This window comes from Acomys minous, assembly GCF_964271855.1.
Source record: "Acomys minous genome assembly, chromosome: 1".
Lineage (NCBI taxonomy): Eukaryota > Metazoa > Chordata > Mammalia > Rodentia > Muridae > Acomys > Acomys minous.
The window spans coordinates 86,478,072-86,622,250 of NC_140483.1; the positions used below are offsets into that span (position 1 = coordinate 86,478,072).

Below are 144,179 nucleotides of genomic sequence, written 5' to 3' on the forward strand. Positions count from 1 at the left end.
ATCAGGGTCTAAGCAGGAACAGGTTCAAGCTCCAAAGCTTATCAAGTCATACACAGTCCACTGGTCAGCGCCCGTTATATGTGATTCAAATAGAACTCTGGACCACAAGGTGACAGTGTCTGCATTTTAGAGTGCAGAGGAGAATCATTGTGTAGAGTATAACTGAATCTGAACTCAGGCTACCCTGCCAATCCAGGAAAGCCCAACAGTCTGAAACCTGGTCAAATGCCTAATCCGCAGAAAGGTTTCCTGATCCTTGCAGGTGATGGGTCTCAAGTAGCCACTCACCTATGAGATGTTCTCAAAGGTCAGTGAAGGAAACTAGAAAATACCATCCAATGCCAGAAACAACAGGATGCCTAAAGGGCAACATGAAAACACAAAAACACAAATAATAAATGACAAAATAAGATGGCATAACCAGAACCAACCATCCCAAAGCAATCAGCCCTGGAAACTCAAATACAGCTGAAGCAGGAAAAATGACCATAAGTCCTTCATAATGAAGATCCTCAACTGAAGAATAAACAAAGAGACTCTGGTGCATGTACACAATGGAATGCTACTCAGCTATTAAAATCAAGGAAGTTATAAAGCTTGATGGCAAATGGATGGAACTAGAAAACATCATCCTGAGTGAGGTAAGCCAGACCCCTAAAGACACATATGGTATATAATCACTTATAAGCAGATATCAGCCATATATTGTATTTTAACCACAATAAAATCCATAGACACAAGAAACTATGTAACAAAGAGAGCCCAAGGAAGGATACTTGAGTCTCTCTCAGAAGGGAAAATACAATAGACAAAGGAAGTGCTTGAAAAGACAGAATGGGATAGGAAAATTTTTGAGGGAAATTGCAGTGGAGATGAGATGTGAAAATAAGTGTGTTGGAAGGACAGACATCTTTGAGAGGGAAGAGAAACAATGCATAGGGAATATCTGAGACAAGCTGGAGACCTATGACAGGGTTGGCACTGGGAAGATATGGGTGTGACTCTAGTTCAAGCCCCTAGTAATAGGGGACATGGAGACTAAAAAGGCCCCTCTCTAACTAGACTGGATTACTAGTGGTGGTAGGGGAACACCGACAAAGTCACAAAAACTTCTTTGATACACACATTACCTTACCTACAAGGTGTTCAGAGATAAAGATAGACCAGAAATTGAGGGATTGTCAAACTATTGCCTGGCCACACCATGGAAGAATGCAAACTCCTGACACTATTATTAACACTGTTAATATTTTCAGACAGAAGCCTAACACATCTTCCTTCTGAGAAGCTCCTCCAAAAAACAGATTAAAACATAGACTGATACTTGTAACCAAATATTGACCTGAACACTGGAAGCCTTGTAGAAGAGAGTTAGAAGAATAGAAAGACCCAGAGGGGAAAAGCACCCCACATTAGCTACATTGCCAATTAACCTGGGCAAAAGGGCATTTACAGAGACTATTGTACCAACTAAGGACCATGGACTTAGGCCCCTTATACCTATGCATGCAATGGGCAGCATGGTCTACGTGTAGGTCCCCTAGTAATGGTACTGAGGGGCTGCTTTGACAAGAACTCTGTTGCATGTTTTCTGATTACTTACCCAGGGTTAAGAATGCCTTGACAGGCCACCATGGAAGAGGATGTGCTCAGTCCTGAAGCAACTTGATGGGCTGGGCTAGGTATGTAGGGTGTTCTTTTCTGAGGTGTAGGGGAGGGGAATAGGGGAACAGGGAAGGAGAGTGGGACTAGGAGGAGAGAGGGAGGAGACAAAAATTAAGATGCAATGTGAATAAACACACTGTTTTTTAAAAACACATTTTATTTATCTAAGAATTGTCAAAATCCAAGAGAATCAAGTTCCATTGATTGGTCCTGACTCTAGAGACATATTTAATCATGAAAGTCCTTTCGTGGTATTCACAATTAATGATTTAATTTGCAGATGAAAACTTTATATCGACCTTATTTCCAGATTGTTTTCATTGCATTGTATTTATTTGGGCATATTATAATAAAATTAATTTCTGTTGAGTAATGGATATATATATATATATATATATATATATATCCATTCAATAGAGCATGAGAATCAAACCTCTTAGTAGGAATAACCTTAAAAGAGAATTATTTTACTTCCCCAACAGTCAATACTGTTCTGAGACCAAAAGTAAATGTGTAAAGGGTTTTTATTAAAATTAATTCCTAATGCTGTATAACTGGTTTAGCAATTTACTACTTTTTCAGAGGATGCAAGTTTGCATCCCAGAATCTACAAAAGTTATATTTGGTTTTCTTAAAAGTTACCCCTATATAGTGGGGTATTGATAGTATTCAGTTTAAAATAACAATAAACAAACAAACAGGTCATGAGTGGAGAAGTGACTGTAGTATCAATAGATACACATCTCTGTATAAAATATTGTCTGAAAGAAAAAATCTGCGAAATTATTATTCTGATATTCAACACACTTACTGTTTTTCTCAATTATTTCAAGACTATTTACCATGCATAATGTCACTAAAGTATTTCTGATCCTGAAAAGTCAGGAGATGAAGAGGAAAGAGTTCACTCTTAGGTGAAAATAAGTAAACTATCCAAAAAAATTAAAAAATGAAATCATTAATAATAGTATTCCATAGCATGCTATAGGTTATTATTAAGGGCCCAGGTTGACTATACCTAGTTAAAGTTTTAACTGAGTGTAGTCAGATGTGGGTTGTTTGATTCAAGTGACTGACTTTAGCAAATGTTAAATTGTACAAAAATAAAATAAATCAAAGAAATTTTCTAATGGAACTGCATACCTTTAAAATGTATTGTTGGGGGCTGGAGAGATGGCTCAGCAGTTAAGAGCACTGACTGCTCTTCCAGAGGCCATCAATTCAATTCCCAGCAACCACATGGTGGGTCACAACCATCTCTAATGTGATCTGTGCCCTTCTCTGGCCTGCAGGTGTACATGTAGGCAGAGCAGTGTATACATAATAAATAAATAAATCTTTTAAAAAGACCAATATCTGTTAAAAAAAACAAAAAACAAAACAACACAAAAAAATAAAATGAATTGTTTTAGCACCAAGTAGTAGAATTGTATTAGAAGGGGGTAAGATTCATAGCCACATTTTTATGATTTACTAGCTACTTTTAGAAATTAAATTAAACAATTAAAATTATTATCAATAGCTTGTTTTGTTTAAACTATTATGTCTACATCTTAATCACATGAAACTTAAAGAAAATAGGAAACTACTATATGGCATGTGTATGTGGTGGAGTTGTTTTGAGGGTGTTGTTTGTTTACTATTACTCTGAAATTCTATGTACTTACTTGAAAAGAGAATTAATTATTCTGGATATATTAATTAAATGTAGAAAATTATTATGGCAGAAATTATACCTAAACCAGGTATTTTCCAAATAAGAGACAGAGAAACTTGTTAGATTTATAATAAGCCTTAAAAAACTAGAACTGGGCAGATAATAACAGTCTAAGCCATCTTGTCTGATTCCCAGTAAAATTCCCCCATGTTCCATTTGGGCTCCTTCTGCTCTATCAGGTCAATCCTCAGAGCGATCTGCTCTTAACCACATGATCCTAGTCCCTCTCAGTCAATGGTAAACTCCTGTTCTCCTCTTTGTCCTTTTCCTCCTCCTTTTCCTCTCCACATGTTCATTATTAGACCTTCCAAGCAGGGAAATCTTTGCTCACCCTACCTTTCTTCTACTCAGCCCAAGTTGTAGGAAACTTTATTCATCAATTAGAGCTAATTGGGGAGCATTCTTTATATTGCATGTATAAAGATGATGGTTCTACATACATAAAAATGTCCTTGGGAGGACACTAAGCAGATCTCTGGCACTGAAAGCACAAGGCACAAGACTTTCTTCAAACATTTTATATTATGTGACATATTAGGACAGAAAACTTACAATTCAATTTGTTCAATAATTACACTTTTTAAAATAGATAACTCATAGGAGAGCTGGCTCCACTCCTAAATAACTGCAAGACTCTGAAGATTAGGCCCTGTGCCTTGCCTGGATAACACAATAGACTCGGCCTTAGAGTCAGGAGTGTGATGAACTGGCACCAAAGGTCATGAGACCTGCATCCCAAACCACAACCTCCTGCAGCACTCAGAAAAGCAGTCCCTGGGGAAGGTGGCCCCACTGGTGAGTCATTCACAGGACATGAGAGCAGGAAAGTTGTGCCAATCTTTGCTAGCATGCATAGACAAATATTCTAGCCCATCACTATGCCTGAGCAAAGCTGGCCCTGCTCAAGAATGTGCAGGAGAACTGGTGGGCAGATCAACTCAGAAACTATTAGGTCCTTTTCATGGAGTTAGCTTACTCAGAGACCTACTTCATCTCTGAACTGCTGGAAAACTTGGGCAGAATCAAAGCTGCAAGATCTCCTTGACACACGGAAACAATAGGATATCTGATAGTATCCCTGAAAGAAGCTAATATTGAAAGTGTTGCAGAAGCCAGAGGCTCAAACCAGACCAATGACTCATTGTAATGAACAACTGAAAGTAAGGCTATTTAGACCAAAAGATATTAAGTGTGAAACACTGTGGCACACTGCAGCATCCACTGTCAGATATTTTTGTTTTGATTTGTTTCTGTGTTTGTTTTGTTTTCAGGTTTTTGTTTGCTTTGCTGTGTTATAGCTTTTCATTTTCTTTAAGGGGGAGGGTGTAATCGTGAAGGGTCTATACAGAGAGATGGATAGATGAGTGGGATTGATGTGCATGATGTGATAATGAACTAGTATCAAACCTCAATATTTACCTACAACCCACAGTGATCAAAGCACCCAAAAAGATACAAAGTTATGGTTATTATAAAACCTCTCTTGAAAATTAAGAGTATCTAGGTAAGGTACCATAAATTGTATTCTACATAAAATGTGTAAATAAAAGTCTAGTTCTATCCACAAACCCACATATGCATATGATTATAAAATATTATTTGAGGGTATGCTCAAATATATCCTGAAAAATAAGTTCTATAAATATTAAGAAAAGACAGAGTTTACCAAAATAATATTCTGTGAAAAAAATATGCAATAAGAAAGCCATGTGTCAGTATATGCACATGAATAAAAGACATCTAGTTTGTCTAAGGAATTATAAGAAAAGAACAAATTCTGAAAAATGTACTAGTAGCTAGTAGTTCTTTTATGACTTTCTGTGTGCACATTAATAAATTGGTCATGTTTAATTTCACATTCTATTTGATAATTTGGCCTAAGGAAAGTATTCATTTCTGTGTCTTTGGTGTTTCCATGAGATGCCAAAGAGAATGTCTTACTCATTTTCTTAAATATTTAATATTTTACATATACATTCATATTATTACACATATATACAATAAACTATGTACAGCAAGAAGAGCCACAGAACAATCAGTAACCATATGTTACTTTCATAGTGTTTTGGCCATTTGACTTTGGCAGCCCCAAAGAAAACATTTTTCCTATCTTGGTGTACCCAAACTTCTGAATGTAAATCAATGTCTAGCATACCTCATCATTATCAACTTAAAAGATATATGTAGATATAACAACATTTTAACCCCTAAATAGCTCTGGTTAACTTTAATAAACTACTTGCTCTTTAACCCCATCAGAGACTTGAGAAAGAATAAAATTAATTAACTGAGTTTCTTCTACATAATATGTATATGACAAATGTGAATTTTCTAAATTTCTAGCCATAAGTTAAAACTTATATGAGGATAAAAAAATAATTTATTTTATAGTGCAAAATAATGCAACACAAATGTTAAAACTATGATTAATGCTTTTAAAAAATAATACCAGCAAACTAACTAGAATTACCTTTGTTATCTCATGCTCATATATTTATTTAGAATATATAATATAGCCAACAACTTTCACTGAAGTTTTGCAACTGAACATCTTTTGCAGTTAGAAAAGTATATCTAATTGCTAAATAGTCCAGGGATTCATATCTTCTTCCTAGAAGACATTGCATGTTTTTTGGCATATTATTTTATTTATATCTTCTGTTGTTTCCATAAAAATTCATTATATGACTGAATAAACAGGTGAAATGAGACTGAAATTGTATTAATTTTTAATTAATGATTTTAAAAAATCAAATAGTAAAATAGAGAACCAATAATGTGATCTTCAGTTCTCCAAAATTGTATTAGAATTTTTCTTAGTGTGTTAAAGAAATGTTAAATACATATTACAAAGCATCAAGTTCCTAATCAGAAACAAAACGTGATTTGTGTTCTCTAGTCTGATTAACTTACAATGTCTGACACAGATTGCACACCCTGTCCATCTTCATTGTTTCAATTTTTACTCTAACAATATGAGGCAGGTTGTGAGATCTAGACCTCTGAAGAGAAAAGAAAAGTGACATTCCCTTTAGCTTGGGAAAAACCATGGGATTCAGAAGATGCAATATTCTGTAGCCCCAGGTTTTTTTTTGCTTTTCCTACAAACATCCTTTTAGATGCCATATATATCTGTGATTAGTGGCATGTTTCTACCCATCTAATTACTTTGTGCTTCCGTAAAAGAGAGAAAAAATACTCTATAAGAAAATATTGTTTTTAGAATATCATATATCTGTTTATTTCTGTAAATTAATTGTTATGTCATTAGACTCTAACCTTTACTAATAGAATTAAAGTATCAACATGCGTGGCATTAACAGCTAATTTTTGTTTAGCAATTACTGGAATAGACTAAGGATGCAAAGCATCTCTAATTTCTCAATGACTACTATTACTCTTGTCATGTTTCTCATAATATTTTGCTACTACCATTAGGATATGCAAGATATATGATAATGCATAGACATGTGGTAAAAGTACCTAAGTGGATTTCACCATGTGATTCTTTGGTAGAACAGTGTGAGTGAGTGTTTACTCAAATTTGCATGACTTTTGATAAAAACTAGAAGAAATGACATCACAATCAAATGTAGAAAATAAAAGTTTGGAAGAATAAATTGCAAATTGCATAAGGCATTCTTCATAACATGATGTAATAATTCTTACTAATTATTTTTTACACTAGTCCAATGTAAATCTTTAGGCTCTATACAATCATAGAGGATTTTGACTATCCCATGAATTTTCTTGTGCTTGATGCATAATACATAAAATAATATTGGTATAAGTTCATGCAAAATAAGTATGAGATAACGTTAGGGCAGCTATACTTAATTTAATTTTTAAATTGAAGTAAGAGGCATTTATGCCTCCAAAACAACAATCTGCTCTCAGGCTAATAATATTTATTTTTCCTCTCAACAACTGATTTTGTCAAATATAATTTAGCCTCATCATGAAAAACTAATTTATGTTTTCATTGATCACTTATTAAACACACAGTTATGTATTATGCTTCCTAGTTACTATCATGTTATATTGGGATGAATTCAGATGGAAGTAACAGATGAGTAAAATAATCAAACTTAGAAAGCCATAAAAAGAGAAGAATGATAAGTAACCTTGAAGCATCATATAGCTTCATGTCCTTAAAAGTTTCACATTACCATGCAATTGAAGTGCTTGGCACTTAATCCATTTTCCAATATACTTTTGGATGAATATAGAAGATTCTAAAAATGTGTATGTAGAACAAGAAGGTGCTTCAAATTTATTCCACAATAAAATGTCTTGGTACTAAATAATATTCCTAGAAGACTGATTCACTCTGTATCATGTTTCAACATAAAATTCCCCATAAGAATACTATAGTTACATCCTGACAAATTCATGTCTTAGAAAGATTCCATAATTCTTTAGTAAAACACTAAAACCACTTCACTGTTAAATCACCTAACAGTAAAATGATCTACAGGTCCTTACTTTAAAGAAATGACAAAGATAGCCAATATTTAAGGAAGATCTGTATCTTATCAGGGGTACTGTATATGATAATCACTATAGAGAAAGTGTCCATTCAAAGAAGTGGCTACCTGGGGACGAATTATGGATGAAATGTGAAGTTACATTTTTGAAAATGAGGTTAATTCAAAGTCAAATATAATAATAGAACCCAGTAAAAGCAGAACGGACTGACTATGTAACAATAGTGGTATACATTCTTTAAGAGGGAAAATAAAACACTGGATTCATTGTTTGTGACATGAAAGATTTTCAGAGAGAGGAAAATTTGAGAGTATAAAATAGATAACTGTTGGGATGACAGGCAATAGTTGATGAAAGGAACAAATTGGAACAAAGTGCAATTATATAATTTTAAATATTCGTAATTAAACACATTATTTGTAATAGGAACTGAAAATTAATAAGGGTGAAAGGAATCAATGATCAGAAACTATTATATAAAAGAAAGCTTTTCTCAATAAAATAACTAACAAGATTAATGAAAAAAGTAGCAAAATAGCATCAAAGATAAAACAGGATTTAAAAAAATGATGAATACAATGAATAAGTTACCAATGTACTTAAATATGCTTTGTAATATTTAGATGATGCCTAGTGGATAAAATCAGAAAATTCTTACTAATTGCAATACTAGTAAAAATTTTAACTATAACTTTTAAAATTGTTTCTTTTTATTGTTTGAAGTAGATTGCTATGTAGCTCACTTGTCCTTAAACTGACTAAGTAGATGAGGAAAGCCCTAAACTCGCTATGATTTTACATTTTCCTCCCACATGCTAAGATGAAACAAATATTACACTATTTTTGCCACTTCCTATATTTCTATCACATTAAACATTTAATATGAAATATATAAAATATGATATGTCAACTTTTCTCAAATATTCACAGGCAAATACTCTAATTTTATCTTCCAAACTTCAGTCATGGATGTCTACATTCCCAAGCAAGCAACTTTCACATTGGAGAATTCAACTGGTCACACACACAAATGATTATTCCAGCTAGATTTATTGAAGCTTTATACCCTGGAAAAGAAGAATTGATAGGAAATGAGGTGTCTTATTTCCCTGATGAAACAAAAACTTAAGTATTAAATTGCTTCTTACCACTTCTGTGTAACTCAAGCATAACTTCACATTCCTAGTGAATAAAAAAAAAAAAAAACATCTCCTTCAAACTTTCTTTCCCCAAATCATTTCAGTTAACCAGCCTCCAACACCAACACACATTTACTATAAAGTCACCATCTGATCCAGTAAGGAGAACAGGCAACACACAGCCATTATACTCTCTCAAACTCTAGAGAGGAAACAGAAACAAAGAAAAAAATTACACTAATGAATTCCACAATTTCAGAACTGAGTACCTAGAACATTAGTCATCGCAAAGATGAGTAATGATCCCAGAGATGCTAGCAGAAAATCATAATAAACAATAGTCATTAGAGCCCATCTATTTTTCTACAAGTTGCCACTTTGGAACATTTATGGTGTCCTTTGTCTTATAGAAGTTTGTAGTTTCATGAGGCACAATAAATTTTTATTTTATTTTATTTTATTTTATTTTTTATTTTTTACATATATATTTATATCATTACACATATATACAATAAATTACCTACAGCAAGAAGAACTATAAATTAGTCAGGAATTATACAAATATTACATTCTTAGCATTTTGGCTATTTGTATTTGGTAGCATTTAAGAAATCATATTTTCTACCTTTGTATATCTAAAATTCAGAATGTTAATCAATATCTATCGTATATCATAATTTTCCACTTAAAACATCTATATAGACATAAAAAAATCTTAACTTCTAAACAACTAAGCTTAAATGTAAATCTAAATTATCTGGTCTCCAACCCCATCAGAGACTTGAGAAGGAATAAAATTAATTACTTTAGTATACAGCGCATGCAGGTTAGGGGCTTCCCAAATGAGAAGATGACAGATACAGGTCACCACATTAGCAGTTGCTCAAATTTTTCTACAATGTTGGAGCATCATCTTCAGTCTTCTGGCCAAGTATAACTGATAGACACATTTGTGAGGCAGGAACTATTGAGGTTTTGCATACCCTGTCTTGCGAGAGTTTGGTCATAAACTCTGCCTACATCCAAGCTTGCCATGCTTTAGGAGGAATTTTGTCTGTCATAAAAATGAGGACATGTTTCTCAGTGGATTGTTTGCCACATTTGAAGCCATCTCTATAAGGTGGTTCTTTAGTCCTCATCATCCTCTTTGAGATAGGCAAGGTGTTGCCAGAAATTAACATGTCTCATTGTCAATGAATTTTGAATATAATAAAAAAAATTACATATCATATTCTGTAAGGTTTTGAATTTTTTGAAGGCATTATGTCATCTTTCTATGGAACTATATCTGTCACACCTAAGATGTATATTCTTGAGATAATAATAGACTAGTAATTGATATTACCATGATTTGGTCAACTAAAAATTAATTTCTATAACTTATTTATCCTAAAGAGCATAGAATAGCACTATCAAAGTATTGGAACTAAAACTTGTATTATAATCGAATTATATGAGTAAAATACCACATATTAAAGTAGGGATATATACAATGTGCACGAAGAATAAGCTTAAATTTGAATTCTATAAAAATGTATCTAAATGAAACTTATTTTGGATCGATATTCAAAGTTCTAACTAATGATTTAAAAAATCCTTATTTGGGAGTAACAATTAAGGTCTTAAATTGAGGAGTAGATTCATTAATCTACTTTGTGTTCTATCTTCCCTATACATTTCTTTATTCCCATTCTTTCTTTTCAACTCAATCTCCAAACTTAGAATGGAAGATAAAGGAGAATAGACACCCTTGATTCCAACCTTATTTTCTCACTAAAGGAGGCCATTATAACTTAAAATTAACTTCCATTGAAAATAACCCTCTATAGACCAAGAAAGCAGCAAACAAAACAAAACAAAACAAAACAAAACAAACAAACAAAAACAAAATAAAAAAACCACCCAAATTTACTTAAAGGAAATGGAGCATCATTCTCTTAATATTTCTTCTAGCTAATTTGGGAAAGTAATACATTTGTAGGGTATTATTTCCCTACAATAAAACTGGGGAAATGGTTAACCAAGCTAGAAACAGCATTGTGTTCCAGTTTGTAAGTGTTTATAAATTTCAGTCTTAATTATAGTCCTTTGTAAGACAGGCTGAAATGCTGGACCAATTGGCATTGGAAGTTTTCTTTGAATGTTCCTTGGGAGCTGCCTGGTTCTGATGAGGAAAAGCAACTGAAGCACCAAGTGCTGGAACATGAAGGATGCAGGATGTCAGTGTTCAGCATACTGAGAAAATGGATCCTGTCAGGACTGATCTAATGTCATTGTCTGGTTCTTTTGTTCTGAAAACAAATAATTTTTCACAAGAATTATACAGTCCTAAAATTATAAATGTATAATGTGTACGACCACAAAAGAAGACATCTGTAAATCTTCATTCATGCCATATAAAGAATAGCACCTAATAATAATTCATAGAAATTCTGTGGCCAACAAGAAGCATTGTCTAGGCCTATACTTGTCTCAGACACTGTCAGAGCTATTCTCATACAATTTGATTAGCAATATATGTTGCTTGCTCTACAGTTTAAATTCTTCACACCCTGATTTTATCTCCCTCCCTCTTCCCCTATTTCTCCCTCCCATAGTACTTAACATTTGATCTCAGTCTATCAACCCTCATCTCTACTACCTGTATAGTCTTCTTTTGTAGCCTGGCAAGGCAGTCATGTCAGGGAGAAGTGAGCAAAGTTCAGTAGCCATAGTCCATGTCCAAAGTAGTCCTTACCTTCCACATTGTAGGACCAACAAAGAGACTGTGCTACTACATCTGAGCAGATGATCTAGGTAAACATCATACATGGTCCTTGGTTGATGTATGAATTTCAATATTTTAGTGTAATTATCCTGTATTATGTGGCTAATATCCACTTGTGAGTATATACCATGCATGTCTTTCTAGGTCAGGGATACCTCACTCAGAATGATCTTTTCTAGTTCCATGCATTTGATTGCAAATTTTACACTTTCCTTATATTTAATAGCTGAATAATATTACATTTTGTAAATCAATTTTCCAGTGGAAGGACATCTAGGTGGTTTCTGGATTCTGGATATTATGGATAAATCTGGTAGAAGAGTTCAACAAATGACCTTGTTGTATGGTGGAACACCTTTAGTGTATATGCCCAGGAGTAGTATATCTGGGTTTTTAGGTAGAATTATTTCCTTAGAAAGCACCAGATTGATTTCCAAAGTGGTTGTACAAATGTGCACTCACACCAGCAATGGAGTGGTGTTCACCTTTGTCCATATCATCACCAGCATGTGATGTAAGCCTGAGGTTTTTATCTTAGTCATTCATATGGGTTAAGGTTGAATCTCAGAGTTGTTTTGAGTTTCATTTCACTGATAAATAGGGATGTTGAGTATTTATTTAAGTGTTTCTCAGCCATTTGATATATCTCTGATGAAAATTCTCTTTTTAGTTCTATACCCCTTTTTAATTGGGTTATTTGGTTTGGTGGTGTTTAATTTCTTGAATTCTTAATATATTTTGGATATTAATCATTTTTCAGATGTATCTTTGGTGAAAAATTTTCCCAGACTGTAAGCTCTCGTTATTTTTCTGTTTACAGTGCATTTCATCTTGCAGAAGCTTTTCATTTTCATAAGATCCAATTTACTAATAGATGCTCTTAGAGCTTGAGCTTTTGTTCTATTCAGGAAGTTGTTTCCTATGCCAATGAGCTCAAGGCTCCCCCAAATTTTATTCTAACAGATTTATTATGTTTTGTTTTATGTTGAGGTCTTTAATCCATTTGGACTTACGTTTTGTGCAAAGTGATAGATACAGATACATGTATTTTTCTACATGTAGCCATTCATTTAGACTAGAACCATTTGTTGAGGGTGCTCTCATTTTCCTATTATATGGATTTGGTCTCTTTGTCAAAAATCAAGTGTGCATAGGTGGGTATATTTCTGGGTCTTCTATTCAATCCCATTGATTTAACAACTTATTTCTATGACAATAACATGTTGTTTTTATCACTGTTGTTTTATAGTACCACTTGAGATACAGGATGAAGATTCCTCTAGAAGATTTTTTATTGTACAGGATTGTTTTACTTATTCTGTTTTTTTTTTCATATGAAGTTGAGAATTGACCTTTCAAGGTCACTAAAGAATTATGTGGGTATTTTAATGGGAACTGCACTGAATATGTAGATTTCTTTTGGTAAGATGACTATTTTTTATTGTGATTCCCCTGATCCACAGGTATGGAAGATCTTTCCATTTTCTGCCATCTTTAAATTCTTTCTTCAGAAATTTAATGTTTTTTTTTTTTCACCCAAGTCTTTCCCTTTCTTGGTTAGAGTTACACCAAGATATTTTGTATTATTTGTCACTTTTGTGAGGGGTATAATTTCCCTAACTTCTTTCTCAGCCTGTCTGTCATTTGTATGCAAGAGGGATACTTATATTTTTGACTTGATTTTGTATCCATCCACTTTGCTGAAGGTGCTTATCAGCTGTAGGTGTTCCTTGAAATAATTTTTAGTGTCACTTACATATACTATCATATCATCTGTGAATAGTGATAGTTTGACTTATTCCTTTCCAATTTGTATGCCGTTGATCTCTGTTAGTTGTCTTATTGCTCTCCCTAGGACTTCAAGTACTTTATTGAAGAGATATGGAGAGAGTGGATAACCTTGTCTTGTCCCTGCTTTAAAAGGAATTAATCTAAGTTTCTCTCCACTTAGTTTGATGTTTTCCATAGGCTTGATCTATATTGTCTTTACTGTGTTTAGGTATGTTCCTTATATCCATGCTCTCCCTAGGCCTTTTAATGTGAATGGGTGTTGGATTTTGTAAAATGCTTTTTTTTTTAAATCTAAGGAGATGATTATGGTTTTTTTCTTTCAATTTGTTTATAAAATGAATTATATTGATGGATTTTGGTATATTGAAGCACCCCTGCCTGAATGAGGTGAAGCCTACTTGGTCATGGTGAATGATAATTTTGAGGTGTTCTTAAATTTAGTTTCTGAGTATGTTATTGAGTATTTTTGCATCAATGTTCCTAAGAGAAAGTGTTCTAAAATTCTCTTCCTTGAGTCTTTCTGGGGTTTAGGTAATAAGGTGACTGTGGCTTCATAGAATGAGTTTGGTAATGTTCCTTCTGTTTCTATTTTGCAGGACAGTTTGAAGATAATTGGTATTAACTCTTTTCTTAAGGCCTGGTAGAATTCAGCAATGAATCCATCTGGTACTGTACTTTGTTGTTGTTGTTTTTTTTTGCTGCTGCTGCTGCTGCTGGGAAGCTTTTGATGACTGCCTGTATTTCCTTAGCTGCTAAAAGACTATTCAATTAGCTTACCTGATATAGATTCAATTTTGGTAGTTGGTGGGAATAAAGACAGTTGTCCATTTCACTTAGGTTTTCAAATTTTGTGGCATATAGTCTCTTGCAGTAAGACATGATGATTCCATGGATTTCCTCTGTATCTGTCATTACGTCTCCTTTTTAATTTCTGATTTTCTTGTTTGAATACGCTCCCTTTACCTTTTAGTTAGTTTGGCTAAAGGCTTGTCAATTTTGTTGATAATTTCAAAGAATCAGCTCTTGGTTTTCTTGATTCTTTGAATTGTTTTGTTTCCAATTTATTGAATTTGGCCGTGAGTTTGATGATTTTCAGCCATATATTCATCTTGAGTGTGTCTACTTCGTTTTCTTCTAGATCTTTCAGGTGTGAGTCTTGGACTATGTCCAACTTAACTCTGCCTATCTGCTCTGTATCCCCGATGGGCCAAGCTGGTAAGCAGCTGGGGCTGATGTGGTACGAGAGTCAAAAGCTGCTGGGCTTGTCCACAGGCCTTCTCAAGATGATAGGGCTCTGATTTTGTGCTCTGTGCTCCAGCTGGGCTATGCCAGTAAGCAACTCACCGGTGGAGAGAGATTACAGCCCAAAGCTGCTCATGGAGTGGCAGCTAATGTGGAGTGTGGCCTGTGCAGGTCTCTGTTCTGCTTCTCTGCTGCTTTATAATCTTGATATATCAATCCAATAAGCTGCAGTTGGCCAGGGACAGAACAGAGCCTGAAGCTGCTAGCTGGATAGCAGCTAATGCTTGATTGTGTCCCATGCAGGTCTTTTCTCAGCCTGTGTACTCTGTGTCATAGCTGTGTCAGAGCAGTATACTTCATGTGGGCTGGGGGATATATACACAGGCTCAAAGCTGCTCACAGTATGGCATCTAATGCAGATCCTGGACAGCACCTAGATTCAGCTCTGCCTGTATGCTCTGAGTCATAGTTGGGCCAGGCTGCTAAGTGGCTGGAGGACTGAGAGAGATCACAACATAAAGCTTCTCAGATGCTTTACAGGTCTTTGTGAGATGGCAGGGCTCTGCCTATTTGTTCTGTGACCCAGCTGTGCTAGACAGGTAAGCAGCTGCTGATCTGAGAGAGATTAGAGTCCAATGGTGCTTGAGGCTCTGCACTCTTTCTTGGGATGGCAGCTAATGTGTTTTGGGTCAGGTGCCAGGTCTCAGCTATGCTTATCTGCTCTTTGATCCAGATCCAGTACACAACAAATGGACAGTGAGATTCCAGAGCTCTGCAGATGTCTCACAGCATTTCTCAAGATGGTGGCTAATGTGGGTGTCGGGAACCACAGTTCTCTATTATGATTCAGTGAGTGCAACAGCAGCCTTCTGCTAATCTTTAAGTCACCAGAACCTGCTAGGAGAATCCTTGATGTTGCTATAGATGTTGTTATACCTAAATGTATGAACTACCTACTGCTGGTAAAAGACAAAGGAATTAGGGTGGGGAGTCTCTCCAAGCTCTGCTCTCTTTACAGGCCCCCTGAGGACTTGTAACATGTTCCTGTGTCAGGAGAGCTTAGCAGGACAATGCTTCCTTTACAGGCTACCTGGAAGGCAATGTTGGATGGAGTATGAAGGTGTGTGTGTTATCTTATTATATAAACCTTGTCATGTGCTTTAATAAATCAAGGCTTCTTTTTTAATATTTTATTAATTTATTCATATTACATCTCAATTGTTATCCCATCTCTTGCATCTTTCCATTCCTCACTCCCTCCCGCTTGCCCCCTACTCCCCTCCCCTATGACTGTGACTGAGGGGGAGCTCGTCCCCCTGTATATGCTCATAGGAAATCAAGTCTCTTTTGGTAACCTGCTATCATTCCTCTGAGTTCCACCAGGCCTCCCCATCCAGGGGACATGGTCAAATATGGGCACCAGAGTTTGTGTGAGAGTCAGTCCTTACTGTCCACTCAAATGTGGAGAATGTCCTGTCCATTGGCTAGATCTGGGTATGGTTTGAAATTTAATGCACATATTTTCTTTGGCTGGTGCCATAGTTTGAGCAGGAGCCCTAGGCCCAGATCTGCCCATTGTAATGATAATACTCTTGATTTCCTTCAATTGTTTTAAAGGTATAGCTAAAACTTCACAAATTACATTCAATAAATATGTAATGAGTAGACATATTGTCTTTTTCATGATTTTAATTGAATTTCTTTTATTTAATCTCTATTTAATTTGTTATTGGCAATAAGATTACTATATATTGCTATTATTATGTTTAGTTATGTACTTTTTATTCTTAATCTCTCAAGCACATTTGTCATGAAGTGATAATAGATTTTGTCAAAGGACTTTTCCACATAGAATAGAATGATAGTGTGTGTGTCTGTGTGTGTGTGTGTGTGTGTGTGTGTGTGTGTGTGTGTGTGTGTGTATGTGTGTGTGTGTGTGTTTCAGTTTTATAATATTGTGGATTACATTTACTAATTTTTGATATTTAACTGTCCCTACATATCTGCGATGAAGGCTACTTAATCATGGAAGGTGGTCCTTTTGATGTGTTCTTGGATTTGGTTTGCAAATATTTTGATTGAATATATTGCATAAGTGTTCATAAGGGTAATTGGTCTGTAATCCTCTTTCCTTGTTGAAACCTAATATGGTTTGGATATCAGTGTAACTGTGGCCACATGAAATTAAATGGGCAAAGTCCCTTCATTTTCTATTTTGTACAATAATTTAAGCAATATTGGAGTTATCTTTCCTTTGAATGTCTGGTTGAATTCTGTGCTAAAACCATCTGGCTCTGGGTTTCTTTTGTTGGGAAACTCTTAATGTCAGTTTTTATTTTACTAGTGGTTATAGGTTTATTCAAATTGCTTAAATCATCTTGGCTTACCTTTGTTAATTGATACTTATTGAGAACATTATCTATTTTTAACACATTTGTATTGAAAAATAAAATAATTCATATTACATCTCATTTGCTATCACATCCCCTGAATCCTCCAATTCCTCGTTCCCTCCCTCCCTCCCTCTATCCCTCCTGCTTTCACTCCATTCCCCTTCCCTATGACTGTGACTGAGGGGGACCTCCTCCTCTTGAATATGATGCTAGGGTATCAAGTCTTTTCTTGGTAGTCTGCTATCATTCTTCTGAGTGCCATTGTGCCTCCCCAACAAGGGGACATGGCCAAAATGGGACAACAGAGCTCATGTGAAATTCAGTCCCCAGTCTTCACTTAACTGTGGAGATTCTTTTCACACTTTCTAATTAGTGGAACATAATTAGATCATAGTCCTTATGATCTTCTGTATTTCTTCAGTGTCTACTCTTATTTTCCCATTTTCATTTTGGAAACAGTAAATGTAGACACTCTCTTCTCTCTCTTCTCTCTCTCTCTCTCTCTCTCTCTCTCTCTCTCTCTCTCTCTCTCTCTCTGTCTCTCTCTCTCTGTCTCTCTCTTTCTGTCTCTCTCTCTTCTTTCTCTCTCTCTCTCTCTCTCTCTCTCTCTCTCTCTCTCTCTCTCTCTCTCTCTTTCTCTCTCTCCCTCCCTCCCTCCCTGAGTTACTTTGAATAACAGTTTGTCTATCTTTTTGGTTTTCTCCTCTTTATTTTATTCATTCTTTGTATCTATTTGATTCTGTTTTATTAATTTCTTCCCTTAGTTCAATTTTTTTTTACTTTCTACTACTCTTCAATGTGTCTTTATTTTGTTCCTATTCTAGAGGTTTTACATGTGCTGTTCATTTACTAGTATGAGATCTTTCCATTGTTTTTATGTTGCCAGTAAATACTAGGAACTTCCTTCTTATCACTGTTTTCATTGCCTCCCATAAGTTTGAGATTGCTGTGTTTTAATATTTATTGAAATTCAGAGTGCTTTTAATTTCTTCTCTATTTCTGTCTTGATTCATTTTATTATTAATTAGAGAGTTGTTTAGTTTCCACAAATTTGGAAGTTTTCTCTTGTTTCAGTCGTTCTTTATATTCTGCTTAAAACTATGGATGCAGGAAGTCATTTCCATTTTCTTTCCACTTTTGAGACTTGTTTTATATCCAGTTATGTGTTCAATTTGGAGGTCTATGAGGTCCAGAGAAGACAATATATTCTTTTGTGTTTAAGGAAAAAAATCTGTAGACATTTGTTACATTCATTGTTTTATAACATCTGTTTTCTACCATTTTTCTGTTTAGTTTTGGCTGGATGACCTGTCTGTTAATGAGATTAAGGTATTGAAGTCTTCATCTATAAAAATGTAAAAGTCAAAATGCAATCTGAACTTTAGTGAGGCATCTTTTACTACTATATGTGTCATTGTGTTTGAGGCATAGATGTTAAGAATCAAAATATCATCTTGGCAGAATTTTGTTTTAATGAGTATGAAGTAGCATTTCCCATCTTTCCTCACTAAGTTTTATTCAAAATCTGTTTTATTAGATATTATAATGACTATACCATATTCATTCTTATCATCCTTTTGCTTGGAAAATCTTTTTTCTACATTTACTCTAAAGTGATGTCTGTCTTTGATGTTTCTTGGATACTGTAAAAAGAAGGATTCTGTTTTTTCTCAGGTAGTCTGTGTCTTTTATTATGTAATTGAGACCATCAATTCTGAGATATCAATGACCAGTGATTTTTATTCCTGTTATTTTATTGTTTCTGCAGTGGCAGTAGTAGTGGTAGTATTTGTGGTAGGAGTTGTGATATTAATGATATGCATGTGAGTGTGGGAAGTGGATGTGTGTGTGTGTGTGTGTGTGTGTGTGTGTGTGTGTCTGTGTGTGTTCTTCCACTCCTTTAACTTTGCTGATATGAGATTGTTTATTCCCCATGTTATCATAGCTACCATACTTAACTTGAAGTTTTTCATCTCAAACATTTTGTAGACTTTACATTGGAGATCAATATTGATTAAATTTGGTTTTCATGAAATATCCTATTTTCTTCATTGATGGTAATTGAAACTCTTGCTGGATATGAAAAAAATATGCCAGTATCTCTGGTCTCTTATAATATGTAGCACATCTGTACAGGCCCATCTTGTTTTTAGAGTCTGTATTTAAATGTTACTTAGTATTTTCTCTTGCAGCATTTACTATTCTTTGTTCTATATGTTTATTGTTTTGATTATTAAAGGTCGTGTGTAATTTCCTTTCTACTCCAATCTCTTTGATATTCTGTATGCTTTCTGTTTCTTCATAGCCTTCTCCTTCTTTAGATCAGGAAAAATTTCTTCTATGATTTTTTAGAAAACATTTCCTTGACAGTTGAACTGAATTTATTCTCCTTTTATTCTACTATTTTTCTTAGGTTTGGCTATTTCAATGTATTCCTGATTTCCTTGATGTTTTTGTAATAAGATTTTTAGATTCAACATTTTCTTTCATTGATGTATCAATTTCTCATATTGTATCTTCAATACACGAAATCCTTTCTTCTATACTATGTATTCTGTTGATGCTTGCCTCAATAATTTCTGTTTGAATTCATAAATGTTTCTTTATCAGATTTCCCTCAGGTTGGCTTTTTTATTGCTTCTATTTCCACTTTTAGGTCTTGAAAAATTTTATTCTTTCTTTTTTTTCTACTGTTTGTGTTTTATTTAAAGGCTTATCCATTTCCTTCAATTGGTCATTTCCATTTTCCTGGATTTCCTTAAGGGATTTTGTTCAGGTCCTCCAATTGTCTGTTTGTTTGTTTTTCTTCTGTATTTATTATGGTATTTTTCTTCATTTCTTCTTTAAGGACTTCTATCATCTTGTTGTTGATTTTTCTGTCAATATAATTTGAGTATATAAACAGATGAAGTTTCATGTGTGCTCAACTCATGCAAACTAAAAGAAACCTGAGATAAGGATTTAACCATCTGATATAGTGTTCTCTACATTATAATGGCATATGTAACAGTCTAAAATATATATCACTATATAGCATTTCAAAAATACATTAAATTTATTAAATGCCATCAAATAAAACTGTCAAATTGGCTAAGAGATGAAATTTGCCAAAAATTGCATTGTTTATCATTTCTTCTTTTTTTAATTTTATATTTGTTTGCTGATGAGCTAAACTACATAGAACTATTGTGTTCTATATTTGTTTATGAAATTTAGTTATATGATACCATACTTTCGAAAATATTAAAAATGTAAGCTATATGCAACATTACCTCAGGGATTCTCTCATCTTATCTGAGTTTTCTAAACAATATCTATTTTTTAGTTAGTGATGTAACCCAGGATAGATATGATGTTTACAAATTCATTATTCTGATTTATTCATATATGAGGCAATGCCTTAGGGTAAAGGCTAAATATAAAACTATATATTGGGTCATTTCTACTTGTGTTAAAGGACAGCTTGGTAGAACTTGGGCTCACCTAATTGGTTTATAAGAGTAAAGATCTTTCAAACAAGTCCTTCACTTGCTTGTTTAGATTTACTCCTAGATATTTTATATGGCTTGTAGCTATTGTAAAGGATGTAGTTTTCCTAATTTCTTCCTTTGTGTGATTGTCGTTTGTATATGGGAAGGCTACTGACTCTTTTCAGTTAATGTTGTATCCAGCCAGCTTGCTGAAGGTGTTTATCAGCTGTCATGGTTCTCGGGTTGAATTTTGGGGATCACTTATGTGCACTTTCATATCATCTGAAAATAGGGCTAATTTTACTTCTTCGAATCCCATTTTGATCCCCTTGATCTCCTTTTCATGTCTTATGGCTTTGGCTAGACCTTCAAGAACTATATTGAAGAGATACAGATAAAATGGACAGTATTGTCTGGTCCCTGATTTTAGAAGAATTTCCTTGAGTATCTCTCAATTTAATTTAATGTTGGCTATTGGCTTGTTGTATATAGCCTTTATTATATTTAGGTGTGAGCCTTGTATTCCCAAATCTCTTTAAAACTTTAAACATGAATGAGTGTTGGATTTTGCCAAATGCTTTTTCTCCATCTAAGGAGATGATCATGTGTTTTTTTCTTTCAGTTTGTTTATATTATGGATTACATTGATGGATTTCTGTATAAGAAACCATCCCTGCATGCCTGGAATTAAGCCTACCTGGTCACAGTGAATGATATCGTTGATGTGTTCTTGTATAGGGCTTCCTCAAGACCCATCTATTCCACTCCTTGGAATATACCCAGTCAATGCTCCACCACACAACAAGAACATATGCTCAACTATGTTCATAGCGTCCTTATTCATAATAGCCAGAATCTGGAAACAGCCTAAATGTCCCTCAGTTGAAGAATTGATATAGAAACTGTGCTACATTTACACTATAGAACACTACACAGCTATTAAAAACAAGGAAATGCAGAAATTTGTGGACAAATGGATTGAACTAGAAATGATCATAATGAGTGAGTTAAACTAGAAGCAGGAAGACTCACATGGTATATACTCACTAATAATTGGGCACTAGCCCAAAAGGCGTGATCCACGAAAATCTTCACTTACCAGAAGATTGGGATAGATGTGAGGACATCCTACTGAGACTCTAGGTAAGAGAAATATAGGAGATGGTGAAATAGAAGGACCCAGAGGGTCTTAGAAACCTACAAGAAGAACATTGTGATGGGTGGATCAGGGCCCAGAGGGGTACGATCAAACTATTCTACTAACAAATGACAATATAATAGTAAACATCAAACCCCTACTCTGATCTACCCAATGGGCAGGACATTCTCCACAGTTATGTGGCGAGCGTGAACTGACTTTGACATAAACTCTGGTGCTCCATATTTGACCACCTCCCCTTAATAGGTAGACTTGGTGGAACTCAAAGAAAGAATAAACAGGCTACCAAGATAAGACTTGATAGCCTATGACCATACAGTAAGGGAGGGGGTCCCCCTTGGTCTTAGACCTAGGGAAAGTGAATAGGATTAAAGTGGGAGGGAGGGAGGAATAGAAGGATACAAGTGATGTGATAATAATTTAGTTGTAATTTGAATAAACTAATGAAATTAAAATAAAAAAGTAAATATCTGACTGTCACCATGTCAGATATACATAATTCTTCTAAGATTTCAAACTTTAGGAAATGCAAATAAAAGTCATAAAGTATAATGATTAATTTTAAATCCAATATGAAATAATGGAAGTAGTTAGGAGAGTGAAACATAGAGCTAGTGTCCAAATCAGGCAGTGATATGCCTGTCATAAAATTATCATTTAGCTTTTAGTAGAGTGCAGAATGTAATACACCCACAATCAGCATGCAAAGAAGACTCTAAAATATTTCCTTCATTCCAAGTACCACAGTTCTACCATCCTTGTACACTACTTCTTAGAAAAAAAGAATATAATCTAAGGTAGCATAATGTTACAGTGGTAAATCCTTCTGCTTTGAGAAATGCCAAAAGTCTGTCATGATTCAGTCACATAAACATTACAATTATTCTTGGTACTCCTCGTGTCTGCATATATAACTAACTAATAAATTAACATTTATTAGTGTTGGAAAAAAAGCAAAAAAGAAAAAATCTCTGGAAAATGTTAAAACTTAGGATTCTAATATAACAGACAAGTCTCTGCGTGCTGGTGCTGTTTCCTATCCACATTCAATTACTTTCTTCTCCTGAGTCAGGGTGAGTATTGGCACATGTGTAGCCAACCCCCTGAACTGATGATCTTCCTGCTGGAGAAAGGCAAAATAGACCAGAGTGTCCTTGGAATTTTCTTCTGGGCAACTGAAAAGCATACTATCCTTCTGTACAGTCTGTGGTTAAAGTGTCAAAACATCAGTTAAGTTCTGCCCTTGCTATGGCAAGGCCCTGCCTATCAAGGAGCATGGAGCCACCCAGATTGACATGATGCCTCTTGTCTCATCATTTCTAGGATCAATGAGAGAGCTGAGCTCCAGATTTGAAACCTTTCCCAAAAAAGTAAAATGGTCACATACTGTCACTTCTCTCTTACCCTCCCTCCCCTCTGACTGTGACAGTTCTCAGTCAAAAGGTACCTTGAATTCTCCTGAGAAAGCCACAGACACTTGGAGCAGACCATGAACCTTCACAGGCAGTCCGCAGTTGAACAAGTTAAGTCCTCAGACACTGACGTGGAGCTGGGTGACGACCTCACTCCAGACTTTGTCCACAGGCCAGAGCTGACAGACAAGATTGGGCAGTAGTGGGCACTGGGGGATCTCAAGACACAGAATGACCAAAACATTCTTTATGAAGCTGAAGCAACTTCTCTCACCTGTGAATCAAGGATCCAAAGGAATGGATTCTCAAAAAACTGGGCCCCATGTTTGGGTGTCTTTTAAATTACCAGGAATTCTTTCAGAGAGGAGCCAAGCCTGTGCTAGTGAACAAGTGGAAAACTTAGTGCTTGGTCCTACTCCTGGCCATCCCCACTTCTGTTAGCTTTGGCATTTGCCAGGACAAGTACAGGTTCCTGATGTTTCCCAGATTGAGGGAAACTTTCAGTTTGCCCTGGATGAAAACCTAATGCATATGGTGTCAGTAAGGTGTGTGCTACAGGGGTAGTCTGCATGCTGATAGATGTTCTGGGGTGTTTTCATGAAAATGGCTGTGTTCATGGGAACCAGACAGCCAAGAATGTCTTTGTAAATCCAGGTGACCTCCACTACTGCCCAGCTGGCAAACACGTGGCTGAAAAAAAAGGCAGCTGAAGTTCACATGGGGGCACCTGTAGTTCATTACTGTAGTCATTCCCAAGGGATGCAGTCCTTTCTGCCGCAACAATCTGAAGACCTTGGGGTACTTTATGCTCATGTGTCTTTATGGGTCCCTGCCACGGACAAACTGCCTTCTGAACACAGAGATGATCACTTGCAAGAAACAGAAGCATATGTATATCCCCAAGTCCTGGGTGGAATTGTTTATCTGCCACTGCAGAGCATAAGAGCTTCTGACTTGTAGCTTGAAGTAGGACATAAAGTAGTGTGATTAGAGGCCTTCTATTTCAACACATAATTCTCCAGAAAGGATTCTGTGAATATGCACTTGCCACTCCATTAGGATGTATTTGTAAACTCTCTCTGAGTTGAAGAACTTGCATAATCTTCCATAATGGGAAACTTTTTCACACCCCTTCTTATTTCCTGCAGTTGTGGAGGTGATTGGATGTTGGCTGCAGCAACAGCCACTCCCTAGGGCACTTTTTTTTTTTTTGCCATTGGCATTCCTTTGATTCTGTAAAAATTTTTACCTCAGGGTGGGAGGCAGGATAGGAAGGGGGGGAGAGAAAGGAGTTGGGGGAGACAGTGTGCACAGAACGTAACAAGACTCACAAAGCACCATCACTGTTGTATGAACAGGTAGACATGCTAGGGAAAAAAGCCTCAGCAAGGCTAAACTCTCTTACAAGGTCTGAACAAAGCTCAAGGACAATGCTTTCTTGAGTCTTTAATTTTGTTATGGAGGGTTTTATGTGACAAGGCAGACATTGGGTCACTCATTTTCCTATAAATTACTCCTCTTATCCTGGATTTATCCACACAAATCCATTGGTTCACTAAGGTAACTTTAGATGGGATAATATCTATGTTCTGTTGACATTGCCCTTTGAGGCATGAATAGACATATTTTCCTAACACATACTCAAGTCATATGTTAAGACAACTACATAAAGTTTCAAGTTCTTTCATAACTGCAAATGTGAAAATACTGCACCCCTACTGAATAGATCATGCTGATCACTTGTCTGCTTTGCTTTGCTGGTTATAGTCAAACTAATGTTCAACAGTAAGAACAATCAATTGCAGTAATCAGGTCATGATTGAAGCAGTGATTCAATGATGACAATTCTCTCCAGATTCTATTATTTTCTCCAAAACTAATTGAAAGGAAATAATTTTAGAATGATTGATTTCCTATAGTTGGAATGTAAATAGCATAGAAACCAATCTTGTAGACACATCTATCCTTTGATGATGTGCCTAGGTATGCAGGCCTAAATAATTATTTATAAAACAAAAATAAAAATATTTTAAAGTACTCTGAACATGTACCATAATATATAAAAAATAAACTTATTTTTGGCTTAATATGTGAATTTGAAACTCAGATATGGTCCTTTTTTGTAAAAAACTAAACATGAAAAAAAAACATGTTATAGTAAGTTTGTACATTGTTTATATTATTTCAAACTTTACCTACCTAACAAAAATATTCTAGAATAATTATTGATTCTTTTTCTATAGCTACTAGAGATTTTTAAATGTTAATTATGTTTTGAACTAACATCACTGGGAATAAAAAATTTTAAATGTTAATAGGGAGAAAATAGGTAGCATTTAATATTTATAATAAAACCGATAGTAATAAGAAAGTGGTTAATAATTTTGGGAGGTTTTCTAGACAGAACATCTGTGTAGCCTTGGCTGTCCTGCATTCATATTGTAGAGCAGATGATCCTCAAACTCAGTTATCTGCCTGCCTTTGCCTCAGTGAGTGCTGGGATGACAGCCATGCACCACCGTGCCTGGCAATTGATGCATTTATTTTTACAGTGAGTGTATATATTGGCTTACATTTGTGCAGGTGCCCTAGGGTGTGTATGTATGTTTGTGTGAGTGTGTGTGTGTGTGTGTGTGTGTGTGTGTGTGTGTGTGTGTTGTGTGTATGTGTTTTAGCTGGCTTGTTCAATTGCTTGCCCTTGATTTCAGAGAGAATTTGGAGGTCAATAGACTCACTAGCCATCAAGACCCATTATATTTTTTTCTCTTTTCTTTCTGGTGCTTGCATTATAGAGGTATTCTTCCTTGTTTAGCTTTTTCCAAAATTACTAGGCAGATAAACATAAGTCTTCATATTTCAACAGCAGGTGCATTTCCAGCTGAACCTCCTCCTCAGCCTACATATTTGCTTTTAAAAGCATAATTTTAATAATGTCTTCATCCTCTTTGTGTATGTGTTCCTATGGGGATAGCTATAGTTATAGAAAATACTGAGGGAGTTTTAGCATCTAAAATTCTAAAAGCAATTGGCATACTAATGTATTTAAAGATTCCAGTTACACAAGAAGCATATGTAGATGAAGACTTAAAGAATAGCAGAATTAAGGTTGGAATCTATAATTAACTGTTTTGAGTTTTATTTCCAATTTTGCCTTTTGCTGAGAGTATACCTATAGTCCGAGTTTTTCTGAAGGCAACTTTTCTTATTACTACAGTGTAGAGGCGAGATAATGTAATAAAGAAAGTACAGAACTACAAGATTATTTGCACAACACTATTGTAACAATATCTTAGAACTAGAGTCACAGAGCTTTGTAAAAGATTTACATCACATATACTGAAAACAAAATTGTTAGGTTACTAATGTATCCAATGAAAATAAGATCCTCTTTACACCAAAAAGCACACATCAGTGAAAACCAGGAATAAATAGCTGCTCTCTGTGAACTGGAGGAGCTGATTTTATGCCAAAATTCAGTATCACTTTAGAACTCATGTCTGATGTCCACACCTTTACACCCATTTAGCTCCAGAGAATGCTTCACTATTTTTGTTATATATGACACAACAGTATTTATTCAGTAAGGATTCTCTTCAGGAGAGGAGAATATAGTTCATTTTATAAAATACTTGTCTCGCATACAAGACACCCTGGTATAGATCTCCAGCATTTCTGAAACTGGACATAATGGCATGTTCCTATATTTTCAGTAAATAGTAGTTGATGGTAGGTGGACCAGGGGTACAAGAAAATCAAAATACAGGCCACACTGGGACAGGGGCCTTTGTCTAAATCCCCCAAAATGCATAAAATTACATATTTAGAATGTTGTGTATATAAATTAGGTGAAAACAAGCTTAAATTCCACAGTTTTACCAATATCATTGTATTTCAGAGTAAAGAGTCAATTTACATTGTTATACAAACATAGGGTAATATGCATATACTTGATATGTTATAAAGAAGACATCATTGCTCATGTAAATTGCAGTACTGGAAAATAGTTTATAGAATACAATAATTATGGGTTATTATGAATAAATATATACTATGTGACCTACAGTTCTATTTACATAATTAATAAAAATGGAAACATTTGGAAAAATTATATGCAATAGTCTACAGGAAGATTTAAAATTAGGAGAGGTGTTAGTTTTAAATCACGAAAACATTGATAATTAACTTTACAGAGAAAGCTTCCAGTCTAATGTAGATGTCATTTGGGATCATAGGAAACTTTTGGAATGTTGGCATGTTATACAGTCTGGACAATTGCCTGAAATGAGCCCAAGTTGTATCAGTGAAAGAAATTATGTAAATTTACATGTTTTAGAACATATGGCAATGTGGATTCAAATGTATTTCAAGGAGAAAAGGGAAGACAAGTCTAAATTAAGGATTCAAAGTCTTCTTTTTTCACAAGTAAAAACAATATATTTTGAATTTTACTCTTAAAATAAACAGAAATTGAAGGCCATGAATAACATGTGTCCGACAAGGGCAACATATATACAAGAAATCCTAATGGATGCCTTACCATATATCTGTTGTTCTTTTCTTTTATGTATTTCTAATTAAATGAACAAGTATTTTAGTTCCTCTGTCACAAGCAAAGTGAACAAAACCAACTCTACCAGATATGCTTACAAAATACCTATACCAGAATGGGTTGCTAGAAAAAATTCATTGTTATAAATTTTTCATTTTCTTCCCAAAAAATGTCATGGAAAATATTTTTTACCAGAAAATTCAATGCATAATGTGTAACTTATACAATTGACTTGCTCCTTTGGTAATAACAGAATAATACTCTGGTGGATAAATGGGATGGCGCAAAAAGGAAAAGCATTCCAATTATTACCCCAAATTAATTCATTTTCACCTTTCTTTCTATTCACTTTAATTCCAGTAGCTGTATAAGGAAGTAGTACTATGAACCATCCTGAAGGTAACAATTGTCATGATTTGAGTAATAACAGTAGGAAAATTGTGTACAATACCTGTTGTGATTTACATATATCATGTATACATTCATAAGGTATTTTATAACATAATATATACATTCCCTGTGTATTAGAAATTCAGTTAGATTTTTACAAAAGTTTCATGCATCCTTAATGACCTCATTGCATAGATCTAAGTGTCAAGAGAAATAGTTTTAAATAATTTGTCTAAGGTTAGACATCAAAAGTGTTCTGAGCTAGAAAATAATTAAAAGTAAAATTTATATACTACCTATGTAACATACAAATAAGGCAAATTATGGAAATGCTAAAATTATTGTACAGATAAAAAAAATAATATCCACTTTCTTTTATGGTATTAAAATTCTATTGATTTTCTTACACCTTTAATCATGAAATATTTTAATTACAATTTCTAGCTTTACTTATTGCAGAGATATGTAATCTTATTGTGTGGAAATTACTAATTTTGGTTATATATTAAATAGTAATATGAATAGAGGAAATATATAGGATAAAGTTGTATAAACTATATTAATATACACTAAGATATATTATCAACACTAAAATTGTGTTTTATTTGGATATTTGTTTGGGTTTTAAATTAAAAAATAGAGTTTGTATTCTATTATATAAATTGATTTATACTAATTAATAAAGTCTTACTTTTATTTTTAATTTAGAAGTGAATCATCAATACAATATATGTTTTTATCAGTTGTAGGCTTCTTTGCATTGAGATTTCTGATGCTCACAGGGACCAAATGTTAGGTAGAAACTCCATAACTTCTGATTATTTTCAAATACAAGAATTAATTTACTATGTAGCAGCACACAATAATATTTACTTGAAAGTAAAGTATATATCCTGTGCCTATCTAGTAAGTGCTTGTGATTCTCTGAAGTCCAGAATGAGGTGGGAATTGTAGAGTTAAAGTCAATATGAAGATGCTGTAACTGTCTGAATCCTACTGCTTTTGTCTTATATGAACATAGTGAGCTTCTCTACAGGAAGACAGTTTGGGATCTCCTAGGGTGCACTATATTTCCAGGGATTCATCTCAAGGACTTGATGTCTTTTCTTCCTTTATCAATGTGAAACATTCTTTGGATGACTGACTTAAGCTGTTTCTCAGATTCTACTGACATGGTAATATTTTTAAGGTAGATAGGTGCCCCACCTATCAGAAGTCATTTCCTGTTTGTTCAAGACCTTGGAATAAGCCCGTCTTTCTATCAACATGGCAGGATTGATCAGCTGCTATCCTTATATCTCCCTAAATAAACTATGCCAAAAATTGCAAAGTCCAAATTTATCACCTAGTATTTGAGCTGCCAGTCAATCTCATATTTTCCAGCAAGTTATTTTGTCAACAGATAGATAATCAACAACATTAGAACATGCAAAATGCTTATTCCATCCAGCTGGGTAAATAATCTTTACTTTGCTGTGTAGGATGCCAGACTCAGGAACAGTCATAGGGGATGGGAATAAGGGGAAAAGGGGAGGAAAGGAAGAATGGGAGGATACAACGGATGGGATAACCATTGAGATGTAACAAGAATAAATTAATTAAAAAAGAAATTAAAAAAAGAAATTAAGTAAAACTAGGCCTTGAGTATGGATGTGGTATGAATTTTGCTCTGTAGTTTACAATAGGATCTGGACACATGGCTTTTACTTTCCTGTTTTTAATACACTGTGAAAACTTTTTACCAAAACTGTCTATATGACAATCAAAATTTTATCTGCTGGATAGTGAAGACCTTAATTGATTATTATTAGGTGTTAGGCAGCTTTTGAGCCTATTCCTTACCAGGAAAAGTGGATAGCATCACAGTAATATATATTGGATGCTAATATGATGCTCTGTCATTCATTGAACTCTTACAATTTGGTACTATATATATTTTGTTCTTATTTTTTATTTTACTGTTTATTCTATATTATAATTATGTGAAATATGAGTATCAGCGTTGCCTTATAGATTGTACGCTGATTAGATGGATCATAAATATTAAATTTCACACTTATTTAAATTGAAGTAAATTAGCAAAGAGGCAAAAACGTGCTTAGAGAAATTGCTAGTACTGCTTATATTTTTGCCTTCTTTCAGTAACTTTAAATATTGCTTATTTTAAACAATGGTAATTTGAAGCTTATATATAAGATTGCCAATTGAGTGATGAGTTTGTTAATATGAAGTGTGAACATATACATGACTAAATTAATGAAAATATATTAAAATGTTCAAAAACATGCAATATATTCAACATGGGAAATAGGTGAACTTTTACAACATTCATAATTCAGGAGAAAATGCACTACTACAAATACTGTTCATTATCTTTCTAGAAATTCATACATTTTCTAATATTAGTGATCTATGGGATGTCTAGAAGTGGTATGTGTTCTTTTAACAATTATGAATATAGTTATTCCCTATTCTAATGTATTCTTCATTAGGCAATCCTATAACCACTTAAAACATAATGTTGTTTTACAAAGTCTGCAAAGAGTAACTGATCATAAACAATAAACATTGTCATATGCATTATATCATGTATTTAAGTTGTTAATACAGACAGCCAGGACAGGTATAATGCATAAAATTCCTGATGTGATCCCCATACCTAATTTATTTTCTTGACTCTACTTTTTTTTCCATTAATCATCTTTGTTCATCCTACTCTCCAGTTCTACCGCAAAGATTCTAAACCTATCATTTTACAATTTGTAAAATAGTCATTTAAGGGGTGATTTTTTTTCCTTATAATTTTACAGTACATGTTTGAGCAGTATACAACAGAAAGGATAAACTTCAAAAGCATGCATTTATACATGAATTATAAGTTTGGATTATTTTTAATGGTAAAAGTTACATTTTGTACTTTTGGCCCAGTTTTTGTCTCATTAATTTATGCACTTTACATCCTGATCATGGCCCCATCCCTCATTTCTTCCTAGTCAAACTTTTCTACCCATGTCCCCCCATCCTGTCCTATAGTCTTCGGGAAGAAGGAGCCGTCCTTATGTACTAACTGATCCCAGATTATGAAGTTCTTCAGAACTGTCAAAACCATTTTAGTTTGTGGCCTAGAAGGCCGCATTGTGCAGGGGAAGTGAATAAAGTGCTGGCAACAGAGTTCATATTAGAGACAGTCGCTGGTTCCCTTACTTGGTGACTTATATGGACACTGAGCTGCCTATAAGCTATATAGCAGAGGGCCTAGGTTTTCTCCATTCCTAGTCCTTGGTCCTAGTCTCTACAGGCCCTACTGGGGCCAGATTTGTTGGCTCTGAACTCCTTCATGTGTACCTCCCTTTCCCTTCAGGTCGTTTTATCCTCCCACTCTTCCAAAAGACTCTGCACTCTGCCGAGATTTTGGCTGTGAGTACATCTGCTTTGAACTCCTGTAGGGTAGAGTCTTTCTGATGACATCTGTAGAAGGCTTCTATCATGGTTCCTTTCTAAAACCTCATCCAGTGATTTGCTTGGTTCTCTGAATGTGAATTAAGCATCCTCTTTAAAGTCTTTCCTGTTACATAGCTTATTTAGATCTGTGGATTGTTGTGTAGCTATTGTATTTTAGGAGGCTGATAGATGTTTATAAGTCTGTAAATACCATATGTTTCTTTCTGGGTCTGTGTTACTCACTCAGGATGATGTCCCTGTTTTTAATAGCTGAATAGTATTCTCTTGTGTAGATGTATCAAAGTTTCTTCTTCCATTCTTCTGTTTAGGGAATTCTAGGTTGAATCCAGTTTCTGGCTATTATGAATAAAACCACTATGAATAGAGTTTAGCAAATATCCTTGTTACATGATAGAGCATCTTTTGGGTATATGCTAAAGAGTGTATAGCTGGGTCTTGAGGTAGAACTATTCCCAATTTTCTCAGATAAAAAAAAATTGATTTTTGAAATAATTATACAAGGTTGCACCCCCACCAGCAGTGAAGGAGACTTTCCCTTTTTCCACAACCTCACAAGCATGTGCTGTCACTGAGTTTTTTATATTAGCCATTCTCATGGGTATAAGATGGAATGAGAGGGTTGTTTTGATTTGCATTTTCCTGATAACTAAGCATATTACACATTTCTTTTAGTGTTTCTCAGCCATTGGATATTCCTCTGTTTAAAATACTGTTTAGCCCTGCACCCCATTTTTTATTATAATTTATTGAGATTACATCCTTATTGTTATCCTGTCAATTGTATCTTCCCTTTCCCATCCTCTCTCCCTCTTTTACCCTACTCTTCTCCCCTACACCTCTGATAGAAGGGGGCCTTCCATTCTACCATATGACCACAGCTTATCAGGTTATTTGAATTGTTGGTATTTAATTTTTTGTGTTCTTTGTATATTATGGATATTAGCCTTCATCATATTAGGGTTGGTGAAGATCTTTCCCCAAAATGTAGCACGTAATTTTGTCCTATTAAGAGTGTACTTTGCTTTTCAGAATCTTCTCAGTTTTCTGAGGTTTCACTTATTAATTATTTATCTTAGAATCAGAGCTGTTGGTGTTGTGATCAAGAAATTATCTTCTGTAGCAATGAGTTTAAGGCTTCTCCCCAAAATTTTCTTCTAGTAGATTTAAGATGTTTGGTATTATGTTGAGATCTTAGATCCACTTGGACTTTAATTTAGTGCAGGGTAATAAATATGGATCTATTTGCATTTTCTGCATGTAGACATTCAATTAAACCAGAGCGATTTGTAGAGGATGCTATCCATTTTCCATTGTAAGATTTTAGCTTATTTTTCAAAAATAAAGTGTTTGTAGGTATGTGGGTTTATTTCTGGGACTTCAATTCAATTCCACTGATACACTCTTTCTATGCCAGTTCCATGTAGTTTTATTACTGTTGCTCTATATTATGTGTTGATATCAGGGGTAGAGATACATACAGAAGATCTTTTATAGTACAGGTTTATTTTAAGTATTCTGTTTGTTGTTGTTGTTGAAGTTAAGAATAGTTCTTTCAATGTCTGTAAAGAATAGTCTGTATTTTGATTGTATTGCATTGAATCTGTACATTATTTTGTTAAGCTGAACATCTTTCTACATCAATCCTACCAATCCATGAGCATGGGGGATATTTCCATCTTCTGACATTTTCAATTTATTTCTTCAGAGAATTCAAGTTTTTTTTCTTACAAGTCTTCCACTTGATTGGTAAGAATTAGACTAAGGTACTTTTTTGTGTGGGTATTGTGAGGTTATTGTTTCCATCATTTCTTTCTCAGCTTCTTTGTCTTTTGAATTCATGACAGCTACTGATGTTTTAAAGTTAATTTGTAACCAGACAATATTTGGAAGATTTTTATCATCTGAGAAGTTCCCTGTAGAATTTTTGGAACCACAAATTTATGCTATCATATCATCGGTAAATAACAATACTTCGAATTCTTTCTTTCCAATTTGTATCCCCTTGATCTCCATTAGTTGTCTTATTGCTCTACCTAGGACTTCAGGTACTATATTGAAAAGATACTGAAAGATTGTGCAACTTTCTCTTTTCCTTGATTTCAGTGTAATTCATTTACATTTATGTATAGTTTGATGTTAGCTATAGGCTTGTGTTTATTGCTTTTACTATGTTTAAGTATGTGCCTTATATCAGTGATTTCACCAAGACCTTAAAAAATAACAGGTTTTGGATTTTATCAAATGCTTTTTCAGCATCTAAGGGGAATATCATGTGTGTGTGTGTGTGTGTGTGTGTGTGTGTGTGTGTGTGTGTGTATTTCCATTCAGTTTGTTTATATAGTGGATTACATGGATGGATTTCTATATATTGAAACACCCATGAATGCCTGGGATGAAGCCTACTTGATCATGGTGAATGATATTTTTTATGTGTACCTGGATTTGTGAGTGTTTCATTGAATTTTTTGCATCGATGTTCATAAGGGAAATTGGTCTGAAATTCTCTTTCTTGGTTGAGTCCTTGTGTAGTTTATGCATCACGGTGGCCTCATACAATTAGTTTGGTGATGTTTCTTCTTGTTCTACTTCATGAAGTTGTTTGAAGTGTTGTTATTAGCTCTTATTTTAGTATCTGGTAGAATTCGGTACTGAAACCATCTGGTGCTGGACTTTTTCTGGTTGGAAGAATTTTGATGACTACCTTTTTTTCTTTAGGAAATATATGTAGATTTAGTTTTTTTAACTGATCCTGATTCAGCTTTTATAAGTCATTTTTATGAAGAATATTGTCCATTTCATTTAGATTTTCAAATTTTGTAGGTATAGCCTTTTGAAGTTAAGACTTAATTTTTCTCTAGATTTATTCAGTGTCTGTTGTGGATAGTGTTTTTGTGCCTTTCAGTTAGTTTGGCTAAGGGTTTGTTTATCTTGTTCAGTTTCTGAAAGAAGAAGCTAATGGGTTTGCTGATTCTTTTAACTGTTCTCTTTGTTACAAATTTACTGATTTCTGTACTGAGTTTGAGAACTTTCTGCCACCTTCTTCTCTTGACATGTCTGTTTCTTTTTTTCTAGGGCTTTCAGGCATACTGTTATGTATGCACTGTCTCCAATTTCTTCATGAAGGCATTTTCTGCTATGAGCTTTCCTCTTAGCAGTGCTCTCATTGGATCACTTAGGTTTGTGTATATTGTACCTTCATTTCCATTGAATTTTTGGAAGTGTTTAATTACTTTATTTCTTCCCTGATCCAGTTGTCTTTGACAAGAGAGTTGTTCAGTTTCTCTGTGTCTATAGGCTTTTTGTTATTTCTATTGTTTTTCAAGTCCAACTTTAGTCCATTTTAGTCTGATAAGGTACAATGGATGTTTTCAATCATCTTATATCTATTGAGGTTTACTTTGTAATCCACTGTATGATCAATTTTGGAGAAGATTCTGTGAGGTGCTAAGAAGAAAGTATATTCTTTCATGTTTGGTGAAAAGTTCTGTAGATGTCTTTTAGGTCTTTTGGTTAGTAACATATGTTAAAGTCATTATTTCTCTGTGTAGTTTCTATTTCCATGATCTGTGTTTTGGTGAGAGTGGGATCATGAAGTATCTCAATATTAATGAGTGGATATAGATGTTTGGTTTAAGCATAATTAATGCTGCTTTTGCAAATGTGGGTGCTCTTTTATGTTTGGCATAGATTTTCAGAATCGAGATGTTATAATGGTCAAATTCCCCTTTGATGCGTAATTGTCCTTTCTCATCTCTTTTGATAATTTTGGTTGAAAGTCTATTTTCTTAGATATTAGAATAGCTACTTCAGGTTTCTTCCTGGTTCCCTTTGCTTGGAAAAATCTTTTTCTTCTTCTTTACACTCAGATAACATCTATCTTTTTGGCTGAAGTGTGTTTTTGTATGAAGATTGATAGGTCCTGTTCATACATCCATTCTGCTACTCAGTTTTTTTTTTATTAGAGAGTTAAGTCCATTGATGTTGAGAGAGATTAATGAGCAGTGACAGTTACTTCCTTCTATTTTGAGGTTGGTTATGGTAGTGTGTTTGTTTGCTTTTCTACATTTGGTTTGGATGTAGTGAATTTATTTATATCTTGTGTTGTTTGAGGGTGCAGTTAGCCTGTTCAGGTGGGAGTTTTCTTTCTAGAATATTCTGTAAGGCTGAATTTGTGCATAGATATATTTTATTTAGTTTTGTCAAGGAATATCTTGTTTTCTTCATGTATGGTAATTGAAAGTTTTGCTTGGTGTAGCAGTCTGGTCTGGCATCTGTTGTCTCTTAGGGTTTACAAGATTTATGCCACGGCCCTTCTATCTTTAATTGTCACTGCTGATAAGTCGGATGAGATTCTGATAGGTTTTTTTTTTATATGTTACTTGGCTTTTTTCATTTTCAGTTGTTAATGGTCTTCCTTGTTCTGTACATTTCATGTCTTGATTATTATGTGTTGGGATATTGTTTCCTCTTGTCTAATTATATACTTTCTGTATTTTCCCTACATTTAATGTGTAGTGATTTATCATAGTTTACAATGTCTCATATTCTTTTACTGTTTTAACAATTGTATTTCAAAAGTTACTCCTTCATAGGCTAGTAAAGTAATAAAGTCAGTGAAACAAACAATGATTCTTAAAATCGTGATATTCTTTCCTTTTAGTGTATGATATGGACATTTATGTTTAAGAATAGAATGAAAAAATATAACTATTCAACTGCTCTATTACATACAAAATTAATTGAAAGATTTTATATAAATATACATCATTTAGTTTAAGGTCATACACTTAATAAAATTTGTAACATACAACAATTTGAAGAGCATTATACTCAGTGCATTATTTCCTATTGAAATATCAAATATGAACTCCATTTTGATTTGGACATAATAAGAAAAATACCATAAAAGTCAATTAAAATTTCCTGGTTTTATTATCAATTACCCTTTAGTCTAATTCACTCTGAAGTTTTATTTCTAACAGGTTAGCATTTAACTCCTCCACAATGCTGTAATGAGAAATTTCCAGTGTTTCTAATTTCAGATTCTATAATAAAAAGTTACATTGAGTAATCCATCACATGCTAAGCTTCTAACAGTAAAAGAAATGCAAATACTGGCCTCACCCATTATTTGTACAAATAGAGAATGAGAGGCCAATTGATTATAAACTGGGTAAATAGTAACTGAATTTTTAATGCAAAAGTGTTAGCATGTAGCTATTTCAGATCCAATAGAAAAAAATGTCCTTAAATTTTCTACAGTTTCTGATCTGTTACAACATAATAATTTAATCACTAGTTAATGTGTACATATATTTGTATTGTAGTTTTACATGAAAAGAACAGGCATTTAGAATTGTTGAAGAATGTAACATTTTTAAAAATCTCCAAAAATATCTTCTATTCTCTTTCTTTAAACAATTTCAGAATAACCATACCAATACAATTTACTATATAACTCTAATTAATTCATATATTAAATAATGCCAAATTTGTTGTGTTAAAGATTAATCTTTGCAAACACTGGAAAACTTTCACAGTAAAGTCATTTATAAAACCTCATTCAGAAAACTGCTTATTCATATAAAGAAAATGTGTGTATACCTTTATGAAACCAACAAGGTTTCTCTCAGGTGTTAACATTGGATTCTGTACAGAATCAGGTACTTGGTACACAGAGCATCTTCATTCTTTGTAAAAAAGAAATGAATAGATGAAAAAAATCTGTGCAGAAAACTTTATTTCATACATTTTGCATATTGTCTTCCAGAATTGTTGAGAATATGCATTGATTTATATGGAATAATTCCAGAGGATTATCTGAGTGATAGGGTAGTAGTTGTTTGCAGAGATATATGAAATCTGATTAGTAGCTCCCCTTCCAATCTGTGTGCTGAACAGGAAATGACCATGAGTGTGCATTGAAAAAGATCATAATTTTATAAAGCAGGGCTCGTACTAGATGGAAGGCCAAAGTAAGTAATTTTCCAAAAGGCCTATCAATTCATGTAAATATACCTTAATACTTCTTGCATGCTGTCATTGGGAAGCTTTAATTGTATGACTGTGCTGCTGAACCAAACATGCATGCTAATCTTTTAAAGCGAGGTCCCAAGTCGTTAAGATAGTCAAAATCATCTTCATGATCAGTGCCTCTGGATCCCAAAGAGCTCAGAGAGCCAGCTGATGACCCTGTGCCCTCAAAGGCAAAAGTCTGTAGTGAGTCAAAGGGGGGAGCACACGGATCTGTGTTAGCTTCTTCGAGCTTTTCCAGGATGAATTTTCGGAATATGGCACTGTCTGGGCCCACCTGCAGGGACTGCCGGTACAGGCTCCTGATCTCTGCGCTCTTGCTCCTCCGAGGCTTTCTGTCTCTCACGACAGTACTACGTCTCAACTCTACAATATCAAAGGCCTCTGAATCTTCTTCGCCACCACCTTCATCATCATAGCAAAATATATTCTCTCTAAAATCTTCACTTTTGTCTGGAAATAAGGATTGTTTTCTTCGCTGTTTCAGAGCAAGAATCAAAAAGATAAACCCTGGTGGTAAAAGGACATAATAATCTTAATTAACTCATGAAACATAATGGAAAATTTTGGAGTCCTGGCCCTTGATACATATCCAATATATCACCCTAAACTAGGTGATTCAAAAGAAATAAATAAGATTTGAAAAATGATATGGGAAGTGTATCCATCATTCTGACTGATGGTAAATAAGGACAAGAATTGAAATAGAGGGAACTGTTTTGGCTCTTGCTCAATTTAAAACTCAAAGTGTAATTTAATTTTGTTTCAGTATTAATTTTAAAAAGTGCAGTAGTAGAATATTTCCAATCTGGATGTACTTAATGACCAATTAATTATCCGTACCAATGGAAGTTCAGAAGAGCATCATTTGGTATTCTTTGAGGCAACCTAATACTACAATTATATTTTAAGTTAGTATTTATAGGCTATTATATATAATTTTATATTATTAAATACTACAAACTAGGTGTATATAATAACTTTATTTATATATAAGACCTTATTATAAAAACTGAGTATTTATTAATAGACTTTATTCTTATGAAAATCACATATTTTCATTAACGATTTATGAAAACTGAAAAATATAAGCATATCACATCATTTCTCCACGAAAATAGAAAATACCCACATGCAAAACAATCCAAAAGAACATTCTCATTTGGATTCTGATATATAATAGCAGTTTCAGAAATTTCAAATTATCAGGTATCTAAATCATACAACCAATTAGTCAAACACATTAGCTACTCTTGGTGATAATTTTTAGAACATATAGACACAGCACAATCTCAGAATGCCTTTTAAATTAAAAACAAAATAAGTAAATATATCAGTTTTTTGAATTTGTGTTTGAGTTTCACCAATAATCCAGGAGATATATAGTAGGCAATGTGTCTAATAGAAAATGGAGATGGGACTTAAATATAAGAGAAAAAGAGGACAATGTAGCCAGTAAAACAGAAAAGATGAAAGAGTAACAGACTACTGTGAAAAAGTATATATTGAAGAAGTGGAATTTTGGAAAAAGTGAATGAATTCCTAGAAGACGTAATCTACCAAGGACAATCTACTGAGGAGAAATGAGAACTCTTTAGGCTAAAGAACAGAGAATGCAGATTGGACCAATTAAGTCTACAAAATAAAAGAAGAAAACTCAAGGACATCATGTTTTTGCTGATGAATTCTACAAAACAGTTAAAATGTATATACCAAAACTTCTCAAAATATTATAAAATTCATAAGGAAATATTAATTTGATAGCCTAGACATGAATTGAGTATTTTAATAATAATTAAAATCCCTTTATAAAGATTTATTTATCTATATTTATGTGTATAAGTTGTGACTGAATCTTTGCAAGTCTGTGTAAGTTCATCATTCAGAAGGCCAGTAGAGTGTATCATATCTCTATGGGGCTAGAGTCAGAAATAGCGTGTGTATGTGTGTGTGTGATTGCTGTTTCTGTGACCCACCTTTTGATTAAGAAAAAGTTATCCCGATTGGTCAGTACAAAGGAGGCAGGTGTGGCTAAGGTTCCCAGGCTTAGAAAGAGAGAGGTATCCTAGGAGGAAGAAGAAAAAGACCCAAAGGAGAAGAAAAAACACCACAAGGAGAAAAGACAGAGACCCCAGAGGAAGAGTAGAAGAAGGCTGCCATGGGTTAGATGGAAGAGAAACATGGAGCAGGCATGGATGGAGATTTCGACCAGATGAAGAATATTAGCAAGTATTTAGGATTATGGATGGAAGGTACCATAATAGAAATTATTAGAAGCAAATGGCATGGGATATCTACCCCACTATGGCAAGTAGTTTATGAGATTAACATCTTCCCTGCCCCAGTTAACTAAGGCTACTTTAAAATGTAACAAGTGTCAGCATCTTGATGTCAGTAGCCAGGCATACTGATAGTACAGTTAATAATGATAATTTAAAAACAACAAGTGGGACTTAACATGGGGCAGATATTCCCACTTTTTAAAAGCATATTTTGCTATAGTCTGAAAGGGGGGTATAGCTCCCAGAGAGAGTTCATGGGCCAGAGCCAAGATGGCTACATACAGGTGGATGGTTGGAGAAGAGGGACTAGAAGCCTGGCATTCTTCTAGTCTGGGATGCAAAATGGAGTTAAATGGCTAGAAAAATAATAAAATTTTAAAAAGCTATCACCCCTTTCCTAGACACCATGGCAGAAGGCTCCTGAATTATATTTTTGGCTTTGTTTTGGCGTTCATTAATTTTTGTGCAGTGGGCTTAGTCTTAATCATACTTCTCCTTACCCTCTCAAAAACAGTTCAGAGAGAAAGACAAAGAGCCAAGAAATGTGAAATTAAGTTATTAGCAACTAATAAGGGAAAAGGAACTGAACTTTTCTCCATAAAGTTTGTAGTGGGTGGGATTCAAATCTCCTTAGCTACAAGGTGTTTGTCTAAGCTTTCCAGAAAAGGTCCACCAGAAAGAGTTAACAATAACTAAATTCCAAGGAGTGGTGGAAAAGATTTCACTAATTGAACCCTAAATTCACAGAAAAGTGGAATTGTTGTGGGGTGCCCTATTGTATTTTTATGCTAATTATTGCTTGCTATCTGTGTGACCCACCTTTTTATTAATATAAAGCTGTCCCACCTGGGCAGGGCAAAGGAGATAGGTGTGGCTCAGGTTCCCAGACATGAAAGAGAGAGGAATTCTGGAAAGAAGAAGAGAAAGACCTGGAGGAGAAGACAAACCACCATGAGGAGGAAGGAAAGAAACCACAGAGGAAGAGAATAGGAAAGCCGCCATGGGTTAGATGGAAAACACATGGCAGGTATAGATGGAGATGTGGCCCAAAACATTAGCAAGTATTTGGGATTATGGATGGGAGGTGCGTTAATAAAAGTTATTAGAAGCAGATGGCATCTCATTATGGGATGTTGTTTAATGGATTAATATCTACATTGCCCCAGGTTAACTAAGGCTACTTTAAAACAAAACAAGTATCTGTGTTTTAATTGATTGCTAGCTGAGCATACTGATAATACTAATAATACAGGTAATTTAAAAATAATGTGTGTGTGTGTATGTGTGTGTGTGTGTGTGTGTGTGTGTGTATACAGAGTGGAATATTATTTGTTGGAAGTACAGCACAAAGATATTTGTCCCCACCAAGCTCGAGAAAAAACAGAATGTTAAGCATACAGACTTGTCTTAATAAAATACTGGACAAAAAATAATTGTTCTTTCGTGCCTACAAGATGTGCAGGGGTAAAGACAGAACAGATACAGCAGAGATGGTGGGACATTCCAAGCAATGTTTGTTCCCAATGCAAGATCCACCCCATGGGAGAGAACCATATGCTGACACTATCGATGATATTCTGCTATGCGTGTAGATAGGAGTAAAGCAGAATTGTCCTCTGAGAGGCTCTTCTCAGCAACACCTCAAAACACATGCTGAGATTCACTTCCAAACTTTGGGTAGTGCATAGGGAATCTTTCAGGAAATTGGAGAGAAGAAAAGAACTTGGTGAAAGGAGTGTCACAATAAGACCAACTTAGCCAACTACTCAGAACCCAGAGTGAAGCACATACTAAGGAGATTGCACGCACTGCACCTAGGCCCCCTACAAAGATGTAGCTAATGGATAACGTAGTATTCATGTGGATCCCCTAATAAGAGAAAAGGGAACTCTTTGAAATGGGCTCTCTTGTCAGCTTCTGAAATACTTCTCCCTGGCAAGAGTGCATTGACAGGCCATAGGGAAGAGAACACAGGGGACCAGAAGTAGCTATTAATTGAAATGACACTTATATTACTTGTTACCTCCTCCAATTTTCAACAACTAGGATGAGTTAACTTCACTCTCTGTTTGACTGAGATCAAGAGAGATCCTTTTTTGGGCCTTTTAGGTACTATAGGTAGGTTATTATTATTACTCACCTTCCTGGGGGGGTGATATTTACCATGAACCAAGTTTCAAGGTAAATATCCTTCCTTGTTCACACATTATGGTATTATATCAAAAACTTTTCCCCCAAATTGTACTGTGCTTAAATTTGTCAGCAATAGCCTGCCAGGCATCAGACTCTCTAGAAGTCTTGATTAAAGTTGAAAATGTCAATCACATCTGAATTTTCATTCTCTCATTTTGCATTTCATTTTCCTGACTGATACCTGCAAAGCCACTCAATTAATGACCTTAAGATATGAAGAAAAGCTGAGTATAACCCAGCCATTTAATCGCAGTATTCAAGGAGTCAGAGGTTTGTGGATTTCTGTGAGTTTGAGGTCAGCTTTGTGTACAAAGTAAGTCTAGGATCACCAAGGATGCCCAGAGAACCATGTCAATAGTAATAATAATAATAATAATAATAATAATAATAATAATAATAATAATAATAATAATAATAATTTAATAAAATAAATAAAATAAAAGTGAAGATAACCTTTGTATAACATGAATGACCCTGGAAAGCATTATGTTATATAGTCAGCTAGGAAGTATATTTGTGAAGCCATGTTTTATATGAACACATTCATAGTTAATAATAAAGTATTAGATATTTTAACTTATTAAAATGATCATGTGCTTTCAACAAAGAAATAATAAATGAATGTCATAATTTTGTTGATAACACTCATATGATCATTCTGTAATGTAATATTGTATTGTATCATCATTATAGGACAGTTTTCAAATAAAATAAATTAAAATTGTAAATTGAATAAATATGTTATATTAAAATTGAAATAGTTATCATAGTCTTTCTATAATTTTAGTTACCATAACACAAAATTTGAAAAAAGAACTTCTAATAAATAATTTCCTAATTCTAATTGGAGCATTTAAGAAATTAAACATTATTAAAATGATATCTATTTGGTTTTAAATTATAAACCTGTTTAGAGCAAATAAACACATATATAACATATTTTCTATTTACATACTTCACATGTTTATAGTGATTTTTGGAAATTAAGATTGTGCCATTCAATATAACTTACCAAATATTACCATAGTGCATATCAGTATGGCAATTATTGCTTCTATCCTGAATCCCAAGATAAAGAAAAGTCCCTTGTTAGTACAAGTCTTTGTGCTGCCACTGTTTCCACAGTCACAGACTTGTATAGTCAGGGTGTTTGTGCTTGTAAGAGACGGGATTCCATTATCAGCAATCAAGATGATCATGTAAAAGACAGGTTCTTCTTTTAGTCTGAAACCAGTTCTGTTAGTCAGAATTCTAGCTGTATTATCTAAAACAGAAATCCACATTCACAATTTTTCCAATATAGAACAAATCTATACAGTACAGTTAAATTGCAATGATACTTAAATGCAATCATACCTGTGTAAATAAAAAATGAAATTTTATATTAAAATATCCAGCCTGAAATCATTTTGAATTTTCTAAACATGAATTATATTATTAGGTGAATTATTTTAATCAGTTCTTAAAGGTCCTAGAATATACAGGTATAACAGAAAATGTTTCTGCACTTATAAATCAGTATTAGCAGGGCTATTAGGAATGCTCTAGCTCACGTTAATTTGAGAGAACTGCATGTGGCATTCTTTCAGAAGACATTTCATATAAAATCCCATGTAAATTATGGAATATAAAATATGGAAACACATTTCAAACAAAATTCCAAACATGTGTTCATCACTTGTCACCTCAATTCATTTATCAAGGTAAGAATATGCAAAAAGTAGTATAACTTTAATATATTAGTGAAAGTGAGCAATGAGTAAGTCCATTTATGTGAAAATTTTCTCTAAATGCCAAATACTCAAAATGATATTTGCGCTGTTTTCTTTTCTCAAAATTTCAGTTGTCCCTTTCTAATTTTTTTGTCTGTTGGTTGCTTATTTTGTTTTTGTTTTAACATGCAGTAGCCTCTGAAATAATTAGTTTTGCTTTTCAAGTTGACATAATGGAGAAAAGGAAGACACAATCAAAGAATGTTTCAATTAGCTTAGCTTGTGGGTGTATTTTTGTGATTTCTAGTAGAAGCACCCTGGGCCTTAGGCAGATGAGCCTCATCTTTATAAGAAAGAGCTGAGCAAGCCGGAGTAAAGCATGCCAGTAAGCCATGTTCTTCTTTAATTTCTGCTTCAATTTCCTGCTCTGCCTCCCACCAAGACAGATTGTAAGAAAACTAAATGCTTTTCTAGACAAGTTGGTTTCAGTCTGTATTTTATCATAGCAATAGGAAGCAAAGCATGACACCTTCTCATTTCTCTAAATAATATCTGTATCCATAAAACCATATTGATAAGAACAAGACAACAGCATTCATTTCATTCCAACTACTTGTCTAATTCATAAATTTTAGGTATAAACTAATTAAAATACATATCTAGTAATAGGAAATCATACTAAAGGTAGATAATAAAAGATGAAAACAAAATATTTTTATAATTTGCCGCTTTTAAATAAAAGTTGAAGGAAGTCTGCCTTTATAAACAAAATCCTAACATCAGAATAGCCAATCCTTGATTAATAAAGTCTTTGTGTTTTACATAAATATTATGTTTATGTAACCTAATTACCTTTGTTAGATACTCATAATTATCTCATTGCAATATATAGGCCATCAGTTATTCCTTTTTACTTTGATAAATTTTTGTGTCAATAAGCAAAAGTCAAGTGATGTCACAACCACAGTAATATTTGAGAGCCTATCAGACTTTCCAAAATCTTATAATTATGGATAGCTTTCTATTTTAAGTTTACAGTTGAGGTGCTGTGGATGAAAATTATAGCCTTACATACGAAAGGCAAAGCCATTGTATCTCTAGCCCCTCTTACTGATTATTCTAACTGTGTTTTTAGATGAAAGAAATGTGAGGAAAAAGGATACCAGTGTCCCAGTTAACTTTAATTTGACCATCATTCTTTTGTTTTATTTCTCAGTAGTATCATGTTGTAAGAATAATAAAACAATCAGTTCCACAAACTCACTGGAATAAAATATCATTGATTGTATCAAAATCCCAATAAGTAGTTACCTTGATTGTCTATTAGCATAAAACTTGAGTTCTTTGTATCTTCCACAGGGTGACTAAAGTAAAAATGGTGATCTTCTATGGACTCATCTCTATCTATTGCACTGATGGTTTGAATTCTCTACAAAAATATTAAGAAAGTTGATTGCTGTTATTGGGAACTGTAAATTATTCAACACTATTATTACTTATGCTTTTTCTTAAAATTTCTTTAGTATCATTAGAGATATTACACATCTCTATATTTATCACTTACTTCCTTCTTTATTCTTATTGCTTATTTGACTGACAGTCATTATGATTTACAAATACAGTCATGATAATATATATCTCCTGTTAATACATATATTTGTAGACATATTAGATTATTTGCTAAATTAATGAGTTTTGTAACAATATTCAGACATAATGCTTTTAAATCACAGGGAATGTATGACTGCTTTTGACCCACAAAGATAGTAGGCAAAGTCTTCCCAAAAGACTTTCCAGCCTCTATCGCATATCATAAAAATGTAAAGAAATGCAAATATAAGCAAATGAGTTCTCAATTAACTCTTTTATGTCAAGACATGAACATGTTCATTACATTCAGAAAAAGTTACGCTAGCCATGCTCACACAGTGCAGTGTGATTATTATTAATTCTGGAATTTAAAGTAAATTGAATTCTATTTTCTATAATCAAAATACTTTTAACAGTGTTTCATGTAAAACTTTTCTTAATTGTGAGAGTGCAGATCTGAATTAGTAAGTTATTCTTCAATGAACAACTATTCCTCCATATGCATGCAGAGCAAAGGGCTATGAAATAAAAGTGATTGGTACCTGATATTCCCATACTGATTTACATTTTCCTCATAACTTGTTTCTAATTATATCATAATTACTTAAATATATAATAGAAAAGTTTTATACAACCTATGCTTATGATAATAAATGTGGATATTATGATACCAAAACAGTTATTAAAAATATTTTTATGATTTGTTTAGGTTAATGTGGGCAAGATTTTAAGATTATAGTATTCTTAATCATATTTTGGCTACTTTCAGGTTCTATAAACTAAGATATTAGGTTATGATTGAGAGTGTAACTTTTAAGATTCTTTGGCAGGCTCACATAGACTGACATTTCAAGAGCTTTTGTACATCTCTACAATTCTAATACTTCCTCACAAAGAAAAATTTCTCTTGTGAGATTAGCCTAGGATGGTGTTCAGACTGTTTCTGCTCACATTGTTGTATGTTCATTTGTGGAAGTGAAGCATGACCAATGACAGATTGTATGAGTCATGTTTACCTTGATGGTATGTACATTGTCAACTCTTCTTTGTGAGGTTGTATGCTAAACTTTGTTGAAAATGGTTCCCAATGGTAAAGGAATGCATAAGAAAAGAAGGGTGTGTGTGTGTGTGTGTGTGTGTGTGTGTGTGTGTGTGTGTGTGTGTGTGTTTTAATACTTTAAAATAGAACTAATGAAAATGCACTTATCTTCCTAGGAACAAGTAAAATGAGCTCAGTTTAAAAAAAAATAGATACCCTACTTCTGGAAGAATTGCATATCGGAGACCTGTTAATGGAATCATTAAAGCAAGAGAGCTGTCACTGTCTCTCACCAGCTTCAGCACTCCTGAGAACAGGCCTTACATCCTGCCTGCACAGCGCACTAAATATGAGCCTGGTTACAGGGCATAGGTGCGCTGGCCTCACTACTTATCTGCTTTGAGGTTACATGGGCAAAAGGGAGATGGCAGTGGTATCATCAGAGTGCGAGAGATATTGCTGCCCCACATCGATCTGCTGCATCACTAATGAGAGTAGGCTGTGAACCTCATCAGGGCAGCAGTGTAGACCAGATCTGGATATTAATATGCTCACATTATTTATTCTTAAACTGTAACAATGGAAATTACTCATTTTATTGAGCAAATATTAATCTAAAAATGTGCTTGTGCTTAGTTTTAATAGTTATGCAAACTATTATACTCAGCTAACTGAAGCCTATTGGGTACTTGGGAATTGATGAAGTTATCAGTAATGGAATATAAGACTTAAATGTAAACAAAAACTGATCATGACTTTAGGAACAAAGTGACAGGATAAGACCAAATTATAGCAAATTTTGATAGTTCTGACTTTTAGCATTCTTTTCTCTCTCTGGGCAGAATTTTGTCTAAGCCTCCTTGTTGTGGTACATTTAATTCTCTCTATATAATTATTTTTTAATTCTATGATGACAATTCATTCTTTTAACTTGCAGAATTTGAAAATAAATGTTTTCCTTTGAATTCACCCATGACTTAGGGCATGATTTAGATTTTTTTAAAGTTAATCTTAACAGTGAGTTTTTGGAAGAAATTCTGCCACTGACATAATTTTACTTTATTTTATTTTTTATTAATTTGTTCTTGTTACAGCACAATGGTTATCCTATCTCTTGTATCCTCCCATTTTTCCCTCCCTCCCATTTTTCCCTTATTCCCCTCCCCTATGACTGTTCCTCAGGGGAATTTCCTCCCCCTGTATATGTTCTTAGGGTATCAAGCCTCTTCTTGGTAACCTGCTATTCTTCCTCTGAGTGCCACCATGTCTTCCCCTCCAGGGGACATGGTCCAATATGAGGCACCAGAGTTCATGTGAAAGTCATACCCCACTCTACACTCAACTGTGGAGAATGTTCTGTCCATTGGCTAGATCTGGGTAGGGGTTTAAAGTTTACTGCCTGTATTGTCCTTGGCTGGTGCCTTAGTTTGAGCAGGACCCCTGGGCCCAAACCTGCCTATCATTGTGTTATAGCAGCCTTATTCATAATAGCCAGAACATGGAAACAGCCTAAGTGTCCCTCAGTAGAAGAATGGATAAAGAAACTGTGGTATATATACACTATGGAATACTACTCAGCTATTAAAAACAAGGAATTCCTGAAATTTGTGGACAAATGGATTGAGCTAGAAATGATCATAATGAGTCAGTTAACCCAGAAGCAGAAAGACGCCAATGGTACATACTCACTTATATCTGCCTTCTAGCCCAAGGGACATGTCACATGTAAGCCTTCATTTACAAGGAAACTGGGACAGAGGGGAGGACATCCTATTGGGACTCTAGATGAGAGAAGCATGGGAGAATAGCAAAGTAAAAGGATCCAGAGGGTCCTGACTTAATTTTATAAATACTGATATGAAGTTTCATATTGGAATTATGATCAGCCAGTATTAGAATGCACCAAACACTGTTCTTTGAACTTCTATTAGAGCTATTCTGCCTGCTATAAAGATTGGTACCTAATTTTTTCATATTAATCTACATATAGATCATGTAGATTATATATGTATATGTAATATAAGTACTAGTACATATAGAATATTATACAAAATATATTAGAGTCAATATGTATTTGAATTACACTCTTAGATGCAATTCAAAGAATAAAATATTAACTTATTTCAGTTTGAAATGAGAAGTAATTCAAATTCAGCTACTAAGTATATCTCTTTTTTCTTTTGTAAAAAACACAAAAAATGATACCATATTTATGCCTTTCACTAGTCAAATATTTGAACACAGGCATAATTCCACTATTAAAGTTTTTTAATGCATGCCATACAAAGTATTAGACTTCTTGGCTCTTCCTTTTGTCTAGTCTCTGGCTACTGCTAGAGATGTCTCTGAGTTTCTATCAACAAGAAGCCTGTTTCTTAAATAGTTGAATGGAAAAATTCCAGCTACACTCTACATGACATCCCCAAGTACCTTTGTCTTCTCCAAGACCAATAAACCTACACCGAGGATCTCTCCTCCAGTGGGTACCCATATTGGAGATGTAAATAACTTTACATTAACAGGATAGGTTATAGAGACTAAACACATCTCCTATGACCCATTGCCAGATATCCCTACTTTTACCATGTAGGACCACTGAACAAAATTTTGTCAAAAGGGGCTTGAGGCAAATCTATACTTGTATGGTAGGAGCTTGTCCTGCATATAGAGGAGGAATGGTAATTTCTAGATCTCTGGAGGAACCACCTGCCACCATTCTAAATAATATGGTAGAGGCTATTCAACTATCTAAATATATGCTGAAGTTCTTCTCTTAACTGAGCCTTAGGAAGACTGGTCTAAATTAATCCCTGAATTTCCTCTGGATTCATGGCAGTAACACTGTGCCTCTAAATGTAATTCCATGCTTACTTTATGCTACCTTGTGACGATACCTGGTGGTAGCTATTCCTATCGTCCATTTAACATAATTCTATATGCTGTAAAATCAAAACCATCTCCTCCACTCATCTCCTTTGGTATCTCTTTACACTGAGAAGCCCAAGATTTTCAATTTACTTTTATTCTCTTTTAAATATAGACTTAAAATGTTTCTCTTTGTGTTAGACTCATATACATCCAGTCTTCTGAACAGAGAGACTCTTTTATATTGTGTAATGTTACTAACATTATAGCCAAATGAGCTTTACCCTGCTTCTCTACAGGAGGTTTTTGTCCTTCCTTAGGACACTCATGTTATGGTTTCTCAGATGTCAGAAAGCTCTGTCATGCTTCTGCCTTTCTTAAGCTCACATCAAAGAGTATTCATTATTTTAACCCAAACTTTTTTCCCAAGCCTCTGCTATACTATAATACAAAATATGTGTATTTTACAACAAGTTACAAAATATGGTAGTGTTCACATTGCTGCTGTTCATGCAAGAGTAAGAGCAAATAGGTCTAGAACTCATAGAATGTGGCTCACCAATTACGAAACCCACAATCGGCAAGTCTTGGTGAGGTATATGCATAGAACTAGATGTCCTGAGGAATTCATGCTGTTATAGAGCATAGCTCTTCTTGTTACCTTTGTGGTATTTTTAATAACCTCAAAATGTGAATTGTATGTGTCCTATACAGGGGGCTTCCAGCCCCTGTCTGGGTAATATCATTAGCATACACAATAACAATGCTTGATTATTTAAGGTAGTGCTGCTGGGCCAGATTATATTCAACCACCACCTTTGAAAACAATCTACAGATGTAGACTGCTAGCAATGATCATTATCCTTAGAAAGAATTTATAGTGGCTTGGATGTGAATGTCTTAAAGAAAAATAGATTTTTTATGAAGATAGGTAAAGGTGCTTTTTATATTGATCTTGATAGGAAATATTAGGAACAATTGAAGGTAAGAGAAAGTACATGCTTATTAGGAAACCAAGGGGATTTTTAAGGTTAGAAAAGCAATAACAATGGTCCATAGCATCATTTGCTGACGTGATTCTTTCAAGCTGCCCATATGTGTGTGTGTGTGTGTGTGTGTATATATATATATATATATATATATATATATATATATATATATATATATATATATATTCCAGCATTCTTCCAACTTCACAAATTGTGCCAAGTAAACTGCACTGTTATTCCTAGCTACAGAATTTCTCAGAAACTGGACAGCAGCAAATACTTTTCTTTGACTTGGCAACCATTTCAACCATTTGGCCCTATTGTTGCCACAGCCAAAAATGGTTGATATCTTAATCCCTTATCTGTTTTAATCAACAAATGTCTATAAGGGTGTGCTTCAGAGCTAGGACAAACAGCTCTAGGTTCTCCCAGTACTCCTCAGTCCCTATCTGCTGCAGGACTTGGCTAGCATACCCCATCCCCATCCTGTACTCTAAAAATCCCAAAGAAGGGGCTTTTTCTTCCCCTTGACCATATAATCTAGACATGTTGTTGTTCTTCTCTTTTTCCCCTCTCTTTCTTCACCACCTGCATGACAATCAATAGCTGGTTGCAATAAACTTATATTTATAGGCTTTAACTTGTTTTTAAGGAAAATCAGCCCAATGACACATTTTTGCCACTCCCCCCTAACTCATTTTATTAATTATAGGAAAAGGGAGAAATGTTAGTTCACAAGTCTGGCTCTAGGTTGATTAGCAATCTCTGCCATCATTCCTTGTGGCTGCCAGGTGTGTATCAGACTATGAAAAGACCAACCTCACAACTTGTCTCTCTTCCTTTCTCTCTTGCAATGTCTCTTCCTTTCCCTCTTTCTGTTCCCTTTATTCTCTGTCTATGTCCTTCCCAAATTGTCTCTCTTCTGGCTCACTCAGACTATATCTTCCTTCCCACTCTCCCTTGCTCTTCTCACAATAATAAACTTTCTCATACAACACATGTTACACGGCATGTAATTTATATATGATAACAAAACATATGTACACATAATACAATAATTACAACACAAATGATTTGTTTTTATATAATATTGAGTATAGTATTCTATATTGGCTTATATTACATATTATATTTATAAACCATAAAATATAAAACCCTGCCTTGCCCAGGCTTTGATAATCTATTGTTGTCTTTTAGCTTACCTCACCAGATTCAGCATTTTCACAAACATAAGTCTCATAGACTTTGGAAAATTCTGGAGCATGGTCATTAATGTTAAAAACTTGTATATATACAGGAACTGAAGAGATATGTAGTGTATTATCTGCAAATTAAAGATATATACTGGAATTAGTTACATCTATATCAAAATTCGTTGATATAGGCTTATTTTATAGTGATTATATTACTATAAATTAAATTATAGGCTTATTATATAGTGATATATTTACTTGAGGAAAGCTAAAGATGGGATCTGTGTGATCTACATTTTTACCAGTAATATTGGTCAGAAAAAGAACCTATGTTCATTTCAAACAATATTGTGTACCTTCTTCATGTTTATGCTTTGGGTCATGATGAATGAAAAGTGTGTAAAAGATTGTTCTGTAACTACTCTCCTGACATTTAGAAGCTACTGGAAGAGTTTGTAGAAGTCCAATGCATTGTACTAAGAACTGGAATTACTACTCTTTCCAACATGAACACCAGCACTAGCAAACCATTTAATTTTACAAACTACCAGCAGTTCTAACCAAACTAAAAAAATATACAGAGGCCATTGGGAACAATGTTATAAAACACTAAAATCAGGTCATAAGTTATATAGTATAAATGAATAGTCAACAGAATGAATACAGGAAGACACAAATAATTAAAACTGAAATTAATATTTACAATGATAAAATATGGAATATTAAACAATGTTCATTAAAATTCCTGTATCTTAAACTGAACATTGTTTTTATTATTATTATTATTATTATTATTATTATTATTATTATTATTGAGAAAATTTTTTATTTTGTTTTTACTTCCATTGCACAGCTCAATTTGAAAGGCAATTATGGTAGGAACTCAAACAGTTAAATAACCTGTAGGCAAAAAATGATGCAGTGGCCATGGAGCAGTCCTGTTTACTGTCTTGCTCCTAGCACCTAAGACCATCAGCCATGAGGTGGCATCAATCAATGTAGTCTGAGCCATCCCATATGAGTAATCCATTAAGAAAATATACCATAGAGTTGCCACAAAACAATCTTTTTAAGCATTTTTTGTCATTTTTATTCCCTATTTTCCTTGGTAACCCTATATTTTGTCAAATTTACACAAAATTGGACTGAACACATGATAAGTACTTATGACTGAGCCATCTCCACAGCTTCAGGGTTTTATTTCTTTTGATCCTTAAGGCTGTTGGCAAAATGAAACCCTCTTGACCTGAATATCTGGGGCTGGTGGGTAAAATAGCTTCCATATGTTTCAGTGCAGTTCGGTAGCCAGAAATGAAAGGGATCTTCAGGTAAAGAACAAAGAAACACTAAGAAGGACAGAAGAAAGAGGAAGTCATGTAGGCTTAGGCATCCACTATTCAGAGAACCTGTTAGAAGCCTAAGGGAGGAAGGCCCTCTCTGAATTTTATGTTTATCATGTGCAGGTAGCAGAGCAAAAGCCAGTGGTTGCATTGGCAGACAGCCTTGGGATTCTCAGGTCAACTGACCCGAAGAAAATGAGGCTGCCTGCAACACATAAGAGTGCCAAGATGGGGTACTCTATCAGCATGTGTTTTTGACAAATGCAATCTTAAATAAGACCCTTTCTTTCTTGTCACCTATCTCATATCTGAAAAGGGAAAATTATTGCTGTTGGCCCCAATGGGAGAGAATACATTAGGTATTGCTGCTGCTTGATATCCCAGTTGTTCTCTACTGGGGGCCTCTCCTTCTCTGAGAGAAAGGAGAGAGAAGTGCAGGCAGAGGTATGAAGGTGGACTGGAAGGAAAGGAGGGAGGGAGCTGAGATCAAACTGTAAAGCGATTAAATACATACATACGTACATACATACATACATACATACAAACATACATGAGGAAAATGATACTTTAAAATTTCAGAAAACACAGGTTAGTAAATCACACAAGAAAATGATATAATAATATTATAACATTGCTGCAACTAGAAAATAAGCTTTAGGCATTCTTACTTGTATGTGGGAGATTTTTCTATTTCAATTTGATAGTTTATGTATACGCAAAATTTTATTCTATGAATTTAAATGAATAAATATGTATATATAGGGGAGGGGAATAAGGGGAAAATGGGAAGGAGAGAAGAATGGGAGGATACAAGGGATGGGATAACCATTGAGATGTAACAAAAATAAATTAATAATGGAGAAAAAAAAGTATCAATAAAAAATAAAATAAAATTAATAAAAGCAACCATAAATTAATTCGAAATGGCTTGATTTTCTTGTTAATCATAAAGCAAAGTATTTTTTAAATAATATACTTGTTTGTTTTTATACTTTCAAATATAAATCTTTTGCTATCATTTTATATATACACATTGTTCCATAATAAAAATATAATTTATTCCTGTATAACTTAATCAAGTTTAGATTTACCAGTATTATAACTATAGACATTTAATACAAAAATGATACAAATATGATCAACATATTATAGTAATTTGATTATAGTTGATAAGTAATATGTAGCAGCAGAAATCAACAGTGAAAAAGAATTTGAGAAGTGAGGATAGATATTCCAAAAGGGCAATTACTGAATTACAAAATTCATTGGATGTGTTTTACAAAGATAAATCAGAAAAACTATGGAATGATGCATTTTATTTTGTTTCATACATGCATTCAAGCAATCACTGATATTATATTTAGGACGGATGTGATTCTAAAATACCACTTATATACTGGCATTTACCTAGGTTGCTATCTCATGGCTCCAAAATTTTTTTTTCTGAGATTCCGTCTTTCTTTAATGTAAGAGGACATAAGAGTATGAGATTCATTCTTTTCACTTCCTGTTTCTGAGCTCTTGCTTTTAGAGCCCTCTGCTGCCATAGTTGGTGAGATATACAATTTTTAGGTAGAGGCCTAGATCCACACATATGGCATGAGATTGGCAAATGTGAATGATAATTATCTGTAGCCAAGTAGATCACTGAAAGTTTTATGCAGAAGGCACTTATGCCATCTTTATCCCTATTCTTTCCAGAGCATATTCCCTAAATGCTTTGAGGATGCTATATATACTTCTTGATAAAGAAGTGAATGAAAGAAATTAAGCATTTCTGTGTAAGCAGCTGTTGTTAGCTCATGCAGGAGCTAGCTTCAATAATTCATTAACTCATCTTTTCCCTACTGCTATGATCCATGCTTCCGGAAGAATAAAAACTGCAATATGGAATTTGGATTCAAAGTGCTTTGTTTAATAATTGCATCAGAGATTAATGTTAGACAAATTCTGAATAGAAAAGTTCCTGACACATTCACATTTTCCTACTTTGTATGTTTCCTTTTTTTGTTTGCTATTTTAAAGTAATTTTGACAAAAACACAATACTACAAAATTCTCCCCGATATCAAGAAAACAGAACAAAACTACACCAAAAAGAAAAGCGAAGAAAACAAACAGACGTATTAATAACAGAAAAAAATCAACAAACTGTTACTAAATTAAAGCATGCGCGCGCGCACACACACACACACACACACACACACACACACACACACACACACACCTGGATAGTTCATTATATAATATATTTGTCATCAGTTCCTAAACAGGAGACCTCTCATGGAATGGGTGATATACTCAGTGTCTCAGTCAATTTGGGAGCTGTGTTAGTTCAGATGATAACCTTTATGCTAGTCTCTAGATTTTCATTCGTTCGTTCATTCATTCATTCATTCATTTATTTCTTTTCTCCAGTCTATAGGAAAAAATGGAGAAATCACACTGAAGTTAATAGCTTAGAGATCTGTGATGTGAGAAGAGAAGCTTTTCAGAAAAGAAAGTAGAATGGTGAATGGATTTTGTGGGAAAAAAAAGTGAAACAGAATTTTTGCTTCTGTAATCTGGATAGTGATTTTTTTCATGAGCTATTCAGATGTTTGAGGAAGCATGCCCATTAGAGAGGCCTTGTTTGCATTTCAGAAGACTTACGTGTATTTTTCTTAATGGTTAAGTTGTCAAACTTAATTACTTTTCAAGCCAATATTAATATCATGATTGGAAGGAAATGCTACCCCGACACAAGCCACACCTAAAATATCTAAAGTGGAATTACTGAGTTGATTAAAGTTATTTCAGTTGTAAAAATATGTAAATGTTAAAATTACTTATACAATTATATGATTTTTAAATTTATCTTCCTGTACCCTATAAGCCTAAAGATAAAAATATGAGAAAATATAAAATATCAAAATCCTCTTTAACAAAATTATTTTTGATTGTGAGCAATATGGCCATAAAGCATCAGAAACATAATAGCATGAATTTCATCTTTCTACCCAGATAACATTAATATTCACTTACCTTGAAACCTTCATGTATGTATACAATTAAATCATTTATACAATTAAGGCAGTCAGTTTATATTGTTTGCTTTTTAAAATGTTGACACTTCAAAGATATTCTTTGTACTTTTATTTTTAATGATTATTTGGCAATAAAAATATAGAGTACACATTATGTTTAGATTGAGAAAATTAGAATATGCATACTGCTCAATTTATTATATTCAATATTGCTATAATATATTTTGTGAAATTGGTTTCAAAATTTTACATTTAAAAATACTAAATCATATGATGGCTTGAAGGAATGATAGAATGATTTGAATGTTGGAGTTAGGTTCTTACTCTCTACCACTTTTGACTTTAATTTTCAGTAGAATTCACCCACGTTGGACACATAGGGAACTCTTAACTTCAATCTCTAAAAGGCTGTGATTGTAGGAATAAATGTCTCATATATTAGATTTTTTGTCTTTTGTTTTTCTTTAATTCCTTTATACTTAAATTGTTTTCAAGTCTTAAACTTTTTGAAGCTTTTGTTTTTTTATTTGTATTATGATATGAACTTATCAATACAACATTAATACTTTATGCTTTAGGGTTGTCATAACAATTTATAAATATTTCAAGATGACCTTTTGTTAAAGCTATGTTTTTTGAAATATAATTGATATTGTAAATATTTATTTAAACTTTGTTATATCAATATAATATGGCTAATCAATGACACATGAATATGAATGGCAAAGCATCTACAGAGGGATTAGTATATAAGCATACATGCTAAGGAATTATTATTTAATTTTAACAGAGCTATACAACACAAACAACTCTCATGCTTTATTTGAGCTAATCATTAAAATGTCTTTGCACTTATAATTTCAGCATAGAAAATAAAATCAATAACATGTTGTTAATATTAGTTTCCTTAATCAAAAATATTAGATAAAATAATGCTTATATTTACTGTTAATAATGTGCCTCATGAAATGGGATTAAGATAATTTGGTTCGAGTTTGTGATTAGATATAATTATGATTCACCTTTCTCTTGTTATTTAAATATGGGACCATATATTTTAGAGTCTCTATGTTTAATACTTATGAAATGGTATAGGTTTAAAAATATTTATGTAGAAATGTTTTGACTATCATTTAGAGATATCTAGTTCTTTGTAAGACTCCATTTAAAAACAAAAACGAAAACAAAGGAAACATGATCTGTAAGTATAACAAAAGCTAGTAGCCATCTTCCAAAGAGGTATTTCATTTTTTAAAAAAATGTGTTTAACTACAATTGAGAAATGGCAAAAATATTTTTCATCTTATTTTATATCTGTATTTTGCCTTCAAGTAAGAGTATACCACTTTTATGCTTAGTCTACAAAGGGCAAAAGAGGAATCAAAACTCTTGTTGTTGTATTTACAGAGGGTTGTGAGTTGCCGTATAGGTACTGGTATTTAAACCCAAGTCTCTTGGAAGACTAGCCAGTGATCACTACTGCTAAATCTTCTTAAAATTTTTATTATAATTATGTTGAAGCATCTTCTTCAGTCTTCTCGCCCATTTTCTCATTTTGAAAGCTACTAGCATGCACTCCCAGCATACTCAGGTAATCAAATTTATTCCTTCTTAAGTCTCTGAAAGAGTTGTAGACCAGGTAGCTTAGTTTTACAATGAAGCTCAGTTGTTTAGGGGTTAAGATGTTTTTAGGTATAGATAGATGTTTTAAGTAGATAATAACAAGATGTGATAGAGGTTGATTTACAATCAGAATTTTAGAGAAGTAAGATGGGAAATAAATTTTCTTTAAGGCCAAAACACTAAGAATGTAATATTTATATCATTTCTGATTGTGTCATGGATTTTCTTGCGGTAGGTAGTTTAATGTATATATGTGCAATAATATTAATGTATATGTAAAAATAAATAAATAAATAAAAGTTAAAAATTTATTATAATTTATTCACATTACACCCAGTTGTTATACCCTTGCTTATATCTTCCTATTCCCACCCTCCCTACTTCTGCCCTATACATTTTATAGAAGCAGCCCTATTCCCCACCATATGTCTACAGTCTATCAGGTCCCATCAATATAGCTTTTATCCCTTTCCTCTGTGTGCCCACAGGGCTTCCCACAAAATGGGAGGTGATCAAATCAGGAGCACCAGAGTTCATGTCAGAGTTCGTGCTCCCCTCAAAACCACATAGAATGAGCTGTCCATTGAATATATCTGAACAGAGGTCTAGGTTCACTGCATGCATTGTTCTTGGTTGGTGCACCAGTTTGTTGCAGTCACCCCTGGGTCCATATCTTCCCCAACTGATAGTGTCATTTTTGGGCTCCTGCATGCTCTCAGGCCTTCCTTCCCTTCCACTTTCCATACTACTGTCAGACTTTGTCCAGAATCCTGCTGCAAGGCCTAGAATCTGTGATTTTCCCTCGCTGGGTCAAGTATCTCAGATGACACCTTTGTTGGGCTACTATCCACTTGGAAGTGAGTGTAAACAATGCATGTCTTTCTGCATCTGAGTTGCATCACTAAGGATGATCATTTCTAGTTCTATCAATTTGCCTGAACATTTCAAGATTTCCATGTTTTTAATAGATGAATAGTATTCCATTGTGTAACTGTATCACAATTTCTTTATTCATTATCCATTGAGGCACATGTAAGTTGTTTTCGGATTCTTACTATTATGAATAAATCTACAGTGAATATAATGCAGCAAATGTCTGTGTTGTACAAAAGGGCATTATTCTGGTATATATCAAGAAGTGGTATAGATGGATCTTGGAATAGTACTTTTCCAAATTTTCCAGGAACACACTCAGATTGATTTCCAAAGTGATTGTAGAAGTTTGTACTCCCACCAGCAATGAAGAAGTATTCCTTTTTCTCCACATCCTTGGCAGCACGTGCTGTCAATTAAGTTTTTTACTTTAGCCATTCTGATCATTTTAAAATGTAGTCTCAGAGTCATTTTGCTTTGAATTACCCTGATAAGTAAGGATGATGAGCATTTCTTTAAGTGTTTCCCGCCATTCAAAGTTCCTTTGTTGAGAATTCACTTGTATCTGTGTACCCCATTTTAATTGGATTATTTGTGTTTACTTTCTTAAGTTCTTTATATATTTTGGATACTACCCCTTTATATATGAAGGTTTGGTTATTATCTTTTCGCAGTCTATGGACTGTTGATTTGTTCTATTGAGAGTATTCTTTGCCTTACAGAAGTGTTTCAGTTTCATAAGGTCCCATTTATTAAGGGTTGATCTTAGAGCCTGAGCTATTGGTGTTCTCTTCAGGAAGTTGTCTCCTGTGCAATGAGTTCAAGGCTTTTCTCAATTTTTCTTCTAACAGATTTTGTGAGTCTGGTTTTAGGTTTAATTTGTTGTTTGTTTGTTTGTTTGTTTTTCAAGACAGTGTTTCTCTGTGTATCTTGGACTCACTTTGTAGACCAGGCTCGGCTCAAACTCATAGAGATTCCCCTGCCTCTGCCTGCCATATGCTGGGATTAAATGCATGTGCCACCAAGCCCGGCTAGGTTGAAGTCTTTAATCCACATGGATTTTACTTTTGTGCAGGGTGATTACCATGCATCTATTAGCATTTTCTATATTTAGACATCCAGTTAGGCAAACACCATTTGATGAAGATGCTATCTTTTTGCATTAGATGGATTTGGCTTCTTTTTCAAAAATCAAGTATCCATAAGTGTGTGGGTATTTTAAGAATCTTCAATTTGATTCCCTTGTTAAACCAGCCTATTTCTATTCGACTACTTTCTATTTTCTTATTACTGGTGCTCTAGAGTACAACTTAATATCAGGGATGTAGATTTCTACAGAAGATCTTTATTGTACATGATTTATGTAGCTATCCTTGTTTTTTTTTTCTTTTTTAATATGAAGTTGAGATTTGTTCTTTTGAGGTCTGTAAAGAATTGTGTAGGCATTTTGTTTGGAAGTTACATTTAATCTATAGATTGCTTTTGGTAAGATGGCCATTTTTACCGTTTATCCTCTTGACCCACAGCATGGGAGATTTTCCATCTTCTGATGTCTTCTTCAATTTCTTTCTTCAGAAACTCTTTTTCATAAAAATCTTTCATTTGCTTACTAGAGTAACACCAAGATACTTTATATTATTTTGAATATTGTGATGTGTAGTTTCCATAATTTCTTTCTTATCCCATTGCTCTTTTTTTCATACTGGAGGCATTCTGATTTTCTTTTTACTTGATTTTATGTCCAGCCTCTTTGCTGAAGGTGTGTATCAGTTGTAGGATTTATTTAATAAAGTTTTTGGAAGCACATGGGAATACTATTATATCATCCACAAGTAATGATAATAGACTTCTTCCTTTCTACTTTGTATCTCCTTGAGTTTCTTTAGTTGTATTATTGCTCTAACTAGGACTGTAAGTACTATAGTAGAGAGATAGTGAGAATGGGCAGCCTTGTCTTGTCCATGACTTCATTGGAATTGATTTAAATTTCTCTTAATTTAGATTGATGTTTGTTGTAGGTTTTCTGTATATTTTCTTTATTATTTTTGAGTATGTGACTTATATTGCTGATTTCTCTAAGACTTTAAACATGAATGTGTGTTGGATTTTGTCATACACTTCTTAGTACCTAAGAAGATGATCATGCTAGAAATAATATTTGAATGTTACATTTACATAATTCTTTTTTTTTATGTTTTTCTTACTGTACATATATACATATATATGTGTATATAAGTATATATGCATATATATGTGCATGTGTAGTAACAATATATGTGTATATATAAAAAGAATTAAATAATTGTTAAAAAGATGATAATCATATTTTTTCTCTCAATTTGTTCATATAATGGATTATAGTGATGGATTTCCATATATTTAACAACCCCAGGATGCCTATAATGAAGTGCACTTAGTCATGGTGAATGATATTTTTATATATTCTTATACTCAGTTTACAAATATTTTATTGAGTGTTTTTACCTCAATGGTATAAGATAAATTGGTCTGAATTTTTCTTTTCTTCTCTTTCTTTCTTATTTTTTTTGAGTCTTCCTATGGTTTAGGTGTTAAGGTGACTGTGGCATCATAGAATGAATTGGGTAATGTCCCTTCTGTTTTTATTTTGTGAAATAGTTTGAGGAGAATTGGTACTCTTATTTGAACATCTGGTAGAATTCTGCAGACAATCCATTTGCCTTGAATTATTTGGTTGGCATCTTCTATATTCTTAGGAGATATAGGACGACTTACTTGGCTTACATTAAGTTATTTAATTTTGGTGATTGGTAGCTATCAAGAAAATTGTCTGTTTCATTTAGACTTTCAAATTTTGTGGTATATAGGCTTTCGAATTAAGACCTACTGATTCTTTGGATGTTTTCATTGTCTGTCATTATGTCTCCCTTATCATTTTTTATTTTGTTGATTTGAATATTCTTCCTCTGCTTATTAGTTAGTTTGGCTAACATTTTGTCATCTTGTTGATATTGTCAAAGAACCATCTCTTGGAGCATAGATGTTCATAATTTTGCTGTCATCTTGATTGAGTTTTCCTTTTATGAGTATGAAGTGCAACCCTCATCATTTTTGATTAATTTTTACTGAAAATATATTTATTAGATATTAGGATGGTTACTCCAGCTTGCTTCTGGTATTCATTTGCTAAAAAGTCCTCTTTACTGCCTTTTATTCTCAGGTAATGTCTATTTTTCTGGCTGAGGTTTGTTTCTTATATGCAGCAGAATGCTGGATCCTGTTTACACATTCATTTAGTTGGTCTGTGTCTCTTTGTTAGAGTTGACTCATTGATGTTGAGAGAGATTTATGATTTGTGATTGTTAGTTTCTTTAATTTTGATTTTTATTGTGGTAGTATGTTTGTGTGCTTTAATAATATTTGTTTTGCTGAAGTGAAGTTATATGTTTCATGTATGTATTTAGAAAATTTGGGATGGAGTTTTCCTTCTAGGATCTTCTGTAGTGCTGGATTTGTGGAGAGCTATGGTTTAAATTTGTTTCAGTTGTGGATTATTTTGTTTTACCACCTAGGTTTACTGAAAGTTTTGCTGGTTAAATAGTATGGACAGGCATCTGTGGTGTTTTAGGGTTTGTAAGACATCTGTTCATGCCATTGTGTCTTTTATGGTCTCTCTGAAAATTTGGGGATAATTTTGATTGGTTTGCATGTATATTACTTGGCTTTTTTCCCTTGCCATTTTTAATATTTTTCTTTGTTCTGTACATTTATTGTTGTATTATATTAGGGGCAGAGTTTCTTTTCTGGTCAATTCTCTTTGGTATTTTGTAGATCTCCTGCATCTCTTTTCTTAAATTGAAAAAAAATTCTTCTTCAATTTTTTGAAAAATTTTTCTGTGTTTGGACCTGGCTTCTTCTCTTTCCTCAATTTCTCTTATCCTTAGGTTTTGTCTTTTCATATTATCCTTGATTTCTTGGATGTTTTGTGTCAGGAATTTTTTAGATTTAACATTTTCTGTAATGGTTACATCACATTCTTTCATTGTATCTTTTACACCTGAAATTCTTTTCTCTATCTCTTTTGTTCTCTTAGTGATGAACACCTCTGCAGTTCTGTTTCCTTCTGTAGGATCTTTCTTTTCAGACCTTCCTCCATTTGTGTTTTTATTATTGTTTTCATTTTCATCATTAGGTCTTAAGCCACTTTATTGATTTTGTTCACCTGACTGATTGCATTTTTATAAATTTCTTCATTTCCACTCAAAAGGCCTTGTAATGGCCATTCTAAGGGCCTCAGCTGGTTTAGCTGTATCTTTCTTTATTTGTGTATGGATTTTTAAAATTTCTTCCATTATTGTCTTTTTTAATATATTTTATCAATTTATTGATATTACATCTCAGTTGTTATCCCATTCCTTGTATCTTCCCATTCCTCCCTTTTCCCGTTACTCCTCTCCCCTATGACTGTGACTGAGAGGAACCTCCTCTCCCTCTATGCTCATAGGGTATCTAGTCCCTTCTTGGTAGCTTGCTATCCTTCCTCTGAGTATCTCCACAGAAACTAGATAACTACACCATCGCAAAAACACAAGCACACAAAAGTTCTACTGGAAGCAACATCATAATTAAGGCTCTTAACAGTCACTGGCCATTAATATCTCAACATCATTGGTCTCAATTCTCCAATAAAATGAAACAGACTAACCGAATAGATGCATAAATAAGATCCAACATTCTTCTGCATTCAAGAAACACATCTCACCTATAAAGATAGATATTATCATCTTCATGAGGAAAAACTTGAGTTCATTTTCATGGGTTTCACTTGTGTTAGATTTTTGAGCCTGATTGCTTTGGAATAACTGGGTTATGAAAGATCCATATTATTGTGGCTTTTTTATGTTTTTACACTGTCCTTTAGCTATATTGATTTCTCTGTAATTGGGTTATTGTTTCTGGTATCCTTTACTTTCTGTTGAGAGCAACCCATAGGTGAGAGGTTATAGGTTAAGACCCCTCACCTGTGGTGTTCAGGGAACCCTTCAAGTGCATCAGGCAGGTGACCTGAGGTCAGATATGGGAGCCCTTATTTGACCAGTACAGTGATCTGAGTAAAGACCTTGGAACTTTTACGGAACCAAATGAGTGACCTGAAGTCAGTCCTGAAAACTGTCAGTGGACAATCCATGTGACCTTAGGTCAGTCTCTGGAACTTTTAGTGAGCCAGCAATGTGACTTGAGTTTAGAACCACCTATATTCCTTAATATGGTGTCTGCTTTCAGCATGGAGACTTAGATACTTGTGTTTTGTATCCCACTGTTTAGCCTGAGACATACAGTGAAGGTGCTATGTGTTGCTGGCTGGCATATGGCTAGACTTTGGAGCCCTTGCTCCCTTAAAGGCCTGGGAAATGTAGGTCTATTGGCTGGATGACCTGAGGTTTCAGATCCTGTAATCTTCTCTGTGATAGAAAAAACAGACACTGGTGTTTTGTAGCCCAGAGTTTAATTTGAGATATAGAGGGCAGGTGCACTGTGCATGCAGAGAGTGGCAAACTTTGGAGACTAAGCACAGGCCTGCAGATACCCAAAGAATTTTCTGTGGATTAGCTGTGCAGCCCAAGTCTGGATCCACAAGTACTCCACAAAACATAGACCTTTATCACCTAGGAAATACCAATGCTGGTGCTTTGCCGCACTCAGTTTGGTCATTAGGTCATTGTAAAGTCACTACTGTCCTGCTGATCAGACACAGTTTGTAATTGTTACTGCCATATTGGAGTTCCAATGCTGCTAAGTTATCTCCATTCCTATGGGTAAAATATTTTTCCTGGGGTATTTCAAATAATTCCTACATTTGTCATGGTCATCATTTAGATATGTTTCTATGAGGTATACACTATTGAATATTTTCTCTTGCATAAGTATATGGAATACTGCATAAGACATGAACTAACTCAGTACTACTGACTGAATAGTGTGTGTGCATATTCACACATGTGAACATACACATGTAAAATATATAGAGTGATTAAATCTATTTTTTAATAATTTATGTATATTACATCTCAATTGCTATACCCTTGCTCTAGTCTTCCTGTTCACAGCCTCCTTCCTTCTTTCACCTTATTCCACTCCCCAGACCTCTTACTGGTGGGGCTCTCCTCCCAACTATCTAACCACAACATATCAGTTCTCATCTGGGTAGCCTGCATTCCCTTCCTCTGCAATCCAGCAGGGCTTTTCCACCAATAGGCAGTGACCAAATTTCAGGCATGAGAGTTCCTCTCAGAAGCAGCCACACATTCTCCTCCCCTGTTCTGGATGTAGAGAATGAGCTGTACATTGGCTACATCTGAACAGGGGGTCTAGGTTCTCTGCCTGCAGTGTCCTTGGTTGGAACATTAGTTTGTACAGGCCTTCAGTTAAAGCTCTGTCAGCCTTGATAATCTCCTTGTGTAGAACCCTCCACCCCGTTCTTTCATCCTCATCTCTGCCATACAACTTGCAGCTCTTCACCAAGAGTCTGGCTATGAGTCCCTGAGTCTGTCCTTATCCTCTACTGGGTATAGTCTCTCAGAGGACATATATGTTGGGAAAATTTCCACTTATATATGAGTGTATACGATGCATGTCTTTCTGGGTCTGCTTTTCCTCAATCAGGATAATTGAACCTGTATCCATTTAACCAAAAATTTCAAGCCTTCCTTGCTTTTAATAGGTGAATACTATTCTATTTTTTAAATGAACTAATATTGTAAAGCATATTTTGGGTCTATGCCAAGGAGTAACACTATTTCCAATTTTCTGAGAAAATGTCAGATCGATATCCAAAGTGATTATACAAGTGTGCATTCCCACCAGAAATAGAGGAGTGTTCCCCTTTCTCTGCATCATCTACAGCATTTGCTGGCACTTGAGTTTTTGAACTTAGCCATTCTGATAAGTGTAAGATGGAGTCCCAGAGTCATTTTATTTGCATTTCCATGATGACTAATAACATTAAGCATTCCTTTTAGTGTTTCTCACCATTCGATATTCCTTTATTGGTAATTCTCTGTTTAACTCTGCACCCGATTTTTAATTTGAATATTTGGTTTGGTACTGTTTAATTTTTTACCCCGATGTTTTTGCTCAGTTAAAGATTGTAGGTAAGTGTTAGGAGTTGAAAAAAGTTTCATTGCTCATGTTGTTTTGGTAATGAAATATTACTTTATTGCTACTTTATTGCAAAGTAAAAATTATTCTTTCTAACAGAACTATATAAAGTTGTAAATTTTAAAATAATCATTGAATAAAAATTGGCTGTCTTGCTAACTAAAGATTAATGTTGATGTTTTGGTTCTACTTACAGTACTAAAATTTATTTTTACCTTCGTTAAGTCCTTAAAAAATAAAAGCAAGAAAAGGGCAATTTTACTAAAGTTTTTGTTTTATTGTCAACATTCCTTAGAACAAAAGCATTATATAATTAAATAATCTTGGACTATTTAAAGTCATATGTGTTTTCATTAGTCTCATTTTTTTAAATCTATAAAGATTAAAGTAGTTTGTGACTACAAATACTGAGAGAAGGGCCAATGACATTCCTCAGTAGACAAATAGGCATGCCATTACATCTGAAGCTTGACTTCTCTCCTTGGAACCCAAATACTAGAAAGAGAGATTCAACTCCCCCAAATTATCATTTTACTTCCAAAAATTTACCAATGTATTTTTGTGTATGCTCACACACATAGATCTATACATTTCCCAAATATATAAATATAAAACAAAGTTGTACAGCTCATGGATTCTAAAAATTATTTATAATGTTCCTTAATTAAATAAATTATTTATTTATTCCCCCTCATGTATGACTAATACTTGAAGTGACTCATTTCTATATCTTTGACAAATTACAATCTTTAATACCTGACTGTTATTTCACAGAGAAATATTTTTTTATTTTCTTTCTGCTTTTCTCCTTAATAGACTTGATTTATTTTTCACAGTAGGCTTGCAGAGTTGCTTAATAATTCATTCTCAGAAACCCAGAATGCATAAGAGATGTGGTGCATTGTATAATAATTTTTGGGTTTTCTGACATGGAAAATCTTGGCAATTCCCTGTTTCCTACAAATAATAAAAATAGTACTCCTGCCATCAATTACCATTTAATTAGAAAAATAATAATAATCCAGGACCAAGTTCACCTGTCTTGTTCCAATAAATAATTTTATATATTGTTTAAAAATGAACAAACTGTTTCTGGCCTGGCCCATCTGAGACACATAAAGCTAACCAGGAAAGGTTAGCTGGGTGTGCACCACAACCCACATTAGCTGCCATCCTAAGGAAGACTGTATAAAACCTGAGCAGCTTTAGGCTTTCCTCTCTCTGTGCCTCCTCCCCATATGACTGGCCCAAAGATGACACAGCCAGCTAAACAGCAGAAGAGTTCCTGGGGATACCTGAGAATCTTTTGGCTTGGATATCTTTCTTTCTGCTCTTCTCTGGCCTGTCCCATCTGCAACACAGAGGTGGAGGCACAAAATTATTGTGAAGTATAACTGCTGATTTCTATATCTTCTATGTCTGGTTGCAAGCTTTGTTCTGAGAATTTACTGTCTAAACATTGTACAATCTTTGCTCCTCAATTATCCCCCTGATATGTCAATAAAGCATTTTATGGCCATTTTATGAATGGGGGAGAATATAGGGGAGACTTCCTGCCAACCAGGGGAGGAAGAGATAATAGAGGAAGTAGGAGATTCAGGCAGGGAATTCAGCATGGGTAATGGTACAAGGAAGATCAGGAGGAAGGTGTTGTAGCTAAGCAAAGCTAGAAAGTGTAAGTGAAACTGGCATGTTTGCTGGGGATAAGACAACATATTATAAAGGATTAAGCGCAGATTTAAACCATTCCAAGATTATGTTGTGAAGCTTTGTATTACAAAAGTCACAATTATTTTTGTGATAGCCTGGTTAAGAAATAAGGTAAGAGAAACAAACACTGTTATTGTAGAAATAATTTCAACACTGAGAGTTAACCAGCAAAGGAGACATGGGTACAAGCCACAACCCATATTAGCTGCTGTGCCCATTAGGCCTGTGAGATACCTGAACAGCTTTGTTTTTTAATTTCTTTCCCCCTACTCTTCACTGGTTTTGCCCATATGGGTCACAGGCAGAGAATGTAAAGTGATGATTTGGGTGCTGGCACAATACAAAGAGTCCATCAGGCTAGTTAAGCCTGAGGGTCACACAAGCAGCTTTGGGATTGGGTTGCTCTTGGCCTGCTCCTCTCCTGCCTGACCTAATTGGAACACATAAAGCAAACCCAGCAAATTTGATCTAGCCATGAACTCTAAAATCTATTGTCCACCATCCTGAGGAGGCCTCTGGGAAGGCCTAATAAGAAACCTTGTGCATGGAGCTGTTTTTCTGCTCTATGCTGACCAGGCCTATGTGGGACACAGAGAATGATCTCATCATAGCGTCCTCCAGGCTTGCTCACAACAGAGAAAATCAGATGACTAGAGGCCAATACCAGAACACACACAAGCAACAAAACTCAGAGCCATAAGACTCCAATGATACTAAAATATCCAAAGCACAAGAAAAGTATTTTCAATTTGAGGTGATGAAAATTATAGAAACTTTGAAGGCAGAAAATAAATTTCTCAAGAAATACAGGAAAATACATTCAAACAGAGGAAAGAAATTGAAAATAATCCCATAAAGAATTACAGGAAAATACACATAAAAAATTAGAGAAGTAAAGAAAATAAATGAATAAAACTATTAAAGACCTATAAACAGATTTAGAAACAACAGCAACACACACACACACACACACACACACACACACACACACACACACACACAGAGAACTGAAGGCCATCCTGAAGTTGGAAAACTAGGGGAAGAGAAAAGAACAGCAGAAATCTCAGCAACCGACTACAAGCGACTGATGAGAATTTTGCAAGAGAAGAAGATATCATTAAAGTTATCAAGACATAAGTGAAAGAAAATTATAAAACTAAAGAGATTCTGTCACAAAATATTCAGGAATCTGGGACAGTATAAAAATACCAAACCTAAGAATAATGAGAATAAATAAAGAGAAGACTCTAAGCTCCACAGTCAGAAAACATTTTCAATAAAATAATAGAAGAAAAAAATCCCCAAACTAAAGAAAGAATTGCCCATAAATATACAAGAATCATCAATAACTCAAAATAGATTGGACAAGAAAATAAAATCCTCCTACCAGTGAAACAAAAAAAATAAGTAATGTACACACCAAAAATCAAAAGAAAGGTAGCACACACACACACACACACACACACACACACACACACACACACACACACACTTCACTACGACCTTCCTATCAAAACCCAGAAACTAACAACTATTCATTCATATGCCTTAACATAACGGTCTCAATCCCACCATAAAAAGACACAGACAATCTGAATAGATATGAAAACAGGACCCATCAATCTGTTGCATACAAGAAATATACCTCAACAATAAAGACAGACATTCCTCAGAGTATAGAGCTAGAAAATAGTATTCCAAGCAAAAGAACCCAAGAAGGAAACTCTAGTTGCTGTTCTAAAATGACATAAAATTACCTTTCAACCAAAATGAATCAAAGTATATGTAGAAAAACACTTCATACTCCTCAAGGGGAAATTCCAACAAAATGGCACCTCATTCCTTAATATGTATCCCCAAAACATGGGAGCACCCACATTCATAAACATCACTAAAGTTTAAATCACACATCAAATCCACATACTAATAATGTGATACTTCAACACCCATCTTCCACCAATAGACAGATCATCAAACAGAAACTAAATAGAGAGATAATAAAACTAAGATATTATGAGTCAAATGGTCCTAAGAGATATATAAAGAACATTTCAACCAAACACAAAAGAAAGACAGCTTCTTTTCAGTACCTTAAGGAATCTTCTCCAAAATTTACCATATACTTAGTCAAAAAGGAAACCTGAACAGATACAAGATGAAAATAACCCCTTGTATCTTATCACACCAACATCAATAAAAGCTGAAACTCAACCAAGAGACAACAAAAAGCCTACAAACTCATGGGAACTGAACAAATCCCTTCTCAGTGACCTTTTGTGTCAGTTATGAAATGGAAAAGGGACCTAAATAATTCCTAGAATTCAATGAAAATGAAGTCACAAAAAACCTAATCATATGGAACACAATGAAAAGAGGAAAGTTCATATCATTAAGCACCTTCCTAAAGAAATTGAAGAGATCCCAAATGAGAAACCTGATAGCACACCTAAAGATCTAAAACAAGAAGAAGCAAAGACGCCAAAGATGAGTAGATGCCAGGAAATCACCCAAATCTTGGATGAAATAAATAAATTGTAAACAAAGAAAACAATTCAAAGAGTCTAAGAACTCTAGAGCATATATTTTGAGAAGTCAATAAGATAGACAAACCCTCAGCCAAAGGAACTAAAAGGCCAAGGGATAGTAATCACCAAGGAAATTTAAAGCATTACTAGATCTTATTTCAAAAAGCCTATATGCCACAAAATTTGAAAATCTAAAGGAAAGGGACAAGTTTCTTGATAGATACCACTTATGAAAATTGAGTCAAGATCAGCTAAACACATTAAGTAATCCTGTAACTTTGAAGGTAATAGAAGCAGTCATCAGACTCTCCCAAGGTAAAGAAGCTCAGGGCCTGAAGGATTCAGTGCAGAATTGTAATAGAGATTCAAATGAGAGCTAATACCAAGTCTATAAAAATTATTCCACAAAATAGAAAAAGCAGGAATATTATCAAACTCATTCTATGAGGCCTAGTGTATTGGGAACACAGAAAATCCCAAATAGTAATGAGAATTTCTGACCAACTTCTCTCATTAAATTTTTCCTTTTTTTATTAATTTATTCTTGTTACATCTCAATGGTTATCCCATCCCTTGTATCCTCCCATTCTTCCCTCCCTCCCATTTTCCCCTTATTCCCCTCCCCTATGACTGTTCCTGAGGGGGATTACCTCCCCCTGTATATGTTCATAGTGTATCAAGTCTCTTCTTGGTAACCTGCTGTCCTTCCTCTGAGTGCCACCAGGGTGTCTCACATTTGGCCATGTCCCCTGGAAGGGGAACCCTGGTGGTATTCTTATTAAATTTTATGGAAAAATAATTTTAAAAATTACCAACGGAATCCATGATCCCATCAAAGCTGTAATTCACCATGACCAAGTGGGATTCATGCCAAGCATACAAGAATGGTTCAAAATCTGAACTACATTAATGTAATCTGCCATATAAACAAACTGAAAGAATGAAAACACATTTTTATCTTCCTATATGGTGAAAAATATTTTGACAAAAAACAACATACTTTCATGCTAAACATATTGGAGAGATCAGGGATACAAGGCACGTACATAAACATAGTAAAGGCCATATATACACAGCATTCTTATAGCCAACATCATACTAAACAGAGAAAAGCTTAATTCAGTTGCAGTGAAATTATGGAATAGACAAGGCTATCTGCTTTCTCTGTATCTCTTTAATATTTTCCTTGAAGTCCTAGCTAGAGCAATATGTCAACTAAAGTAGATGAAACGGATATAAATTGGAAAGGGAGTAGTCAAAGTATCAGTATTTGTGGATGATATGATAGTATACATAAGTGGCCTCAAACTACCAAGTAACTCCTACAGCTGAAAAAAACATCCATCAGAGTGGCTGGATAAAAAAAAATCAACTAAAAAATCAGCATTCCTCCTTTACACAAAAGCCAAATAGGCTTAGAAAGAAAATAGGACAACACCCTTCACAATAATGAGAAAAAAAACCATAAAGTATATCATTGTAACTCTAATTGAGCAAGAGAAAGTCTTGTATAAAACAAATTGAATCCCTGAAGATATTGAAGTAGATATCAGAAGATGGAAACATCTCCCATGGTCATATATTGGTAGGATTAACATAAGAAAAATGGCCACCACTCCAAAAGAAATCTATAGGTTCCTTGTGATTCCCATCAAAATGCCTGCATAATTATCAACAGACCTTTAAAGAACAATTCTCAACTTCATATGAAAAAACAAAAAACCACAAATAGATAAGAGAAACCTATACAGAAAAAAGTTCTTCTGGAGACATCTCCATGCCTGATCTCAAACCATACTGAAGAGCAGCAGTAATAAAATTGTCATGGTACTGGCATAACTACTGTACCAAACAAGGACAGTGCATTCAGTAAACCTAGACCCCTATTCAGATCTAACCAATGGAGAGTGCAGTGTGCTGACTGGGGACTGATTCTGACATGACTATAGTACCCCATGTTTGACTAATTCCCCTTGGTTGGGAGGCCTTGTTGATACTCAGTGGAAGAGAAAGCAGGCGGTCCAGATTAAGCCACATGGGTTGTGATCATCTAGTGAGGAGGAGGTTCCCTTCTGTTACAGGTCTAGGGGAGAGAATAGGGTAAAAGAGAGGGAGGGTGGAATGGGAAGATACAAATATGGGGATAACAATCCATATGTAACATGAATAAATTATTTTTATAAATGAAACAATTGGATCAATGGAATCAAATCAAAAACCAGAAATAAAGCCTCACACCTACGGACTAAAGCTAAGCCATACAATGGAAAAAAGACAGTATCTTCAACAAATAGTGCCTGTGTAAGTGGATGTCTACTTGTGTGAAAATGCAAATATACTCTTATTTTTTTTCTGTAGGTGAGTGTTGTCATTTGTTTTTTTTCTCCTTTATTAATTTATTCTTGTTACATCTCAATGGTTATACCATCCCTTGTATCCTCCCATTCTTCCCTTCCTCCCATTTTCCCCTTATTCCCCTCCCCTATGACTGTTCCTGAGGGGGATTACCTCCCCCTGTATATGTTCATAGCATATCAAGTTTCTTACAGGACCTTTCACCCAAACAAGAAAGAATATACCTTCTTCTCTGCACCCCATGGAACCTTCTCCAAAATTGATCACATCGTAGTTCACAGAGAAAGCCTCAACAGACACAAGAGGATTGAAATAATACCTTGTATCCTATCAGATCATCATGGGCTTAGGCTGCAATTCAACAACAACAGAAATAACAAAAAGCCTACACTTATGTGGAAACTAAACAACTCTCTGCTAAATGACACCTGGGTCAGGGAAGTAATAAAGAAAGAAATCAAGGAGTTTCTGAAATTCAATGAAAATGAAGGCAAATATACTCTTATTTATCACCTTACAAAAAACTAAAGTCATAGTGGACAAAAAACGTCAACATAAACCAGACACACTAAATCTGTTAGAAGAAAAGAAAAAAAAAAGGAAAAGAAAAGCCTTGAAATCATTGGCAGAAGAGACATCTTCCTGAATAGAATGCCAAGAGCTCAGGGATTAAGGTCACCAATTAATAAGTGGGACTTCAAACACTGAAAAGTTTCTGTAAGGCAAAGTACACTGTCAACAGAACAAAGTGACAACATACAGGAAAAAGATCTTCACCAACCCTTTGTTTGATTGAGAGCTAATACTCAAAATATGGAAAGAACTCAAGAAATTATACACCACTAAATCAAACAATCTATATTAAAATGGAGTGCAGAGCTAAACAGCAAATTCTCCAAAAAGGAATAGGAAGTGGCAGAGAAACACTTAAAAAAATGTTCAACATTCCAAGCCATCAGGGAAAAACAAATGAAAACACCTCTTATATTCTACCTTATATATTTGAGAGTGGCTAAGATAACTTAATAGACAGCAGTTCCTGGTTATAAGATGGATAAAGGGGAGCACTCCTCCATGTCTGTGGGAGTGCAAACTTGTACAACTACTTTGGAGATCAATCTGGACCTTTTTCCAAACAATGGGTATAGTTTTCATCTCATGACCCAGCTATTCCACTCCTGAGCATATATCAGAATGATGCCCCACCATACACGAATGACATTTACTCAGCTGTGTTCATAGCAGATTTCTTTGTAATTGTAAGGATCTGGAAAAATCCTTGATAATCCTCAGCTGAAGAATTGATAAATAATATATTGTACATTTTCACAAAATAATACTACTCAATTATTAAAAACAAACAAATCTTGAAATTTGCAGGCAAATGAGTGGAACTAGAAATTATCATCCTTAGCAAGGTACCTCAGACCCAGAAAGACAAAAATGGTGTATGCTCACTTATAAGAGTATATAAGTCACACTATACAGGAGAACCACACTACAATAGGGAGACCTAAAGAACATAAATAACCATAATTATCGACTTAAAAAATCTCTCTAGACCTAAATACATGTTAACCCCTAAACAACTAAGCTTAATTGTAGAACTAAACTATTCGGTCTTCAACCCCATCAGAGACTTGAGAAGTAACAAAATTGATTTTCTGAGCATTCAGTATTTTAGATGCACCAAGATAGGAAAATATTTTCTTCAGTTGCTTTCAAATGCAAATAACCAAAACACTAAGAATGTAACATTTATATAATTCCTGATTGTGTTATAGTTCTTCTTGTTATAGGTAGTTTATTGTATATTTGTGTAGTAATAGAAATGCATATTTAAAAATATTTTAAAGGAAGCTAAATAGCCAGTAGGACATGGGGAAGACGCTTAATTCTCAATCTTCAGGAGAAATAGAATAGACAACAGAAGAGTTTGAAGATAATTTACAGGAGAGGAGGCTACCATTAGCTCCTTGGAAAGTGGGAGATTTAATCCAAAACTGAGCCTTACAGTCAAACTTTGGGGTGAAAAGCATAAAGTCCTATGGAAGAATTAAGGGATAGTAGAACCTGGATGAAATAAGAAGTCCACAAGGAGACCTGTGAAGACACCAAATTCTGGCCTGAGTTGGAGGTTGTGCTGCAGATACTAAGGCACCAACCAACTACCATGCATGGTCCAGACTTAGACCCTCTGCTCTCATGCAGTAGATAGGCATCACTCTCTCTTTCTGGTACCTATAATTCTGGGGAGTAGCAGCTACTTCTGATATGGAGGCTGGTCCCTATTTATTGATCACTTTCCTCTGTGAGGGTGGTATTGTCAGACCACAGAGGAAGAGAATTTTGGTAGTCCAGATGAGACTTGACAGGCTGAGTTAAGATGATAGGAAAGGAGGGCTCCCCCCTTAGGGACTAGTATAACAGGAAATGGGTATGGGGAAAGGAGAGCATGATCAGGAGAAGAAGATCGAGGGGGACTACAACTGGGAAATAATGTGAACCAATTAAAAACAATGAACAAACATGCTAAAATGGCCCTTCAATCTATGTTACATACAAGTATAAGCAAAGAGTTATAAGACAGGCATATGCTTTGAGCCTGCATAAATGGCAAGAGAGTCACAAAAACATTTGTAATTTTCTACAAAATAAATAACAAGAAAGATAGGATATTTCTTATATGTAATTTTAATCTTTTGCTGTTCTATACTATGTTAAATGACTAACTAAAAATAATTATTTGTCAATTTTTATATATCCATTACTATTAGCTTTAATTAATATAATCGATCACATAAATTATTGATTATCAATTTAAAAGGCAACAAGCAAACATAAACTAGTATGATTGCATCTACTTCAATAATTTGAAAAGACGTTATTTGCCTATGTCTGAACAAAAGGAAAAACAAAGGAAGATCTGCAGGCTGCTGATTATTAAATCTGACTGAAAACACAACTTTTGAGCACAATTTTATATGAATTTTTGGTTTTAATATGTATAAGTTACCAAAGCATGCTATTGTAATTCTTCATATTCTACAACATAATCAAAATGAAATAAGAATTACATTCAATGTGCTTTGGAACTAATGTACAAAATTTGTTCTAATACCTCAAGATAAAAAGAGGATGAGGTAGAGACATTTATATTAACTTATCTATATTACACAAATGTATACACAATCTATCCTATTATGGTTAAAACGTGGTAGCACAGGACTTTAATCCCAGCACTTGGGAGATAGAAGCACAGAGATGCCCATGAGTTCAAGGCTAGCCGGGTGTATGAAGTGAATTACAGGACAACCAAGGCAATACAGAGAAACCTTTAAGACAGTAGTCTGCAAAACATTTTGTGGGCAATATATAGTCAGCACCATTATAGTTGTATTTTCAAAAGTATATGATTTTTGGTTGTACATAAGTTTTCCTATAAATATAACATTTAATAAAAACATGGAGAATATATGCTAAAATTTATGAAACACCCATTTATTTTTATTTGCCAATATATGTATATAATGAACAAAATGCATAATGACACATTGCTATATAGCAAATACATTTTACATTTAAAGACATGCATTCATTATATTTTGTGTTTTACTCAACCTTTTCTTTTCATTAAGCTAAAATTGTTAACAAACAAAAACTCAGAACTTAGTATTAAGGTTATGGGAAGCATGAATTACACTAAGAAGATACTAATTTATAATCATATATCCCCCATTTATAAAGCTACATATAAAATTTAAATTTTGATTTGTACAATGTATACAACAATTAAACATATATGAGACTCTAATTTCAAAATTAGGTAATTGTTTGCAAAATATATTTATAGACTGCATTTGGGTAATAAGGACTTACTCATTTCTGTAGCTGTGACACTCAGGTTGTACCAAGCAGTGACCTCCCTATCAAGCAGGTTAATTGTAAATATTGTTCCATTCATATTGATATCAAACATTTTACTTCCAGTGAGATAATATCTGAGCAAAAAGGAAAAAAATAATAACCAAATTGTATTATTTTATAGCAATCCTACATGGGTCACTGACTATACCAGCTCCAAGAGAAATTATTAAGTTCATTCTTTAGAGAGCTAAGGTCATGAAGAATTGTTATCCTAAACTACATTCACACATTTAAGATTATGTGAAGAATAAATACTGTTTAAAACCATAGGTAAGCTGGGCCTGGTGGCACATGCCAGTAATCTCAGCACTCACAGAGGTAGAGGCAGTCCTGTGAATTCCAGAACAGCCATGGATAAATAAAAAGCCCTGTCATCAAAGACATAAAAGACATTAAAAAAAGAAACAAACATGAAACAACAATTGATGAGAAGAAGAACTAGACTTTGAATATAAAATAGAGGATTGTTATAGTAGAATACTTGTATGATTCAAAAGGAACCGGCAAAAGAATTATAATCTTCACTACTAAGAAACATATTTTTGAAAACACAAAATTAAAAAGATTTTTATTTAATCTGAGGTACTACACATGAAAATAAATGACTCTTCTACTCACATCATGAAAAAACTTTAATTAATGAATGACTTGGTTGAATGAAATTGCAAGGGGCATGTTTCATGTAACCAAAGCACAACTAGGTTGTGAATGAAATGTGTGACTGCCAATCTGCTATTGTTTCATTTGAGAAGTAGGTGATTTCCTTAGTACAGTCCTATGTTGTTAGTCTGTATTCAATATCATGGGGATCATTTAAATCAACAAGCTCTACTACATATGAAAATATGCTTATCTATAAAGCTTTAAATCAAACATTTTTGGACACTTAGGCTGTTTCCATGTTCTGGCTATTATGAATAAGGCTTCTATGAACATGGCTGAGCAAATTTTCTTGTTGTGTGCTGGAGCATCTTCTGGGTATATTCCAAGGAGTGGAATAGCTGGGTCTTGAGGAAGCCCTATTGCCAGTTTTCTGAGATAGCACCAGATAGATTTCCAAAGTGGCTGTACTAGTTTGCATTCCCACCAGCAATGAAGGAGTGTTCCTCTCTCCCCACATCCTCGCCAGCATGTAGTGTCGCTTGAAGTTTTGAATTAGCCATTCTGATGGGTGTAAGATGGAATCTCAGAGTTGTTTTGATTTGCATTTCCCTGATGATTAAGGAGGTTGAGCATTTCTTTAAGTGTTTCTCAGCCATTTGATATTCCTCTGTTGAGAATTCTCTGTTTAGTTCCAAGCCCCATTTCTCAATTGGGTTATTTGGTTTGTTGGTGTATAATTTCTTGAGTTCTTTATATATTTTGGATATTAGACCTTTGTCAGATGTAGGGTTGGTGAAGATCTTTTCTCAGTCTGTAGGCTGTCGCTTTGTTCTCTTGACAGTGTCTCCTGCCTTACAGAAGCTTCTCAGCCTCATGACGTCCCATTTATTAATTGTTGACATTAACGCTAAGTGTCCATCAGTAGAAGAATGGATAAAGAAACTGTGATACATATACACTATGGAATACTATTCAGCTATTAATAACAAGGAATACCTGACATTTGTGGATAAATGGATTGAGCTAGAAATGATCATAATGAGTGAGTTAACCCAGAATCAGAAAGACTCAAATGGAATATACTCACTTATATCTGCATATTAGCCCAAGGGGCATGTCCCATGAAAGCCTTCACTTACCAGGAAACTGAAACAGAGGGGAGTCCCCCAATAGAGGGACTCTAGATGAGAGAAGCATGGGAGAATAGCAAAGTAGAAGGATCCAGAGGGTCCTAGAAGCCTACAAGTAGAACATTATGATAGGCAGATTTGGGCCCAGGGGTCCTGCTCAAACTAAGGCACCAGCCAAGGACAATACAGGCCATAAAACTTTAAACCCCTAACCAGATCTAGCCAATGGTCAGAACATTCACCACAGTAGAGTGGAGAGTGGGATATGACTTTCTCACATACTCTGGTGCCTCACCTTTGACCATGTCCCCTGGAGGGGGAGACCTGGTGGCACTCAGAGGAAGGACAGCAGGTTACCAAGAAGAGACTTGATACCCTATGAGCATATACAAGAGGAAGTAATTCCCCTCAGGAATAGTCATAGGAGAGGGAAATAAGGGAAACATGGGAGGGAAGAACGGGAGGGTACAAGGGGTGGGATAACAATTTAGATGTAACAAGAATAAATTAATTTAAAAAAAGGAAAAAAAAGAAATGGAAAAAATCAAACATTTTGATAATAATTTTTAAAAAATAAATTTTTATTACACAACATACTGTCAGAACATGTCCAAAAGACCATTGCATGGTGAACAATGTTTTGAGTAATTGTAAGAGAGGAACAAAGAAAAATAACATAGGACATTTTACTATAGGAGTATTTATTCCAAGGATTGTTCATGGACATGATTTTGTACCCCCAGTGTTAAACATTTACTTTCAATTCATATGACATGTATATTTTTGTTAAATTAATAATAGCTATAGAACCCAATCTAGTTAAAGAATATCCTGAGTGCTATGTTCAGTGTACCATGTGTCTGAATATGTCTGTCTGCCTTGCTTTCATGCTTTCCCAGGTATAATCAGTGGTAAGTGCCAGGCAATGTGTCTAAATTAATCTCTCCTGAAAGTTCTGGGAAGGGGTGCTTTGCTAACACATAGAATGAGCTTGCTGTTATTTATTTCCATGTCTTTATAGGCATGATTCTCCGTTCTCAAAGTGTTCATTGCTATCTTTGTTACTCTTATGAAAAAAAGTGCACTGAAAATGAAGTAAAGTTTTCAATAACATTAGACAGTAGTCTGCCCCAGGTTCACAGACACAGATCTGCATAGTCTGGCAAATGTTGACACACAGCAACACTTACTTCTTTCAGTAAATAAACTTTGAATATTACAAACTGTTTAGATCTACTATCCTTTTATTTGGGTTAAAAATACTGATGATGAATTTGATTAATGTTTTAGAACATACATTCACCTTTTCAAAAAAATCACAACCAGGCAAGTTACAGAACTGTGGAGCCCAGTCCCAATGTATATTTTTACAGAACACTCTCACACCTACTGATGATGGAACATTGATTAAGATGGGCCAGAAAAAATTGAAAGAGAAGAACAGGGAGGAGATTTTGTGATTGTGTTTGCTAATAATGTCAGAAGCTAAAACCATGAAATTTCATCAACATGGCTTCCTAAAGAGGAGATGAACAAGTTCAAGACCAATAGACATACCAAAGTGGATGGGAAAAAATCCAGGTGGCTTCAACTCTACACAAAGAACTTTGGGCTCCTACAGTATTCATAGAGTGGGAGAAATAGTGTTTCCCAGGTAGGACCATATGAATTGGTTTTTCAACCTTAGTCATCAGCTCTGAAAATAATGATTAAACTGTCTTGGCAACAATAACAAAAACGTGTTTATTTTTCTTGATATCACATCCATGGTATATGATATTGTCCTGTCTTACAAATGGTGATTTTTACACACACACACACACACACACACACACACACACACACACACACACAGTCACTTGATTATGGAAGAAACTGGTAGTTTCTACACAAAAGGATTATTTTCTTCCATTTTTTCTTATTTTAAAATATCTTTTGAAATAATTTAATGTCTTCTCAAATATTAACTCAGCAGTTTTCTTAAGCACAAATCAAAAAAGCAGAAGTATTTGCCAGTCTACTATACTAAACAATTATTTCCATTTTGAATTTTACATTTCCAAGTCACAATATTTCTATACATAAAGTCATCTATCTATCTATATACATATATATGTTTCTATATATTATTCTATAATATATATGTTCTATATATTATTCTAACCTATTCAGTCACTTATTAACACAATGCTAATATAAATAATTATAAACACTTACCTTATAGGAGATTGCCTTCGATCTGGGTCAACGGCAGAGACTGTCCCCACAACTGTTCCATATGGCTTTTCTTCAGGAATTTCAAATATGTAATATGGTAAGAGGAAAATAGGAGGCTCATCCTCATCTTCTACTTGAATTTTAATGTAGGTTGTAGAGGTATTAAGATGGGCAGGTGCAAGTTCTTCATCAACATGGCGATTTCTAACTTTAGCTCTAATTCCATAGTGGCTCTGGTGTTCAAAATCAACTTTCTACAAAGAAGTGCATTGTGTCAGAAAAATAATTCCAATAAAGCAAGGTTTTACATAAAACATTAACCTTTTCATGTCTCAATTTTTTCATCTAGTTATGATTTTAATGTATGCAAATTCATTTACTATAATCATTTATCAGGCATCAAAATTATAATTTGTTTACACTTCAGCTATAAGCTTATTTGAAATAAATATAGTTTAAATTAGAAAGAAAATTTACTTTTATGGCTTAAATATTTTAGGAAATTGGTATTACTTTCTTGTTTGTGATGTACTTTTCTTTCAAATTATTCTTCATTTGAAATTCTTTTTAATTTAAACATATAAAATTTAAAAACCCTTATAAAGCTCATTCTCCATAGTTGTGGGAAGAGTGAGAAAGGCCTCTGACATGAAGTCTGATGTCCCCTGATTTGATCACTTTCCTTTGGTGAGCAGGCCCAGAGGGCACACAGAGGAATGGGAAGCAGGCTATCCAGTTGAGACCTGATAGGCTGTGGTCATGTGTTCAACGAGTTCCCTATCTCAGAGGTCTAGGGGATGGGAAGAGTGTGGAAGAGGAAGGGAAGGATGGAATGGGAAGATACATGAAAAGGGATAACAATTAGCATGTAATCTGAATAAATTATAATAAATTAAAATTTAAGCCATGCTACATATTATGTTCCAGTTCAAATATTAGTGAAGCAAAAGACAAGCATCAACCTTAAATAATTACATGTATTTGATCAGATATTGCACTATTTATTAATTTAAATAAGTAAAATGTATGTACCTTTTTTAGTATTACTATTCCTTCCTGGGTCTCATTGTCAATGATGATGCCAAATGTTTGTGAATCATCTTCAATTGTATAGTCCATTTCTGCATTCTCATCTATGTCATCATCATATGCCATAATTTTTCCCAAAGATGTTCCATTGGGTGCAGATTCAGATACAGTGAAACGGTAGAAACCTTTACAAGCATAATGCCAGATATTTTGTTTAAGTTTTAACATATGAAACTCCAACTTTCCATAGAATATGATCTTGAAAATGTAGAAAATAATAGCTATAATCTCTGCAAGTGCTTGGGTGTCATTGTACAATTGTTTTACATGTTTGTTAATGTAGTATGCATTCATAATTCATATGAAGCTTTTGGATATAATAATCTCAGATTATTAAAGTTTTGGTGAAAGAAATAGAAGATACAAATCAATGGCTGAAAATCTTTAACAAAATTGTTTTCCTTTAGTGATGTTAATGAGATGTGTCCATGAGTGTCTGGGCATGTGATGCTTGTTTCTATGTGTCTGTATGAAGTATTTGTGAATGTGTGTGTGTGTGTGTGTGTGTGTGTGTGTGTGTGTGTGTTTGTGTGTGTGTGTGTGCATGTGTGTGAATGTGTGTGTTTGCATGAGACGTGGTGTGATGTATTCATGCACATATGCAAATTTACTCACAGACTGTTGAGAACAAGAGCTTCTAGAAACATGGCAGAGTGAGAAATTAGACTTGAAATGTATTTTGCAAAATATAGTATAAATTAGACCATCATTTTTTCATATAATACAGTTTTACACTGATTAATTCAATAAGTTTTATTTCAATCAATTCAGAAAATAAGATTTCTTCATGGGCAATATTGGTCCTGAATTTATTTACTGGGATGGGAAATATGTAAGAAAAAGACATTTGGAGGATATTTCATATTACAACATGAATTTTACAACATATGGCACATCTTAAAATGGTACAGCATATACAAAATAAGAAGTTCCATTATATTCTAATATCATCAATGTTATATAGGCTATATATGTCTTTTTAAATTACTGAACAATATCATTATATAGTACATAACTTTCTTTTGTTAGGATAGAAGATTTGATACATCTGGGATATGAAGATATTTGGTGAGTATATTTATGTCTACAATCTTTAGATATAGGAATTTTGTACAGAATTACACTACACTTTAAATCGACTGTGACTATCAACATAATAAAACCATGAGTGACGCCAAGCTTGAAAGTTCAACTTTTCCATGTCTATTGATTGGTAACCCAAAACAGCTTAACAACTAGGTAAAATGTCACCCTGTCATTGCAAGTAAAACTACATAGAGAAAATTGCAAAAAGAATCACTTCTGAGGAATGTGGAAAGCTGAGCAAGAGCTGAACAGGGAATAAAATAATAATTTTCCTAAGTGCTATAACTCAGTATGTATTCTCCACATTAGGAAGACTGAGACAGAAAAGTATCCATGAGTTGGAAGAAATCATCCCCTACGTAGTGAGACCAGGCTTAAAAATACAAAAAACAGAACAAAGTAACAAAGAAAAGACAAACATTACAAAATAAAAAGACCTGTAAAAAGCTTAAAAGTATAAAAAACGCCAAAATAATGGCACTTTCATTTCTGCAAATCGGTAATCAATGTCTAGGAAATTATGCTGTGGTTGATGAATATGTCTTATAGTCTCTTCATTCTTTGTCTACTGCTTACCAATTTTTCTTTTAGTATTATACTTGATAATTGAACATTCTTTTAAATTTATTTTTGGTCCTATGTGAAATTAACTGAGAAATAGGAAAAAAAATTAAACTTCACATGATTTAATGTATACAAGAAATGGTTACAGAAAAATTATTTTTCTTTTGCTAGAAAAATTAAAACTTAAATTTCTTGTTAAATTATTCAGAAATGCAAAAGAACTCCAAAAATGTAGTCATGTCAATTTATTTTGATTTTATGAATGTCTTTCTTGAAATAACTGAAATAACCAAACTTGCAGATAGAACTAAACTTTGACACAAAGACTTAACCATGTCTCATTTAGTGTGCCACTCTTATCACAAGAGCCTATTAAAATAGGAATAGAGGCAAAATTTTTATGTATAGAAATGTCATCATGAGAAATATTCAGTCCACTAGATGCTTCTGAGATGTGCGGTCAGTCAAAAATTAGCAGGCATCCTTAGGATTTAATATGGTTTCCCAGCTAACAGCCCTCAAGGAATCTGAGTCTGTTACTAGGTAGAAGACCACTGAACAATGTGAACATTATAAGGAATGAAGAGGATTACACCTACTAGTCATAGGAAATGCCCCGTGTATTTTGATTATAGCTTAGTGATCTCTGTGTAGAGTGTAGACTTTAATCTGTGCATATTCAAATGACATAAAATACAATGGAAACTGAAGACAGATTCTACTTACTTTCTTTGAATATTGGCTTGTTGTCATTAATGTCTGACAGCTTAATTGATACAGTTGTTGTTGCAGACAGGGCTCCAGACTGACCAAGCATGTCCTTGGCTTGAATTATTACACAGTATGTATCCTGCAACTCTCTGTCCATTTTGGAAGATATCCTTATGACTCCTTTTTAAAAAAGTAACACAACCACAGTTATTATTACCGATCACCTCTTCCTAGCTAACTGCTTAATCATTCAAAAATGTAATCCTCATTTTCATATGCTAGCTACTAACATAGCAATATGCAATAATAGTAAAATTAAGCAAAAGGTTTTTCAACAATTCTTATCAAATCACTAAATATGACTATACTTTTAATGCAAAAGGATATCAGGTGTCATCTATGTATTGTAGAAGCCTCAATTTCCTCTCAACCTAAGAATGAATATCTTTTATACTTTCTCCATCACTAAGAATGACAGTCTAATCTATTCTGCCCTTTGACCAGCACTTGGGTCATCATCCTCTGTTCAGCAAATTGTTCCTTAAGAAGAAAGTCTGAAATTATGCAAACATTCTCTTTCTCATTTTAACTTTTACATTCAATTGAAAATTACTGGCTGATTAAACATAGTCAATCAGTACTTATTGATATCTATATGTTTATTAGATAGCTGTAAATACCATGATGTAAAAGCCTATGTTTATGAATTTTAAATAGTTTTTATTATTTACAATTTCACAGGAACAAACTTTGAAAACTACATTATGTGATATAATGCCAAAGACAAAATCAGAGTTCTACAAAGAAGAGTATATGATAGAAGGACTTATATCCTGATATTTTAAGATTAGTAAAATAAACAATAGTACATGAAGGAAAAAGTGCATGGAAAGGAGTAAATTATTTGTTATTGTAGGAGTACAAACTGTTTCAGCCACTGTGGAGATTGGAGTGGAGTTTCCTCCTGAACTTGGGAATCAATATCTATACTGTTCTTAAATGTATGTACAACAAGAATCTAAAACAGAGGAACTTGCTTATTCATCTTCACTGATGTCTTATTCATAATAACCAGAAATTAGAACTATCTTCTATTGACTGAAGAGTAAACAATGAAACTACATTTGGATAATTTTTATTTAGATATATAGAAACTATAAAATTTTCATAAAAGGGATAGAATTGCGTGGAAAGTCCTAGGCAAGATAACCCAGACTCCAAAAGAAAATATAATGTTATCTGTTATATGAGAATGTTAAGCTTTCAAGGTGACCACTACAATACAAATAATCACAGAGGTTAGTTACCTAGTAAATGGTTATTGTGGAGGAGAGGATCTCTTAAAAAAGAGAAAATATCATGTAGTTTTGCAGATAGATGAAGCAGGAACTAGAAGTGAAAGATTAAATAAGGAAGATAATTGGAAAGAAGGATAATTTACTAGCACCAAAACATTTGAAATCCAAGTGGAAAGAAGCTTCCTAAAACATATATATATATATCAACCAAAAGAATCTAAATGGAAGCTCCTGTAACACTAGAGAAAATGCTGCAAGAAAAATCTTGAGTTTTGTTTAGGGATTTAATACTGTTAAGTCACTGACCCCTATATAACACAGCCTTTTACAAGGATGTGGGTTGCTCTCTACAATCTTATGTTAAGGTCATTTTACTGTTAAAGGCCTAAGTAAATGCTTTATCTCTAATGACTAGTTTTCATGTGGTAGAAGTTAATTTGCATAATACCACAAGAGAAAGTTACTAAATAGTATTATTTAGCTAAAAACTCTATAACGTACAATAGTAACTTGAATGCAAGGTATATGGATGCAATGGTAGTATAAATGTTGTGGGAATAACCAAAGACCTTTTATAATTATACTTAAGGGCCCCTTCATGAGATGGAGCCCATACTTACCATTGCCAAAGGAGCCAAAAACCTGAGGCTAGATAGGCCATAAGGATAGAAGAAAAGCTACTGATGTTATTTGGATAAAAGAACACAGCAATGAAACTAAATGACATATTGATATTTCTATAGATCAGTGCCTTGCTAAAAATTCATCAAATATGTTTCTTCTTGCACTAAGTGGGAAATAACACAGAGATCTACAACACAGACAATGTCTAGAAGAGACTTTAGAACCATCAGTTGTAAATGGATGTCTTCACCAAACCACTTTCCTCAAGGCTTAAGTTCTAGACAGAAGAGGTTGTGTAGAATTTGAAACAGCCAGAGGTTTTGGATGGAAGAATTCAAGGAGACTGTGTCTTTTAGACACCACAAGACTGAGGCACATATGAACTCTCAGAGACCATTGCAATATGCATCACACCTGTACCAGTAAAAGAAGATAGGTACCATGCTGAGAGAAAAAAGTAGACACAGGGTTTCAACACAACCCAAGAAAGTAATTGCAGTTGATACCTACTGGCAAAGGGCAAATCTGATTTTCTTCTAGTGGTGCATTACTGTGAATATTAAAATAGAGACTTGATACACTTTGAGCATATACAGGGGAAAGAGGTCCCTCTCAGTCACAGACATACAGGAAGGGAGTAAAGGGAAAATGGGAGGGAGGGAAGAATGGGAGGATACAAGGGATGGGATAACAATTGAGATGTAATATGAATAAATTAATGAAATATATTAAAAAATAAAATAAAATAAAATATGAAACAAACTCTATGGAAGCTCAAGCAGCCAACATAAAGATACAAACACACACACACACACACACACACACACACACACACACACACACACACAGGGGGCATGTAAGGGTAAAGCAAAAGACACATATGAACTCTGTTAGCTCAGTAATCAAGGTAGGAGTTTCTGAGAGGGGTTGAGAAAGGAGAATCATGGTCAAAATACATTAATAGAAAACATTGATATATAGCCATGGTTACAAGGAGAAACCCTGTCTAAAAAAAAAAAAACTTAAAACAAGAAAGAAAATATTAGTGCAATTAAAATTTATTAAAATGAAATAAAACAAGATCTCTCTTGCATAATAACTTAGAAAATCTGGCTGTTACCACCCCAATAATACAAAACATCATATTCCATTAACTTTTTAACCTCAAGAAACCTTGATAAAGACTGACATAAGCGACTCCCAAATGAATGGAAAAATTAAGTAATTAACAAAACAAATTATATTTAAATTTTTTAAAGCATTTTTGTGTTTTAATAATAAACAGAGGTTTGTCCTTTTGCCTACTTGCAAAATTTGGTAATAATTAGTTACGGTGTCAAATATTTAAAGCCTATACTTTTTGAAGAGGAAGATCTGTAATGTCTTGCCTTTTGTTTGGAACATAATAATTAATATTCTTAAACAAGTTGAGTCATATACATATTATGTAGTAAATGGATATATCTACAATTTATAATAAAGTTCAGAGCTTCTTTCCAGCATGTGTGAAGCCATGGGTTCAATCACTTTACAATAGTAACTAACTGTATTATTATATACTTCAAAAGAAGAAGCATGAGAATTCCCCTTATTTAAACGATATTTAAGTGATTGAGTCAAACTAGAGGTACAACAATCTTTTTGTATCAATCAAAATTCTTTTAATTTTCCTTAAGTTATAAAAATGACATAAAATCATCATGTCTTGAAATAAAATATAAAGAAAACAATATGCAAAGCACACAGCTCTGTTTGACGGCACTATATTACTTTGTGATACTACACATAAAATATTATACAGTAAATCTTAGACATCTATAGAGGAATGCAAATGTATCTTTGTGGATTTTAGCTTCAAGTCTGTGATGTTTAATGAACGTGGGAACTTTTAAGCTGCTTTCATTCTTTTAGTATATGACATCTGTTTAATTTTCTGTAATTTGTCTCCACATATTATACGTTTTCTTATGATATTTTATATCACACATTTAGATATGTGGGGCCCCATGGTCCTTGCTTAGTTGATATAGTTTTCTGCTATATAGATAGGGAAAATTCAGTCTTTGAATCATAGAAACAATGTATATGGTATTAATGATCATTACGAATTGGGATCCAATGATTTTGAAACATGGCATTTACTATTGACATGTTTATAACCAGATAATTCGTGCTGATATTTTTTCTTTTGAAAACCATAAAAGATTGCAATTTTATATTTTTATTAAATTAACAAATACCCGTTGTTGGTTCAACAGAAAAATATGCTTGGCCTTGTTCTAAGTTATACAGAATCCGAGCATGATATCCAGTTGTAGGATCATCATCATCACTGGCCGTCACCTTGATCACAAATGTTCCTAAAAAGAAATGATATATTAACTGGAGATTCAGACTTTTATCGTATTCAATAATGAAATCCATTCACTAAAAGAAACACAATAATCATATTAAATGAAATAATGTTCTTCCATTTTTGAATGACAAACATAGTAGGTAACACACAAAATTATCATCATATATACACATATATAACAAAAAAGTGGTAAATTATGCAGTTTGGTATATTTTATCTTAATTCTTAATCATATTTTCCAGATATTAGCTTTAAAGATTATCAGTCTAGAAGCACCAAAAATATGATGTCCTTTTCTATATTTTTGCATTTCCAAATATTTTTAACTTTGAAAATAATTTTTACATTCTCCTCTAGTTAAGCATAAGCCATATCAGTCATACATAATTGGATAATTTACAATGAGGAAACTAATGTATCCTTCAGTGAAAATGATCATTTGTTTGAGAGACTTCCCTGAAAATAATAGTTAAATACAAACAAATTGACATTTGTTTCCTGATAAGAAATTATTATTTCCTACCTTTACATTTACAAGGATGGAAGGGTTATGTCATTATATACATAGGTATCATTTATGTATATAAGGGTATGGTTTATATCACACATGTTTTTATTATGTGTAAATGTGTATGATATAATATCTAAAAATATGTTAACATGGATCCTGGCTAGATTCCCCACAAATTTGAGCTATTTTCCTAGCTAAATTGAATGAAAATTCAGTATAGAAGTTAATACTGGATTGATACTCTATGATTCCAATGGTTCTACTCTACAAATGTCATGTTTGGCCTAAAATTTGAAAATGTATACATATGGATTAATTTTAAGTGAACAATTAGTGAAAAAACACTTCTAAAATTAATTTTTATTTGGATAAAACTTCTTAGAATATAAAATAGTAAAAATTGACTTTGTAATTCCATCAGTGATCAATTTTAATATAGTTTTGAATTCTTTTATGAGATTATAATACAATGAAATAATTTTATCTTCCCTTTCCTTCCTCTGAATTTTCCTTCCCTTGCTCTCCTTCAAATTATTGTCCATTTTATTTAATTATTGAGTCTCTCTCTCTCTCTCTCTCTCTCTCTCTCTCTCTCTCTCTCTCTCTGTCAATAGTGATTACATTTTTTGTGGAGTATGAACATAATTTTTCTAAATAAAAAAAAATACAATTCTGTGCCTACTATGGTTTTAACTTTGTTCTATTTCTCAAAAAGCAATACTATGGATTTACAAGAAAATGATGACTGATTGACAACTGTTGTAAAATAGAATTACATCTTAGTGTTTATATATTGAATCCTTACCACTATCATTAAATGCTTTTGTGAAAGTAAATGTCATAAAATATTAGAATATATCCATATTATCACATTATTTGCACAAAAACCTATTATGTCAATGGTACAACATGTAAAATTATACTAGGTTTTTCAGAGAAATGTATAGCTTATTTTTCTTTGGAAACTGATTAAATTATTTCATTTTTATATCACAGGTGAGATTATTATAATTAAATTAAAATGTGATGATTGATACATAGGCTAAATAATTATCAACACAAGTGATCCAAATTGGTGGCAACCAACAAACACAGTATCTGATCTGCAGAATAGAAACTAGGGGCCTGGCTCAGAAGTACAGTCCACAAGACCTGAAGAGCCCTTGGTGAAAGGGGACCACACACTGAAGAATACAGGTGTGTTTATCCTCGGGCCATCCTACTGTCCCTGTCCCCAAGAGTCCAGATGCATACCTGCAGGAGAGCTGCAGCTGCACTCTGTTTCATGGACTTGGTATCTGGGACTGGACAGTCTGTGGTGAAGCATCAGTGTCTGGAGCTGCTGGCCTAGGGAAAACTCAGAAAAACAGGGGAATCTGACTTCAGACAGCCTGGTCAACCAACAGAAAGCCCCAGGTGCCTGCAAGCACGAGGGAGCAATATTCAAAGCTCAGCACAGCCTGGCAGGCCATGCTTTTTTTCTCTCCTTCTCTAACTGATATGAAGTCAGAATCTGCTGGCACAGGCAGAGCAAAGAGTGTGGGTCTGGGATAGATCTTACCTCAGATCACCTTGCCACTCCACAGAGGGACCAATAGCCCACACAGGGGCCCAAGTAGCTGTGGCCATGATCTTTAGCTACAGCTCCATAGCCACACTCTCAGGTCAACTGATAAGGCAGCACAGTTTGAACTGATCAGGCAGAAACCTAGCCAGTTGCTGCAGCATACTGTTCCCACATACTTGGGCAGAACTGAACCACTCTGAACTGAACAGCAAAAGCCTACCCAGCCTCCACAGATCAGCATGGGATCCTATGCTCTTAGGGTGGACAGAACCATCCTGAGGGGATCTGACAGAAACCTGCCCAGCATCCCCAAACAAGGGAGTTGTTCCCTCAAGCTCAGACAGAATCTAGTCAGCCGCCACGACCCATCAGGTGTTCCTGTACTCAGACTAGACTGAACTGGTCTGGACAGATGAGGCTGAAACGTAGAAAACTGCTACACTTTAGGGCAGTATCTGTTCTTTTAGGCAAGACTCAACCTAGCCGCCCATGGCCTGGCTTATTTAGGCAGAAGCCTAGCCAACTGCAACAAGCCAGCAAGGATACCAGCACTCTGTGGTAGACTGAGCCAAAGCTCCCAAAGGCCCATTGCATGAGGTGAGGGTTTTCAAAGCTCAAGCAAAGCCAGGAAATCTAGCTTTATCTACACTACCTCAAAGTTATGAATGGGCTGGAAAGCATCAGCACCTGCTTCTGCTGACTCAGTGGTGAGCCCAGTGTGAGGAGCAAAGTTTCTTAGAGGAGAAACCAGGTCACCTGCCTGGTCAAGGGAAGGGTTTCCTGATCCCCACTTGACCTATAGAAACTCACAGATGAAGTGCTCTCAAAGACCAGTGAAGGACAAGAGAAACTACCTCCCAGTGTCAGAGACAGCAAAATGAATACAGGCCAGCATGAAAACACAAACCACAAAAACCAAAACAATATGCCATCACCAGATCACAGCAAAGCAAAGAATTCAATCCTGAGGACTCAAACACAATAAAACACAAAACAATGACCTCAAAGCCCCCGTAATTAAAATTATAATGGAGGAAACAAACAAAATCTATAAACAAATGCAGGAAGATGCAGCCAAGAAGATTGAAGACATTAAAGAGACATATAGAGAGGCACTGTAAGAAATTCAGGAAATTTTAAACAATCAGATGAAAGAAATCAATAAAACAGTTCAAGATCTGAGGATGAAAATAGAAACAAAGATAAAAGCAAAGAGAGAAGAAAGCTGGGAAGAAGAGAACTTTGAGAAGAAAGCAGATAAAGCAGGTAATATTCTCTAACAGAATTCAAAAGTTGGAAGAAAGAAACTCAGGAGTAGAAGACACAATTGTAAAACTTGAGCAACCATCAAAAAATGTTAAATCTGAAAAATTATTGACTCAAAACATCGAAGAAATCAAGGATACAATGAAACGACAAAACCTCAGGAAAATACACATTAAGGAAGGATAAGATGCCTTGCTAAGAGGCCCAGAAAATATCTTTAAAAAAATCATAGAAGAAACTTTTACCAATTCAAACAGGGAGATGCCTAAAAACATACAAGATGCCTACAGAACACCAAATAGAATAGACCAGAAAAGAAAATCCTCCTGCCATATAATAATAAAAACACAAAATGTACAGAACAAAGAAAAATATTAAAGCCAGAAAGGGAAAAATACCGAGTAACATATCAGCAAGCCTATCAGAATTATACTCAACTTCTCACCAGAGAGCAGAAAAGGCATAAGGACCTGGACAGAGGTCCTGCAAACCTTAAGAGATCACAGATACAAGTCCAGGCTATTATACCCAGAGAAACTTTCAAGACATTGCATGACAAAAACAAAGACACATAGAACCTATCCTCAAATCTGGCCCTGCAGATGTTACTAGAAGGAAAACTCTAATCAAAAGTGAAAAATGACAAAAAATAACAAGAAATAGATAACTTCACTGTTGCAAAACATAACCAAACAAACACTCTACTGTAAGTAACAGAAAAATCAAGAGACATAACAGTCACTGGTCATTAATATCTCTCAACATAATTGGTCTTATTTCTATTTTAAAAAGGCACAAACTGAATGGAAGAATAAACAAGACCCAACATTCTTCCAAATTCAAGAAACATATATCAACCACAATGGTAGATATTACCTCTAGGTAACAGTCTATAAAAAGTTATTCCAAACAAATGGACACAAGAAGCAAGCTTGTGTACCAAATATAATTTCTAATAAAAATATTTTCAACCAAAATTAATCGAGAGAGATGAGGAAGGAAACTTCATACTCATCAAAGGAAAAATCAATCAAGATGAATTCACAATTCTATACATCTATGCCCCCAATAAAAGGACACTCACATTTATAAAAGAAATATTAGGAAAGCCTAAACCACACATTGATCCCCTCACATTGATAATGGGATACTTAAACACCACACTTTCACCAAAGGTTACGTAAATGAAACAGAAACTAAACAGAAATAATGGCACTAATTGAAGTCATGAATCAAATGGATCTAAGAGATATCTACAGAACTTTTCACCCAAACAAACTCAGGGACTAGACAAGGCTGTCTTCTTTTTCCCTATCTCTTCAATATAGTTCTTGAAGTTCTGGCCAGAAAAATAAGACAACAAACTGAAATCAAGGGGATCCACACAAGAAAGAAAGAAGTCAAATTTTCCCTATTCTCAGATGATATGACTGTGTATATGAGTTGCCCCCAATACTCCACCAGAGAACTCCAACAGCTGACAAACACCTTCAGCACAGTAGCTGGATATAAAATTAACTAAAAAAGTCAGTAGCCCTCCTGTATACAATTGACAATCATGGTGAGAAAGAAATTAGGGAAACGACACACTTCATAATAACCACAATCAATATAAAGTATATAGGAGTTACTCTAACCTAGCAAAGGGAAAGAATTGTTTGAAAGTATTTCAAATCTCTGAAGAAGGGGATTGAAGATGACATCAGAAGTTGGTAAGATCTCGCTTGTTTATGCATGAGTAGAATTAAAATAGTAAAAATAGCCATCTTACCAAACGCTATTTAAAGTTCAATGCATTTCCTATTAAAATACCTACACAATTTTTAAAGACATTGAGAGATTAATTCTTTTTCATATAGAAAAAACCCCTAGAATAGATAAATTAATCCAGTGCAAAAAAAGATCCTCCAAAACAATCTCTATACCTGATCTCAAGCTGTATTATAGAATAACAGTAAGTAAGACAGCATAGTACTTGCATAGCAATAGAATGGTTGACCAATGTGATTGGGTCAATGACTCAAAAGAAACTCTACACAGATATGGACACTTGATGTTTGACAAAGTAGTCAAATCTGTTCAGTGGAAAAAGGATAAAATCTTCAACAAATTGTGCTGGTCTAACTGGATGTCTACATGTAGGAAACTGCACGTATATCCATATTTATCACCATGCACAAAACTCATGTCCAAGTGGATTAAAGACCTCAACAAAAAAACAGATACACTAAATCTGTTGGAAGAAAAATTGAGGAAGATCCTTGACTCATTTGCACAGGAGACAACTTCCTGACCAGAACTCCAAAAGCACAGGCTCTCAGGTCAACAATTAATAGATGGTACTTCATGAGACTGAGAGGCTTCTGTAATGCAGAAGACACTGTCAACAGAACAAAGTGACAGCCTACAGATGGGTAAAATATCTTCAACAACCTATACCTGACAGAGGACTTATATCCAAATTATATAAAGAGCTCAAGAAATTAAACACCACCAAACCAGAGACTCCAGTTAAGAAATGGGCCCCAGAACTAAACAAAGAATTCTCAACAGGGGAACATTGAATGGATAAGGAAAACTTAAAGACATGCTCAGTGTCCGTACTATCACATAAATGTAAATCAAAACGGCTCTGAGATTCCATCTTACACCCATCAGAATGGCTAAGTTAAAAAACTCAAGTGACAACACATGCTGATGAGGTTGTGGAGAAAAGGGAACACTCCTTCATTGCTGGTGGGAGTCCAAAATCATACAATGGCTCTGAAAATCAATCTGGTGCTTTCTCAGAAAACTGCCTGTAGTGCTACGTCAATAGCCAGCTATTTCACTCCTGGGAATATACCTGAAAGATTCTCCACCACACAACAAGGACATAAGCTCAAACATGGCTTATTTGTAATAGCCAGAACACGGAAACAACCTAGATGTCCCTCAGTTGAAGAATGGATAAAGAAACTGTGATACATTTACACTATGTAAAACTACCTATTAAAAACTAGGAAATCCTGATATTTACAGGCAAATGAACGGAACTAGTATTGTTTACCCTAAGTGAGTTAACCCAAACCAAGAAAGATACATATGGTATATACTCACTTATAATTGGACACTAGCCCAACAGAGATGTCACATGAAAATCTTCATTTAGCTGGAGATTGGGGTAGATATAGGTATTTTCTTTTAAGACTCCAGGTCAGAGAGGAAAGGGAAAATAGAGAAATAGAAGGATCCAGAGGGTCCTAAAAAGCTACAAGAAGACAATTACGGATTGTGGATCTGTACTCAGGGGCCTTTGTTCAAACTATTGTACTAACCAAGGACAATGCATACAGTAAACCTAAAACCCCTATCCAGATCTGTTCAATGGACAGGACATTCTCCCCACTTGTGTGGGGACCATAGACTGACTCTGACATGACCTCTGGTATCCCTTATTCGACCAATTCCCCCTGGATGGTGGGACCTGGTGGCACTCAGAGGATGAGTAAGCAGGCTACCTGGATGAGACTTGAAAGCCTGTGATCATATGGATTGGGAGGATGTCCCCTTCTGTCACAGACTTATCGAAGGGGAATAGGATACAAGAGGGAGGGAGGGGAAATGGGAAGATACAAGTAAGGGCATAACAAATTAGATGTAATCTGAATAAATTACTTAAATAAAAGTTAAAAATGAATTATCAAAAATGTCATGATTGTATAGAATTAGAGAAAATATGTATAGTATATGTACAATTTTGTATTAATCATTGTATTTGAGGAAATGCTACAAGTTTATACTCTATAAGCTACATAAAATTTGATGACTAGGAGAATCATTAGTGCCAGAATCAATAACAGAATTTCTTAATGTATCAAGTTTATTCTATAAGAACTGGATATAACCTAGTTTAAGGAAATTGTAACTTTGTCAATGTGGATTTATTTGACATTAATGATCACTGAAGAGTTTTATTGAAGAATGAATAACTTCCACCCAACTATAAATTTTAGTGTCTAATACAGAACCATATTGGCTTGTGGTGTGACAGCTCCCACAGTGTGGTTTATCTTCTCATAATGATATGAAGCAACCAAACACAAAAATAGAAAAGTGTGATAAATTTTTACATGCACACTAGTCACTACGGCCATAGGGAATTCAGCAATCTATAAGTATAGCAGTATATAATTAATGTGTATATTTATTATGGAGCACCTCAATAAACATATGTGCTACTATTTGTTTTGTTGTTGATTGCTGTGATTCAACCATGTATTCCAAAATGGCATTTAATATGTAAATATTTTCTTTGTTTGAAACAATTCAATATTCAAAGTAAGAGAATTTTTTCTATATTACAGGTCTGCATTGTGTTACATGACAATTACTTTGTGTTTTGAAATAATGCCTAACCTGTCCAGATTGGCCTGGAAATCTTGGTGTAGAGTATGATGGACTTGAACTAATGGACATGTACTTGTCTCTGTCTCATGAGTGATATGTTTGAAGGTCTGCACCAATCTACCCAGCCATTGATATTCCAAATGTGAAATTCTGTTATATCTGTCTTTAATAAGTAAAGTCAACAAAGTGTCATTCACAAGTCATCTTATGCTTTCATAATAAAATCATCACGATGAAGATGTAAGTAAAAATAGTATTAGTGTATCTTCTGCTTTGAAAGATTTGGAAGGTTCTATTTACTTTTTAAGTGCATAAGAATGTAGATAAAGATTTTTCTACTAGAAATATTAATTTATTTAAGATGAAACATACAGTATTTCTATGTTGAAATATTTTCCCTATTATAGAAGGGTTCCTGCCCATAAGTAAGGTACAAATTTCATTTTATGTGAATTAATTTTTTTGTTTTGTTTTGACCATACATATACCTGTGCAATAATCAAGTACCTGGTACCCCTGAAAGATAGAATAGGATATCATAATGCACTTAGTGTTAGAATGCTATGAGCTCCTATGTGTATAGATTATGGAATCAAAATCAAGTCTTTTCAAAGAATAGCCAGTTCTTTAACACCTGACCATTCCTTCTTGTCCAAAATAATCTATTTCTAATTTCCTGCCTCTCTTTGACATAATAGTTATGTGGAAACTGAGAGGCATCATTAAAAAAGGAAGGTGATTAAAAGAAATCATTATTAAGGTCAATCACAATGATATATAAATGAATATTCAACATCAGCTAGAAAATATTTCCAAATGATGATTTACTAATTTCTAGAAATTTTGTGTAGAAAGGAGAAAAAAACTAGTCCAGTGTAACTAATAAACACACACACACACACACACACACACACACACACACACACACACAAGTGTAGCTACGGTCCACTTAAAGCACAAGCTTGAAAAAAATTTCAAATGTATATATGATTTTGAAAACCCTGTATGTTACTAAAGGAAGTGAGTGGTTAATAAATAAAATGTGTGAAAGATTAAAAGCATCACATTGTACCATAATTAGGAGTTAAGATGTTTTTAAGTCTAGATAGATGTTATAGGTTTATAAAAATGAGATATGATAGATACTGTTTTCCATTCAGAATTTTAGGTGCAACAAGATAGAAAAAAATGCTTTCTTCAAGTTTGCATAGTACAAATAGCCAAAATATTATGAATGTAACTTTTATATAATTCCTGATTTGTTTCAGGTTCTCTTTGCTGTGTTCTTTCTTTTTCTAGTTCTTTTAATATATATTAAAAGAATATATATTCTTTTATATATATATATATATGTATATGTATATATGTGTGTGTGTGTGTATATATATATATATATGTATATGTATATATATATATGTATATGTATATATGTGTGTGTGTGTATAATATAAAGGTATATGTAAAAAATAAAAAAGTAGTATATTCAAGTTGTGATCATTATGGAGTACATGAATACTTAATAATCCACCAGAAACACGTTTGTTTAGCTATAAAAATGCTTAACTTATTGGAATATAGAATACATTTTAACAAAATTTGTTTTCATATGCATGCAACTAAATTTCTTTATGTATACAGAATTATGTTACAGAATGTTACTATTAATTTGTAATTGGTATGTAAAAAGTGCAGAATCATAAAATAATAAAATTGGATATGTATTTCATAATCAATATATAATTATGTAAATTTTCTACAAATAAACTTCAAAATATGTTGGTGTAATTTATTATCAATTAAAGCATATTTATCATTTAAAAAGATGTTTAAATTAAATAAATAAATCTGTATATTATTTTTCAAATTTAGACTGATGTAATAAATGAACTTATTCATAATCGTAACTTCCCGTGATTGCAAAGATAGTTTTCATCTTCAAAATAGTTGATTACTTTATTCAATTGCAATCATTTCTTCTTCATTCGCTATATTTAAGATTTTAATGGCAATAACATCAAAAAGCAACTTGAAATAAGCAAAACTGTATGTAAATGTTCTAGCATTCTTTGAATTTTGTATTTCTTGACTTTGATGTCTATAGTAGTTTTGTTGTATAAATTATTTTCATTAATTCATCAAGTATATATTATGGAATTTATTAATCAAATGCATAAATCTAAACTCTTAAACATAATTTTAATAATGAAAATATCTATACAGTACAGAATACAAATGGGAAGAATGAGATATTTTACCTCAATTCTACTTGTAAGTGCAAGTTTAAAATAAAATTCATTTCAGATATAAATGCAAAGGCCAGCATTACATATAAATAATGTCATATTTGATATATAAAATGTATGTAAGAAGTGCAAAGAACTGAGTGAACAATAAATAAAATATTAACTACATAGAGTTCATTAGACAGTAGTTACAATTTTTCTTCTAATTGCATCTTATAAAATGTTACTATATTATGTAATTTTTCAAATATTTTACTTAAAATTTTGTCAAAAGAAGAATTATTATGGATGTAGAAAAACATACTACAAAATATATACTCAGAATTTTACATCAATTCTCTTTGTTAGTAAAACTCTGACATAAATTAATATGCTATACCTTCTGGAGACATCTCAGGTACAGTGGCCTCATAAGGTTCATCTAGGAATCTTGGTTCATTGTCATTGATATCCAAAACTCTGATGACAAATTCAGACTCAGGTTCCACAGCCTTTCCAGTAGTGGTGTCTATTACCTGAGCTCTCAGAATGTAGAGAGATTGTTGTTCTCTATCGAGCTTCCTTATGGCAAATATGTCACCTGTCTGTTCATCAATGCTGAAGCTCCCAGAACCAGTCTCGAGTAGCTTGTACTGGAAAGAGTTGTTTCCATTGTCTAACTCAGATCTGAGCTGTAAGTGTAAAGATAATCAATTTAGTTTTCAGACATATAAAAAATAATTTTGATATTTGTTATTTTCATCTATTTCAAACAGTATCAGGTGAATAATTCTACAATATTCTTTTTTGCATCAATGTCTTGGAGCTTGATCTGTGATGTGTGATTTCCATGTGCTATAATCAGTATCAAGTGAATACTTTTATATAATATTTCTCTCTTTCTTTCTCTCTTTCTTTCTTTCTCTCTCTCTTTCTTTCTTTCTTTTTTTTTTTCTTTCTTTCTTTCTTGTTCCCTTGACTGTGCTGGAGATAGCTCTGCAGAGCAACTTGGCTGCAACCTCAGAAATCTACCTGACTTTCCAATCTGAATGCTAGGATTAAAGCTGTGTGCCATCAAACTTAATCACCTTGTGAGTTTTCATTATATCAACTGAGGGAAAAAGGAAAGAAAGGAGGAAGAAAGGAAGTAAATGGAGGAAGGAATTGAGGGATAAATGAAGGGAGGAAGAGAATCCGGAGAGAGGTAGGGAGAAAAGGAGAAAGTTAAAACCTTAAAATTACGAAACTCATCTATGAGTGCCATGGCTCATATCCGTGATCTCAGCAATCAGGGAGGCAGAGGTAGGTAGATGTCTATCATTTTGAAGCCAGCCTTGTCTACAAAGAAAATTCAGGAGTAGCTAGGCTACACAGAGAATCCTGTCTCAGAAAAAAAAAAAGCAAAGAAAGAAAGAAAAGATATTCAGCAGAAAACAATAGCATAGCTTATACAATCAATTTATTGCTTTACTCAGTATCATGTCTATATGATGAAATGGAGAACCTACCAAACAACCTGACTTTCTGGCTGTAACTCTTTTATTTGATATAATTAACTCTTTATAAAGTGACATTTACTATGTCATAGGCTAAGAAAATAATGGACATAAACTTACATATCAGTCAAAGTATCAACTTATAAAATAATTTAAATTATATAATTTTGGTAATGTGAAAATTTATTCAATAACAGATAGCAGAGAAGTTAGATTTAGAGACAAACAAATATATTATGCATCTATTTCTAAAATTATTTCCAAAAATCATTGTGCTGGGTGTTTTAGGGCTGTATATTGCTCAAAATATTTTATTGATTGTTGGTTTGCCTTATGGTATCCCGAGATTCAAGTTATATTAAACCCTGCCTATTGGGCACTCAGTTATGATATATGCTTTATTAAGAAAAATATATTTTACAAAGTAATTAAATATTGTCATGTTGGCAAGTCTGTAAAACTGTAAAATATTACCTAATTGAACTTAATGAGTTCCCTTCTTTTAACAGTCATCAAATTTGGAGCATCCCCGCTACATCTTATTCTTACTAGTTGTTCAATTACAAACATCTGTATTTATGATTACTTTCCTTTTTTATAAAAATTTATTTGCATGATTCACAGGCACACGTTATCATTTAGAAAAGCAGGTTAATATGTCCTAGTATTTTCAGTGATTAAAAGTCTTTTCTTTTTATTCAGTGGATTTTTATTTGGTTCTCAGAACCTTCAAAGTGGCTCAAAGCAATATTTAACTTCAGTTTTAGGAAATCCGATGACTTTTGGTGTCCATAAGCACCAGGCATGCATATGGTACATATACAAACAAGCAGATAAACATGTATATACATATCAGTTAAAATGGACTAAGAATATAATATGCAGAACTAGTCATGTATGTATAATAAATATGCATGTGGTTTGCTTGCAGATATCTTAGAAAATAATGAGACCAGCAAAATATCAGTTGTGAATAGCACACACAGGAAGGTTTTATAAAAATGTTGTTGAATCTACTTATATACATTTTACAGTTAAGATAGGTAAATTGTTGGTCGATTCTGAGGACCAGGTTAACATTTTGCTCTCACAAATGGACTAAGCAAAGAAAGTGAATTTTTAGGGCTTTACCCATTGCTCCTAAACTTAAATTTGCTGTCAGCTTATTAGAAGAAAACTCATATCAGTATATGTATTTAGAACAAAAGTACTAAAAAAGGTACATGTTGTTGTAATTATATGTATGTAGAGCTATCTATCTATATAATAATAATAATGATAATAATAATAATAATGATAATAATAATAATAAATTGGAGATATTCTGTCTCACTAAGAAAGTTTTCTTAAATATACTTCTATGTTAAAAAATAAAATAATCACTCCTTACTCTTGAACTCATTAATCAGAGGTTGTATGTAGGCTCCTGAAGTTTCTGAGCCAATAAAAAATATGGGAATTATATGTCTCATTAAAAATAAATTAGGACAAGTCAACAGCTACTTAGCTTATCAGTATAGTCACAACAAAGTTGAGAAATAATATTTGACTCTGTGGCTGCTTTAATCCATTTCAACCAGTAACATCATTACATTCTAGATTCTGATATAGAGACAGCACATTGATGAACAACATAGAGAAATTTAAAAATTGGACTTCCCTCTTCAAGTTTATTAGATGTTTGCAAATACAAATATTATGCCTGTGAATGGCTTTAATTGTTCTGTTGAATATGTGGAAATCATCTGGCTCTTGTAGCCCATTTATATCACATCTTTATAAACTCATCTACTGTAAATCTTTCAGAAAATAGGTACCCGGCCAATGTGTTGTCTTGTATCCATTTCCTCTGCTACAACAAATTGGTTCCACACCCAGCCACGCTTAGCTCTCCAAGGAGAAGATGCTTCTCTCTGAGCCCTCTCATCTTTCAAAGTCTCTGCCACTTTCATCCAAGGCCATAGGAGAAAAATCACCAGCATCCATTGATTGATTCTGGTGTACATTTGGATTCCATTTGTCATTTTATAGAGGAACAGGAATGATGAAATCAAAATGTGTTTGTTTCTTATTAATCCTGCACAATCTTTAGTATCCTGTATATTTCTAAAACAGAAAACAGAAAAAAATTCACACATAAAGGACAACATTTTCAAACATAACTACAGCATTTGTAGCTGGGAATAAGGAAACAAAACCTTTAATTTGTCATACAATTAAACTAGTTAATTGTATTTTGTAGCTCAGCAATGATGTGATTGAAATGCTCTAAATTTCAAATGAAGAACCATTTTTTAAAACTGCATTCATAAATCTCCCTGAAGGCTGTAATATTCCTTTAACAATCTCCTTGATTGACAACTGACATTGAGATAAATCAAATTGTATTATCATTTAACTGGCTTATTTCTTTTATTTCCATTTCAAAAAAACTCCAGTTAACTGGTTAATGCAATGGTCATGCCAGGACGGAAAACTTCCCCTCCTTTTATTATAATAAGATTTATCTTACAATTATTAAAGTTCTATTTTATTAGGTAAATTAAACACAAAATAAAATTTCTTTTAAAACTTGAAAATATTTAATAATAAGTGACACCAATATTATAAAATCATTTGGCCAAAATGTCAGTGCAAAGTATTTACTCTCTGAAATGTTGAATAATTAAGATTTAGAAAGATTTATTTATGCTTGAAGTCTGAATAAGCAGGGGGATATTTTTCATAATAACAAATAAACAATGTTTTTAGACAACAAATATTCCCCTTGATGAAACAGGGGAATATACAAATTGAAAATTAAATATTAATGCTATATTCAATTACCACTAAAACACAACCCATCCTGCTTCCACTGTTTAGAATCCACTGGTGTGAAGATGCATTCAAACTCTGACACACTAGCTAATCTCACCTTCTCCATATCTGCACAGTTATTTTATGAATGGAAATTGGACTTATCATTTTGACATTCTTGAATCTAGTGAACTCCTTATAAGAATTTAATGAAATAATAATAATAAAAGTCACAACATCTTTGGTTGAGAGATGTTCTACATGAATTTGTTGTGAATATTCTTCATTTATTTTTGAACATCTCCTAAGAGAATTATTAGGCTTTTTACTCTAACTAGGAAAGGCTATTATATAACACATAGTTAAGAAATAATACAGGGATCCTATGATTCCACTGTATGACTTATAAGCAGCTCTGTTTTTGTTTTAGATTTACTTTATGATGGTCAAAATTAATATGAAAATTTCATCATTGCAATAATTTCAAAATGTGTCTTGAATATTGTTTAAAGTGTGTGTGTGCACGTGCACATGCACATGTGAGGGTATGCACACATGCATGTGGTAGAGATCTAACCATGGACTATTATGCATAATAAGAAATTCTAAGCTACTACTCAGCTCTCTGATGAGTTTATGATAAATGACAGATAGATAGATTATAGACAGGCAAAACACAAATACAACAGATATAATAGAAAGAATAATTATATATCAATGATAAATAAGATGTGAAATAAGTAAAAAAATCCTTTGCAAGAATACATTTGTGTCATTTGAAAAAAAATACCACCAGAGCTTGTATGAAAGTACAATTATCACATTTGATTAAACCTTTTTTCAGTTATCTTTATATTCTTTTTTGTGTGTATAAATTCAATTTTTATTCTGCTTATTATTTATAGTATTTAATATGTGTGTTTGTGTGTGTGATATATGCATGATACTGCAATCATGCACATACAACAGAGCACATAGGAAATCGTGTGAAAAATTTTGCTGTTAATTCTGTTCATCAACCATAGTTTTTAGGAAATAACTCATATGGTTGTGCTTCAAGACAAGATCTTCTATCCTGGTGAGCAATTTAACCATCATCTATTTATTATTACTTACCCTGAACAATTTATAAGAAAAAATTTTACTTTGTATCATAATACATGTTATTTTTAAAAGATGGTGAACTTTTAAAATTAAAATTGCTTAAAATTTAAAATAATAAAATAAGGATTTAGAACAACCAAACATCCATATAGTGTCCAAATTTAAAATACCCATGCATATTTAAATCCTGGTTTAAGTATGTTCATACGGCATCTTCTTGACATTTGTCTAAATATCTTTTCATATACCTATTTTTTGTATTTTGACATTAGTTTTCCTCCAACCCTTGTAGTACACAAAAATAATTAAAACTTATGATGTTTCCCATATTCTTAAATTCAATAGCTGTGTCATCTGGCAATTTTGATATATTTCTTTACCATGCATATTTCATATAAATCCCAGAAGCTTAACGTAAAGTTAAACTTTTATTAAAAATAAAATGTAACCTAAAATGTTCTCAAAAATAATCAGGGTGAAATAATACACTCTCAAAAAGGAAAACACCAGTATTTTTCCATTTGTGGGTAATAGACATTACAGAAAAGTAACATTAATTATGTAGTACTGGATTTTTTTTCTAGGAGAAAGGGATGTAATGGAAAAAGAGAGAGAAAGAGTAATGAAATGTGTTATTGTATTTGAAAATATGGTCAAAGTTCATTAAATGTTTACAAAAAATAACTTTATACAGCCCTGATATAAAATAAGTATGAAGCATTCAACATATCAGCATATAGTCTAAATTTTTTGTTGTTAAATATAATTGTTAAGATAATACTCCTTTTCAACTGGAATTTATGTTTTATTAAATTTCTCAATAATGAATTGTTTTGATATTATAAAAATCATAACAAATAAATTATTAGGACTTATTGAGTAACTTATAAATATTTTTACCAAAATGTTGAAATATAATTTTCACAGTATATGAATCTATTATCTGATTTCATTAAAAAATCAAATTATCTATAAGAAATTATGAAATAACTCCACATATCAAATCTTTCATGAGATTTACCACCAGACTCTGAAGGATTGCAATTTCTCATTAAGAATGCGGAATTGCAACTTTTCTGCAAACACCATTACTGAGAACGTACTTTACACTACTCATCAAGAACTCTGAATGACTGTGATCTAACAGAAATATTCCTTCAATATGTCATAGGTATAAAAAGCATATAAAGGAGATCACAATGAGACATTTCAAATTTAAAAGTAATTCTAATGACCCAATATTAATGCAAAATGAGACAGAACTTATGTAATGCAGCTTTGAAAACAACATGTGTATGGAATAATGTTTTAAAAGATAATAAAAAATACATTATAGACTTTGTTAGGTTTTTTAAATGTAATTCTAAATGTAAAGAAACGCTGCTCCATTTTTGTCATGCATATTGAAATATATTGGTTTTGGCAAAAAAGTAATGTGTGAAATTCTAAAAATAATTGAACAAGAATAGCATAAGAAAAATTAGACAAAAGTTGATTTTAGAAAATTTTAAACAAATATTCTGAGTTAATTTTTTGTATTTCATTTGTACTTAACAGATATTCATTAAAACCAATATGTTAATTACAATTATATTGCTAGATCAATATGATGGGAAATGAGTAATTATGTTAATATATTATTTATCAAAATAAATAAGAATTAGTTGCTTTCCAAAGATCATACAATTTAAAATGAATATAAACATTTTGCTAAACAATTGTCCACAAAGTGTATTTTTAAGTTATTTATAAAAAGTACAGTTATATTTTGCTAATTTTTCCACAACATCTGCTTAAACTTTCCCACTAGTTATCAAGAATAAATTGAATGATCTGTAAAAAATAAAAAAATTAAAATTCAAAGGTTAAAATATAGTACATTATGACACTCTTAGCCTGAGGCAATTCAGTAACATGTCTAATATAGAAGAGGAAATTTGACCCACACAATGCATCACAGTAAATGATGACAAAAGTAGTATTGCTGTAAAGGGAGATGGTTAAAATAACTTTCTCTTTCTTTCTCTTTTTCAATATAACATAATCATGGCTGGACTTGGTGATCTATATTTAAAATCTCCAACTCTGGAAGCAGAAATAGGAGGATCAGGAGCTTTAGGATGGCTACACAACATTTGCATACACAATACATAAAAAAATCCTTTAATTACCTTGTCAAAATAAAAAATTTAAAACATCTATATAGACCTAAAAATATCTTAACCCAAAAACAACTAAGCTTAATTGTAAAATCAAACTACCTGGTCTACAACTCCATCAGAGACCTGAGAAGGAATAAAATTAATTACCTTAGTATACAGAGAGTGCAGGTTAGCAGCTACCCTAGTGAGAAGAAGACAGAGATGGATTGAACCTTGAACAGTAACCAAAAGCTCTCTATAACATTCAAACATCATCTTCAGACTTCTGGCCCAATATATCTCATAGACACATTTGTGCATCAGGAACTATTGAAGACTTGTTTACCCTATCTTGGCAGAGTTTGGCTATCAACTCTGCCTGCATCCAAGCTGCCCATTTTTAGGTAGAATTGTGCTGTGCCGAAACACAGACATTTTTGCCCAGGGGTTTGTTTGCCACATTTGAAGACATCTCCATAAGGAGGTTCTTTGACTCTCATCATCTTCTTTGATGTTGACAGGAGTTGATGAATCTCCAGTAAATTACACCAAATGGAAATATAAAATTACATAGACTACTAAATGAATACTTTTTATTTGTAAATCATTGTTGTAGTTACAAAATTAATAGAGGAAAAAATAACTATTATAGTAGGAGGACAGGAGCAAAGGAAGCGTCAACTTTGTGATTGTGACATACTCATTATTTTGACTAAGTCATCTCAGAACATTGGTAGTATATTTTATTACGATTCTCGAAGAATGTAGGTAATTAAAATAAATCAATGCAAATCTACAATTACTCTAAAACTCAGAGCTAATTCAAAAATAATTTTAATTAAACTCAATATTATGACAAACAGATCTTTTCCTGAATTTTGGCTTGGATTCTATTTTGATATGCTTGGCAATTCTTCATGCCAACATCTTGTAATACTTGTCTTATTTTCCTTATTTTGAACATTTAAATATTTATGCTTTGTTCTCATTTTTCTGGTGAATGATAATTCCACAAATAAATATTTTAACACTTAAAAACAGAAAAAAGTAGAAGATGACAGAGTTTTCTACCTGAATAGACACCCAAAAATCTCTATTATGTGAAAGCTACTAACATGCACTACCAGCATACTCAAGTCACCAAGTTTATTCCTTCTCAAGTCTCTGATGGAATTGAAGAACACACAGATTAGTTTTAAATTGAAACTTAGTTGTTCAGGGATTAAGATATATTTAGGAATAGATAAGTGTTTTAAGTTGATAATGACAAGATGTGATGGACCCTGATTGATATTCAGAATTTTAGAGGTACCACGACATGAAAGATATTTTCTTCCAGACTGTCAAATACAAATAGCCAAAATACTAAGAATGTAACATATATATAATTCCTGATTGTGCCATGGTTCTTCTTGCTTTAGGTTGTAAACTGTATATATGTGTAATAATATAATATACATGTAATATATATGTAAAAATGTTTAATTAATAAAAATTTTAAAAAGAAAAATAAAGAAAGAAAAGGAGAAAAAGGAAAAAGAAAAAAAGAAACTAACAAAAGCCTCAAACACAAAATAAACCAAGGAGATAGGTCATTGGATCTTTTTTGTGCTCCCAAGCCTGAACACCTGAGTTCTAAAGCAAGAAATCACAGTTTGGAAAGTGACTACTACCTCTCCTAAGTTGCCCTCTTATTTCCCCACATGTGCTGTGGCCATTATGTACACATGTATATAAATATATATAAATAAATGTCAAAAATTAAAAATTAAGATAAATAAATATCATCAATACCTATAAAAGTATGAAGTTTCTATGCCCATCCTAGCTCCCAAATACTGACACGGGGACCTTTTATTTTTATTTCAAGCTTCAAGCACTGTACCTGGGCATATATTAATCTATTCTAACTTGATCATGCTGGCCTGGCCTACATCTTAGTCATGTGGTGCAATACCTGCCATCTTGGTCTCCTTCTAGTGGTTCAATCTCCATCAATGTCCTGATGACATTTTATTGTTTTTGAATTATTTTATATTACCTGTAGCCCTGGCTAGCAATCAATAAAGACACTGACACTGGTTGTATTTTAAAATAGCCTTAATTAGCCTGGGGCAATTCAGACATTAATATTCTAAACTACCTCCCAAAGCGGGGCAAGTATGGGATCCCTGCACCAATTCTATGCCAACTGCTTCCAATAACTTCTATCAAGCTACCTCCCATCCATAATCCCAAATACTTGCTAAAGTTTTTCATTTAGCTGAATTCTCAATCCACACCAGTCATTTGCTTCTCCTCCATCTAACCCATGGTGGCCTTCTTCTTTCCCTTTTTGGAACCTCTCCTCATCTTTTTTTCCCCCATTTCTTCCTCCCAGGATTTCTCTCTCTCTCTCTCTCTCTCTCTCTCTCTCTCTCTCTCTCTCTCTCTCTCTCTCTCTCCTTCCCCTAAGCCCAGGGATCTTTGCCATTTCTCTATCTTCTTCCCTTTCAAAGTGGGATTTTTTTTTTAAACTTAGCAGCAAAATACATCAGACCATCCCCCAGCAACAGTTACTCAGGTTCCCATCTGAGATGCTCTCCCTGGGGATTTGAAATTTCACCTTAACTCTTCTGGTTAGCTATTTACTATTCACCTTTTTATGAGATCAGACAATTAAAGGAAACAGTATATTACAATTTACTGAGTTAGGACATACTTGATAATATTTACAATACCACAATTTGGAGGGCAACCAGATATCTATGAACAGAAATCAACACTTGAATACACAGTATGTAAAAATTTACTTTAAAAAAATAGCCATAAAACATGAGTGATTTTCTATTAAATTATAAACTTTCAGATATTGTCTGTTATATAACATCAAACATCAGTAAAATATCACTTCAGAATTTAAAATATACCAAACATTTCTGAATTCATTTTCATCTATCATCTTGTATATGTGTATTTGAATACGATTTAATAGCTGTATGTGAATTATGCACTGTTTTGTTTTATTGCTTACACTGTACTATATTTACAGTTTTCTATAGTTTCTTGTATTTCAAGAGAACTTCAAGAACTTTTCAAATAATGGTCCACTCTGACTGAAGATGCTGGGATCTGTTACCAATGCTGCATTGAGAAACCATCTAGACAGAATCCAGTCAAAAAAGAAAAAGAAAAAGAGAAAAAGAAAAATAAAGAAAAATGGCAACAATTAGTTATAATAGTAACACACAAGGTGAGAGCAACACCTCTGTTCTCCATTTGAATTCTGGTTGTAGTTCCCATTCAAGTGAATATATTATAATAAAGGCGTGAATATACTTCTGTGGGGAATGCATACCAATCTGGTATTAGTTTTTATTTATAAGTTCCAAAATATGGTATATATCTCACAATATATATATAATGTGGAACTTAGATTTATAAAAAAATTATACAAAGCCATAATTAAATTATTAAAACCATACTTACAAGCATCATTAACAAATCATATCAAAAACCATATTTTACTTAATACTATACTAAACAGAAATAAACTATGTACAGAAATTTGGAGTATCTGATCCACTACTAAGTATTTTCTTGTAATCACACTATTATTAAAGCCATTCCTGTGTTTTAGTGGATGAGAGAATGAAAAAGAATATATTTAATAAGATGATCCCTGTAGCTAACATTTTGTGTTGTTTACAATGCATAAAAATCTATGAGGAACAGTCATAGGGGAGGGGAATAAGGGGAAATTGGGAGGGAGGGCAGAATGGGAGGATACAAGGGATGGGATAACCATTGAGATGTAACAAGAATAAATTAATAAAGGAGGAAAAAAGAAGACAAAAAAAATCTATGAGGATTTTAAAACATCTAGACAATTCTAAAAGGAGATATGGTAAAATATTTACTATTACATCTTTTTATGGCACCTTTGACTGGGAATATAGTTTTTAATATGGGAAAGAATTAAAATTGATGCATTTTGTGGCAGTATGGGCAAATATAAAAGCTGAGTACAATGAAAGTAGATATGACAAATATAAAAACGCAATCCTACTTTTGATCTTTTAAAAATCAAGATAAAGTTGGCAGTCTTACAAAATGACAGTGCAAAATGTCTCTAAAATGGAATTCTTGTGACCAAGAATTCTTAGACCACAGGAGGAAAATGGAAAAAGAAATGTGTTTGAATAAGCTTTTATTGTTAAGAGAGTAAAACAGTATCTCTGGACCCTAGATTGTCATTAATATCATGCCAAATCCTGCTACCCAAAATCCCCACTCAGTTGAACTACAAGAAGAATGAAGAAGCCATGTCCTTTTTCTTTTTTAACACTAGTCAAGTATATATAAAGCCATGCAAGTTCATAATGACCCCATTTAGGCTCTGAAACCATTTTTAATATTATTGACCACTTACTGCTTATATGATGTGATAGATCATACAGGAATGTTAGTGCCATTCCATTTTAGTGGGGAATTTGCAATCTTGAATCTTGATTGGAGGCGAAAGACTGTAAATGAACAGGATCTATGTTTGTAGCATTAGGCATATTCAGTATTGATGGTGGAAAAATGTTTAAAATTGCAACAGAATCCAATGGTTGTAACACAAGCTGAAAATTTTTAATTTTTTAGAAAAAATCTCTAACTTTTTACTTCCCTCTACAATCTTTCAAAACATACAATTTTCCTCAATATATCACATTTACTCATTTGTAAGGGCTAATAAAGCTGTAATCACAGTTGAGTAGAAGAAAAGTGAAAGAAATCATTTAGACTTGAAATATGAGTAATACTAATTAATCACCCATTAAATGTGGTAATCCAAAATACTTTGTAAGATGACAGAAAACAATTTATGTACATAGAAATTATTTATGTTTTTTGAAAGAAAACATAATGGAAACCATGGAAGTTGTCCTTCTGTTGAGAATTCTCTGTTCATCTCTGTACACAATTTTTTAAAACTGGTTTGGTGGTGTTTAATTTCTTGAGTTCTTTATATATTTTGGATATTAGCCTTTTGTCAGAAGTATGGTTGGTGAAGATCTTTTCCCAGTCTGTAGGCTGTTGATTTGTTCTGTTGACGATTTCCTTTCCCTTACTGAAGCTTTTCAGTTTCATGTGGTCCCATTTCTTAATTTTTGACCTTAGAGACTGAGCTCTTGGATTTCTGTTCATGAACAGAACCTTTTCTTCCCACATATTTAGTGTGTCTGAGTTTAAGTTGAGGTCTTTAATCAATTTGGACTTGAGTTTTGTGCGTGGTGATAAATATGTGTCTATTTGCATTTTTCTATACCTAGCCATCCAGGTAGACAAGCACCATTTTTGAAAAATATTATCTTGACAGGATCCATTTTTCTCAGCAGGCAGGATGCTGACATCCTGCACCCTCCGTGTTCCAGCTCCAGGCACCTCAGTTGTTGTTATCCATCTTCCAGGACATCTTCCAGGACAGCATTTTAGAAAACTTCTGACCCAAATTGGTCCAGCAGTTCATACTGTCACACCCAGGACTCCTATTAAGCCTAGAATTTCATAACTTATGAAAAATAGACCATAAATGCTATCCCTGTTTTACTTAACCATTTTCCCCAATATTTGAGGGGGCCTTCAAAAGAATTATTCACCATAAATCAGCCTGAAGAAATCTTAAGAGAACAATGTCCCATTTCCTCTAAGTGGGGTTGGATAGGTTTCTGTTTACTCTCTTGGAATACAGACGCTTATTTTAATTGGGAGTTGGTTATGAATATTATTGGTCTTTTACAGAGAGGAAACTAGGTTTGACTCATGGATGTATCGCTTTTCCTTTATCTTTCTTTTGTAGGTAAGGAGATAGGAGTTGAAACAAAAGAAAGTGAGATATATAAATATAAAGGGAAGATTGTACAAAAGGTGGATTATTGAATCTACTTTTTATGTAAAGGCCCTAGTTATCACTCACAAAGAATACTATTTTTTAATTCAATGACAGTGAATTTTGTATATTGATGCAAATCATGCTCATCTAAAAACCTAGACTACTTTTATCACAGGATTATACATTCTAGGTCTAATAGATAAATATGATTCTATAGACATATGAGGGAAAAAAGTTAAATAATGTCTTCAAAAACCTCAGAGATCCACAGAATATGGCATTTAAAGATGTTTTTATTATCCTAAAGATTCTTTGACAACAAAACAAGTTAACTTTTGGCAACACCTAGACTGCTTGAAAGAAAAAGATGACCATCAAAGAACTTCTTTATGGAGTTGGCTTCAAATGGGGCAAACAAGACACTAGGCAAAATGTCTTTGTTTCTGCCACAGACAGAATTCTGCCTTAAAAAGGGGCAAGTTTAGATGCAGGCAGAGTTGACAGCCAAACTCTACCAAGACAGGGTAAGCAAGTCCTCAATAGTTTCTGCCTCACAAATATAGTGTGGCAGAAGGCTGAAGAGCTTTGGGTGACTGTTGAGGCAGGAAACTATCTCAGTCATTTTCCATTTTTGCAGATTCTAACCTGTACTTCCAGTTCTCTCAGAGACTTAAGTTTTATTCTTTCTCAAGTCTCTGATATGTTTGAAGATCAGATAATTCAGTCTTTCAGCTGAGCTTAGTATGTTATGTATTAAGAGGTTTTTTTTTTAGATGAAGATAGATGTTTTAAGTAAATAGAGATGAGATGTGATAGATAGTAATCTCCATTCAGAAATTTAGACCCAATAAAATAGGAAAGATTTTTACTTTAAGTTTGCCAAATACAAATAGCGAAATCACTATGAATATAACATTTATATAATTCCTGATTGTCTTGTGGTTCTTTTGGCTGCAGGTAGATTATTTTATTCATGTGTAATAATGTAAATGTATATGTTAAAAAGAGTCATAATAAAATAAAGAAGGCAGGCTAGGCAAGGCATAAAGAGCAAACCAATAATCAGCACCCCTCCATAGGCCTACAGGTTCCAACCCAGCTTGAGTTCCTCCCCTCACTGCTATTGGTAAGGAACCCTAAGATGGAAATGTGAGGGAAATAAACCCTGTATCCCCCTAAAAAAGATTGTATGCTGTTAATGTAGAAGGGAATAATGTCTGAATTATAAGAACAAATAATCATGAATTCATTGCATCAGTGGCAGCATGGATGATACATGAACAAAACAAACACACAGGCACAAGGTCAGAGAGGGAGAATAGATAGTAGGAAAGAAAATTACACATTGTAATTGGCAGTGAAAATTATTAGAATACATGATATATAATATGAAGTCATCAGAAAATTTAAAAGATTAGGTTTCTCAATGATTAATTGTATATATTAATATCTGTTTCAATAATACATATATGTCATAAAGAATATTACATGATTTAATGTCACATCTACTATCTTTATAGTTGTTCTTCAATCTTGATGAGGAGAAATGTTCTCTCAAAGTCAGTTCTGGTAAGGTGCAAGTGTCACTAATACTGCCATATATGGAGAAAATATGGAGAATGTGTTCATGATGTGAACTGTTACAATCATAAGATGAGTGACACATTATGTATACTATTAGAATAGGTAGAGGTAGTTTTGTACATTTATGCATTTAACCAATTACCTAAATATAGCTACTAGCAAATAAATAGCTACACTCTAGTGATTAATGTTTTCTCTGTTTTGAATTATCAGTCATTATTTTCTGCAACACACACAAGTGCCTTCATTAAATACCTATTGCAAATACAGGTTAGGATAGTTTAATGTCATTACTTGTGTTAAGCATAGGTAAGTGGTTCTGAAAAATAATGATGATAATGCTTGAAGCAATACATGATAATGTACAGACATAGCAAAACTGAAAATGATCCCAGGGTGACTCAGAAAAATCATGTTTGTAAAGAAAGACTAATTATGATTTTGGGGATAAAAATATTATTATTTATGCACTTATATAACTTCAAACTGAATCTAATTAGAAATTGTAATTTCATTGACCTCTTCTTGGTTACACAAAGATAATTACTCCATCTGTGAGAACTTAGAAAAATATAACATATTATGAAATGGTTGTGGAACATAAAAATTTGAGTCCACTGAGCTCAGCTTCCTGTGGACAAAAGCAGATGGCAAAATTAATGCAAGGGCTCCATTCCTAGGAAATTATTGAGAAAGCTTAATCAATAAGATATCCCATAAGACATAATTCGTGATGATCAGGAATTTATAAAGCTTTAAAATACAATGATACTTTAAACATAATAGTTTCTAAAATAGGATTAAAAGTTTCAAGTTTTTATATTGAAATCTACATGTGTGAAATGAAGATATACCACAAGGCTTTTGGTAAAACAAGAAGTGGAAGGGGTTTGGGGGCCCACAATAAGTTTTTTTTTAAATAAAATCTACATTTGACACAACTGTTGTGTTGACTTGATAGGTTATGGTCCATGGGGTAGTACCTACTGATACAACAACTACTAGTTTGCTAATTGAATATAATATTAAATTTGCTCCTTATGAATTATTTCTATATCTATAGTGCTGTGATTCAAAGAAGTAGGTGCTTTTTTTTTTTTGCTAATTTGTATTTGCTTTTATTTTTGTAGTTACATCTATCAACAAGTAGACCTACAACAGGTCAATATGCATAGGAACAGGTACTTTGCAGTTTTCAGTCTTAACTGTCAATATCATAACTTTCCCTTCAATGTTCAGGAGTCACTAAGAAAAGGACTAAGATAGGGTGCATGAAGTATGATAAGAGGTGCAGTAAATGACTATAGGGAAACTGTTTTCCAGACAGAACATAGAAGTTTCACACATCAATTAACAATTCTCGTTGTAGCTTGCACAAGATCTTTAAATCCTTAAGCCAAACAAAATCCGAATGTAGACAGGATGGCGGTGAAGGCATGAAGCCGCATTTTCAGATGCGAAGATATTGAAATTTTGTAGCTGCTCTCAGGTAAGAAACATATTCCTTAAAAGTGTCGTCCCATACAGGTTATCCAAATCAAATAGAGGACCAGTTCTAAAAATTATTTGAACACATAAATTGTAGTACATAAATTTAAATAAGAGAGATTCACAGAATTGTGTTGGTATGAAGATGGGATGAAATCTGAAAGGTATTGGTCATATGCAGTAATAATGTTCACACTGCAGTGCATGAAATTAGTAAACATTAATTAATAAAAAGCATGTGACCATAGGCATGTATTTATATACATACCCCCATGCAACTCTCATCCAGAATCACCTTTAAACATATTGCATGAAAACCATATGGATAGCAGATGACAAGTGTCAGACTATAACTATGTGTTAGTGTGAAAATTCTTTCTAGAAACCAGCTTGACTTAATGTTCGATGATGTAATTAAGTCATCCATGTCCTTTGGTATTTTAATTATAATAGACAAAAATGATAAATGACCTTGATGTTCATCATTTGATTAACAAAATAAAAGCGTGGTTTATTTGCACAATGGTATATTATTAAGTTCTTGAGAAAAACATGCTATGAAATTTTCATGTATGTTATTGGAGATAGAAAAACATCATCCTGAGAGATGTAACACAGACCCCAAAAAGACAAATGTTTTCTTTTATATGTTGATATTGACTTGCAGGCTTTCACTATTTGTGCAACCATCTGCATAACCAAATAGAATAGTTAACTTAAAGTACCCAGGAAGTATGGAGGATCTCTCTAGGAAGAAGTAGAATATAAGAAAGATAAAAAATGAAATAGAAAACTATGTTTTAACTGAACTTATATCACACACACATACACACACACACACACACACACACACAAACACACACACCTTCTCACAGAATACAGGAAAAAAAAGTAGCTAAGCTATGTTTTACCCAGTGGCTTGTTTGCCACATGTGAAGTCATCTCCATAAGGAGGTTCCTTGATGCTCATCATCCTCTTTTTGGTAGGCTAGAGGTTACCAGGAGTTAACCTGTATCATTGTCAGTGAATCTTTAAAACCATAAAAAAATTTTGAAATGAGTATTCTAGATTCTAAACTAGTGCCTCTGTGTATATATTATGGTTTATGGTTTAGTGTTTTTGGGGATTCCGAAGTGTTTGAATGAATTGGTCTCTGATTTTGATGCCTTCCCTTGGGCAATTTTCTTTCTGGTTGTTATCAAACTGTGAAGTATTAGTTTATCCTTTATCTATATTATTTATACTATACATAGTATATAGGTACGAGAGAGAGAGTGAGAGAGAGAGAGAGAAAGAAAGAGAGAGACAGACAGAGACAGAGAGACAGAGAGAGAGGAATTGTGAAAAAAGAGGGTGCAGAGAGAGAGAGAGAGCAGTAGAGGGGGTAGAGAAAGAGAGAGGGAAAAGGGAATAAAGGACAGTTTATTGTATATATTTGTAAAATTTAAAAGTGTATGTGTATGTCAAAAAAAGAGAAATAATAAAAAGAAATCTTATAATGAGAAAATCATTAAAAAAGATTGTCAAGCCACAGAATTTCTGTATTACAAAACAAGCATCATAGTAAAGATGTTGCCCATCGAATCACAGAAAACATTTGTCAGGTGTATCCATCTGGCAATTCATAAATAAAAATATAAAAATATAAACAAAAGAATAAATGATAATCAGCCAAATAACAAATTAAGGTAATAAACACTTGTCAAGTATAGAAATGCAAATAGCCAATGAGCAACTGAAAATTTAAAAATATTACATACTCTTTGCCATAGGTAAATGTAAATGAAATACGCATTTAGTTTCCATTTTATGCAAGTTTCATCAGGAAAAAAATAAATAGTAATGATAGTGTATTGAAAAGAGAATATTCAAGGTCGAGCGTGGTGGAAGATGCCTTTAATCCCAGGACTTGGGAGACAGAGGCTGGTGGATCACTGAGTTAGAGGGCAGTCTTGTCTACAAAATGAGTCCAGGACAGGCAAGGATACAGAAAGAAACCGTGTCTTGAAAAACCAAAATAAAATAAAATAAAGTAAAGTAAAATAAAGAAAATATATTCATACATTGGTATAGTTCAACAATTGTGAAAAGCTTGTAGCTATTCCTTCCCAAAGTAAAAATAGAACTATTATTTAATCCAGCTGTCCCTTCTTGGGAATACTCAACAGCCAAGATATAAGACCAGGCTGGATGTCTAATAATAGATAAATTATACACAATAAAATTACACACACACACACACCATTTTCAGAAATGTAGGTAAAAATGGAAGTTATTATATGAAGTGAAATAAAAAAGAGACACACAATTTTACAAGTTTTCTTTCATACATGAATTTCAGAAAAAGAAAAGTATGCATGGGAATAAAGCAGAATTAGAAATGAAAGTAAATAAAAGTAGATTTGGAAGAATAAAAGTGTGATTGGTCAGGTGGATACTATGACCATGCATCATAAGCACAGATGAAAATGCATAACAATTATATTGACCATTTCTGCAACTATTATACACTGATAACAATGTCATGACATCTTATATATTATATACTTACAAATTAAGTATTATTAATAAAGCTCAATATTGAAAAAATTATAGATAAACATATACAAAGGAACCTATATATACTTATTAATCATAGCATTTGCTTATATTTATTAAATATAATTTAGACAAAATTTAATATAATTAAATATGAATTATATATTCTATGAAATTATATTTCAGTAATAATACTAACAGTAAAAGTAAAAGTATAAAAATGTATTATTAATACAACTATAAATAATTTTTCTGTGGAGAAATATTTAGGCTGATGTTTATATATGCTTTAATGCTTATTTATTATTAGCTTATAAACTTGATATGATTCTAAAATTGGTATTCTCTCCATGTCCTGGTTAAGATGGAAATATTCCTAAAGAGATGTTCATATCTAATCCCTTCCTCAGGGAGCATTATTTAGAAGCATTATTTACATGCAAATGAAAGGATACTGTAGCTCGGTTCCTGTTTAGTAAACACTATGTGGAAAGGGCAGCATTTCATTTTACCAGTTCAAGAACTAGTCCTAGTACTGTCACAGTGCATTTATTTACTGACAAAGAACAATGCTGTGCTTGAATTTCCAACCGCGATGACTATATCCTTTCCCCCTAAGAATTTGATTGGTCTAGTTATATTTTATATTTGTCTGTATATTTTGACAATGTTGTTATTTAATTAAAGAAAATCAGTCTCTTCACTCCATATAGTAGTTGTATTAAATTTATTCATTTTACATCCTGATTACAGCCGCCTCTCTTCTTTCCAAATGGTCCCACCACTCTCCCACCTCCTTCATCTTTCCCTTTCCCCTCCCCTTCTCAGAAAGGAGAACAGCCCCTTCCACCTGAACCCTCGTGCAAATCCACCCCAGCACATCAAGTCACATTAAGGCTTAGTGCATCTTCTTACACAAAGGACAGAAAAGCCAGTCCAGTTTGTGGAAAGTGATCCAAAAGTTGCCAACAGAGTCTATGTCAGAGATATCCCCTCTCCACTTTCAAGGGCACCCACATGAAGACTGAGCTGTTCAACAGTTACAGATATGTAAGGGTACTAGTTTCCTGCTCTTTGGCTAGTGTGCCCATCTCTGTAAGCCCCTGTGGTCCTAGGTTAGTTGATACTGTTGGTCTTCTTGTGGAGATCTTATCCCCTTTGGGAATTTCTATCATTCCTCTGACTCTTTCATAAGACTCATCTTAATGTTTGGCTGTGGGCACCAGCATCTTTTTTCCACTCAATATTCTATAATAATAAAATGAATGACAGAATTTTTGGTGTAGTTTAGCCACAACATGATCAAAGCAGAAAATCTGTGATACTTAAATTCCTGATACACACACACACACACACACACACACACACACACACACACACACACACACATATATATTTCACTTCCACAGAAAAATACTTTTTAAATTCTTCATAGAATTAAAATTTCCTTTGTCAAGTTAAGGCATCAGTGATGGGACAAAATTATTCTCTATTCAATATACATTATTGTAAAGGCAAACTATTCATTCAGAATGTAAGTTGCAAGTAAATCAAATATCAAGAAGGAATGTAGGGCTCCCTCTCTCTTGAGGGGTGAACACAGGAAAGATAGAATTTTTTTTCCATTTATGTCTGGTTTTGTTTTGTTTTTGCTAAGTCAATCTACTTTCTCCTTAGTTTGGTAATCTCATCTCTCTATTCAGTGAGCTCTCTTTAGGACAATAAAAAGAATTCATGAAGAGACATTAGTAAAATTAATAGCACTTTATTTTTAGCCCAAATCCTATATGTGAAATATACTGGAAGATCATACTTTTATAATAAAGATATTCTGATTACAATATTTAAAATATATTTTCTCTTACCTACTAGTAAGCTTGGTTGTCAATATCAGGCTTACTTAAGTATATCCAAAGAAAGACTTAGGTACAGATCAATGCATCCTTTTAAAGCACTGAACAAATTGTTTTCAATTTCTTCTGACTCAATGAAATGTTCAGTTCTAATCATTAACATATAATATATAAAATATTTAGTATATGTATTCCAAAATTATTAGTGGCAAAACCAGTCTTAATTTATATTCATTAGTAGGGTAAAATTTAACAAACTTGATATCTGAAAAATACATTGATACTCTTATGCACATTTTTTACATTTTTTAAAATTAAAATTATCTTCTCTAACTCAAAACAAAGTAATGTAGATGTATACACATATGCAATATAATATTAAAAACAAGGTTAAGGTGATATATTCACCTTAAATATTTTCTGACAGTGAAAAATAGAAATTGCACATCATCTTAATGTATCTTCCAGTTTAAAATAATTTAATCAAATCAATTTAGAAAATTTTTGTGGATAGGAATATTTCAAATTGTTAAAAGAATCAAAACAACACAACAAAACTGTAAATAGATGAACTGTTCTAAGATCTGTTACAGCACGGAATGTTTATGTGTGTGTGGGGGGGAGTGGGATGTCCAGGAGGAAGAAAAGGAATGCTCTGACTATGATAATGATTACTCTTCAAGTAAATAGTGCTATAAAATTATGCAAGAAATTTCCATTCTGAAAAAGTACTTATCAAGAAATAAATTGCTGTATTTCATATTTATTTAACAGAGAAATATATTTCTTATGATTTGAAGAAACACTATCATAATCCATAGTTGACAATGATAATAGGCAAATGCATGATAATATAAAATTATCATATTTTTAAATTATCATAAAATGGACCAGTCATATCCATTCATAGAAGAAACAAAAGCTAATAGTCTCCTTATATTTGAGCATTTAAAAAATCAATTTGTATTGGGAAAATAGAAATTTTTTCTTCCATATTTTAGGAAATGTCCATTACTCTTACTGGTTTCGCTTGTTTCTACACTGCTTTTAAAACTCCAGTAGCCATAATTTTTCAACTGCCTGTTGACTCTAAATACAAAATACAGTTGATTTATATGTTTCAATCTATGCCAGATCATCACAATCTTACCTGGGCAGAGTCAAATCCGAGGACATGTGAAAAGACAGAATTTGCAGCTTCATAGCATTAAACAAAAAAAGAGGAAAAAGAGCTTCTTTATAGTCTTCTCAGTAAATTCTCCATGGATTATTGTGCTCTCGCTTAGTGGTGCTGCACTTTTAGTAGCACAACACGTCAGTATGTCACTACTTAGTCAATGCTATTTTGGGTTCTCTAAGTAGAACTATGAACACTGAGCCTTTTGTTCAAAATACCATAGGGCATTCTGATGACCATTCTAAGTTTGAGGTTAAAATGGAGATAGCTAAACAACTAGTCTTTCTTCTTTCTCCCCCCCCCCCCTCTCTCTCTCTCTGTGTGTGTGTGTGTGTGTGTGTATGTGTGTGTGTGTGTGCCTTTGTACGTGATGTGTGCTTCTTTCACTCTCTGTTTCTTTTATTTCTCTCCTTGTTTCTTTCTTGTTTTGTATTTCCCTTAACAACAAGATAAAGGAAATACTGGCTTGAATTGGCAAGGGGAATTACGTAAGAGGATTCTGCAAGCAGAGCGGATATGGCCCCCTGCTTGTGAATTAGCCCAGCTAACAATTGATCAATTTAAATAAAGTACAAAAATTACAAAAAGGAGAAAACCTTCACTGTATGTCTAAGTGCTCTAGTTGCTTTTTAATTCTGCCACTTTTACTTAGGAATGAAATATGCTGCATACTGAGAAGATACATGTAAATTATAATTTTTATTTTGCTTTGCTTACTTATTAAACAAATATTTTCATAAGTTAATTCATATTATAATAAAATAAAAATTAGCTAGAAAAGACTATTATTTATTATAAACTCAATGTTTCTTTATATGTTTCTTGTATAAATTATTTTCAATTAATATTACTTTTGCATCAAATGAGATAAAAGCTAAAATGACATAAGCATTGTCTAGAATGTACAGAATTTTTATGAAATTATTTCAAACCATGAATACGTGGTTTTTGTATACTTTTGAGGCAACAATCTTCAATTTCAGGAATAGCACTTGAGACATAAAAAAGTTGGGCTGCATACAAGTCCATTTTTATCTTAAACATGAAAATAGAGCAGCAAATGTACTATAACAGAGCGAGAAGCTTATTAGTGCCAGAAAATGTGTCTTTATCAATTCATGTTTTTATATGTGAATGTACAACTACAGAAATTATTAATTTCTACTAGACAAAAATTGTTACGTACCATTGTAACACAAATCAAGAGTTAAGATTTGTGTACCTATGCACATGGTAATAGTTACTAACTTTATGTATTTATTCATTATTCTGCTTATTTATGAAAAGTATACCTAGTTCAAATGTTGCTGAGGAAAAACAATCAAAATTAATGATTATCTCCCATCTTTCTGCCTAAGAATTTTCAAAGTATCTTGACTCAGTTTTGTGCAGGCACAAAGGAATCTGAAAATCCAGCACGTTATCATGATGGTGTGTCTTCTCCACAGATGAACTATTGTTTGTGAGTCCTGGGTGTACTAAGTTTTTTTTTGAATATTGCTGTGAGAGAAGGGACACTTGTTAGACATATTTTTCCTAATATTCAGCTATCCTGCAGTCACTGTACTGGCTTTATTCAGCTAGCTTTACATGTGTAGAGTTTAGAGGGTGAAAATATTTTTGGTGGCAATCAGAGGAAGGACAGCAGGTTACCAAGAAGAGACTTGATTCCCTATGATCATATAGAGGAGGAGGTAATCCCCCTCAGGAACAGTCATAGGGGAGGGGAATAAGGGGAAATTGGGAGGGAGGGAAGAATGGGAGGATACAAGGGATGGGATAACCATTGAGATGTAACAAGAATAAATTAATAAAGGAGGGAAAAAAAGATTTTTGAATTGGATAGCTCATGCAATACAATCATGAATTTATTTACTAATTTCCTTCAATGTTTTTAAAAACAATGTTTTTAGCTAAAATTTCCACAAATACGCTCTTGAAACCCCAGTGTGTTGCCATAGTCTGAGAATATGAATCATTTGTTGATTTCTAAACACATTAAACAATTTCAAAATTATAATCTTAAATGCACCTAAGCTAGACTAAGAGAATTCAGGAGAAAAAAATAAGAATTTTCATCTTAGTCCAGGCTTCGCATTTCTTCACATTTTAAAAATATGTTTTATTAATTTATTCCTATTATATTTCAATTGTTATCCCATCCTTTGTATCCTCCCTCCCTCTCAATTTTTCCTTACTCCTCTTCCCTATGATTGTGCAACAATATCATGTGAGCTCATGTATTGTCATCCTCAAGTATCATTTTTACAATTATTGTCCTCCATGGTCTACTCTTATTAATGTAAACTTCAAGCCACTGATGATTTTAACTAGTACATTTCATCTCCTTTACAGTTAAAAAGTTAAATAAAGATGATAAACAACTCTATAATTAATATTTGTATTGGTTATTTTTGAGCTGAGTTGTTTTAAATCAATATCATTGCTTTTAAAATAGTGATTTATAATTCACTTAAAATGTCATCCAGCATTATTGAATTTTTAAAATTTTAGACTGTGTTTAGCTGCCAGACTTAGCTAGTTTGCCTCTGATACAGTAGATTACAGACATAAAAAAAAATTACCTCAAGTGGATTACCTGTAAAAACTTCCAGATTTTCATACAAGGAAATATAGAGTACCTTTGTTTTCTCTTTTTTGATAAATTTGTTATTTACCTTTTTGTGTTTAGTCTTAGCTTGATCGTTTGCAAAAATGCTTAAATTTGGAGTTACATGTCTGGTAATTAAAGCACATACACTATACATCCCATCACATTATTTGAACTGGTAGCAGTTTAGGTGCTCCTCAAAACTGGAGTTTCCAGTTTAATTTCAGTGATCATTGTTGTTTAGTCTGAATTTTAGGCTTATGTACATATATTTTCAAGATATAAACTCCTCAGTCCATGCATTAATTGCACATATTTTTTCAGGGTTGGCCATTTAATATTGTTCAACAAATATATGTGTGGTTTTTTTTTTTTTTGGACACAACTCTTTCTTCCACACTTAGCATTCCTTCAATATCTGTAGTTCTTTTACAGGATTGAGTGCTTGTGGGGTTCTTTCTCATCTACTTTGGAATGTCTATTGATGTCTTTTTGTTGCACTGTTTGTTGAGATTTAGGGGTTTACTCATGTGGTATATTCATTTTATGTAAATATAAACATATGTGTATACACATAACATATGCTAGACTAACATTTAAATACTCATATATTTCTGTGTGTTTGTAATTAATAAAGGTTATTCATAAGCACACAAATATATACCAATTTATACAGCAGAGTTTTTTTTTTCTGTACCACTTATTTTTTTTTGTTTTTGTTTTATTAATTTATTCTTGTTACATCTCAATGGTTATCCCATCCCTTGTATCCTCCCGTTCTTCCCTCCCTCCTATTTTCCCCTTATTCCCCTCCCCTATGACTGTTCCTGAGGGGGATTACCTCCCCCTGTATATGCTCATAGGGTATCAGTTCTCTTCTTGGTAACCTGCTGTCCTTCCTCTGAGTGCCACCAGGTCTCCCCCTCCAGGGGACATGGTCAAATGTGAGGCACCAAAGTACGTGAGAAAGTCTACAGCAGAGTTTATATTACATATATTATCTTGTTCTGTAGTATAATGATGAAATGATTAATGCTACAGAATTAACCACTACTGTTTTAGAATATATAATATCCCTTTGTGTTTTGTTAAATATAAGATTTTATGTACTACTGTTTAATGTTTGTCATCAAACAATCTTCTTTGTTGAAAATCTGGAAACACTTTTATATAATTATTCATTAAGTATCCATTTTCTACTATTTCTCAAGAACTAAAAAGGAATTGGGGAATATGAGATGATCCTGTTATATCAGAATTACCATAGACTGTGTTTCTTAGAGAGCAGGCTAATGATCACAGTAAGAGTGAATGGTACATGGAATTCCCACCACCCTTCTGTCTTCTTCTCTCTCTCTCCTTATTTTAATTGTTTTCCACCTTCCTCATGCCATGAACCTTTAATATATTTTCTTTAATATAGTACAGTATTTGTGGTGACACACAGCCATATAATTACTTCATTGTTACTTCATAACTTTAATTTTGCTATTTTTATAGATTATAGTATAAATGTCTGATATTTAACCCCACAAGTGACTACAAGCTATAGGCTGAGAACTGTAGTTAAATATGATTACATAAATTCTCTTCATTGTTTTTCCTCATCCAACTGGTCCTTTGACCACCCTCATCTCCTCTCAGGATCCTTTACATCCTTCTAAGTCCAAGGCTTTTGTGTGTGTGTGTGTGTGTGTGTGTGTGTGTGTGTGTGTGTGTGTGTGTGCATGTGTGTGTGATACAGATTTTACTTAGATATACACATACATAAGTCAATACACACAACCGTATTGAGTCCATTTGGTGTTGCTAGTATGCAAAAAAAAATTCAAAAATATCCCTTTGGTATTGGATGACCAATTAGGAAGCATAACCTCAGAAAAGACTATTTTCCTATAATAGCAGGCATTAGTTTCAACAGTTGTGAATACTTGTTATGCTGTGTTTACAAAATCAAAGTGAATACAAAATTTAAAGAGTAAGCAAAAAGACAGGACAAAGCTGATACATAAATAGATAGCCAAAAAGACCAACAAACGTATCTCTTTCATGTCAAATTGCAAAACTAGTGACACCCTGTGTAGGGACATGATCAAAGAAACACCTATGCTCAACAATGTCTTTGGGAAATGTGAGAGAATTTCAAGGAAATATGTTTTATTTTAATTTGCAATTGCATAGTGATATATAATATAAGAAATGTTTATATTGGTAACTTAAAGAACTAATTTTCAGTCTTTTTTCTTTAGTGATGTTTGTTCAAATCTTGACCTTGTATTTTCTTAAGATAATTTAAAGACTATACTACCAATTCATCTTGAATTTGATGGAGGAAAAATAGGCACTTGAACTGAAAATGTACCAAGGACACAAGATATCAATATATTCATAATAGACACATTGTATATGAAAGACATGACACACTTCAGATCTTTGATGTTTTAATCAGTTATTAGTATAGCTCTTTTAGCATGAAGCTTCTGTGTGAGAAACATTAGTACTACTCAATATTTTATGGGATCATATGAACATCCTCAATTTCCATATAAATTGTGTACGTTGCTCTCAGATACATTCCAACCCTGAGAATTTGGTTATCAGTCTTGGAATACAGTCTTAATTCCAGCTCGGAAGACAACTTGAAAGAAGAGAGTACTGTATAGTAAGTTCCTACAAGATAAACTGTTCCACCTGACAGGTAAGCTCATTAAGAAATAATATGTTATATATACAGGCAAAAACTTTCATCGAAACTAATTCAGCTCAAAGGGAAACAACTTAAAAGCTCCAAGAAGTTCCAGAAACTGATCATATTTAAAAGTCCGTTCCTCATAAAGGATGTATAAACAGTAAAATGTGTTGAGAAGATCCTCACACATGCTGTGTTACCTAAAAAAATCAAAGGCTCAGATCATCTGATTTGCATAAAACTTGAACTTGTTGAATTGCCTGAAAATTGAGGAGAGCTGTAATTTTCATGATTTCTAGAGCTGTCACCAAGAATGACAGGGGAAGAAAGTTTGTTTTGGGCATGGCTCTGAGTCATTTATGCTTTTCCAAGTAACCCCTTAACCATACTCTTGTAAGTCGCCTCAAGAAAATGTATCAAATTTCACTTTAGTGGTATCTTTACATTTGTCTGTTGGTCATTTCATTTTCTTAGGTGAGGAGAATATTTGCTCCTTGGGAATAGTTACACACACACACACACACACACACACACACACACACACACACTGCAAAGCATGGGACAAGACTATGCATTAATCAAGCAACTACTCTAAAAGTTGTTTGATTTGGCTAATGTGATTTATGCAATTCCATTACCTGCCTCATTCTTGCCTGTAACAAATTGCATAGATACTATGAATCTTTATTTTTTTTCTGTGTGAGTTTTACGTGTTAGTACTATCAAAATGAAGTACCATTAAATATTGGCTTAAAAAAAAGAAGTCCTGGAGTTATGGAGCTTAGAAATGGTAGATGGAAATTTGTAGATCTATTTCTTTTTTATATATTTTATTAATTTATTCATATTACATCTCCATTCTTAGCCCACCCCTTGTATACTCCCATTCTTCCCTCCCTCCCACTTTCCTCCTACTCCCCTCCCTTATTTCTGTGACTAAGGAGGACCTCCTCACCCTGTATGTGCTCATAGGGTATCAAGTCTCTTCTTGGTATTCTGCTATCCTTCCTCTGAGTGCCACCAGGCCTTCCCATGAAGGAGACATGGTCAAAAATGGGGCACCAGAGATCATGTGAAAGTCAGTCACAACTCTCGACTCAATGGTGGAGAATCATGTTCATCGGGTAGATCTGGGTAGGAATTCGAAGTTTACAACCCATATTGCCATTGGCTGGTGCCATAGTTGTTATAATGTTCTCCTTGTAGGTTTCTAGTACACTCTGGGTCCTTCTATTTCTTTATTCTCCCATGCATCTCTCCCCTAAAGTCCCAACATGATGTTCTCCCCTCTGACCCACTTTCCTGATATGTGAAGACTTTCATGGGACATGCCCCTTGGGCTAGTGTCTAGATATAAATGAATATATATCATTTGACTCTTTCTGCTTCTGGATGAACTCACTCATTATGATCATTTCTAGTTCAATCCATTTTTCCAGAGGATTTGGGAATTCCTTGTTTTTAATAGCAGAGTAGTATTCCACAGTGTAAATGTACCAGTTTCTTAAGCAATTCTTCTACTGAGGGGCATTCAACCTATTTCCATTATCTGGCTATTATGAATAAGGCTGCTATGAACATGGTTGAGCATATGTTCCTGTTGTGTGGTGGAGCATTTTCTGTGTATATTCCAAGGATTGGAATAGCTGGGTGTTGAGGAAGCCCTATTGCCATTTTTCAGGGAAAGCACCAGAAAGATTTCCAAAGTGGTTGTACCAGTTTACATTCCCACCACCAATGAAGGAGTGTTCTTTTTCCATATCCTCGCCAGCATGTGGTGTCGGTGTCACTTGATATTTTGATTTTAGCCATTCTGATGGCTGTAAGATGGAGTCTATGTGTAGTTTTTATTTGCATTTCTCTGATGACTAATGATGCTGACTATTTCTTTAAATGTTTCTCAGCCATTTGATATTTCTCTGTTGAAAATTCTCTGTTAAGTTCTGAGCCCTACTTCTTAATTGGGTTATTTGATTTGATGGTATTTGATTTCTTGAGTTCTTTATATATTTTGGATATTAGACCTTTGTGAGATGTAGGACTGGTGAAGATCTTTTCCCAGTTTGTAGGCTGTCACTTTGTCCTTTTGACAGTGTCTCCTGCCTTACAGAAGCTTCTCAGCCGCCTGAGGTCAAATTTGTTAATTGTTGATGTTAAGGCCTGGGCTGTTGGTGTTCTGTTCAGGAAATTGTCTCCTGTGCCAATGTGTTGCAGGCTCTTCCCCACTTTTTCCTCTAACCAATTTAATGTCTCTAGTTTTATGTTGAGGTCTTTAATCCACTTGGACTTGAGTTTTGTACACAGAGACATATAGGTGTCTAATTGCATTTTTCTACATGTAGACATCCACTTAGACCAGCACCATTTGTTGAAGATGCTATCATTTTTCCATTGAAAAGATTTAACTTCTTTATTAAAAATCAAGTGACCAATGTGTGTAGATTCATCTCTGGGTCTTCAATTTTATTTCATTGATCCACCAGCCTACTGCTGTGCCAGTACCATGCTGTTTTACTTACTGTTGCTCTACAGTACAGCTTGAGATTGGGTATGAAAATTCCTCTAGAGGATCCTTTATTGTATAGGATTGTTTTTGCTAATCAGGAATATTTTTGGTTAATTTTTAAAAATTAATTTATTCTTGTTACATATCAATGGTTATCCCATCCCTTGTATCCTCCCATTCTTCTCTCCCTCCCATTTTCCTCTTATTCCCCTCTCCTATGACTGTTCCTGAGGGGGATTTCTTCCCCCTGTATATGCTCATAGGGTATCAAGTCTCTTCTTGGTAACCTGCTATCCTTCCTCTGAGTGTCACCAGGTCTCCCCCTCCAGGGGACATAGCCAAAGATGAGGCACCAGAGTACGTGAGAAAGTCATACCCAACTCTCCACTCAACTGTGGAGAATGTTCTGACCATTGGCTAGATCTGGGTAGGGATTTGAAGTTTACGGCCTGTATTGTCCTTGGCTGGTGCCATAGTTTGAGCGGGACCACTGGGCCCAAATCTGCCTATCATAATGTTCTTCTTGTATGTTTCTAGGACCATCTGGATCCTTCTACTTTGCTATTCTCCCATGCTTCTCTCATTTAGAGTCCCAACATGATGTCTTCCCCTCTGTCCCAGTATACTGGTAAGTGAAGATTTTCATGGTACTTGCCCCTTGGGCTATTATGCAGATATAAGTGAGTATATACCATTTGAGTCATTCTGCTTCTGGGTTATGATCATTTCTAGCTCAATCTATTTGTCCACAAATTTTGGGAATTCCTTGTTTTTAATAGCTGAGTAGTATTCCATAGTGTAAATTACCAATGGATAAAGTTTCTTTATCCATTCTTCTACTGAGGGACACATAGGCTGCTTCAAAATTCTGGCTATTATGAATAAGGCTGCTATGAACATGGTTGAGCAAGTTTTCTTGTTGTATACTGTAGTTTCTTCTGGGTATATTCCAAGGAGTGGAATATCTGGGTCTTGAGGAAGCCCTATTGCCAGTTTTCTGAGATAGCACCAGATAGATTTCCAAAGTGGCTGTACTAGTTTGCATTCCCACCAGCAATGAAGGTGTATTCCTCTCTCTCCACATCTTCGCCAGGATGTGGTGTCACTTAAGTTTTTTATCTTAGCCATTCTGATGGGAATAAATGGAATCTCAGAGTTGTTTTGATTTGCATTTCCCTGATGATTAAGGAGGTTGAGTGTTTCTTTAAGTGTTTCTCGGCCATTTGATATTCCTCTGTTGAGAATTCTCTGTTTAGTTCCAAGCCCCATTTCTCAATTGGGTTACTTGATTTGGTGATGTTTAATTTCTTGAGTTCTTTATATATTTTGGATATTAGACCTTTCTCAGATGTATGGACGGTGAAGATCTTTTCCCAGTTTGTAGGCTGTCTCTTTATTCTCTTGACAGTGTCTCCTGCCTTACAGAAGCTTCTCAGCCTCATGTGGTCCCATTTCTTAATTGTTGACATTAAAGCCTGGCCTTTGGTGTTCTGTTCAGGAAGTTGTCTCCTGTGCCAATATGTTTCAGGTTCTTCCCCACTTTTTCTTCTAAGTGACTTAGTGTCTCTAGTTTTATGTTGAGGTTTTTAATCCACTTGGATTTGAGTTTTGTGCAAGGTGACAAATATGGGCACAGTTGCATTTTTTTTACACCTAGACATCCAGTTAGACCAGCATCATTTGTTGAAGATGCTATCCTTTTTCCATTTAATGGATTTGGCTTCTTTGTCAAGAATAAAGTGACCATATGTTTGTGGATTTATACCTGGGTCTTCAATTCGATTTCACTGATCAACCAGCCTGTTGCTGTGCCAGTACCATCTGTTTTAATTACTATTGCTTTATAGTACATACAATTTTTTATTAATATTCATTCCCCTATCTTAATTTCTCTGGATCACTTTCCCACCTCCATACTCACCTAACTTTCTGTTTGTTTATTTTTAAAAAGTTACATCCAATGTGTGCTGCCTAAATATTCTTGTTATGCAACCTAGCAGATATTGTACCCATATTATCAGTTCTCCTTTTCTCAGAAATTATTAGTTTCTGGTGATTCTTGAGCTGTGGTAGAATGCTGTACCCACTTTGCCCCTTCCATGTTGGATTTTTTCTGGCTTAAACTTATGCAGGTCACATACTTGGTGTCACAGCAACTGTGTTTTTATATGGGAAACTATGTTGCTATTTTTATAAAACACTGTTTCCTTGTACCTTGCAACAGTTCTGGATTTAAAATCTTTTCACCTGCTCTTCTGCAATGAGCCTTGAGCCTTCTCTAGGGAAGTATGGTTTTTGTTGTCCCATTAAGAGTGGTTTACTCACTGTATATTAACTATTTATTTTATTGATTTTTTTGAACTTTGAAAAATATTTTTTTATTAATTTATTCTTGTTACATCTCAATGGTTATCTCATCCCTTGTATCCTCCAATTCTTCCCTCCCTCCCATTTCCCCTTATTCCCCTCCCCTATGACTGTGCCTGAGGGGGATTTCCTCCCTATATGCTTATAGGCTATCAAGTCTCTTCTTGAATGCCATCATTTCCAATATTTTCCTATTATTTATTTGTTTACTTATAATTTTCTTTGATAAAAGTGATGTCAAAAGTACTATATCAAGAGACAATGGTACTTTTATCAACTTAAGCCTCATTTCATATTAATATGAAAGCACTATACTTCACTAAGACATAGACAATATTTTTGTATGTGAGAACGAATATCTGAGTTTAGTAGTGGGAGTTTTTGCTGTTGAACTACAAAAGAGAGAAAGATCGACAAAGTTGGATGGCAAAGACAGTATTTTTAGCATTGTCTTATGTTTCCAGTAAAAATACTGAAAGTGTAAAATAATACAGCAAAAACAATTTTACTTTTATTTGTTTGAATAGTTTTGAAACTAGTATAATAAGGGTAGTCATATGCCACTAGGTTTCTTCCACTGGTATCATGAGTTAAAGCAACATCATGTACCATGACGCTTTCTAACATTTAGAGCTCAGGTTTCAGTACTTCAATTACATAATATATAGTGTGTAAAATTCAATATTAAAAAAATAATTTCTTCTTTGAAAACTATTTCAAATATATTCAAACTATAACACAGCTTCCATTTGTTGTCTGATAACAATGATATTTATATTTATCAAATATGAAGTTTGCTAAAAACTTGTATTCCTCTGTCTGCATTCATATGTGCTATGGAATCTTAAAATCATTTAAGTATAAGCTCTATAAATAATACATAAAAACATGAAATGTATTTCTGGTTAAATATCTGATCAAGTCATATTCAGTGAAAAAAACACAAAACTATATAGTTAAAAACCTAGCCATTTATTTATGTAGTATACTTAATTGTAGTGATCAAAACTGCTTCCTTAGCAACTGTTGTTTTCACTCTATTTCATAAATAATAAATCTATTCCTAGAGATCAACTTACTTGTAAAAATTGATTTACATCCAAGCACTTTCTATTTTATAGCTTCAGTACAACTCTTCAAAAATCCCAAGAAGGGCATTTCCATGAAGTAAAAACCTGAAGCAAATATATTTCTTACTCAAATCAGTGAATAGTAGTTATTTTCTTCACCAATAAAATTAACAGCTACAAGTTGCTATATATCTTTTGTTCTATTCTTTCTTGGTAGATATTTTCTTTTGCAAGAAGATAACAATTGCTTCCTTGATTGCTTCTCAATGCAAAACACTATTAAATGCAAAACACATGATGGAGATAGTTTCTGAACATACAATTCACATTGCCAGTCAGGTAAAAAAAAAAAAATATGTGAAATACATTTCTTGGATACTTCCTAAAAGTTTTGGAGGCACAAAGACATCAGCCAGGTTTTTTTTTTTGCATTATAATACATGGTATATTAGATTTTGCTTCTTTTTCTAACAAAAGTCTCCCTTTATTTTGTGGATATTCTCTTTGAGATTGCATTGAACGTATGATTCCTGTGTCAATAGTTTCTTATAGATACACTGATAAAGAAGCATAGTATTGACAAAATGTTATTGTTAAATGTATAATAATGTGTCAATAAATTAATATGTAACATTGTACTGATTAATAATGAATATATCTTAAGGTTTATGAATACAGTTAGTGATTATATCATTTATTACAGACTACATTAGACTTTGGCTTTCCAAAAATAAAATCAGAAAAACCTCATTGGTTTGACAACAAATTATTCTTTTCTACCAATGGGTTCCCTGATGGTTTTCATGAACACTTACCCACCACTTGTGTCAAAACTGCAACACTATGATGAAATGAACTAGTGTTTTGGTAAGGCCCCAGATGTATGACTTACCCACTGGTTCTTTGTTTATTTTTGCTGTTATTTGTTTGATTTTTCTTTTTCAAGACAGTGTTTCTCTGTGTAAACTTGGCTGTCCTCGACTTACTTTGTAAACCAGGTTAGCTGCAAATTCACAGCAATCTACTAGCTTCTGCCTTCCTGAATGCTGGGATCCGAAGTATCCAGCCACCAGGCTCAATTGCTCACTGGTTCACAAATTTCCACCTAGAACTGAAAAGCGTCCTTCTACGTACTTTTTATTAGAATTTAAATGATAGAATTACAAAAGCATGTTAGGTCCCAAGTAAAGGAGTCAAGAACATGAGAGAGAAAATGTGATTACCAGACATTTGACATAATTCTATTAGATATCTGCAAGTATATAACATTGTTTTTTGGTAATAAGACAAAGGTATTACAAAACACTCTATTTCAAGCTCAAATACTTCGAATTTTAAGGGATAGTTGTTCTTCTGTTTGTTATTGTTTATTTTATGTATTTCAATTTAGATCACGGGGTCTATGTACAAGAAATACCTACCTTATCCTGATTGAAATAATGTGTAAAAATAGAAAGGTGCAGAATCCACAGTTTGTTCTTAACGAACCAAAGCTAGGTAGTAAATGCACCCATTGAAATAGGTCACATTAAACCTGAAATTTAACATTCAAATATATCAAGGCTTCTTGATATAAGTAATGAAAACTATTTGTAGATTATATCTTAATTCTGCTCCTTAAATGGCATAATGTCTTTTATCCATTTTCTATCTCATGTGTTTAAATTGAGTTAGATACTGTTCCATTGCCCAGAGGCTAAATAGGTAATTTCATCTACTCTCAGAAACTTGTCACCTCTATGGCAAAGAGATATTTTAAAATTTGAAGGGTCACAGTACAGTATGGGTTCAGTATTTTGTCAGAAAAAAAAACCTATGTTTAATTACTTTGCCTTAAATCCGGTCAAATACAAATTCATATAAACTAACTCCTTTTCTTAATCTTATATCTTGAACTTATTGTGTATTTCTTTTTAAAACTAATTTATATATTTATTCACCTTATGTCCCAATCATAACCCCTCTTTCTTCTCCTACCAGTCCTGTCCTCCCTTCCTCTTCTTTGTATCCTTTTCCTTTATCCCTCAGAAAAAGGGAGATCTTCTTACTCATTTAAGCACATCAAATTGATTCAAACCTGAAGGCAACTCCACCAGGGGTAAAGGATTAAAAGCATGCAAGAAAGTATTTGTCTGAGACAGCCTCTGCTGTGATATAAAAATCATGCTGCCCAACCTGCACATGTGTATAGGGGGCCTAGGTCTAGTACATGTATGGGCATTAGTTGGTGTTTCAGTCTCTGCAAGTCTCTCTGGGTCCAGGTTCTTTGGCTTTGTTGGTTTTCCTGTGGAGCTCCTGGAAGATCATTTTCAACTATGTCGTGCATTCAATGTTAGGTTTAAATACACAAGTATTCAAAAATATGAAAAAGAAATAAAGATTTTAAGAGGAAGTAAGGAAATAAGAGACAGAGAGGAAAGAAAAAATAAGAAAATGTTATATAATAAGGAAAGCCAACAATTCACAGATCCAGAGTACTTAAGTAACAAGGAGGATTCATGAGGAATAAACACATGAATCTCCCTGAGAAGAAGAAATAGTTATACAGCACAAGTGGTGGTGGGGAGACATGACATTTGAAGATCTGTGGGTAGGTGGGCACTGGAATATAATAAAACAGGCTGAGGGAGGATGGAAAGAGATTAGTCTGAAAGAGATGATTGGAATTGGGAGACATCCCAGGAAGGAGTTAGAAGCATAGGGAGATGGACATTCTCAGGACTCTACAAGGGTGACCCTAGGTAAGACTCTTAATCATGGAAGATACATAACCAAAATCAGACTTCTATTGTAATCAGGAATTACTTACCATGGAGGTGTTCGGATGCCAACCAAACCACAAAACCTTTGTGGTGAAGAAATAGTGGGAGTTGCCAACACATGACTGCTTCTGCTGGACATTTATGATATGACAGGGAAACCATTCCTGAAGCTGCCTAGAGGGCCAGGACACAGACGCTAGATAGCCAGAGACTTACAATTGAACTGAACACAAGTAGATTTTAAAAGTCAATGAAATTATTCCTAATAATATTCTGTTGTACTAATAGGTTGGTGCCTAACTCAATGGTCATCAGAGACTTCATACAGGAATTAATGAAAAAATAAAGAGACCTACAGCCAAACATTAGCCAGAGATGTGGGAATCCTAAGAAAGAGGTGGCAGAAGTATTGTAGGAATCAGAGAGGTCAAGGAAACCAAATAAAATCCACAAAGACAAGTAACCTAGGCTGAAATGTATTCACAGAGACTAAACTATCAATGAGCCTACATGGATCTAACCTAAGCATTCTAAATATATACTACAGTTGTGTAACTTGATCTTCTTGTGGGATTCCCAACACTATGCTATCTCTAATTTATTTTGAATTCTTTTAGGACACTTTTCTCCTACTGTGTTGCCTCCAAGGCCTTAAAATAAGGCATGGTACCTAGTCTTATTGCAACTTGATATGACATGTTTGGTTGATATCTATGGAAGGCTGTCCTTTTTCTAAAAAGAAGTGGAAGAGGAATGCATGCTGGAGAATGGGGAATGGCCTGGGAAGGGAGGAAGGAGGAGGAAACTGTATGTAGGAAGTAACATATGAGAAAATAATAAAAAAAAATCAGAAAATATAAATTTTTATTCTTTTTATATTTTTAGTTTGTACCATCATAATACTCAATATAACCCCATGAGACTGCAGTGGTTAAAATAATGATCACATGGAAAAGACTTAAATATGTTTTCACTGTCCTTTAATTCTATTATTTTAAAGAAGGCTTTATCAATTGATATTATCTAACATAATGAAACCTGTCTGTATATACATATTTAGTTGTACTAGTAGTTATCTGATGATTAAATTCAGGGCTTTGTATATGCAAGATAAAAGTCCAATGAATCAGTGACATCTCTAGCCCTTCTGGTTTTTTTTTGTTTTTTTTTTTTAATTTAGAAACATTTCATCATAGAGTATATGATGGTCTTGACTTGATGAAAAGACTTGAGTGGCCTCAAATTCACAAACAACTTCATATGCAGATATTGTCTCATGAATGAAAATGAATTAAAGATTTAGCAACATATAAGGACTTTTCTAAGCTTAGAAGACAATTCTTGAGAATAAATTAAAATAATTTGGGGTTCCAAGATGGCGTTGACCAGTATGCACCATATCTGATCTACTGCAAGGAGACCAGGGACTTGAATGGAGCCACAGACTGCTGGATCTTGAGAACTGTAGGTGAGTGTGGTCTGGAACTCCGCAGACTGGAGGCCTAACCCTGGGACAAGCAATAGCCCAGAGGTGCTAAACACACACCCCAGACTCTGGAATGGAATCCACATGTGAGCTGCAGCCGGCATATAAAGCACAAACTCGCTCTGTGTGGAGGTGGTTTTCCAGAGTGACCGGCCAGAGGAGTCTCAGGAAACAGGGTGAAACTGCCCTTGGATCCCTCCACCCAACCCATGCCAAATTGTGGAGGTCGCCTGCCCAGGCTAAGTAGAAACACAGGTGTCAGGGCCCACCCAAAACAGCTAGAGTGGGCCATCCTGGGCCCAAATAAAGCCAGACACAATGGACTGAGCCTGCAAACAGGGGCCATTAGAAACCAGCTTGTACTGCATCCTCAGGCCCGGCAGAATCTCCCACACTATCAGGATACGTGGGTTCTGCTTGCAGTGTATAATTGCTGACCTAGAGCAATCTCTGACCGTCTCAGCTTACAGGGGAGCAGAAAGTGCTGGCACCTTGGATCCCACTAGTGCCCTAAATCTGTATTGTCTCTGGCCCACCATTCACTGATCCTGCACTCTAACAGACAGAACCTAACTGGGTCAGCTCCCACAGAATCTCGCATGTTATCTGGAGATGTGGGTCGTGCCTGCAGTGTCTAACTGCGGACCTAGAGCAATCTCTGAGCTTCCTGGTTTACAGGCACATGGAAAGTGCAGGCATCTTGATTACTGCCAGGGGAATGAATTTGTATTGTCTTTGGCCCACCGTGCACTGATCCTGCACTCTACAACAGACAGAACCTAGCTGGTTCAGCTCCCACAGGCCCAGAAAGATGTCCCATGTTCCTGGGAGAGGCTGGACACTTCTACAAGGTATAGATAAAGAGCTAAAAGACAGCTACAGCCCAGAAGATCTGATCCACCTGTGGTCTTGACTACAAAGCAACAGGAAGGACAGGCAGCTGGGACCAACTTACCCAACCAGAATGATTAAGTACTGACTTTGTTCTAGTTCCTAAAATTGCTGATCTGAATTACAGCTATAATGTGAAAGGGTCCAAACAGAAACCTACTTTGGCTGACTCAGTCTGGAGCTTAAGGTATAGAGAAAAATATCCAGGAGTGGAAACCGGATCACTTTCCTGTTCTAGGGAAATACTCCCTGTTCCCCACAGGCAAGGGCACCTGACCTATAATCAGTCATCAACTATCCACTCTCAAACAGTGAAGGTCACTAGAAGATACCTCCCAACATCAGAGACATCAAAATGACAAGAGGACAGCAAAGGAACACTAACGAAAACCAAAAGAGGTTCAGAATTCCAGATCCCGGTAAGCCCAATGAAAACAACCCAGAGAACCCAAAAACAATTGATATACAAGAAAATGACCTTAAGTCCTCAGTAAGCAAGATGATAAAGGAAGAAATGAATGAAATCTGTAAACAACTACAGGAGGAGGCAAACAAGAGGGCTGAAGATTTAAAAGAGTTATATAAAGAGGCATGTGAAAAATTTCAGAAAAATATAAATAACCAGATGAAGGAAATCATTAAAACAGTTCAAGACCTGAGGACAAAAGTGGAAGATATGATAAAGGAACACACAGAAGAAAAACATGATCAGGCGGCATCAGAGAAGAAAGCAATCATCTCATAGGTGACCTTATCTAACAGAATGCAAGAAATGGAGGAACGAGTATTGGGACTTGAGGATATAATCATAGAACTCAAAACACCATCAAAGAAAATGCTAAATCTGAAAAGTTCCTGACACAGAACATCCAAGAAATCAAGGACACCATGAAAAGACAAAACTTGAGAAAAATAGGTAATGAGGAAAGAGAGGACAACCGACTCCAGAGCCGAGAAAATATCTTTAACAGAATCATAGAAGAAAATTTCCCCAATTTGAAGAAGGAGATGCATATGAGCATACAAGAGGCCTACAGAACACCAAATAGAATAGACCAGAAAAGAAAATCTTCCCAACACATAATAATAAAAACACAAAATATACAGAACAAGGAAAAATATTAAAAGCTGCAAGAGAAAAAGGCCGAGTAACATATGATGACAAATCTATCAGAATTACTCCCAACTTCTCAGCAAAAACAATGAAAGGCAAAAGGGCCTGGACAGAGGTCCTGCAAACCCTAAGAGAACACAGATGCCAGGCAAGATTACTATATCAGGCGAAACTGTCAATAACTATTGACAGAGAAAACAAGATATTCCATGACAAAAACAAATTCAAAGAGTACCTAGCCACAAATCTGGCTTTATAGAAGTTACCAGAAGGAAAACACCACCCCAAAGGGCCAAATTACAACCAGAATTATATAATAAATAAATAAATACACCATTGCAAATGACAACCTCACAAAATCTCGACTGTAACAAACAGGAAAAAAGAAGGGACTTAGTAGACACTGCTCATTAATATCTCTCAACATTAATGGTCTCAATCCTTCAGTACAAAGACACAGACTAACTGAGTGGATACTTAAACATGAGCACACATGCTTCTGCATTCAAGAAACACATCTCAACCACAAGGACAGACATTGCCTCAGTGTAAAAGTTTGGGGAAAAATATTTCAAGCAAATGGTCACAAGAAGCAAGCTGGGGCAGCCATTCTAATATCTAATAAAATAGACTTTCAACCAAAATTATTTAAAAGGTATGAAGAAGGACACTTCATACTCAACAAAGTTAACGTTAACCAAGAAGACATCACAATTTTGAACATCTATGCTCCTAATACAAGGGCACCCACATTTGTAAAAGACCTATTAACAAAGCTTAAACCACTCATCGATCCCCAGACATTAATATTAGGAGACTTCAACACCCCACTTTCACTGAAAGATAGGTCTTTGAATCAAAAACTAAGCCGAGAAATAACTTCATCAACCAATGTCATAAGTCAAATGGCTCTAACAGATATATACAGAACTTTTCACCCAAACACAAAGAATTATACCTACTTCTCATGACCCCACAGAACTTTCTCTAAAATTGAACACATAGTAGGTCAAGAAGCAAGTCTCAACAGATACAAGAAGGTTGAAATAATACCTTGTATCTTATCAGATCACCAGGGTCTACTGCTGGACATCAACAACAACAGAAGTAACAAAAAGCCTACTCAAACATGGAAACTAAATAACTTTCTACTGAATGACATGTGGGTCATGGAAGAAATAAAAGACTTCCTGAAATTCAATGAAAATGATGGTACAACATACCCAAATTTGTGGGACACATTGAAAGCAGTGCTAAGAGGAAAATTCATAGCACTAAGTGCCTTTAAAAAGAAAATTGACTTTCATAAACATAAACATAAACAACTTAACAACACATCTGGAAGCCCTAGAAAAAAAAAGAAGCAGAAACACCCAAGAGGAGTAGATGTGTGGAAATAATAAAACTCAGGGCTAAAAATCAATAAATTAGAAACAAAGAGAACAATTCAAAGAATCAACAAACCAAGAGCTGGTTCTTTGAGAAAATTAACAAGATAGACAAAACGTTAGCTAATCTAACTAAAAGAAATGCTATCCAAATCAACAAAATCAGAAATGAAAAGGGAGACATAACAACAGACACTGAAGAAATACAAAGAATCGTCAGTACCTACTTTAAAGGCATTTCTGCCACAAAATTTGAAAATCTAAGAGAAATGGACATTTTTCTCAACCAATTCCATTTCCAAATTTGAATCAAGATCAGATTAACAAATTAAATAGCCCTATATCGCCTATAGAAATAGAAGCAACACATTGGTTGTCTCCCAACCAAAAAAGATCCCAGGGTCTGTTGGCTTCAGCACAGAATTCTACCAGTTCTTCAAAGAGTAGCTAATACCGATACTCTTTAAGCTATTCCAAAAGATTGAAATGGATGGAGCATTACCAAATTCTTTCTATGAGGCCATTATCTATGATTAGATACCTAAACCCCACAAAGTACAAACAAAAAAAGAATTTCAGACCAAATTGTCTTATGAATATTGATGCAAAAGTACTCAATAAAATACTCGCAAAATGAATATAACAACATATCAAAGACATCATTCACAATGACCAGGTAGGCTTCAGTCGATTCATGCAGGGATGGTTTAACATACAGAAATTCATCAATGTAATCCACTATGTAAACAAACTGAAAGAGAAAACCACATGGTCATCTCCTTAAATGCATAAAAGCATTTGACAAAATCGAACACCCTTTCATGTTTAAAGTTCTGGAGAGATCGGAAATACAAGGCACATACCTAAAAATAATAAAGTATATATACAGCAAGTCAATACCCAACATTAAATTAAATGGAGAGATACTCAGGCAAATGGATAAAGAAACTGTGGTACATTTACATTATGGAATACTACTCAGCTATTAAAAACAAGGAATTCCCAAAATTGGTGGCAAATGGATTGAATTAGAAATTATCATAATGCGTGAGTTCACCCAGAAGCAAAAAGTAGCAAAGGGTATATACTCACCTATACTGAGACACTAGCCCTAGGGGCATGTTCCGTTAAAGAGTTTATTTTCCAGGAAAGTGGGTCAGAGGGAGGACATCCTATTGGGACTTTAGGTGAGAGAAGCATGGGTGAATGGGGAAATTGAAGGATCCAGATCATCCTGGAAACCTATGAGAAGAACAGTATGACAGGCAGATCTGTGTCCTGTGGTCCTGCTCAAACTATGGCACCAGCCAAGGAAAACATAGGCAGTAAATTTCCAACCTCTACCCAGACCAAGCCTATGGAAAATACATTCTCCACCGCTGAGTGGAGAGTGAAGTCTGACTTTTGTACAAGCTCTGTTGCCCCATTTCTGGCCACATCCCCTGGAGTGGGAGGCCTGGTGGCACTCAGAGGAAGGGTAACAGGTCACCAAAAAGAGATTTGATACCCTGTGAGCATATACAGGGGAAGGATGTCTCCCTCAGTCACAGACATAGGGGAGCAGAGTTGGGGGAAGCAGGAAGGAGGGAGGAATGGGAGGATACAAGGGATGGGATAACAATTGAGATGTAATATGAATAAATAAATAAAAATAATATAAAATAAAAAACTAAAATAATTTGTTAAAATAAGACTTGCCATGGAATTCTGATGTAATTAGATTTCACATGTGACTTCAGATATCCATTTTCTCTTCATAATACACAAAGAAATGACTGGACTTTGTTTCATTCCAGTGCTTATTGTCATATATCTTGTGTCATCATAAGACACTTTAATTGTTTCCCTTGGAAAATCTCTAAATGAGAATTAAGTTATTCAGAGAAAGAAAGAAATTCATTCTAATAGCTCTATTCCTTTCTTTGATTTTAATAATTTCTGCTATTCAAAGAACTGGTGTTTTCTAAATAAGGTTTAATTCAGTAGCATATAATTTCCAGTAGACCAAGACAATATTTATTTTGGAAGATTGATAAATTTGTCAATTAGTGGATTTTAAATGATGTTGTTATACTGTAGATAACATAGAAACAATAATTATTTTAGATTCTTTGTCATAAGTATAATAACAGGAAAATTTTCTCTTAAACTGGGAATCATAGCCACAGTTGATATTTTGAGTTTAAAATTACTTTGTACTCAGGGAATTAATATGTATCTGGAGGATACGTTGGACACTATCAACAGATGCCAGACCACATGGAAAACAAAGCGTCTCCAAAAATTGGAAATGTACTTTGAGGTCCATGTCACTGATGGTGAGTGAGTACTGGTCTGACATAAGTATGAAATGACTCACCTTTCCTTTTATATAATATATGGCTAAAAAATAGGAGATGTGTTTAACTCAATTTCTACAAGAAGCAGGAAGTTCAACTTGCTGGTGAATAAATGACTTTAAATTCTGTGCGTAGGTTCATTAGTGCTACAATTAAGGAAAATTTTATATATGAAGACAGAAAATAGAGTCTTTATGTGCTATTCTGATTACAGCTTGAGAAATTGACAAATGAATATTTCTATATCCATAAAATTTTAAAGTTGTAAAGTACTTTTTGTCACAGCCATGGGTATAAATTGTAGAGGCATTGCTTGACAAATTTCCAGAGACCCCTGACTGTCCAGCATGATCAATAGTCAACCAGAACACATGTAGAGACTTTGCTTGACAAAGTTGCAAAGATCTCCAGCTGATCACCATTGCTCCCAAATATTTTGTATTTTCCAGATATAATGTTGTTTGAACATCTGCTATTCATCCTTATACTATTTATCATCTTTAATTCTCAGTTCTAAGAAAAACCATCCAGTGACAAACTTTCCCAGAGAGACTATTGAAAGAAGGCATCTGGCCAAAGGCTTGAGACAATGAAAGAGTATTTCGCTCTGACTGTGAACACCCAAGCAGAAACTGCATATAAGAAAGTAAAGATGTAGACACAACAGTACCTGGCTAGATACCTGTAGAAAGGTTTCCTTAGAATATGCTTTGAGAACAATAAAAGGTGGGCTTGAAACATCATACTTTCCATATATTTTACAATAGAGGACCCCTTGGCAGTTAGCCTAGGCTTAGATAGCACACCTGTTGGTCTGGGATCAGAAGTGGGTTAAGTTTCTCTTTAGAGAACTTTTAGCTAAAACTATGTTGTTATGACCATCTTGTAAACACATAAGCTTTACCCAGGGAAATTTGTGACTAAACTTTTGTGGGTATTGTTTAACAAGTAATAAACAGGATATGCTGACTGCTATTTGGAAAATCTTTGAATTTTGTTGTAAGTTACAGAAATTTTTGTATTTCCTTGTTACTCTGTTGGATTTTGAATGCACCAGTGGTTGTAACTATGAAAAAACATGGTGTAATTTGAAATGATAAAAATTTGGACTTCATTTCAATAAAATAGTATGTTGGTCCATGGAAACAGGTAGTTAGATAGCAAGCAAGCAAGAAGCTAGTTAGTTAGATAGAAGGCAGGGACAAATAGGTAACAGATGTGTGTGTGTGTGTGTGTGTGTGTGTGTGTGTGTGTGTGTGTGTGTGTGTGTGAGAGAGAGAGAGAGAGAGAGAGAGAGAGAGAGAGAGAGAGTGTGCTAGAGTTAGATGAACAGCAGGAAGAGAAATAGATGGGGAACAAGCAAGCAGAGATATAGAAAGATAGAAAACAAACAGCAATATATAGAAGGGCAGATAGACAGATATGTAGATAGATAGAAAGACAGTAAGCTAGTAAGTGAACAAGGAGTTAGTTGGAAAGACAGACAGCAAGTGAGATAGAGGCAGAGACAGAGCAAAAAGATCTCCTGGGCTTAAAGACTATCAGCTTGTACAACATATGCATGAGTTTCTGAGTATTTCCTTTCCTCTGTTCCTCAACCTCTCCTCAACGACTAGTTCCTCTAGCTAGTTGTTTAATCAATGGTTGGTTTTCCTTAACCAGCAGTTCGCCACCTGTTTAATTCTCCCTAACATGGATCCTCTACTCTTCACTCCTGTTTGCTATTCCCAGAGCTGGTCTTGGGGTGTGGCACATTTTAAAAAATGAAACAATTAGACTTAAAATTTTAATAACATCTGAAATAAGGATAAGTATATGAAAATCTAATTATATTACGTTTTTATATGTAGGACCTCATTTCCAAAAGACTGTGATGCTCCAGAGAGACTGATGAGAATTACAATTGCCATGATTCTAATACCAAAGTATATACATATGATCAATAAAGGCCTTGAATTAGAAACCACCTGCTGCCAGGAAAATAATTACCCAAGTGGAAGCTAACACGTATGAAAATGTGTAGGCATATAATGTATAACACTAGTCAGAATGGAGAATATGAATAAGACCCAGAAATACACTCCCTCACCAACCAAACTACATTCATCATTTGAATAACAGCAGCCATTGTTGGAATTAGAAGCACCGTGAAGAACCACCACATTCTTTTTTCTATCAAAATGTATAGAGATTTTCTAACACATCAAGAAACATTATTGGTTAAAGTTTTTTTCTACTGATTACCTCAACAATTTTTTTTTTAATTTTGAGAACTTGGAAATTCTAAATTGCAAGAGGTTATTACTTAGGTTCAAACATATATGATTCTGTGAAAGCTATATATGTAGCCATGTAACCCCTGTGACAGCATGCTTATGAAAATGCTCTGGTCGTAGTGGTGGCTTATTCTCAGGAGTCTAAACTAGAAAATTTCAATGTGACCTTCCATAAAACATGGGCTCAGAAAATACATGTTCAGGGGAATTAATGCCATACCATCACCATTACCATAGCTAAAACATCAGTGCTGTAATTTGTACAAAGCATAAACTTGGGGTGAGAACAATACTAGAAGTATATTGATGTTGGGTAAAATTTACAGTTGTAGACCTTCACATATGCACAAATGTCTGGCATTCATATCAGGAAATTCTGATTCACAGATATTTGTATAGGCCGTATAAAACAGACAAAAGTTGAAGAAAATCTACTGGAAAACTACTTGTAGATTCTCATAATTCATGTTCACTCCTGCCTATAAGAAACTTAGATTATTGATGGAAGCTTAGCTGACAATCCTATAACAGTCTTAAAATTCCATTTCTTATAGACTTCAGGAATAAAGTAGATGAGACTGCATGTTTTTTATTCTCTTTCACAAATCCTACTAATCTGGTCCACAGACACTGTGATATATATGAGTATTAATTATATATAATTTTTTATTTCCAATTTATTATTACTAGTCTTGGGTTTAGGTTCCATTTTAGTCAAAGTGAAAATAAAGTTTAGGCATTATGTTATCCTTTATTTTCATAGTAAACAAATAATTATATTCATCTAATCTAACATTAGTGAGGACAGAATGTTGGCAGTATAAACTTACTATGCAGTAGCTATAATAGTAGCTACTTAAAATACAAGTAATAACAAGCTATGTAAAAAGAAGCATTTGGAATGGCAAAACTGAATAGTTTTACTAAAATATGTGTTCACTTTGGTGAAGCCTA

The 144,179-nt window shown here is 33.9% G+C and overlaps 1 protein-coding gene across 6 annotated transcripts; it reads right to left on the reverse strand.

Moving 5' to 3' along the window:
• Positions 1–36,282: 36,282 nt before the first annotated feature.
• Positions 36,283–119,846, reverse strand: CDH19 (cadherin 19). 6 transcript variants are annotated; one of them, XM_084779972.1, is made up of 14 exons: positions 119,700–119,846; positions 101,002–101,290; positions 98,089–98,380; positions 89,499–89,591; positions 87,618–87,737; positions 83,471–83,635; positions 81,038–81,219; positions 80,006–80,259; positions 76,008–76,129; positions 51,550–51,671; positions 45,176–45,293; positions 43,165–43,416; positions 37,663–38,187; positions 36,283–37,537 (listed from the first exon to the last, which is right to left on the reverse strand). In XM_084779972.1, the coding sequence occupies exons 1-13, from the start codon at positions 119,750–119,752 to the stop codon at positions 37,697–37,699; spliced, it is 2,553 nt and encodes an 850-aa protein (XP_084636098.1). In that variant the 5' UTR covers positions 119,753–119,846; the 3' UTR covers positions 36,283–37,537; positions 37,663–37,696. The 6 variants fall into 6 exon arrangements, with proteins under 6 accessions (XP_084636098.1, XP_084636101.1, XP_084636100.1 ...); XM_084779975.1 differs by adding an exon at positions 118,562–118,698 and having other exon boundaries at positions 36,283–38,187; positions 119,700–119,811; XM_084779974.1 differs by adding an exon at positions 105,394–105,427 and having other exon boundaries at positions 36,283–38,187; positions 119,700–119,809.
• Between the last annotated feature and the right edge of the window lie 24,333 nt (positions 119,847–144,179).

Bases quoted from the DNA above. Each gene is read 5' to 3' on its own strand.
- CDH19 (XM_084779972.1), bottom strand. From the start codon at position 119,752: ATGAAGCTGCAAATTCTGTCTTTTCACATGTCCTCGGATTTGACTCTG. The intron at 83,636-87,617 runs GTATTTGTTAAT...TTTTTTAAAAAG, and splicing joins TTCTGTTGAACCAACAACGG to GAGTCATAAGGATATCTTCC. The intron at 76,130-80,005 runs GTAAGTGTTTAT...CTTTTTGCTCAG, and splicing joins CGAAGGCAATCTCCTATAAG to ATATTATCTCACTGGAAGTA.